The 102,603-nt window shown below is 44.5% G+C and overlaps 1 protein-coding gene across 1 annotated transcript; it reads left to right on the top strand.

Annotated features, from left to right (window-relative positions):
* The first annotated feature begins 47,299 nt into the window (after nucleotides 1-47,299).
* Nucleotides 47,300-88,807, top strand: GABRA1 (gamma-aminobutyric acid type A receptor subunit alpha1). The gene is made up of 10 exons (XM_075442229.1): nucleotides 47,300-47,377; nucleotides 49,295-49,382; nucleotides 53,162-53,274; nucleotides 63,069-63,136; nucleotides 68,266-68,486; nucleotides 70,131-70,213; nucleotides 74,766-74,909; nucleotides 80,549-80,701; nucleotides 83,252-83,454; nucleotides 86,517-88,807. The coding sequence occupies exons 2-10, from the start codon at nucleotides 49,309-49,311 to the stop codon at nucleotides 86,823-86,825; spliced, it is 1,368 nt and encodes a 455-aa protein (XP_075298344.1). The 5' UTR covers nucleotides 47,300-47,377; nucleotides 49,295-49,308; the 3' UTR covers nucleotides 86,826-88,807.
* The last annotated feature ends 13,796 nt before the right edge of the window (nucleotides 88,808-102,603 follow it).

The following is a 102,603-nucleotide window of genomic DNA, read 5'->3' as shown; positions in this document are numbered from 1 at the left end:
GTACCTGCATTCTGCAGGCGGACAGAAATGCCATATCAGAAAATCACTTTCTGTATTTCAGGTCTGTTCATAAGCAGCTCTTTACAGAGCAGTCACAGGAGTATTACTGTGTGCTTGAAGTAAATTAAAACCGCTGGGTAACTGTGCTGTATTCAGGACTGATAAGCAGCAAACAAAGATAAGTGAGTTGAAAACTCTAATTCCAGCTGTACTAGAAGTTAAGATCTGCATGACTCCAACATCCTACCTTTATTTTAAGATTGGAAAGCAGTTTATTCACTCACTAGGTATCGTTTCACTGGGGGCTGATCAAGGGGTCGTGACTTTTATAAGTGAGCACCTTAATCTTCTGAAATCACCGGGAAAATATTCGGGTCGGTGATGTGCAAACTAACACCTTTTTTTCTCGACAAGTTCCATTTAAAGATGCAGCGATCTCAAAACATTTCCTATGACACCCTCACAAGGAAAAAATAATTCCTGGAGACACTACATTGAAAAAAGTAATTGGAAACTGTTCTGATTTTAGTACTAAAAGGAAAAGGCGAAACTGGATTTTGTTACTTATTTCTTCGAGGGACAGTTTGGCTATTAACATTATTCAAATAAATGTCATTTGTAACGGGCTCCAAGAAGGCACGCCAACAGTAACAGACAAATGCAGATCCACATTCGCCATCTGAGCCATCTTCCTTACTGGCCACGCTACTCACTTTGCCTGAAAAGCTGAAGAGCAGGTGAAGGTGTTGGCATGATTACACAGAAAATATGGATCAAAGAGCAAATTTTTTTTATGGTGTTGAAAGGCAGTGGGCCTTCTAGTTCCTTCACATCACTGGAACAGCGAAAATTGAATAATACTTGGACTTGAGTGCAGTTTGAACGTGTGCTGCTCAGCGTGCTTTAGCTGACATGTCATCTTTCATGAAAGCCAAAATGTCACATGAAAATTAGCATCAACAAAATCGGTAAGCAGGCAGCGCTCAAGTCAGCCCAACTCTGCTGCACACTGTTTTCAGGGGGAAAAAAAAAGTTTCATTCTACAGAAATGAAACAATTTTCTCAGAAATTGTGGGGGAGTGGTTTTCCTCTGCCAGTTCTCGTACTATTCTGCATACGTTTCTAGATAAGTAAGAACTTGATAGGTTGGGTCACTGTATGGCCACCAGTAGTGACAGAGCTGATGTGTCATCAGCAGTTAAGCTATTGTTAGTACCAATGCTTTCCGGAGATGGAGCACAGGTTCTTCTGTCTAGGAGGAGTTCTGGGTAAGGTTTTTATTTCTGCGAAGTGCAGCGTGTCCCAGGCCAAGGCTCACTTTACATCTCAGTGAAGGGACTGCACAAAGGCTGCTGGAGGGCTTCTCCAGGAGAAAAACCAAGGGCTGTGGGCCAGACTCACGGCAAAGGTGGTTCTTGCACTAGAAAGCTTGATGTAGAACTGGACAGAAAAAAGAACCTGGCCTTCCCTCCCTGGGAGATTTTGATCATCGTGGATTAAACCAGAGCATTCATATCAGTTATTTTGTGGTTTTATTAAAATCAAAACATTAGTTTTCCACATAATCTTTTTTCTTCATTTTAATCCTTCTGGCTAAAATGTTTAGGTTTGGCTCTAAGCTGTATCCCCATCCCCACCACACCTTCCCTAAGGAAGGTGGATGATTTTCCACTGGGGGAAAAAAAAAATCTCCAGTGGGCAAAAACTTTGTTAAAGGGACCAATTTTCCATTGAAAAACAGTTTCAAGAGAAATTCATCAGATTTTGGTTATCTGTAATGTGTCCCAGATGGAAGAGAGTTGGGGAGTAAAAGTGACATTCAAGGAAGTTCCTTCCTTCCTGACGATTGTACAAAGATCAGCTCGCACTGGAATTAGTGATAAGATGTAAGACACATCCAGAATACTACCCCCAGGATGGCACACCTTCTGTTGTGAAGAACATTAGAGGGGAGGAACTCGTTTACTTTGAGGAGACATCTTTGCTCTCGCTGGAGAGAATGCCAGCTGTCCATGCTGTAAATTTGAAGATGAAACAAAGCAAACTGGCAGCACTGTCAACATTCAGTGCAGCCCCCACATACCAGACTTAGGGCACCAACTGCAAGGCGAAACCACGTGTGGCCTCCAGAAGAGTCCACTCGCAGAGGACCATGGCGGCCATCCCAGCGGCTGCCCGACGGGCAGATACAAAATACAACCAAGATTGTTAAGAGACTCTCAGAACGGGCACAGGCTGAGTGAACAAGCTACCATGAGCATGCCAGCGACGCAATCTGGTCAATCTAAGGACAAAAGGAGGCAGTGCAGATACTCATACTCAACAGCAAGGAATTATGACCTCATTTCAGAGAACGGTTATAGCCTGAGTTATACAGCCAGAGGGCTCCTGTTCCAGACACTCCCCAGTCGGGAGTGAACGCCCCATTACTGGTGATGAGCTGCTGCTGTCTAGGACAAGAGGAGCATGCACCTGCAACTCCCACAGCTGCAAAAGCAAGCAGCCTCCGCTATTTCGGTCACTGAGCTACCTTGCTGAGCCTGCCTAAAAGTTTCTTCTTGTCTTAGAAGCTGTTCAAGAATGTCTCAGTCCTGTGAAACCAACGGGTTCACAGATTCTTTGGTTGCTGAAGATCACAGCAGTTGGTTATTTTGTGGTTTTCTGGTTCATTCAGATAAAAATGATAAAAAGCAGAGCAAACCCCACTTGTAACTCAGCAAGTTATAGGGGGTACGTATTGCTGTGGCTTTGATGATGAGACAGCAGCCATCACCCGCTGTCATCTGCTCAAGCCCACGGCACTCATCTCAGCGTTTGTTTCTCATTTCTATAATGTGTAGTTTGCAGAGTCTCAGCCTCATTATTTCAAACAGCACTCACAGAATTTTCTTCCAAAATATCAAGGCTACTTGCTTCCATAACACCGAAACCCCAAACTTACTCTATACAATTACAGCATCTATTTTTTCACATTTAAAAAGTCTTTCTGCACGTGGCTGAGTAATACAAATCACTACTTTATGACATTTTTGTCGACTGCTGAACACATTACTCATGCATACATATTTATTGCTGCTGAACCATCTCTAGAAATAGCAAAGCTAGGGACACTGAGTAGCTTTATTGTGCCTCTTACTTTTAGAAAACAAGATAATTTGGGAGTGTATTACTTTTTTAATCTAATATATCGTGTTCATTTCAGTGGCGGCGTACTCTCATCGCAAAGCACTTCCAGCAACGCGTTCCCGTGAGGAGGCTGAAGAGTGGCATGTCTCCAATGGCTGTTCTGCAGGCAGGAGGGAGGTTTTGCAGAGGGGGATGCCATCGACGGAGCTAAGGGCAGGCCAGCGATCAGCCCCCACCTGACTCCCACCGTCCTTCTTGGGCCCACAGTTCAGTCAAACCATCATGTTACTGTAGGTGCTGAGGACACAGGTTTTTGCAAAAACCTGATGGTACGTAATACCAGGATAAGCTAAGTTAACAGTAATTACTTTGAGATCTTAAGCAGGCCTTTTATCATCTGACTACTAATGTAATCCCAATTTGCCTTCAAGGCTATTAACGTTGTTTTAACAGTGCATATTTGTCACATAAGCAGTGTTTTATGTCCACCTTAGAATACACAGCTTAGGAAAAGACAAGTTACCTCTTTGGTATAATTGAAATATAACACTATTTTCTTTGGGTGGAGTGAGATAAGTCCTTATCTTTTAACAGCACATACAGTATGAAGAAAAATAACATAATTTATTTAATCTCTGTCACTATCTTAACTGTTAAAATACGCACTATCTGCTATTAGAAACTATATCATATGGTACCTATGATACTGCCAATGAACTTTGCTCCGTTAGTACCGTACATCCTCAGATTTCATACTGTTTCAGTGCTTTACCCTATCTCATAGCAAGCTCTAAACAGGAGATAGGCAGCTGAAAAGAGGGGAAGAGCTGAAGACATTGCAAGTTTCCGTAAAATAGGAAGAGGCCACTTGTAAATCCCGAGATTCTGAACAAGTACCAATCCAGTGCGCATCTATTCACGGAAAAGGGGAAGTCTGTGAAAGTCCCTTAATGATCAGATCCAAAGACAGACACTTATAGTACATCAATATTAACCCACTATTACAGAACCTTGTACACGTCTCGGATCACGCGGATGTTGTCACTTTGTCTACGACGCAGTACAGATGGCTCAAAGGTGCTTTCCCACACAGTTTCTTCAGGAGTTCGTTTCTACCTTTTCACTTTAAATGTTTTGGGTAAAATGCTCATGATGTCCCTGTAATTTATAGACCTTTTATTTACCTTACAGATGCATCGTGTTCGTCTGTTGTTTCAGCGTACACAATTAAGCACCCGTAATATGTGGTTTATTGACTAAAATGTCGGTGGTTTGCTGGAACCCGGACAGCCTTTCAGGTCAATAAGAGAGTTGGTGCACTTAAGAAATAAAGTGATGCTTGAGCTAGTTTCTATACTGTATGTACACAGATTAATTAACCTCATGACAAGGTAATTATGCAGAAAACACAGTATGTAAAAGAGATGTTTCCAGCCAGAACAGTTGCACAGGCAAATAAGTTGAGAAGCCTCTAAAACACCTCATCATGCTACAGCTGGATTAACAATTGTAATAAAACTCCTCAAAACTGTTTATCTAAACATCGTATATATAAAAAATGTGGACTAATCTGTGGTGAACAGGTTGAGGAGGAGAGAGCTGAGGAAAAAAAAAGGATACTTTTCTACAAAGAGCAAAAACTTGAATGCATAATATTCTACTGTAAAAATATCAGGCTGGTTACAAGATCATCGTCAGAAACATATTGGTGAATTTTAAAGATATCAAAGCTATCTAATTTTACCACTGTGAGTGCATGTTATGTAACATAGGACACAGAAGTGTATTCAAGTATGTCACGAAGCAGCGACGAGGCGAAGGTTCAGCACTAAGATATCATCTGATTTTCAGTCTTGTTGAGCTCCCGGTCAGCCATCAAATTAGATCGAGATAAATCGGGTCTAAATAACACCCACTGACTTTACTTGGTCTCTTTATGACCAGTGTTTTCTCACTGGAAATATTTAGAGAAATTTGAAAATGTAATTGTCATTTTCTATTGTGAAGAGCCAGGCAGCTTCCTTCAGAAAGAGCCTTAGGTGCCTCACTGGCTGCAAACGTCACTTGGAGGAAGGTCCAAGGAAACATTGTGCTACCCTGTTTTGATCTCCTTGACATCGATTTTGCACATATCTTAACCAAATTGCTGGATACTGCAGGTGTAATTGTCATTCTAGGGAGAGCGCTTTTGTGGCTATAATTTATCAGCACTTTTGAAGTTAAACTTATTTTCCTAGTTCTATTACTAATACCATTAGTTATGTTATGAGTACCATGACAGCTTAACCCTGCAGCTCATTAACCGAGAACAGTTCTAGCAAGTAAACCTGTCTAATGTAATAAAAATACCAGATGTTTCTTTTCCTTTCTAAACTAAGTTGAAACGCGATAGTCTTTGTGGTGATGGGATACTTTCTAAATATAAGCATGTTTATAGTCAATTCACTTAAACTGGAAAATGTATTGGACACACATTTCTCCTGCTTCTGTTTAGGTACACCTAAAATGTCTCCATAGTGCTAACAAATCATCATCTGCTTCTACGTCTAAGCAGAAGTCGAACATGGGATGTTTCGTTCGCAGTTTGGGGACATAAGGACAGTGAAAAACAGTGTATTTTCACATGAATTCCCGAAGTCGTACTGGAGTATAACGGGGGTGGGGAGCACGTGGGCATCATCATACACACACAAAAAAAAAAACCAAAACACCAACAGGCCAAGTTCATAGGAGTCTGACCTGGGGATCAATAACATTGCAGAAAAACTTTTTGTTCTACCACCTCACATAATGCTTCTCGAGGGCAGCTTTCCCCACCGCTGCAGAACTGGAGCAGGCGAGTCGCTGCGTGATCATCTTTCACTGCAGAGACGTCCAGAAACTGCTCTGCCATTTGGAACGAGGCGAAGAAAGAGGGTACAAAAGCCAGTATTCCTAAGCAAATCTGCTTGTATTCAGAATTTCCAAGGCAAATTAACACTGTTTGGGAAAATACTTCTCAAGCAATCCCCAAAACAATTCAGGCTACGAAACTTCACGCTGAGTTTGGGAAGAGAATAGCGTTCCTGCTCCAGGCTTGCTGGCCCCCTATTTCCAACTCATGAGTTCCTTGCAAGAGGTGCAAAATTTGCAGTTGCCTAGAAGAAGCCAAAAGCTGGTATGAAAGTCCTGCGTTAATTAACAGAAAACAACGTTCACAGAGCTCAGGGGGCTTCACTCATTCTGCTAAAAATAAAAAATTATCAGAGCTGCTTGCTAACGTGAGAAGATAATTATAGAAGCTCATACATAAACATACCTTTCAGACAAACTTCCACTTTGTGGCCGTATTAAGAGTGCCAGGTACTACTGTTACCAGTGAAGAGGTGCAAAGACCGAGGAGCGGGTGAGCACCTATCTGCCAGTTCCATTCAGCAGTTCTGAGATTTAACTGCCAAATTTTTTGAGGGGTTAGAAAAAGCAAATTTATTCAATGAATTCCAGTGTAACATGGGCCATTTGTACTGTACCCTTAAAGAGAGGGTTTTCCAAAGGCTTCAGGAATGTCCAGTCCCATTCCCTCATTTCTGTAGAGCATGAGAACTCCCCACCAAGTTGGAGGAAGCTGGCCGTATAGAGTTCACCATCTTGTTTCCAATGGCACAAGAGAAAATTGTGAAAGCTTTCATACCTAAAATCTGCATGCTATTGAATTACTTTCAAGTAATTATTATCTCTCATAATCAGCTCTAGTCCTTCTGTTTCTTTCTCCGCTCAACACAGCTTTTATCACGTAATTCTGAAAACTTGCATTTCTGTTAAACCTTTTGTAAGAGGAGACTATCGGTGGCAATAAGTGTTCCACACGAGGCAATACATGTACTAAATACAACAGTAGTTTGAACACGTTGTAATGACAAGTAGCACCAGATGGTGCAGTTACAGGTAGCATTACCAGTACATTTTTAGTTAGGAATGATGTATTGACTTTAACAAAATAAAATGTAATTATTTGTTTTGCAGTCCAGATTCTACTGGTTGCTTGTTTCAAAAGAAAACGGGAGTGTTATCTGATTTTTCATCTCTACCTTTCAGTGGGTGTAGTCTGGGTATGGATTTACACACCCCTCCACTCCCCCCCGCCAATAAACTCCTGTTTGTACTACACTTCTTGATTAAAAAGAGGGAAAAGCTACGCCTGCATTCTGCTGATGAACATCTGTTCGAGACAGTTTTATGCAAATTCATGTTTGTTGTTTAATTTGCTGGGTGGGCTCAACATCACCGAATTCTCTCTCCCGTGGGAATACTCCACCTATTGATATTCAAATCGGCTCGTACGCTGCCGCCCGCGCCCCGTCCGCGCTGCCCGATAGCGAGAGCTTTCCTCAGCCCTGCCACACCTGTAGCCGCAGTGCATGAGAATAAGCAGTGCCCTGTGCAGCAACGGAATTGATTGCGTCTGTAAATCAGCCCTAGGAATGCAAATTAGTATCCGCTTTGGAAACAAGGAGCTGTACAAACATAAAACTTGAAAGATTTAGGTGCAAAGTGCCTGACACTTTTTCCTAATATGTATCTTCAAAGAATGCTTAAAATTAAAGCAATCACTTTAAAACAATTTTTTTTTTTATTTTTGTGCTTTTTTACAAGAGTAATTATTTTTAGTAATAGACTTCTCAGAAGGCTTTTCAAGATAAATTACTGAATTCTACATCAGTCCTGTGAGGTGAACGCAGATATGTTGGGTTGTTTATTTTTGGGGTCTTTTTTGGTTTAGTTTTTTAACTGATGAGAAAACAAAGATGGCAGGGTCACCCGCTCAATATGGCGTTCAGCGCCAGATGCCCTGGAAATCTCTAACTCTCATTAATTTCATTTCAGGTGGTATGTACAACTCAGCTGACATAAGACATTCAAAATGAGACTGCTTTTAAAGATCTCAGTGCCACTTTCCAAGGTCAGATGAGTCAAGAGACAACAAAAGGGAGAATTCGCAAGGTTCCTCCTCTGTGGCGTGTTTTATAGTTACCGACAGAGTAGCAATGACCATACAAGGAACTCTAAGCGCTGTACAATTGAAATATAATACATTTTGTAGACAGATAAAGTCCACCTGCTCTTCTTTTATCTTTCCAACTTATTTTGTGTATTCAGCAAAACCTGAGTTCCTGGTTTAAAGAGGCAAAGGACAGCACTCGCCTACCCGACAGGAAGATGCTCAAACATTCAAAGTAGTACAGAGCTACCATACAGATTTCAGCCACAATCTAAATACACATAAAACAATCTGGATCTGACTTTGTTACCAAAAGGAAGCCAGTAAGATATAGGAAATTATAGCACAGACACTAAATGAGGATACGCTAAACCAGGACTGAGGATGTTTAAATCTGTTTCCTGATGCTGTCAAAAGTCTCACGTATGACCTTGAGAAGTTCGTGATCTCTCTGGAATTTACATCTGGGGACTCCACACAATAATGATTTCTTTTTTACACATATTGCACACTCTTCAAATCAGGGTCTGCCTTATCACGTGCTTTTTACAGCAAAAATCCCCCATTAAGTACCAAAACCATCCTTGTTCCCCAAATTTCACAATATGTAATGTAAATGCACTAAGAATAATTTGAGTCTTCCAAGTCAAAGTCAGGGGACATTCTATCTCGCTAAAGAGAACGTCAGGAGAATCTCCATCCCACTTATTCTGCGACTGGTGAACGTTCATCCACCTCACTGTGGGTAGAAACACCTCTCACTTTCAGAAGATATGATATTTTTGTGCACACACTTATATGCAGCTGTTATTAAGAATGCAGTCACATCATTTTTTATTCTAATAGTGGGAGTACATAATCAGTTCAAGTGCTGCACTAGTAAGGAGAATTCAAGACAAATTATAAGTCATAGATAATTACTATTAATAGAAAATACGCCTCAAGGAGAATGGAGTTATTAGATAAACATCACTGCAGTGCTTAGTAGCTCAGGAGTGGACAAAAGGAAGGAGAATGAGTTGCTTTGGGATTCCTCCACCCTGTAGTAGTTGATGAAGGGATTTATTTTATTTTTAAATCCTTTCTGTTCCTAGCCTCATAAATGCAAAAGTCATTTTCCAAGAGGCATGAGAACCTACGGAGCAGTGTCGTCTTGAACCAGTGCGATCTTTGGGGTTGCTGCAGGAGATGTGACCGCTCCTCGGCCAAAGCAAAGGCTGGCTCCTAGGCCTGTGCACCCTCCTGCCTCAGGCAAGTCTTTGTGCATGGCCTGGCTGCTGTAGATTTGAATTGGCATAGAAGTGACAGAATTTGCTTGCTGGTTGAAGTTTTATGCCCTGGTACTAGAAGTAGTCTTTCCAAGCCCACCCTCCTTCCTCTGAGCCCTATTTCAGCTGGACAACTGACTGTCCTTCTGCAGGATGGCAGATACTTTTCCTTTACTTTAGTATTAAAAAAAAAAAACAACACACCAAAACAAAACAAACTAGAAGAAATATCCTTTCTCCTTGAAGAGGGAAGTGCGATTACCGAACCACTTGATTTACCCAATACGATGGTAGAACCTTTGACTGACGGACGTTTCCCTCAGACATTTGGTGGCTGGCTTCCCTCAGCAGCTCCCAGGGAAGGACACAAAGCCATCCCAAGGCAGCCCGCTGGCAGCCCGAAGGCGCTGGCTGCTGGGGGATGCTCCTGGAGCACACCTAGGGAGGAGAGGAGAGCCCGGAGGGGCAATGCTTCTGGCAATCCTACCGCACGCCCTGGAGCATCCCAGTGCTCACAAGGAACAGAGTACTAACCTGGCACATCAAAAGATTTAAAATTAATGTCTCCGTACTAAATTGTCCAAACTATTGCAAAAATGGCTTGTTTAAAGACCCTTTTACAGAGAGAAAGGGGAAAGGGATCACTGCAATATTTATTTTTCTACATTGAATGTACCTGGCTTTATTATAAATCCTTCCCTCTTCTGTAACAAAAAGAAAACAAAGTTTTTCACCAGCCATTTCTAAAAATCACCTGCAGTTGTTTTATGCTAATCCCTTGGTGCTATTTGAAATCAACTTTGCTGCAAACAAGAAAGGTTTCCTTCAGCGCGGCTTCGGTGCAACAAGAGGACAAAGGCGGACAAACAGGAGGATGAGGATGGAGGAATCTGGGAAGAGGCTTCCCATGCAACTTCCGAGGGGCTGCAGCCAGAAAGCCTCTGGTGAGCAACGTCTGTCCGGAACAGCCCCGGTCCCTTGGAGGAAATAGCGCAGGGTGACGTACAAAACTGCTGTTCTTAAAAGGAGATCTTAAGTTCTATTCTTAAAATACCACCAGTATTTCTGGCAATCAATCAGCAACATCACGCCTTCTGATAATTCTTGAGAAATTAGCCTGATTTCACTCTGCTTTGCAGCCAAGGTCTGGAGCAGAGAAGCGTTGTCTGGCATTTTCTAGTCTGTATGCCCGCAGGCAAGGAAAGCGTATAGAATATTTTCCATGGAAAATTTCCTTGGCTTACAAGTATTTCACATTTCCCAGAAGGCTGATGTGTTATCAGTTTACAAACCCCACTCGGTGTGATTTTTGTAAAAGCAGAAGACTAGGTAACTGCAGAAAACCGCGCATTGTATAGGGCGTCTGGGAAAAGTAGCTTTACAGGTGTTCACGCTTGAAAAAATGAAACCATTGTTGCTTACAACACTGCGGATCTACAGCTCACGCAGAGCGACCCAATAAATCCCCGAGAAGGGCTATTTTCCACCTGGTTCCCTTCTGAACATCGGTACTTTCTGAGAAATAGACGGGGGAGGAGACACAGCACCCTTGAATCGCAAACTGTCTTTTTTACCCCCAAAGTTTCTCACCAGCCTCTGCTCTCCCTCTCCGCTCCGCGGCCGGGCAGGGCGTGCAGCCGCGCTGGGGGAGGCAGCGGGAGCCGATCCCTGCGGGACGTCGGCAGAGCAGGAGAAGCAGCAGCAGCGCTGCCGTAAGCGCCGTCTTCTCCGCGTTTCGGGAGCAAACAACAGTCGCCACGGGAGTTACACCACAAATGACAACCCTGCGACCACTCGTTTGGGTCTCACGGTGTCTGTGACTCCCCAGATGCGGTCCTGGGGCTTTTTCATCAACGAGGCTGCAGCAGCTCACAGACATCGTGCAGAATGGCCAGGCCAAGCTCGGCGCAGCTCGAACACCCGCGGTGTCAAGATGCATCTGGGGAGGGACCTCTGCGAGCTCCGGCGGGGTGCGACAGCGGGCGCTCCTGCCCGCTGGCCGAGGGCAGCGCGGAGGTCAGCTGGGAAACATCCGCTCGCCCGTCCGCGAGGGCAACCTGCGTCCGGAAGAGACAAACGGGCATTTCCTAATCACGCAGGGGCACTCCCTGCCCGCTCCCCGCTTGGGAAAGCAGGTCAAATTGGCACAGCTGGAAGTTTTGATTCCCTAATGCACTCATGGTTTAAACCAGAGTCTGTGTTACGGACCAGAAACAGTCCAAACACTCCTTAACCTCTGCTCACCGTGATGACAGGAGTTATGATGTCTAGGGATTTGATGCAAGGAAACTTGATGGTGCTGTAATGGAGGAGAAATTACATGAAGAAGTATTTAAAGCCAAAGGCTAGATTCCATGATACATAAAGATTTTGCCTTCTGTAAGCTACAGCAGTCAGAAGTGACACGGTTTGTCTTTGAGGCACTTCGCAGATGAGGTAGATCGTGAATTACGGAACCAACGATAGCGTGATTTATTTACTTATGGGAGCTACGCCAGAGCAGCCCCGGGCCGTACACCTCTGTGTTGCCTGCTTTGGCCACAGACCAACCCGGACAGAAGCTTCACAGTGCTCTGCACAGTTCTGTTGCTAAATCCTTGGCGGCTTGACTTCTGCAGAATGACACCAGCTCAAACTCAAACAGGTACAGAACGCGTCACAGCTGGGTTTGGTCCTTACAGCAGGGATATTCTCCACCACAATACAGGGCACTGAGAGCCCCTCATCGCAGTTTTGGACACTGAAATACTTCTCTATACAAAATATAGAGCAGAAAGGCATGACAACAAAGACTGAGGAACTTCAGCAAGCCTTCTCTATCATAATACTGCCTTCAGAGTCACTGAGTAGCATCCTAAAACTCTCAGTTGGTCATTCCTAAAAGCCTTCATGTGAAACAAAATGTCATATTAAGAACAGTCACGTAGTAATAAATTACCCCTTTCATCCTATTAGGATTTAAAAAAACCAGGTTCTAAATAAGTGACAGTTTTCAAAGAATGGAAAACTTTTGAGACAGAAACTTGGGCAAGCAAAGTACAAAACGAAAGCCCATAGCTCTCTCTGCCAGCGTCCTGGTCACAGCGAGAAGATCAAAAGCCTGAACGACGTGCATGTGTAGAGAAAGGGGCAGGATCCACGTTAATAGAAGCGAGGTGGAAATCGTCAGAAGAGGACTCCATGTTTCTGAACGGCCTCCCCTTTGAGTCAGGGGGTGTCCACAGTCAGATCTCTTTGGGGCTGAGCTCGCCAAGGCTCCCAGAACCAGAGATTCAGGCTGTCGCTGTGGATGGCTGGAGCTGTACTTCCAAGGGAGGACAGCTGACAGTGAAACGCTATCATTAAGACCATAATACTGAGCTTGTCTTTCAGGAAACAACCAGCAATGTAACACGTAAAAATAGTTACAGATATTCAGGATTGTTTTGTTGTTGCTTTCTGTTTATTTTGTTGGCTTTCTTAAAGATGGGAATATCTCTTCCAAAACTGATGTTTGAAAAGTGTCCTCACAAGGCTGACTAAAATTAGAATGAATAGAGCTAGAATAAACACAATTTCTTATTAGTTTTCATCTGTTATTATTTTCAGCTCTCCATTTAACTGTGAATGATCATGAACAAAATTTGTTTCTCGTACTAATGATACGGTCCTCTCACTCTTTCATGTGGGATCGCTCAGATTGAAGCACACTAATGAGGCTTTCAGAGCTGAGCTCCCGTTTCCCACTTTCTTTGAGCATTGCTGCAGAAAGCAGATGTGCTATTCGTGGAAGCAGAGAAGAGGAGGACGCTTTAGAACTGAGCCCGGGGCAGGTCCAAGGGATGAGCCTCAGGATGCACCGCTGCCTCGTGAAGCAGGGAGGCCGGGGTGGGGTGGTGGAGGCTGGAGTCGGAGCTCCCTGCACCCAACAAGGTGCCAGCAGTTTGCCAGCGGTGAACAGCACTCAGTTTGTGCAGAACGAGGGAGGTGATGAGCAGCCCAGGCCATGCTACGCTGCAGCGACTCGGCTGTGAAGCCAGCGCTTCCAGCAGAGACACTACAAATGGCCAAGAAAGAGCCAACAGGAGGTTGCTTATACACAGCAGCAAAGTTTTCTCTCTCTCAAAACCAAACCAAACCCCAGAACAGTCAGGTAGATACTTTACTATTCCATAAGAGGTTTTTGGTCAATACAAAATAAAAGTTAGAAATAAGATGTCTTGTTTTCAGTGGTGTCTTAAACCAGCAAGAGTAGATGTATCGGTAACAAGAGCCTAAGCAAGCTAGAAGTGAAGGCTTCACGTTAAGGAGATTTTTCTACTCGTTCATACACTGGTAAGAATTTTAAAAATCTAGAATAGAATGATTAGAAAATAAGAAGCCTGCAGCAACAGAAAAAAATTAGAGACAATGAGAAACTTACTCAGAAAAAGCATTAGAAGAACGCAGTTCTAAAAAAGGACAAAAATAAAAACCTGCAAATATTAACAGGAAGGCAGGAAATAAAAAAAATGAATACCAAACATCATTCCAAAGCCTTGAGAAGGTGATTTCAAAGGAAACAGGGAGATAAATGGATGACAACATGCATATTAATGAACCCAAAGCAATTCTCAATTACAGTTCATTATCATTAACCATTTGAAAAGTAAAAACCAGATAAACAACTCGGTCTACTCTAGCAGGAGTTGAAAATTGCCTGGCAAGAGATGCTTCCCTCTCAGGAATTCTAAGTAAAGGCGAAGAGCCTCTGAATGTAGCACTTGGGCTTCAATCCAGATAATGAACAAGACTTTGGGAGCAGAGAATTGAGTTGCATTATTCAGAAGGACAAAAAGTGAGACCCAAAGACAAGACGCTACTCATCATACTCTGAATCCTCCGATTGAAATACTCCTCCCGTGCTGGTTCGCATGAGCCCTCCAGCCCGAGCACCGGGTTGCAGTGCAGCTCCCCTGACCTCTCCACCTTCATCTGAGCAGGGCTCCTCGCGCAGCCAGCCCCGCTCCTTCCGAAATCACGCCCCATCAGCAGGTTCTGGGGGCTGCTGGTTGTCTCCTCGGTGCTCGCTGCGGTAGAAACCTGCCCTGCAGGCTGCTAAATACGAACCCCACGCAACCACACGCGGGGGATCTACTCACAGCACACGCATGAGAGGTTCAACATCAAGAATTTCTGGTCTCATAAGCATGAAACGAGGCACTTGCCTTCTGTAGATCCTGAATGAAGTTTTGGAAGGAACAAGGGTATCGAAGGGGATGGGTTTTAGAAACGAAAAGAGCAAAAGCGAAGGCTGGCAGAGGAACTTTGGGAGGCAAAGGCTCACCATACCTGCTGCAGGGAGTCCAACATGTTCTATTTATCACACTGAAGAAGTTTTAGCAACTTTTCTTCTCCTCTCAGAGCCTGTGGCTGACAGCCACCGTGAGCCTAAGCCATCACTGAGCCCCCTTGGAGAAGTGTCCAGAGATTATCAATCTGCAAGCACCTGGCGGGGTTTTGGTGACCTGCAGGGGTGGAGCATGTGCTGCTCAGCAGCTCCTCGCCTCTCTCATCTGCCACGACAAACAGTGTTGGCTGCAGAGAGTCCAGCATCAAGGGTCGCATCCACAGACCAGAAGTGGCATCCTGGGGACGGTGCTGGGCACTCTCCTGTTCACTGACCAAGGAGCTGGCTCCTCCGCACAGATCCCACACGTTCTTGGGACCTTCCCTCTTTTGGTGTTATAACTCCTCTGCTTCCATAGTTCCCTTCCATACAAAGTAGGAAGCCATTCTGCCAACCTCCACGTTTTTTAAGACTTTTATATTTGGAGCTTCAAAATATTTCGTACCCTGGCGATGGGTCTGCAGTGGTCTCAGCAGCGATTCCCCTGGCATCAGAAGCAGCCACGGCGGCTTTTCTGAAGCAAGCTGCTCTAAGCTTGGAGTGCCAGCTGGCACTGAGGGAACACAGCGTGTGGCTAACACTGGGCAACACTTACAATTCCGATGAAGATTTTGTTAAGGGAAATCTGGGAGTTTGTGCACACCCCCAGAAACACAAACTGCCCGGGTTTGTTTAACGACGCTGTGCGATGAAGCCAGCGGTCACAGAACCTGCTCAGAGGTCCCGCTTCTGTCAGCGGAACAACGCGGTTCCTGCTTCTCGTGGGGAAATCAGGCAACGACTCCGTCCTGCACAGCGGGGACGTCCCACTGCTTTCCTTCCCAAGGTGGGATTGTCCAGGCCCAGTCAGAATTTCAAAACAAGTGCTCAGACTCGGAACACATAGAAATAAACCCACAATTTCGAAACCTTTTCTCTAACGGAATTAGCAGAGCCGATGCCCAGTTCTACACAAATACTTCCAGCACCTCCAGGTGAAAATCATTTGATTTTCCAAACTTTTAATACAGCAAGCATGAAATGTACATATATGTAGTTCTCTATTTGCGTTGGTCACTAAAGTTTAAGAATTATATCCTGATATTAAAAGCATTTGATTAGTTTGAAAATAGCCTTTCAAGAAGTAATTCCACAGCAGCTTCTGTGTAGTACCTAAATCTGATTTTATTTTTTTAATTCAGTGTTGGAACACTGTGCGATGCTTTCCCATAAGAATAATTATTTTCCAAAGCAACTGTTCCTTTGTTTTCTTGAAACGTACAGGGTGACTCCAGCGTTTGGGAAAACAGAGCAGAAATAACTAATCTGGACAAAGAACTCCAAACTATGAGGCTTGGTCATTTGCACAGACATCCTTCAAACACTTCAGAGTTAACCCAGCACAAAGCTTATGGCTGAGGAGGGCTCTAATGACATTTCTTTTAGCAATTAACAGTACCGCTTCTGCATTCAAATGTGTTTAAGCAGGCAGAGCTGGGGTGGAAATCAGGGAATAGAGGCACACGACAACTGCGAGCCCTCCTCAAACAACGTACTCCCTACACACGACGGCCGTGACACGCAGGTGACGAGTGAGAAGATGCTGTGCAATGACTGGCCCCACCCAGGAGGATTTTTCATGTAGGTTTATCACCATTTTGTATTTGTTCATTACGTGATTGTCTACTTCCTGTCTAGGAGACCTGCACAGATTCACACAGCTCACTGGCACCTCAGGTGTTTATGAAGTTTCTTTTACTCTTCGGAGTAGCAAAGTGATTTCTACGACTTCTGGTAAAGAGATGGTTTGGAGAAATCACAAGGTTCTTTATCAAAGCCTCCAAAGACGCCTCACCAACAGCTACTCTTCTCCCAGTCTTAAAGTCGCTGTCATATACAGCATTAGAAAAAAAAAATTACAATTTATTTGATACTCAGGTTTTTCCCCCTGCAGCTTTCAGTAGCAAAGTTCACTATTAAAGACCTTTTCTGCTTTATTGCTCAGTTTTACAACAACGCTGTGTTGTTTAATTTCAGAGACATTTCAATGTAACATCTGCAGTTGAAAACTTCTCACAGACTACCAAGCCAATAAAAGTTTTACCATTAATTTCAATAAGCATAAGCTGTCAGATTCATATTAAGAAACATCTTTCACCGATGTGCCAGTAAGCAGTGCTATTATAGGGGTGTATTACCCGTCCGTCGTTTCACCGCACTGCTGTGCAAGAAAACATTGGGTTTAGCTAAATGCTTTGATGTCATCAGCATCCATGAAAATGGAGCATAACGAATGCGTGAATGGGAGACCTCTCCAATCTGGGAGTTAATTTGCATGACATTATGACCTTGTTTGCATTGCAGAATATTAAAATATTCCTTTTAGAAAACACTGGCATTTTGAATACGCAGGAAATGCAGTGCTGAGACCTTAATAGGTTATTAGTTATGTTTCAGCTTCCCCAGATTTTTCCAGATGGGTGTTTTGTGAAAGAAAAGAAATTCTAATTATGGGGGAAAGGGTAGGGTTTTTTTCTGTAGAGATCCAGGAGAATAGTGTTAACCTGTATGAAGAGAACAGTTGTTAAGTTACTGCCAGTCCTCCCTCTTAATACTGCACCACATTTTAGAGGAACACACATGCTACCACCATTTTCTGTAAGAAATTATATTGTTCAAGATAGAATTATTACCTGTGTTTTCAGCTTTATAAAAAGCTGAATTTTGTTGTTATTATATTCATTAATGAATGAATATAATGAAGTACAGCAGGAATATGCTTGGTTTTTATCCAACAGCACAAAATCTTCAGCACTTACAGCCTGAAGTAAGTGGTAATAGTTTGTTACCCTCAAAGACTGCTAAAAGGGAAAATTGAACCCGGAGCAAAGCTCTAGCCCTTCGCCACTGCTTGCTTTGGCTTGTTGGGCTGCGGAGCAGAGCCCGCGCTGCCCTGCTCCCTTCCCCGTCACCAGCTTGAGGCAGCCAGGCCCAGGGGTGCCCAGCTGAGAGCAGGGACGGGGCGGTCTGTGGCCGGGACACGGCTGCGCTGGTCCCAAGGACCGCAGCAGCGGGTGATGGTCTCCACGGGCTCGGTTGGGTGGGTGCCCCATCCTGCCGAGATGCTGGCAAACCGGACTGCTCCAACGGGAAAGCAGAGCAAGGTGCAGCAGATGCACACCCACCTTTGGTGTTTAGGGTAGAGAATATTTTGGTGCACCAAGGTCTTTCTTACTAGTGCAAACTAAGCTCCAGAAGTATTTTGAGAAAGTTCATAAATCCTTCAACCCTATAAGTCATGCCACCACGTATGAACATAGAACTCCTGGTGTCTGCGTTTGGGAACGCATCGTGAGTTGCAGCAGATCTTCTGAGTGCCCAGCTTCAAGGCTGGCTGCTTGGAAAGCGTTCATTCACAGCACACCCTGAAAAAGGTCCATTTTTGTGCTGAGGTTAAGCACTCCAAACTCCACTCCAAAAAGGGACAGAAATATCCTTAAGGCAGGAATCAGATTGTCTAATGGCAGTCCGCAGCTGACCACTCCTATGTTCACACAGAGCCACCACCCTTGCAAAAAGCACCCAAGAGCAACTCCTGTTTGCTGGAAAGGGACTTGAAGCCCCCGTCCTTGCTCTCTTGGTATTTACTAAATCACTGCCTGATCTTTTCAAGCACTTAGAGATGCAGAATCTTCCCACAGCTGGTCCTAACATGCTTATTTTTCTACTTATTCCTTTGCCTGTATTCTCTCCAATGTGTTACCACGTTGGTCTTGATGAGACTGCATCTGTGAGAGCAGAGGCAAGCGTCGCCAAAAATCAGCTGGGTCATTCCCAGCCCTTGGATCTGGGGGGAAGGGGAAATCCCGCAGGCCCACGAGCGCCCATCGCCTGGTCCCGGGCGGTCCCAGCCCTCCGCCTCGTGACTGGGACTCGCACGTCGTTCAGATGCGCGGCACGGTAAGGGAATCCGCAGTCCCCAACAGCAAGCTTTGGTACCTGTCCAACTTGCAGCCCATGAGATGCTCTGCCTACACAATTATTTTGTCCGTGAAACAAATATTAGCTGTCTTCAGGGAAGGGGATGGGCATTGCACTGAGCAATGCAGAGGGACAGAAGCTGGAGGAGAAGCCTGAAGCTCCTCTCCGGAAGCACCGCATGCCTGATGATGGGATGGGGGTCCCACCCGTTGCCAGGCTGGTGACAGACCTGCAGGGGACTGCAGCCACGCACCACCCTGTTGCAGTGATTTTCCCTGTTCATACCTGTTACGTTGTTCTTGCCCTGTGCTTCTTGCCTTTGCTGCTTTCCAGACTGCTCAAGACCTTGCCCAGACTGCCAAGCGTTGTACCTATTTGACTGTGACATCTCCTCTTCCCTGAGGAAGCAGAGAGCCTAGGCTATTTCCTCCAATCCTCACCTTCGAGAAGCCATCATGCACTAATTGGCTGCAAAATGTAAAAAAAATATGAAGTGACTTCATTTTCACGAGACATTGCCAACGCCACGGAATCGCAAGTTACATGTAGGGCATTAAGCTTTCGTTTAAAGGAAAAGAAAGTCCCTTCTGTTGGTGATGGGCACGGAGAGGAGGGCTGAAGGCTTTGCAGCAGCTTCCTGTGCTGGCTGACAGCTTGTGCCAGCAGGTCTGCGTTGATGTGAAAGGTGGGGTGAACCCAAAGAGCACCATGCAGACACCGCCTCGGAGGACAGCTGGGTGCCCGGTGGCAGCACCCAGGCTGGAGACTCCCAGCTGCACCCCAGCAGGACGGGAGGTGTGGTGCACAGTGTCCGAGGGTGCTGGCCTTCCCCCAGCACCCACACCTCCAGCCTTCCTCCCCACTCGCATGTGGCCCGCTTCCTCGCAGCACAAGGGGCCGGGGGACTGGCTAAGAGGGGCTTTCATGGCCATTTCTGCCATGGTCTGGGGTCACCTGTGCCCACCAGGTAGTGGCATGTCCTGCGGCTCAGGCAGAGTCCAAGTGCCCATCCCAGCAGATGTCATTTAGCTGCCACCAAAAAGAGGACTGTAACGCATGTGTTGCTTCTGACTTTTTCAGCAACATCTAAAGGCTGAGAGTCAGCGAGACCTTTGTTGTTATTTTTGATGAAGACAGCTCAACTTGAAAAGGAGCAACTGGAGAAAACTGACCCAAACAGCAATTTAAAGAGGAACTAGAAAATTTGCAGATAAGCTACAGGAAGGTCACCGAGTAAATTTGCAAAATATTCGGATACTTCATAAAGCCTCTGAGGTCTTGTAGACTATTGCTCCAGCTGTTTTCAGAGAAAAATACCCTGTGACTGAATCCATTTCGAAAAAGATACCTTGAGCAGAGTGCAGTGTTCTACTCTTTTACCAGAGACCCAAAAACAGAGTCGCGACAGCCGCTTCCCTCAGTGCTACTGAACGCCTTATACCCACTGCACAAGCAAGTGGGACAAACTGGACAGGCTGCGAGGGCAGACAGGCCCTGGAACCATTTGTGTTTGGCGAGCGGGTATGGCTAGCATGCTTGTTTTAGTGATGTTCCTGGCAGATCCCAGGAACTTTATAAATAAAATGGCTTTTTTTTTTCATTAAAAAAATATAACACTGAAACTATAACCTCCAAAGAAGTACAGAAATTAGAGAATTTTCAGCCATGAGTCTATTATGCACCAGCAAAGCACTGAGTTCACACATACATAAATGTATATTTAGCTTTATACAAAAGATGTAATTTCTTGCATCTAGAAGGAAAGATTACTGTTTTCTGTTAGAAAGAGACCTATTAGTAATTTCTTTCTATTTCGCCCATTTTCTGCAAATGGTATAGTTGTGGCTGATCTCAACAAAAAGACTGTCTTTTCTTTAGCAGCAGACGAGGGAGTCTACTCGACAGAAGTTTGTTTTAGAAGACAAAATCCTTATTTCCACTGTGCAGATATTTAGTTCCTTCTGCCGGGCAATCCAGCCATCAGCTTCCCCAGTCCTGCCTACAGGCTAAGCCTGGACCTTGCTGGGAGAGGTTTGTCACACCAAGGGGCCAGAGGCTGAAGAGGGCCTTTGCTGAAAGAGAGTTTCAGACATGTTTGGTTTGGACTCCTTCAGGAGCAGCGTTGGCCGGTTGCACCACTCCAGTCTTGTCTTGGAGTCAACGCATGTGATTTTATCAGCGCATTGCACGCTATGTTTGTTTATGTTTTGGGGTTTTTTTTTTTTCCTATTCCCAAGGGAAATAGTGCCTGTGTTTCTCTTTAACCTTTCATTATTTTATTCCAGATGGTATGGAGCTGCACTTTCCCAAAAACATTCCACCAGAGGGAATCTTTGGGGGGATACTGTACTGCTTCAAGGGCTTGTGAACAAAACCTCAGCTAGGAGCAGCGCGTGGGGAGCAAACCGAAGTTCTCCCGTTGCGACTTGGGATCACTTCTTAACAAGGGGAGCTTCCTCAATTTGGGATAGCTTGTTTTGATGCAGAGGCCTTTGCGAAAACGCCCATGTCACCACTTGAAGGGTGCTTGAGCCTGGAGGAGGCAGAAGCTTCCCCCGAGCACCAGTTCCTGCGCTTGAGCGGCTGCGTCTGGTTTCAGGCATGGATTCTGCACGTGGTCACACAGCACGTCCAAAACCCCGGTGCGCAGTCGCCTGCGTATGGCCGTCCCCCCCTCCCCCCAAGCTTATATATAGCAGGAGTATTTGTGTGTTCTGAATCATTATTCTTCTGTGAAACATCTATAAATACCATTGCTGGAGGAAGCCAGCCATTTGAACCATGTATATTTAGTCTTCTCCAGCTGCTGGAAATGCTGATAGGATTTGAATTTATCAGAATTTTGGTTTAGGCTGCAGGTTTTTTTCTTAGCAACAGTTGCTATGCAAATTATTCAGAGAGAGTTTCTGCTGCAATTGATGCTGAAAAGAGATTTGGAATATCAGATTCCTCAAAATCTTTGCTGTAAAACACCTCAAGTTCTTAACCTTGGAACGTGTTGGATGTTGACAGCTGTATCAACAGAATCCCTTGCCCTTCCCTACTGCTCTTCAGCAGTGACATCTCAATGCTTCCTTAATAATGCACAGGGAAATTAGGTTTTCTAATATTCCCTGTACAGCACAAGAGAGCATCTGAACAGAGATGAAATTGCCCTTTTCTCTGCTGTTTCATTACCGCAGAGAGCTCAGTCCTTTGCAAAGGGGAAAACACGATTCCTGTCTAGTGGCAGCGCCAGGTTTCTGAAGGAAGGATGGGGGGAAAAGCAGAACTCCCATCCAGCATGAAGTCTGTTCATATCTTTGTGAAGTTTGAGTCAATTTTGCATTCATTGTACAGATAAATAAATCAAGCCATGACTAAGTTAAATCGGCTGTGTTAGAACAGCACATTAGAAGCGGGAATAAAATAACCCTGACCTCCAAACCCCCAGCACTCAATGCAAGCCTGTACTAGCGAAACACATTGCACTGATCATCTCTCCCTGGTCGCGTCCCGAAGGTGCCGAGTTCCTGTTATCTGCTGCTATGCAGTCGTGCAAAAGCATCTCATAACCCACCTGGTTCTGCCAAGAGTGGCAGCTGGGGAACGACCCCAACGCTATCGCTGCTGTTTAGAAGTAGATATTCAGCATGGGCTGAGTTCTGATCGTATTTCAGTCTAGTTTAAGGAAGGTTTCAGTGTTTGAGCGGCTCAGTAAGTCAGAGCTGTAGCTGGATAGTCAGTCGGGACTTCTCTTTCTGCTTCCAAAAATCCCATGAAGCTAATACAAGTGCATGAAGATTAATTACTCTACTGAGAGATTTTGTGTTTGGTGTGGAGCAAGAAAATACAGCACTAACAGTTTGAAACCATACCCAGAAGAATGTTTCTAGAGCTACAAATCTGAACAACCTTCCCTTAACCTAGGAAAAGGATGATTTGAAGCCAAGCATTCAGCTCCCTGAGAACTTAGGTATGACAAATGTAAGTGAATTTATCCTTTTGCTCATTTTACTTAAATAAGGGTGGGGAAATAATCGCCAGCAACCAACTGATAACTCCTGAACTTGTGCAACAGATGAGCAGGTGTGAGAACTGCAGGTCCGTGGTTCCACTTTGCATATTGCTACAGCACGGCTCAGCGCAGAGGGAACCGTCACTTTTCAGCTGAACTCAATGGCAAGCCCGAGTCGCATCTACAGAGACCGAGGTGAGGAAACGCTGGGAAGGAAAGCTAACCCTGACAAAGCTAACTATGGGGTGAAGAGTCCCAAGCTTCTTCAAAAACTGAAAAGGTGGAACATTTGGGGAATTTCCCCGCAAGTTATAGGTCTATACTTCTGCTGGGTGCGCTGATATTGTGTAACACCTGCAGTGTCTGAGCTCAATCTCTATGTGCCCTTCTGTAATCAGTGATTACTTTTGCAAATGTCATACTGATTAGTCAGATCCTCCTTGTCAGAGAATTGTGCATTTCTGTTTTGTGCAAACAATCAAACAAGAAGTCCTCCTCCAAGGACACAACAGGCGAATACATTGTGTAACTCTTACATTGAAGAAGTGGAAAGCATAACATTTGGCAACTTCTAGACTCTCCAGTGAAAAATGGTCTATCAGCAAAAAAAAAAAAGACATTTATTGTTGCGAAGAGGATAATCTAGATTTCAATTATTATGTTAAGTAGCATACAATGGAAAGAAATTCACAACGTAGATACTCCCATCCTCAACTGCTATAACCCACTACAGCTCAGCAGGTGTACTGTGCACTAACTTCACCTCCTGTGACAGCTGAGGAAGGTGGGCATGCTGAGAGACATGCCAGGGAGCACCATGCCAGCCTTCTGTGCAGGCAGCCGGGGAGCAGGGAGGGGGTAACAAGTACTGCAATAACTTATGTGAGCCATTAGCAATGAATTTACTCACTGACCTGAACCAAGAATAGACAAAACGCTAATAAAAGCTTGCTGCGGGCAACAACTATTTTGTGTTTAAGAAATTCTATGTCCATCATCTCTGAGCATTACAAAATCCTCATCTGACTTTATTCACAGGAACGTTTGCTCCTATGGCAGAGGAGCTGCTGTACCACACTTGGGATGAGCACTCCCTACTTGGCACGTCTGCTCTGTTGTGCCAGGTTCATCTCACCTTGCGTTAGGCGTGCTGTAACCAGCTCCATCCTGGCAGGGGGTTTAAAGACACTGGAGAGAAGCAGGTTTGTCCTAGGTACAGCTAGTCCCATTCCGGGGCAGTTATCTGAAATAGCGGATGAAAAAAGAATCCCGTCCTAGAAATGAGTCTGTGAGGGAGCCCAGCTGATCAGCTCAGATGTAGGCACCTGTCTGGCAGGGAGTTAAAGCTAGATGAGAAAAAAAATCCCAAGCATTCAGCCTGCAGTCTTAGTCTTGAGCACATCCAAAACATTCCTGCATGGGGTATGCCTTCAGACAGACCCAAAATGACTATTTTAATAACTATTTTCCAACACTGAAGATTACCAGACTGCTTCCTTCATTCTTTCCTCTGCTTATTCCCAATATCAGTGAAGGCAGCTTCCTTCTGCCTCAAGAATCCTCTTCCACAATGGCTGCAGCCATTAATATATTTCTGATGATTTGTTTCTCCCAAGAATAAGCAGAGTCCTCTGAAGCCTTTTGGTGCCTTTTAGGTGTGACATGCTTCAGAGCTGGTCACAAAACAGGGCCTTTCACCAACAGGTCACCAAGAAAACAGAGGAGGAGTATCCTGTTGTATGGAGTGTTATAACCAAATAGTCCCCTTCCACTTTAAGAATTCAAAGTGTTCTGAGTGTAAAGAAAATTACTCCCTGTTCCTTTCAGAAGAGTACCTGTTCCTTGCCTGGGCAACGCTGCGCTTGTCTAGGGCCGTTAGAAAAAACTGGAGGAGTTTGGCCATTAAACTTAAAATACTGGCCCCAGATCTTTCATATTGCATATTGTACACTATGGATATCTAATTTTATCTTCAGTATCATTCCTAGAAACACAATATAAAAGTCATTAAAATCTTAGAAGTCTATGCATAAAAGTTATAAGATGGTCCCTTGCAAGAGTGAGGAAAGATAAACCTCTCTTCACAGAAAAGGTTCAGTATGATCGACTATATTGATTTCAATATTTGCTCATTGCATGGAAAGATAAAGCTGTCTCCATATAAAAGGTTCAGCGTGATAGGCTATATTTATTTAAATATTTGTTCATTTTTCATGTAGCAATTAAAGTGAACTATTACCATGAGTTAGATAAAAGCCTATATAGATCATTACGATGACATGACAAATTTAGTATTCTTTTTATGACTTTGCTGTTAGAATGTAGGTTACTGAGATTCGCGAGCAGAAGTTGATTTTCCACTAGGAAAGACCCTTGTTCCTTCCTCCTCCCAGCCCATTGCTTAGGCATGTCTTGGTGGTTTTTTTATTTTACATAGCCTCAGCAACCCCAGACTAAGAAAACTAATTGCTTTGCTGTTTTTGAAATTGCTCTGAGCATTCCACTGTAGAGAAGCTGCTTTTCTAAAGCAAACATATATGAGTTTCTGAGATAGAAAGGCTTCAATTGACATCAGAGGGCTTTAGAATTGCTTCTTACTGTTTACATACTTTTTAACAAGGCTGGATTCCCTTTGTAGAAATCATTAGTGCAAAATTCTTTAGCAGACTACGTTCACTCAGTCATTTCAGTTGCTGTTTATTCTGAAATGATTTAACATTCCAAGCGAATGAAGGTCTGCTGCAGTAAAAAGACAACTTCTTGCTGTGCCACTCTGTGCCACTGCATGTCAAATACAGAGCAGACAACAAAACAGAACGAGAGCAAGAGCAGTTTGAACCGTAGTCATTTTTCTAATATGTTTAATATGACCGCTACTGCTCGTTACGCTGATGGAACGGGCAGTTGTGGGCTTTCCCATGCCTCAGTTCCCAGCTTTTTTGTAGACGTCAGATCAATTTGTCTGACCTTAGTCTCATAGCACAATAAAAAGCAAAAATCCTGTGTCCACCTAAGGAGGTAAACACATTTCCCAGTTCAAAGCTGTTCTTTTCTATCAGTCTGTCTCTAGTGAGAGTCCTTTCCTGATGATTTCCAGGCCCATGAGGTAGGTGTGGGACAGCATAGTGTCAGACCTTACTCCAGCTCCCAGTGTGTTCAAGGCAGCCCTGTCTGACAACGTCCTGATAGCTGTTACAAACCAAGCAACAACTAAATCATTCACCGGGTCTCTTAACAGTGATCCTTTCGGGCAATGACAGGGCCAGCCAGTCAGCCCTGAAAAGCACAGTGGAATAAACCAACAGTCCAAACACCCATGGAGAGTCTCAAAGGTGAAGGCACAGGGCAATGGAGAGGGATTGCTTCCAAAAGCTATCTCGTATCTCCTCCCTTCGTACCAGCGTGCCTCCTTGGCAGCCAGCAGCTGCTGAGCTAACAGCACAGCTGAAGAGATCTCCCCTCTCATACCAGGACTAAATCATATTATATGTGCAAAGTTAAAAAAATAGAAACAAAAACATACAGATCTTCTGCTGTATGGGCTCTATTGGGTTCCTACTGGAAAACACAAAGCCTTGTCAAGCACCCACGGATCAGTGCACGCAGTATTGTCGGTATTTGACAACCCCGCTGCCTAAGTTGTGAGCCAGACTTGGAGCATAAACCATGGAAGCTGGATATGCAAAGGCAAGAGGAGCCGAGCGAGTCCAGCATTCCTCCAGCACCGGCTTCAGCGACCTGGAGCCAGCTCGCGTGGCCGTACATGGCCCATTGCGGCGCTCACTGTAGCTGTGAAAAGATCAGTGCTGTCATTTGTGGCTGGAAGGAAGGCTATTGCTTGCCTTGCAGGACAATGTTATCAAATAGAAGAGACACTTAAACAACTTGGGATGGAGTGTAAAAAAATTCTTCCCTTTATTTATCTTCAGTTTCTTTAAACAAAGCCAGGAAAACTGAAAAAGGAATCTGACTGGCTGGAAATTTTCAGTCTTCAATAAGCTTGCATGTGAGAGACTGAGGGAAAAAAAATTCCTCTGAACCACGTTTTGAACATCTTTAAATGCGTCAGTTCCTGTTATTTCTCTGCTCTTCGCTTTGTCAAAAGAGGCTGTCCTACCCTTGATAAATTCCACTTTAATCACCAGGTGTCTCTATTTATGACTGAGAAAAATAAAAAAATTGGTTAATCAGTCAAAAATGTATATAATCAAATAAAGAATATCTCATAGAAACTCCAGGAGAGAGTGTCTGGAGGTGATTAATAATTAACATTCCCATTTTCAAAAGGAAGTTTTATTCTTAGAGGTGACTAATTTTCCAATTCAAGATTCCATCTTCCTTATTTGCTTTAATACCCTCTTAGAGCAAACAGAAATGCTCTTCCCAAAAATCCGTAACTCAAATAAAACTCAGATGCATTTTAATGTCTGGAAAGACTTTCTTTCCAGACGTTAATATTGAGATTATTTGTTGTTTCCCTTGCTTTATGTATTTCAAGGGAGATTCAGCTGTTACTGTACAGGATGAATACCGTTCAGAAATGGATGCAATTAATTATAAACACAGTACAAACATATACCCTTGCCTGTCAAAATGGCCTCTGTCTTAAAGCAATGCCCATCGTGAAGCATTTGCCTTAATGCCACTCGGTTCCCTCTACTCTCTCTCATTCCAGGCAGAAATATTTGAGAATTGAGATTGGAGATTAAATGTTTTGCTCCCATTCTAACACAAAATAAAAAGAACAGATGAGGCAGGAAATATTTGATAGGTGGTAAAGCAATCGAGGAGCTGCAGTATTCCCTCCACCCCCCAAACAGACTCAGAGTTGCTGTGACCTCCTCCTGTCTAAAACGAAGAACCCAGTTTGCATTTTCTAGTGGGCCACGGCCAGCAGAAATTACTTGTAGTTTTGCTATCCAGAACTCTTTAACACTTCAAACTCTACAGCTTAATGAAGAGCGCAGCATCACCTTCAGCAGCAAACCTCTTTCACAAGGACCTGATGCTCTGAGACTGCCGAGGGAGCTGAAACACCTTCCCGACGGCGAGCGGCACCGAGACCTCCCGCGAGCCACCGAGCAGCCTCCAGCCGCAGAGCAACGCCGTCTCTGCCAGCGGGCTCTCGCCAAGCCCGTGCTAAACTGCCACCACCAAACCAACGCTGGGATCAATCTCCCTGTCCCTTGCTGGACGCTGCTTAATCATCCCTGCTGGAAATAGCTTTTCCCTGGGGCTTACGGCGAGACTTCCGAAGAGAAAAGCCTATTGCTTTCAAATTCTATCAGGCTGCCCGGAATGGCAGGTATTTTCCAAGGCGATGTTCCCGAGGCAGGATAACCTCCCTACAAGGTCTTTACTCCTCCGCTTTGCCCAGCTCCACCAGCTGAGCACCGCACCGGCGTTATTAGCATGCGCAGCACCTCTGTATGAAAAAGCAGAGACACTTCCAGCAAGGGCACTCCGTGCAAGTGTGTCTGCTCAGTGGCTTCGCCTTCACCTTCAGACCCACTTAAAATAAAGCGGTTCCAGCAAAACAGATTCCCTGCTGTTCCTTTCCCCGTGGAGTGTGTTTGGAGCCAGGACAGGTTCAGCCCCTCTCTGTCAACTCCTGTGGTCTGCATCCAGCCCCTCCACCTTTTCACGGAGGGAAGATCTCCTCCCAGGCTAAGGGGCCAGCCCCGTGCCCGCGCTCCGCAGCAGCGCGTCGCTGCAGACCTCCCTCCCAACGGGCTCCGTGCTCTGCAGGCACAGGCAAGGCCTGGGCAGCAGATGAGTGCCCCGATTTCGGAATCGGCACCGGAGGTATCAGCGATCTGATGGTGACAGGACATCGTGGATTAGGCTTCCCTGTTCCTGCTGCGTGTTACCTTTTACTGGGAAGAAATAGCAGGCAGAGACCTATTGGCTCTGTTTAGTTTTGATGGGATATTTGCAGTGTTAAAGAACCAGAATAACTCACCAGATCCTCTCCGATTTCTCTGTATGAGGCATAGTTCCCAGGAGGGCACAAAGCCACAGCTCACTTCACGTAGGTGTCAAAGGCTGTTGTACTGGCTCCCCTTGCTTGCACTGAGAAGAGACTTTTTTTTTAATTACCATTAGTCCCAAAGGCTCTGCAGCCAAGACTTTCATTGTGGTTAAAGACAAATAAACCACTCTGACCTGTAGTTATGAATATTAAATAATGCTAATTTACAATAATTGTTTTTATTATTCAGTATTCATGGCTACAGATCAGATAGTCATATTAGTTTGCCTTGAATTAGTCAAAGATACAAACCAAGACTAACATATTGTAGAATCTTAGAGTGGTTTGGGTTCGAAGGAACCTGTGCAGGTCATCTAGTCTAACCCTCCTGCAACGAGCACATATGCATATGTCCCTGTAGCATATAGTCCAACTCCTGCAGTATGCATATATATTGCTAAATATACATACACATGTACACACATCCTGCAAGTCTGTCTGCTTCAAAGAACAGATACTGACCAAGACTACTCTGCATATTGCTTATGCACGATGGTACAGAATCCACTGTTTCATTTAAGGACAATCGGACTTAAGCTACTAAAACTCCATCCCAGTAGAAACAACCATTTCTCACTGTCACACAGTATGGATTATATACTGTAAGATCTGAACTACAGTTTGAAATATTTAAACTCCTTTACGCAGTTCCTATGAATTTTATATTTGTCATTTATCTTTCACATTGCACAGAGGCTCTAGCTAATTAAAGATATATATTACACACACAGAAACAACAGAAGACAATCAAAGAGAACATCCAGGTTGATGCTTCGGTTTCGTAAAATACTGAAGTGTCAGCTCCTCTGAGGTGGCTGGAACTATTTACGTACTTTCAATAAGTTACACGCTTCAGGCCGAAGGCCCCAGCAGAGTATGGCTGTATTGGTAACGGGCATGGAAAGGCTTCCCCCTCACGCCCACCCCAGCCCAGCTCAGTCTCGCAGCAGGCGAGCGGGCTCCGTAAGCCCCAGGGGAACGGAACGGGGTTCGCCCCGCTCCCGGGCGTGCTCAGGCTAGAGCTACGGGAGGAGCAGGTGGAAAACGCCAGGACGCTGTGCGTGTCTCCTGCTTTGCTGCTCATCGGTGCTTATACCTGATTATGCTGAGCACGGAACAGGAATGAGACTAGCAAAGAGAAGAATAGGAGCTTAATGAGAACCACCTTTTCAAATACCGACCGATACCTTTTTAAAAATGTTATAAATAGAGACAACACAATCTCTGGCAAAGCCCCCAAACCTTGCAGTCTATAGTTAGCTCGGCAAGCGAACAGGAGCAGAAGCTACCCTGAAAGTGATGGTATATATTTTAAGAGCACTAATAAATCATTCATCAGCCTTTAATTATCATACTCTATAATCACAGAATCAAGCACTAAGTATTTCATATCCAACCTGAACACTTCTACCTGGCCATTGACTAAAATTGGGAAGCACTTAAAGACTTCTGTTTTGTTATAATTATAGACAGCCCAATTTCAATCTATTTATTATGTCATTTGCATCTCATCCTGAAAAATACATAAGCATCTCAGCATCTTTAGTTGTGTGATTAGACCAATGACACTGGTATCTGCAAGGCTGCTTCTTTTATTTTGAATAATATTTCTCTGGTACCAAACAGATATGTTCTGAAAATACTTATTCACATCTTTGTATTTTAAGAAGGTTCTTCAGTACTCACATTGAAGTAAAAATACCAGAAAAGAAATATTTTCTTCCCTAATTGTTCCTCTTTGTGATTAACACACTTTTCAAGTGCGTTATTCCTGCTGCAGCCCATGAGCTGTTACCTGGGAGTCCAGGGAATCCGTTCTGGCACCATCCCCAGAGCAAAGGGGCTGCTAGCAAACCCGCGCGTCCTTGTATGAGGTGGAGAGATCGAGAAATCACTTGTGTCAAAAATCCCCACTCAATTTTCAACATGAGGAATATTTCAGAGAGCTGGGCAGCTGACATATAATTTAGTGTCATTTTACTAGCTCTGAGAACAGGTTAATTAAGGTAATTCAGAGATAATGGAGAATTTTAAGCTAAACAAAGTTTTGTTAAAACATCTTGAAAGCAAACCCTGATTCTATCAATTTTTCCTACAAAGAGAATACACTAGGAAGTGTGTGGATCTGACTATCTTGAAGGGTATTTTTCCACTTAGTGTTGTTATGCTTTTGTGCCATAAAGAAATGTTTACATAAAAAAAGCATTGAATTGTAAGTTAAAAAAAAGACCAGAGCTTATACTCTATAAGGGCAAAGCATACATACAAGACTGCCTTTTTATTATGTTAATGTAACTAACAACGATGGATAACCTCCGGGACATTTAAAGGTTTACTCAATTCAAAATACACGTTCAAATTTCATTCTGGTTTGCCTTGTCTAACATGACACAGTCTAATAAAAAACCAATCCTGATAGACTGCTTAAGGCATGACCGTAACCAACTTCGGGTGTTTGGTTTACTCAATCATGCCCAGACCCACTACAATTTCTGCAGTATATGTAGCCAGCGTAGACAAGTACTTTTCATTAAAGGGTCTAACAAGACTTAAAAATGAAAATCTGCTCTTAATAGTAGACATCATTTTCCAGCACCTTTGTTACCAATACCTGCACCCCAGGACGGATTCCATTACATCAGTGCCCTCACACATGATCTTGGCTGACTATTTTAAGCAGGTTAAAAATCCATCAGCAAACATTTTTCCTCCTGGTTTCAGTTGTGTTGGTGACATAACAGGTTGGAAAGTTTTCAAAACCCAGCAAGTCATGATACTGCGTTCAAAGTTTCAGCAGTGGCATCTCTCCAAAATGCAGCAGTTGTGCCCCAGCACGCTGCTAGAGGCACCTACTCCCAGAGAACTTACGAGGTTTGGACCGTATCGCTAGACATCGTATGTTTTTTATCTGACTCTTACCACACACCCAGAAAACCCAGGGCCCCTGTGAATATGCCCAAGCATGTGCATTGTTTTCATAACTATCTTAACAGTATTACTAAAAAAAAATTACAAAACACCTGCAAAGCTGCTCCTAAAATACATCCCCATTTTCCCTGGGAAGGCGAGTTGTCTGTCTGCTCATGCCCTGTGCTAGTCTGCCACAGATTCTTGAAACAGGCTTTGAAGTGGGGGTAAGAGAAGTGCCAATATCCCGAGCAAGTCTATAGGGGAATTCCTCCGAGTTCTGGTACAAAAAACATGCTTAAGAGGCCAAGAGACAGGAACGACACTGGTAGCTGCAGTCAGTAAGAGTAAGAGCATTCCCATTCTCTGCCACATGAGCATCCAAGATCAACAGAACTTGCTGAGCTCCCCCAGCTTTGATTTAGGGAGATCCTCAACCACCTAGGACATCAGATATAAAAGCTACCATAGTTATGCCATCAAAACCAGACCAAGAATAAAACCTTGATCCTTTGCAACGACTAAATACCCATCAGTTTTCATGATACGGCACTGAATTTCAGGAACCAATTCGCTCGCTGATTTGAGTAGCTTCTACTCTAACCAAACAATTGCAAATTCTGAGTCAATGAAAAGCATCACAATATAAATCAACGTTTGGAATATTCAATTTCTTCTGTAATTCGTCCATGGCATACAGTCACTACCTCTCCAGCCCGGTATAAGAAGCCATTTAACTAAATGTATTAATAGTTGAAGAGTGGTGCTGGGAGATTAAGACAAGGAGTTGGCAGTATAACGCATGCATTAAAATTACATAACATTAAATTGCTCTTTTAAAGAGCAATTTATGCGGAGGACTATAACAAACATTATGGCTTACAGAAGTGATGGATGCAAAGTTCAAGACCAGACCTGTTCACAGTGCTGGGATTTTTTTCCAATATGAATTTGGCAGTGTTTCATCGCTTTGACTTTCAATTCTCCATGTTTTGCTACAGCAAGATCCACAAGATATTTTGCTGGTTAGCTGTATTCTCATCTTAGCTTAATTCAGACACACATGTTATCCAAAGGTCCAACACCTGTATATAAGGACCACTGTGTTAGAATTCACTTATGTAGAAGTACCTATATTTTCAAAGGAAAAACTGCTACAGCCAGACTGTTCCACCCTGATTCTCCTGCTGAGGTGCCACAGGTCTGCTCATTCTTTGCTGTGCAAGTCTGGTCTTTCTATTGGTACACTTTTTACTACAAAATTCCTTTAACTTGGCAAATTTGTGTCTCCTGGTCATACAAGTTAAATGTAAAGGCGGATGCATGCACACTCTCAGCTCTCACAAGGTGTTTTCACAATTGTTTGACAAGCTCAAGGGTAGAGTCCTGCTCCTGTGCTGAAGTACAAACCCCTCTGCACAGGCCATGCCAGGACCAAGTCCTGCAGGTTCTGCCTGTTGGAGAGGCAAGAAAAAAAATGAAACAAAACATCCTGCTAGAGATGGTAGGATGTAAAACCCCCCTACGCTGCCCTGCTGAGAACAGGGACTGTTGCATGCTGCACTGAAGTCTGAGAGAATTGTCAAGGAATAGGGAATGCACATTGACACTATACTTCAAGGTCACAGATCAAAAGGGTGACAATTCACCCTTCAGAATCTTTTAAAGATAAAAGTTTTCACTGGCTTAAAATGTCTTCCCCCACGCCAATAAGCCCACATTAAGAGAAGTTGCAGGGATTTTGCCTATTGTGCCTTCCTCTTAATCGCCTGTCCCCTGTCACTCTACTGGAGAAACCCTTCTGTGGTTAGAGCAGTTGGAGAATCCAGCATATTTCCCAGCAAATCTAAAGAGTTTCAACATAAATTTAGTTCTGTGGTGGCTTATTGTTGTTTTTTGCTAATTTTTACTGCAGATTGAATACATTTATCTGAAATACCTGTTCAGTTCTGGATCCTTACTACTGCGTAATAGCTTCCTTCCTACTGCAAAGCACAGCTTCCAAATTGCTGCATAAAAAAGCCTTCCAGGTTATTTCCACTGCATGAGTGACATAAAAGCATCTGATGTTGATCTTTAATTCTTGCCATGATACCATCACTACTATCAAACAAGAATGTCTTGTAGTAAGTATTTGCTTATTACTCATTATCAGGACAGCTCTGTCTGCATTTTTGCATTTAATTCTGTAACAGCTAATTCTGTGAGGGGAGGAGATTTTTTACAGACGTATTCCATATTTCTTCACAGTATCTTAAGACACTTGTCACTTGAATTTCAGCTGCAGTGGTTGCTATGTAATAGGCGAACAGACCCAGTTCTTCCGAGGACTTCCTTGTTACATGGGTGACTCTTGCCCTCTGAAAGCTTCAGCTTTCCAATTTCTTCCTCCCGTAAAAAAACTAATGAGGTCCCTCCTGTACTGCTCCATATCGTCAGTCATTCCTCATTGCCGTGGTCCTTTAAATAGCTTTTCTGTCATAGAAGTTGCTCTAAAGGTGTCAACTTGGTATACTGAAATAAATGCATTCTTCCACCTTGATTACAGAAAGCATTTCTTTTTATAACTCTGTAAAATCTGTTGGGGTGAATGGTGCTCAAAGTTACAACCTTATTTCAGCAGAGAAGTTGTTCCAATCAGTATTTTTTTCTGTGCATTGTTGGGAGTAGTGTTGTTCACTGCGTAGCAGTAATTATATTTAGTGAACGTCCTTTTTGTATTTTGTATCATGTTTTGAATAACTCAAAGCTTACAAAAGCAATAAGCAGGCTAACAGTTGTGAAGCTGTATAACCTGTGTCTCTTCACTAAAGGGGTCTTAAAACCACGCTTCTAACCTTGAGCCTTTGGCACATGCTATTTCACACTGACTTTGCACTAGTAATGACATTCGTATCCAAGTATACACATACAAATATTCTAGAAGGTGTAGTTGAAGAAATTTTATATTTAAACTCCTTGCTGCCTTATTATATATGGAAATGCAAACTTCAGTTTTGTGTTAACCCGGGACTGGTTCTTACTACACCTTTGCTTTGACCAAGTTTCAAGTGTACGCACGTACTCAGGTCTGAGAGCTGGAGATGCGTACCTGCTCTGCGGCATCTAGCCCCAGAGAGCCTGGCCGAGGCCAAGAAACATTTTAATTGAATGTTCCACTTCCAAACAGTGTCATTATCAGATTATTTTCAAGAATAGATCCTACTCTGACGATCGCTTGTACACATAGACAGTTAATTCGCTGAGGAGTAAGCTATGCTCTTTCTCCCATTTTGAACTATTTAAATAAACTCAGTCAGAGCTGGTATGTAAAGGGCTAATGCTTGCTGTATAAAATTGTAATATATAAATCAAGATACAAATCAATGGCCTTCTCAGTTTTTTTTTCTTGTAGTAGCTGATTTTTTAGCGATTATTTCAGCATCAGAAAGAGAAATGATCTCACCATTGATAAAGTTCTGGCAACAGATTTCCAAGTGGGGCAGGGGACACACCACAGAACGCTTACAGCAATATCTAACACAGAACATCTGAGAAGCCTGTCTGAAACCCTAACCTTCTCCGGCACAGGAGTATGCTGGAGGCAGTCTTGATGAACTCAGCGGCACAGCCAACGCGCTGAAGAACAGATATTTGCAGAGCAGTGCTGAAGAGATGCTTCTTGTCAGGTGCTGAAGCTGTTGGGGGGGGTGTTCATTCAAAGAATCAAAGTATTTTCTTCATATTTCTAATGAGACAAATGGAAGACAAGAAAATCCAATCTTTCTCCCTCAACTCCCGTCAGAACATGGGAGAATAGCTCTCAGGGAGGTGGCATTCTAAGTCGTGCAAATAAGTCATTAATTAGATACATAAATGGTTTTATAGAATCACACAAATGTTAATGTAGAAAAAGCTAAGTAATTCTTTAGCTTTCAAAAACGGCTTTGTATTTTATTCTTTATAATGGTCTGTAGTGTTCAAGCCGTACTTAGAGCTCTTGATTCTGCTGTCGAATACAGGTCCCAATTCCCAGTGCACACTGACACGACTGTAACGACCGGAGATACCGCCGCCTCCCGCCCTTTCCAGTCCTACCGCGTGGCACACAGGGTATTCCCCACCACCCAGCTCCTGCTGAAGGACCTTTGGTCCCGCTGCAGCAGCGTAAGCTGGCAGCTCTGTTTCAGTACCGCGCAGGATAGGCTACGTGGCTGTGAATTCCTCCCCTTGCTGGAGAGGGTGAGCCAACCGTGCGGAGTATTTCACTCTGCTGGTTTAAATAATTAACAAGACAGTCTGTAAAAGGTACTCTCTGTTATTTTAAAATAAATCAAAACAGTCTTGGCCAAACTGCTCACACCTGCACGATTGATCCCATTTTTCCTAATAACATACACAAAAATGCCAGCACACAGCAGGGAAGGGAAAAGTGAAACTGATGCTAGGACCCCACTGAAAACAGTTAATACACTTGTGGCAACGAGCAGATGCGATGGCGCAGACAACACCAACTATTCTGTACAGCCAAGGCCTGTTCTTGCAGGGGGAAGCCAGACAGAGCTCCAGAGGACGCTGCCAGCAGAGAGGCAACAGTCTCAGAGAAGCACATGGCTGGCAGAACCACACAGGGACATGCAGATCCACCCCCTAAAAGAATTTTGACAGTTGGAGACGTGGATACCAGCATACCAAATATCTGCAATACTAGTACCAAATACACAGCAAAAAGTGAATACAAAATAAAATTTATTATTGTCTAATGATTACATTCTGGCTTTGCGTTATCGAGTACCATAAACCAGCAGACAGATATCTAGGGCAATACAGCTGATGCTGGGGATCAGCACCCAGGCTTTATACATTTTGAGAGATTTACTTCTAGTCTGGTCCCATGGGCTGACTACCCATTGGCTATGGGAGCATATCAGATACACACCTGGAGACTGTCATTGCTTCATTTGCAAGGACTTCAATTTCCACCTTCGGAGACTCCTCCCTAACGTGAGCCAAACTGCAGCAAATCGGAACAGCCAGACTTGCTTGGAAAGGCCACAAAATACGAAGGAAGCACTAGCACAAACACATCTTTTAGCTAACGACCTGCTTAGAGAAGGCTATCTGACTCACTTTTCCACAGTGGACATTGTTACTACAAGTGAGTACTCATTAGGTCCAAGGAAGCAATCAAGAGCACAATTGCTGCTTTAATTATCCCATTCATTAATCCCTATGATGAACACCATTCAGTAGTTATCTAAGACATTCCCCAATGCCCTGCTGAATTCAGGATTAAGATGGTTCCCATCACGTTCCCTGGGTAGGATGTAATGGGTTTTTCCTACGGTGCCTGAACAATGTCAGCACATGGGCACGAGCCACAGGGCCACGCACAGCTGGGAATGCCCCCTCTGCTACCTGGAAGGTGGTGGATATCTCATGGAATCAAAATCTTCAAATTTGCTTTTGCAGTATATTCATATTTTGATTATTTTTCAGTATTTGGATTGCAAGAGTTTCTAAAATATGTGCATTCCTGCTATGCCACCTAGAAAATAAAAACCTTTGAGCTTTAATGGGAAAATCTGAACTACCACCTCTTACCCATTCCTGTGGGTGTCTACAACAGCATATTAATGCAAAAGATGTTTTAGCATTAGACAGTAGAAGTTCTTATGGTGGATGACTGTGTATTTCAAAACCAGGGAAAAAGCTCAAGCAGCTTAGGTGACTGGTAATTTTTTCTATATTACTCAATTTCAAGAACAATGAAAAGATAAACCGAGAAAACATTCATGGTAAAACTGTGGGGAGGGAAAGTGGGAATAGCGCATGTTCTGTTCTTTCAAGAAAAAAAATCGGTAGAAAAATAGAAATTGTACACAGAGCTGTTTCCATAAGCACCTTCGGCTGAGTCTCCTAAACGACAACAAGATCTGCAGTTTTGCCAGCCCTCACTCTGCTGCAGGTATTTTGTGCTAGGGAACTTTGTGCCTTCAGAAGGCTGTCGTTACCTCTTCCTTCTGCCTGGGGAGGGGAGTCCAAGGCTGAGCCCTCCCCAGCCGCTGCCTGCCCAGGCTCCAGCGTGAGCAGGGCTCCAGCAGCACAGTTCTGTGTTTGCAGGCAGGCGCTGGGTCGCCTTCCCACTTGTTTAGTTTGGATCGCTGTCTCCAGAAAAGGGCCTGCACTCTCTTTCTCCATCATCCAAGGCAAACATGCTTTGATATATATCACTAGTAGGGCAAATCACTATGCACAATCAATGATAACACCAGCAGTTTCGCAGTCGTATGGCCGCTGGCATCCCCAGCTGATGAGAGAAGTTCTGACACCACTACCAAGCGATTAAAAACCCCGCTCCAGACTGCTGATAAGACAAGTGTCAGACACCAGTTGCTCTATGATGCAGACTTCAGCCCTTTCAACATTTAGGCCGCAGCTTCTTGCTGGAGTTACATGTGTTAGTAAATAACACCACTTTCAGCTTGCAACAAGGAAAGTATTTTCACACTTGACAAATAACCTTGTGTACCAGCATGGGTGGGGTTTTGTCCTGAAGAAGCTGAGGGTACCATCACAGCATCACACCTGCTCAGTATCACAACACTGCTGCATTGGATATTTTACTTTAAAACTCAATTGATCAGATACAAAGAAGCAACTGTAAAAACCCCAGCCCTCCAGAACCACTACAAAACAGCAGCAGTACTCCATAAGCCTGCTTTACAATCCTTTATTACATTTATGTAACGAAGTTTTAGCTAAATCTTTATTTCTGTAGTCTGGCAGAACGGGATAGACCCTTACAAAAAAAATGATTCACACCATTTCAACAGTCTCTTCACAAAAGTAAACCGAGTCACCTTGTCACACTGTTGATTACAAATGGTTTCTACATGAGAATTTAGGGATCTAATTAGTCACAACTGAAAATGAGTTAAATGAACCCTGCCTTTAATGACCTGCAGAGCAGAGTTTTACTTTCAAAACGAGCAGCTGGCTCCTTTACTCACTACCTTACCATGAAACAAGAAAGTCTGAGAACCTTCTTGTCAGCCCATGACATATTGCCAAGAACAACGTCTCTCCTCAGCGGCTGCGCACCCTCCTTCCCCTCGGCACACGTAGCTGGTGGGAATCAAGAAGCTGGTGCCATGACCGTGCCACCGAATCGCTCTCAGGAACACCGAGCTCTTCCCACAGCGGAACTAATGCAAGTTGAAAAGCAATTTGCCTCCCAGTCACACCAGTAACTGTTGGCCTGAAGATGGTTCTAGCCTCAACTGCTTTGCTCTTCATTGGCAGCAGTAAAAAGGTTCAACATTCCTTTTCACACAGCCACCACCGACTGCAGAGGCACTGTTTCTGTTCAGACACATTTCATAATTTTCATAAGCAATGGCTTCAGCTCTGAAGCAAAACCACACGACTACCAGTACAGGGAAGCCCAGGAGAAGTCAAAGTGCACACCAGTATCCAAGCTGCAGAGATGAGGTAAACATTCACATTTCTAGGAAAGCACCAAGTAAAGGCCATAAATGCTAAACACAGCTCCGTATGAAGCCGACCGCCTTTCCCCAGGACACCTGAGCCAGCCCAGCTGCCCACGGCAGTTGCTCGGGTTGTTGAACCGGGCAGCAGGTAGGGAGCAGCCCCACAGTGGTGGCAGCCACCCCACTGAGCCCAGCCCAGCCGTGCCAGCTCACACCAGCTGGCGAACCAGCCCTGGCACCCCCCAAACCACATGGGCTAACCAGCATTACAACCTGTGGCTGCGTTCTGAATAGCACTTGGACCACCTTGGATTGTCAGAGACCTTCAGAAATGACACTGCTCTAGCTCTCCCTTAGAATAAAGCACAGAGTTAGATCACAACACAGCTTCAGTTCTAACTAGTATTTACATTCATCGATAGTGTGCAGAAAATATGGATTTTTAGTGGTTTGGGGTTTTGCCTCTACAGCCCAGCAATTATTTCAGCTGCTTTTGAATGAAAACAATAATTTCCTAACGTAATATAACCACGTACGCAAACTGCTGTAAACACAGACTTCACGTTGTCAAGCTTGGCATATAACCACAACAATTATGAGGTGTATGAGATAGATGGAACAGGAAAGGCAGTTGAACTGGTCTGTTACAACAAGCAAGAAAAAACGAAGAGTTCTTCAAGCAGCTCTCTAGCCAAGATCAAAGTTCCAGTTCTGCCTGACTAACACTGGGGGCTCTGCACGGAAATTCAAACCACATAAAACAGATTTTAATCCATAACAGTGAAAACAAGCAACATGAACCAGAGAAGAAATGAGGAGGAACCCACCTTAGAAGCCAGACACACAGGAACTGGAGGCTCCAGGCCAAAGGAAGGCTGACCCCTCGCCTACCCTGGTCTTATACTGCCCGTAATCAGCTGCCACCGACACCTGGGCCTCCCGCTGCCCGGCACCATGGCTCCGGGGAAATCACACAGGTTTTCTCTATGTACCTTTCAGCAGGTGTAAAACCAAACGTAAATAAGTTGAAAGTGGAAGGGAAATGCAGATGAGTCGCGTTAATACCTTTTGGATAAGGACCTCAGCAGAGAGGAGCGCTGTAACCGTACCGTTAGAACGTCGCGGTGTTCCTCACCCATGTTCGCTACGCCCGACTACACCCGGATTTTTAGCACTAAGCAGGCCACACAAAAATTAAATCTGGAAACCTGAATATCCCTTAAAGGTTTACTCTGCTGTTCCCAGAGCAGGTGTCAAGCTCTGGCACGGGACAGCACACGCAGGGCTGCCGTGACAGCGTGCTGCGACGGAGCAAGCGCCTCGCCACGCTGTGCCCGGCTGGACGACGGAACCGTCCGAGCGGCCTCCTGGTCGCTGTCTCTGAGCAGGGAGGAAGGCGGTGGGGTAGGAGGAACGGGCGCGCCGAGCACCGCGTGCTGCTGAGCGGCGGCGGGAGCCAGCGCCGGGCAAGCCAAGGCTGCCTGGGCTTCACCAACGTCGCTGCGCTCGCGGGTATCCACGGGGACTGCGGCTGCTGGAGCTTCATGGCTGCAACGTTCTCGCTCGAGAGAAAGGCACCAAGACAGGGGGAGCAACTACGGGTGTCTGAGGTCACCCAAGAGGGCCGCGGGGTGTTTGGCTTGCAAAGCAGCCAAGCGGCAAAATCCAGCCTAGTGCGACACACGAAAGTTTAAGAATATTTATGACGCGGGGCATTAAGTGGATTCTTCAGTGTTTGCCTGAATAAGGATGGATTTCAACACGTTTTAAGCATCTCTCTGAATTCAGGCGGAGATACTCTGACTCTACACCTTTCAATTCAACCAAAGGCAAATATTTGTAGTAGGACACTGGTGAACTGACTTTTCCCCTACCGATCTTTTTTCTTAGTTTTTTTACAAGGCATTTTATTACTTCTTATCTCTGTAAATATTTATTTTACTTTGCTCACCTTCTTTTCATAGTCACGTTTTCTCTATCCACAAATCATAAATAACAAGGGCTTATTAATGCACTAAGCATTGTGTTGTTAGATAAAATTTTAAAAGGAAAAAGAAAAGTATCTACCTTCAGGAACTTTGAATAATCTAGAATTTCTGCTTATGTGGGTTTTTATCCTACTGGATATGGATCAATACTGTTGCTAAGAAAATAGGAAATAACAGGTTGGTCCGTAGGAACCTGAAGCGTCGTTAGTTATGTCAAACCACATGTCATAATTCTGAGGGCTGAGTCCCAAACAAATCTTTCCTCCCAAATGCAGAGCAGGAAAGACAGCGAGCCACAAGATTGTTTTCTGATTTCTGAAGGGTAAGTGAACGAATGGAAGAGTGTGCTCCTCCCTGCGTGCAGGGAGAGCTTCCTCGGCGCAGACGGCGTGCTGGCTTTGTGCTAAGGGCGCTAGGAGGGCTCCGGGACGTTGTGGACTTCAGTGAGTGAGAGCACGGGAGATGAGCACGTGGTGCTGGTGTGCCGCCATGGATAAGTCCAGCTGCTGCACTAAAAGCCTCCTGAAAAAGATCTCGTCAGTGATCACCGCCGGATTTGCCAGGCTCTGGTAATCCCCACGAGCTCCTGCTTGTGACCTTCGCTCTTTTTGGTGGTTTTCATTAATTCCACAGTGGTTTTTTTTAGAAAACAGATTATTATCCCGTTCTTCCTTTCTGACATCAGAGAAGAAATCCCGTTGTTATCTAGGAAAGAATCCCCCAGTTCGGGCTTTGTGGATTGAACTTCTTGATGATGGTTGGCAACAACGTGGCCAGGCATAAGAAATTGTTGTCTCTGTGGATTAGAAGGTCGGAGAAACCTGTGAGTGACTGGGTTTTCTGTTGGAAATACGGTATTCGGAGACTTTAAAATTCAAGAGACAATAATCATCTCTAAGTTTCTGGGCGTCAGCTACTCTACATCTTTATTCCATTTTTAATGGATAACGGGTTCAAAGAAGCGCCGCTTCCAATTTTCAACAGAGGTCTAGAAAGAACATTCCTGTGTCTTGAGCGGGCGTTGTGTCTCAGATCGGCTCTGAAACCAGCGCAGCTTGGTTTTGTGAAGAGCCTCATTTCCCTGGAAGTTCTCTTTCTACTGAGTTTTTGAAGAGGAAAGAAGCAACGGATAGAACCTTACTGTGAAATGAAAGGGGCATAGTCAGAGTGACCTTTTTTTTGTATCATCACTTGCCTTTTATGCAAACGCTAGCTGACAATTATATGTCCTGTTTTCTTGGCTGGGGCTCAGAATTTCTAAATTAGAGGAAAAAAAAAAAAGGGAAAAAGTTAAGCAACTGAATTTTGTTACATCTGCCAAAGGGTCAACAGCTATTCAGCAACGTATTTTTTGAAATATATTAAATTAGAAATGAAATTTGAACCATATATTTAACAAAATATTTCCATTTAATCACACGAGGAGGACTTGTAAATAACAGAGTTCAAAGCCTTGGAGCAGATGGTCTTTCTGTTTTAATTCTTTCTCTGATCTGCTGTGTGCCAGTAAATCTCTGAGTTTCATTTGCTTTATTCAAATCCCTTGGCTATTCAGGACACTTTGTGTCAAAGCATTCTGCTGTGGAATTTCAGTTGTGTTATGTATGCTCCTAAATGAAAAGAAAACACATCTATATTTCGTACACACAAAGAGCAACATGATAAAAAGCACAGCACTGGAAAAAAACACATTTCTTCCCCGGTGATGTACATAAGTACCCGGTCTATGCGCTATGTGTATGCGCACAGGGAGAGGACGCGGGCACTGCAGGAGCAGGCCAGATTTCCAAACCTGTTCACTGGAAAGCCCAAAGCAGATGTAGTTATAACTACTTTAAAAATCTTTCCCTGTGTCAAATTTAGTCCATCATTTAATAAATTTATTTTACCGAAATAGTATTCAGTTGGTTTCCCTTCACCGCCACGAATCGCTTGCACCGACACCAGGGCTCAAAGCGCTGCGCCTCGCGGCCACGCCAAGGGCGGTTTGGCTGGCCGTGTGGATCTGACCGCATCGCTTCGGAAGGGCTTGGCTCTGCGCTGCCTGGTGACACGGACGGCACAGCCGCTTTGGAACACTTTACGCAGTCATAGAGCTGGCTTGAAACAACCTTAGGTCTTCCCAACATCTTCTTCTCCCGAATGTGACTGTGAAAGCACGCAGCGAGATGCGCGTCACCTAACACGGAGCGGCCTGGAGACGCCGAGCTCAAGTGCATCTGCCCTTCCTCATCCGAACAACTCGTTCAAGAACGAGACCAGATGACCCCGAGACTCGCTGGCAGCAGGCACATCGCTACGTGCCTGGAGATTACAGCTGTTCAGAGACGCCCTCCGCAGCTACGCGCCCGACACCCGCGGGTGGGCTGGCTCGCGCGGCGCGTTGCCCTGAGCCGTGTGCGGGTCCAGGGGGGGGTTTGGGTGGGAGAGGGAGAAGGTAGGAATGGCAAGAGCTGTCTCTCTGACTTGGCACTTGTTCCTCCAAAGAGCATTCCTGTTGCTGACAACAAATTATGTTTCTCTTTAAACGACTAGATGATTTCTTTTATAGTTGTTTATTTTCTTTTCCTTTAAGGATATTTTGTTACCGCAGTCCATCACAAACCAGCCTATTTGTTTGGGTACATCCAAATATTTTTAGCGTTTACTACGGAATGACATGATAACTGTGATAACAGCCCTTGAAACAAACAGGGAAAATCTGGGTTACGTGTGAGCACTGATGGACAGGACTCAGCCACGGAGGAAAAATAGTTTTGTCCTACTTTTTGAGCAGATGAGAATTAGAGAACGAGCGACTTCCAATTTTAGGTTAATATTTTCACCCAGGGAGAACTCAGAAAAACGTATCAGCCTTCGGCGTGCAGCAGTTGTGTCCGCGGAGGCAACGACCCATCCCGTGTAACCCCGGACACTTCACTAAAACGAAAACAACTTATAGACCAATTAAAATAAGTCAATAAGAAAAAAACTAGGACGCAGGGTTACGTCTCGTTGGCTCTGAGGCCGCTTCAGCTGCCCGCTTGCTCGGGTTTGGGTGGACAGAGGCGCGTGGACCGCTGGCCATGCACTCATCCAGGCTGAGCCCACCTCCGCCTAGCTCCCCGCCGCAGACACACGCGCAGCAGACGCACCCGTAATGTCCTTGCTCGGGAGAAGTGACGGGGAAAACAGAGTACGGGAGCTACGTTGGACATTTAGTGCTTTTTGCAAACGTGTCCTATTCATCTAGAAAAAATAGTTGAAGGTCATTGTAGATCATACAGTGAATCCCCTCGTGAAAGGGCAAGGAATCTGGGTGGCTTTGCGGCCACACGATGCCCGCGTACGTTAAGAAGAATCCCGTGTGCTGTGTTTGTGCTGAGGACCTCAGCTTCCCTGTTGCTCGGGCAAAACTCTCTCGTGCTGCAGTGCGAGAACACAGACGCGGTCAGTCGTGGCAGCCGACAGCAAACGGAGCTGGAACCTGGCGTGTCTGGGAAGCGCCGCTGGCCACGAGCAGCGTGTCTGCGCGTGAGCGGTTTGAAATGCCACCCGATTCCAGCGGGAAGCCCGCGGTTCTGCTGCTCCCCGCTTCGCCGCGTGCTGCCAGCAGCCTCGCGGCCAGGCGCGCCGAGCTGCGTTGGCAACGCCAGGGAACCGAGCAAAGCGCCCGCTGCGAGTCTTCAAAGCGACTTCGCGCTGGGCACAGCGACCGCATGAGCCCGGTGCACTCGAGGCCTCGGATAAACGGAATTTCTTTTCCCTCGCGCTTGGGGAAATCGCTGCGGCGTTCGGGCGGGGGTCAGTCGGGCGCTGCCCCACGACGGCTGCCGCCCTGGGAGGCCGTGCCAGCCTCGGCTGTGGCTGCCACGGGCTGGCTGGGACACCCCGGTGGGTCCCCCCCCAGCCCTGCCCCTGCCCCTGCAGAGGGAAGCAGGGCGCGTGGCGGGACGTGGGACCCTGGGTGTAAAGACCTGGGGACAGCTCGCAACGGGCAGCGTCACCGCGACGGGGCTGCCGGCCGGGTTAGGGCCGAGAAACTCGGGGCTGCCGGCTCCCTCGGCGGGGCACCGGGGGGGACGGGGCCGGAGCGGGGGGGAGACGGGGAGGGGCAGCCTGCGGGGCCCGGCCCGGCCCCGCCCAGCCGAGACGGGCCGGGCCCGGCCCGAGCCGAGCCGAGCCGAGCCGAGCCGAGCCGAGCCGAGCCGGGCCGGGCCGAGCCGTGCCGAGCCGAGCCGAGCCGAGCCGAGCCGAGCCGAGCCGAGGCGAGCCGAGCCGGGCCGGGCCGGGCCGAGCCGAGCCGAGCCGAGCCGAGCCGGGCCGAGCCGGGCCGAGCCGAGCCGAGCCGAGCCGGGCCGAGCCGAGCCGAGCCGAGCCGAGCCGGGCCGAGCCGAGCCGGGCCGAGCCGAGCCGAGCCGAGCCGAGCCGAGGCGAGCCGAGCCGGGCCGAGCCGAGCCGAGCCGAGCCGGGCCGAGCCGGGCCGAGCCGAGCCGAGCCGAGCCGGGCCGAGCCGAGCCGGGCCGAGCCGAGCCGGGCCGAGCCGAGCCGGGCCGAGCCGAGCCGAGCCGAGCCGAGCCGGGCCGAGCCGGGCCGAGCCGAGCCGAGCCGAGCCGAGCCGGGCCGAGCCGAGCCGAGCCGAGCCGGGCCGAGCCGGGCCGGCCCGAGCCGAGCCCGACCCCGCCGCGGGGGCCTCGGGGCGGGCCGCGGGCGCCTTCAGCCGGGGGCACGGTCACCGGCGGCGGCTCCGTGAGCCAGAGCCCCCCCCGGCCCCGGTCCCCCCAGTTTCCCCCCGTTTCCCCGCAGCAGCGCGGGCACCCGGCGGTGCCTCAGCCCGCTGCGCTCACGCCCGCGGAGAGGCCGGGGGGGGGGGGGGGGGTCGGTCTGTCTGTCTGTCTGTCTGTCTGTCTGTCAGGGCGCTGCCGTGACCCCGGCGCAGAGCGGAGCCCCTCGGGGGCCGGGTCCGAGCCGCCGCCCCGTCCCGGGTGGGCTGGGAGCCCCGCAGCGCGGGCTGCGAGACCCCCGGCGCTGCCCGCAGGGCCCCGCTCCGCGCTCGGGTCCGCGCCGCCCCTCCGCGCCCGCCCAGCCTCTGGGCAGCCGCCGTCTGCAGGCACCCGCGGTCTATAGGTACCTGGGGTCTACAGGCAGACACGAAGGTCTATAGGTACCCGCAGTCTATAGGCACACACGCTGTATAGGTACATAAGGTCTATAGGTACACAAGGTCTATAGGCACCCATGGTCTATAGGTACCCATGGTCTATAGGCACCCACAGTCTATAGGTGCCCATGTTCTATAGGCACCCGTGGTCTATAGGCACCCGTGGTCTATAGGTACACACACTCTGTAGGCACCCGTGAAGGTCTATAGGCACACACCCTCTATAGGTACACAAGGTGTACAGGCATCCACGAAGGTCTATAGGTGCACATGAAGGTCTATAGGCACCCACGCTCTATAGGCACACAGGCTCTATGGCTACCCGCGGTCTATAGGCACCCACGAAGGTCTATAGGCACCCATGCAGGTCGACAGGCACCCACGCTTTGTAGGTACCCACGGTCTATAGGCAGACACGCAGGTCTATAGGCACCCGCGCTCTGTGGGTACCCATGGTCTATAGGCAGACACGCAGGTCTATAGGCACCCACGCTCTATGGGTACCCACGGTCTATAGGCAGACACGCAGGTCTATAGGCACCCGCGCTCTATGGGTACCCATGGTCTATAGGCAGACACGCAGGTCTATAGGCACCCGCGGTCCATAGGCACCCCCGCAAGTCTATAGGCACCCCCGCGGCATTTCTCCCCAGCCTGCCTCCACCCGCGTTCGCGGCGCGGGGCCGCATCTCGGCTGCGTTTCCCACGCCCGAGCCCGGCGAGAGCGCGGTCTGCGAGCCGCGGGCGTGCACCCCCCCCCCCCCGATAATCACGATAATGCCGCAGATTGTGGCAGGATTTGAGCCCGCAGCCGGAGAGAAAGGGATTAGGGCGAGAGCGCTGGAAGTTAAATTGCGCTGCCGGTAGAAAAATGGGCGGATTTGTCTCCAGATGAGAGCTTGGTACCACCTTCCTTTCTAAAATAAAATCTCCCCGGCATGAAGTCACAGCCTATTCCACATCCGGTCTGCCCCGGGACGCGCCGCTCCCGCTCCGCCTCGGCGCAGCCAGCAGCGGCGGGGCCGGCGGGCGCGGGGACCCGGCTATGGCCGCGGCCGCCTGAGCGCCGGGGCCGCACCGCGCAGCGCCCGCGCAGCGCCCGCGCAGCGCCCGCACCGCGGACCCGCGCCCCAGGGGCTCCGGTAAGGGCGGCTCCCCCGTACCGGGGGGGGGGGGGGGGGAAGCGGGGGGGGTCTTCTGTCAGACCCGCAGCTACCGGTGGGCGTTTTCATTTACCGGGGTGATTTATTCTATTTATTCTATTTATTGTATTTATTCTATTTATTTTATGAATTCCTGGCTCGCTCCGGTTTGCGCCGGCCGCTCGGAAAACGGGGGGGTTGTCTGCCCTTTTTTTTTTTTTTTTGCCTTTTTTTTTGCTTTTTCTCTCCTTAGCCGAGGGATGGCGGCGGGGGTGGGGGGGAATGGGGGGGGGGGGGGCGGCTGACTCCGGGTGGGTGGGGGGGGGAACACAAAGTTGAAACGCCGGGAGGAAAACAACTCTCGGTTTGCGCCGCGGAGAAGGGCAGGTCGCTCCCCGGGGGCCGAGCAGGCGGCAAAATGCCCCCTTCCCCTCCCTCCCCCCCCGGGTTTGGGGTTTTTTGGGGGGGGATTTTTCTGCTTTCCAGCGGGAGCTGCCGACACCCGCCCGGGAGCGCGGCTCCGGCCCCGGTTTTGGGCGGGGGGAGCGGTGCGGGCTGGGGGGGGGGGGGGTCGCCTCGGAGCCTCTCCCAGCCGTGAGAAAGTTTCCTCCCGAGGGGCTGCAGAGCCCGGGGGGGTCTGCCCGAGGGGAAGGGGGTGCCGGGGGTCGCGGAGCTCCGCGCAGCCCGGCGCCGGCTGCTTCCCGCCCGCTGCCCCGGGGAGCCCCTCGGGGGCGGCGGGGAGGCTCCGGGGGCCCCGGCCCGCACCCCTCCCTAGGGGGGCTCCGCCGGGCTGAGGGGTCCCCGGGGGCGTGCGGGGGGCTGGGGTTAGAGGCGCGGCAGCGTTCCCACCTACAGCGCTGCCTGTTCTCCGGCGTTTAAAAACAAAAAACTCCATTTCTGCATTGGGGGGAGACCCAGGCTTCGCGTTTTCCTGCCCTCAGCTCCCGCATCCCGAAGCCCGGGCGGGTTTCGGCACGCGGCGTAGATCTGTGCGGGGACCCGCAGCATCTCCCGAGCGGCTGAAGCCGGGGCACCGAGCCCGCAAATACCGGCTCGCTGCGTGATTTACGGGTTGTTAGAAAGCGAAGGGACCTTCAGCGCTGGGTTACTTTGTACCTGGAGGTAAAGCGAGAGTGGCTCGGTGCGCTCTGGGGAGAGGACAGGAGGCGTTGGGAGCGGAGGAGCAGGCTGCGAGCGCGGAAAACCTGCCCTGGCAGCGAGCAGAGACTGGTGGGGAAGGAGGAGATGGCGTGCGGGCTGGCAGCACATGGTTTGGTTATGAATCGCGCCCCTTTAGCCCAACGAAAATATTAGTGTACGTGTGTAGCGGCGGAGCACAGAGTCAGGATCCGATCCTTCTGCGCCTTCCCCGGCGCTGCTCCTCCGGGGAAGAGGAGGACGGTGCTGTCTGGGGAAGCGGGTGGCCTCCAGCGCGTCCAAGCGCAGCGGTGGCTGCGAGCGAAGCGCCGCTCCCCTCGGTCACGCTGCCACGCGCCGACACCTCCCGGGAGGCCGGGAGGACCCGAGCTGGCGCGAGGCGGGCGGAAAGCCGCCGCACGCGGTTGTCTGGAGGTGTTACGGAGGCACCTCGTCACCTTTTCAACGCGGGGGGAAACCCAGTCAGAGCTGCCACAGAGTTCGTGGCCAGCGGCTTGAACTCGTAAATGGTTTTGTTGAAGTTGGGAGAGCAATGCAAACAAGAGCACAGCCTCACCGTAAGCTCCATCCCGCCCGCAGCTCTGCGTCCAGCAGCGACCAGGAGAACAGCCGAGGCCGCGCTCCGAATGGCGTGAGCTCTGGTATTGTGGGGTCACTGCCTGGCGTCAAATTATGCCGCAGAAGTTTCCCAAATCGGCCGTTTTCCCCCCACAGTACCTGTGTTAATGCAGGGGACGCTGACGATCCTTTTCCTTCCAGTTTCAGAGCCCACCATGAAGAGACTGCTGGTGCTTTGCGACTGCCTCTGGGCCTGGGGCCTCCTGCTGCACGCGCTGACGGAAAGAAGGTGGGGAGAGCTTTTTTAATGCACCAACGTATTTTAGGACCCTTTCATTTAATGTAGCTGCGTAAGACAAACACTGCATGGGCTGCGCCACTACCAAGTGTGTTGGAGGAAGTTAATCCCTGTGCAAATCCCAGGTAAACCCAGCGAAGGGAAGGCTGAGAGAAAACTACAATTTGTTTACATAACATCTATTTTTCAATATTGTGAAGTTGAAAAAGCAGAAGCTTTCTGAAACAAACTGTAACTACCTCTTAAACACCCGTGCGGTCCTTTCTACTCGTATAGAAGGACTGCTCAGCAATACGAGGTTCTTCAGAGGGGAAAAAAAAGTGTAATTACATTTTTTTAAGTCTCATTTGCGTGCTATTTAGTAACGTTATTGTCCCTGCAGGCAGAGGCAAAACTTTCGCTGCTTGGCTGGTCAGGATGGTGTCCTGGCTTAGCAGCCGGTTTTGCAGACCCGCAGTAGACCCTCCTGGGGAGGGCAGACTGCTCGCCTGCAGGAGGGTTGGTGAGCTCAAACCCTGTAACTGTGTTTGAAAGACCGGGCTGCACCGAATGTGTGTGGAATGCGTGTTGGAATTATAACCTAGGAGTAGCATCAGCATCAAGAGCAGCTCGTAATCGTAAACCACCTCACCTAACGACTGGTAGGTTAACTAAAAACTGTAAAGCAGTTCCGAGCATACTTGAAGCACTCCCTGCAATTCAAGCTTCAGGAAGGGTCTTTCAGAACACTCGCAGATGCGTTTCTGTATTTTAAAAATACTGGTGTCCTGTCAGTGCCGCTACCTGAAGCAGCAGAAATTTCATATTGCCAGTAGCGATCCCTAAAAGATGCGTTTGTGCCTGGATCTCCATCGTGTCTCCTCGTGCATTCGCAGCTCTGGCTAAGCTTGTCTTCTGGCTGCCTGGAAGGTTTTACACAGGGTGGAGGGGGCAAAGGTTCGTTTGCACAAGCATTTCCTCTAAAAAAAAACCCCCAAGGGCGGGTGATTCATGTTACAGTTGCTGTGTTGAATAAACGTGACATTTTAGAAGGAATACCTTCATTTTGATAATATATTAAGAAAGATGAGACTTGGAGTATTGATGAAGTACTTTATCTGGCCTAGCTAAAGAATTCAGTGAAAGCATGATTATTATATATGTGTGTGTACATATATATGTGTACACATATTTATTCCATCTGTAAGGTGTGCACGCGCATTCTTACAGCGGGAATTAAAACGCATTGGCCTGGTGTTTCGGAGTGATACGGTGTGTGGCTATGATAATGACCTGTAGATGGAGTTCGTGCACAGGTTTTTATTGCACTGTGGTTGAAGATGAAAACACCATCGCCTACGGTCACTTCTTCCTCCAAATGTACACACCTTGAGTGAAACGTGTCTGTCTCCATAGCCGTTTCGTCATGGTGACTTCGCTCGCCTGTTCTGCTGGGCTGCTGTTAATCCCTTCTGGTAAGAAGCGGCTGGTGAATTGGATAGAGCGCCCGCGACACGGAAAGACACAGCCTTTCCAGTTCATGCCTCTTGCCATGAAAAAACAGCATTAGCACCATTGTAAATGCGTCTGTCTGGAGTGAAAAACCACAGTCCCCCCGGAGTGGCGGTACACAGAGGCTGGCCTTCCTCCCGCGGTGACCCCACGTCGGCTGGAGCCAGCCCTGGCAGTGCCCTCACCTCCGAGGAGAAGGCGGGGGGCACAGGGGAGGGGGCTGGCAGACACCGAGCCCCGAGTGGAAGCGGTCCCGTGGGCTGCATCCTTCCCGGCCGCGCTGCCGCCAGCCCGTCCCTCCGACGCCTCTCCCACCAACGCACCCCTTTGTTTACCGCTGCAGTTTCTGAAGGGTTTCTGTGTCCTTCTGCCACCTTAATCCTGGTGACCTTCTGCTACCCTTGAGATGTGTCTGTACAGCAGCTTGTTTACTGATAACGAGCGTGGATATAAAATTTGACCCAGTGAAGAGTCCTGTGCTGCAATTCTGCGTAAGGTGTGTGAGAAATGATGCTTTGAAAGGTAGTGGTCGTTGGAGACAGCAGGAGAACTCGTTAGTTGGTAACGTATAGGAAGCAGAAAAGAAAAGCTGTGACTGAAGATGTAACTGTAGGTATGAAAAATAAACATAAATCAACCTATTTTTTTATTAAGTGAAATTATATGGTATGGCCAGAGGAAATTCATAGTCTTTTTTAAAACTGTTAGAGATTTTGTCCTCTTCATTAGAAACAGTGATTTATATGGATCCAAAAGCCCTGGAAATTGTCCCCTACAGAGTCACATCCTACTGAAACAAGAATTAGCAAAACTTCTGTGAGTTTCAGTTCTGAAACTCCTTTAAATTTGCGGCGTTACTTACTCAAACCTGCACTGCAAAATAAGCTGGAGGCATTTCCAGAGGACCTCTCTTCAGGGTACCTTTCCTCCTCCTCCTCCTCCTCCTCCTCCTCCTCCTCCTCCTCCTCCTTCTCCCTGTATTTGATACGAGCGGAACCGCGTGGGGATACCCAAAGGCCACTTGACGGATGCAGCTCACGGAAAATGCTTTGGCAGGCAGGAACCCGACCATTTCGGGCAAGAGCACGTTCCTAGCAAGGCTCCTTTGCTGGAGCGCTGGGCAGAGCGCCCAGACCCGCGCGGGGCCGTGGCCGCACGGAGAAGAGCCCGCCCGATGGAGGAGTCGCCTCCGGGGCGAGACCCGACGCCAGCAGAAGTTTTCGGGCTGGCACTGTTTATCCAGCTCCGTGGCAACGCGTGCGACGAAGCGATGCTCCCGCAAGTGGTGTTTTTGCTTTCAGTCGTGATGACTGCGTGTGTTTGTAATGGAAGTCTTCCCAGCAGCGGATGAAAAAACGATCCGGGGTTTGGCTTTGGGACAGCTGTGATCTGTGATGGAGGGAACCATCCGTGACAGGGGGCTTGGGAAAGGTTTCAGGTTGAAGGAAACGGTGGATTCTGGTGTCATCTACAGCAGACGGAAACCACTTAGCACGGGTATTTAGCTCTGAGTTGTATTGATGGAAGGAAGATTTTGGTAGCTGGGTTCAAAGAGCTTAATTTTATCCTCGTTTGAGCAAAACTTCAGGGCGTTTGGCAGCGTTAGATATAGGCGTGAGGCATCTGTAAGTGAAGCTTCATAGACAGAGACATTTCCACATCAACAGATGGTCTCATTACACATTTGTAAGGAAAAGTTGGAAGTAATCCTGCAAATCCAAATGCAAAAGGAAAATGGGAAAGGAATTAAAGCAAAATTGCATATTGACCTGTGAAAATGCACGCTCATTTGATTTACTTCTACAATCATAAAGAAGATATCTCTGTATTTTTTGTTTTGTTTTTGTTTTAGCATTTATTTTCAGTACTTCAGTGTCAATGTTCTGAATTATTGTATCTTTCTTTGTATGCAAACCGTTTATAACTGTTATGAATTAAACATGTTACCTTTGGCTGAGAAAGGAGCCTTTCACTAAGCAACACATATTAGAATATTACAACCATTGGTGAATAATCAGATGAATATTAAGGAACTGATGTTCTATTTGCTCACCATTTATAGAGAGGCACTGGTTTTCTATGCTCTTTCAGAAAACGTACAATTTAAGCAGAAAATGTTTAAGTGAAAGAACCCTATAAAGCACTAACAACCTTGTTTTATGGAGGAGCTTCTGTGACCATAAGCCAGTACAAGGAAGACTAAAGAGATTTTGGAGTTGCTGTTTTGTGAGGTGGTGGGTGGATTTCTAGTTTTCAGTGCTCACTGCTCTGTATTTCAGCTACGGCCAAACCTCGTCACAAGATGAACTCAAAGACAACACCACCGTGTTTACCCGAATATTGGATCGTCTGCTGGATGGGTACGATAACCGCTTGCGACCAGGACTGGGAGGTGTGTTGTATTGTCATTTTCATGGTTACGTGTTTGATAACAGTCAGTTAAAGCAAGGTTGTTTTTCCATGACCTACTTGTTTTAGTTGTGTTTATACATACACATAAAACAATGCTGATGTGTAATGCCCATTTTTTCAGAAATGCCATGCCTTCTCTGTCTTGCACGTACTCATTTTTCTCTCATTATACCCAAAAGAAGAAGAAAATGGTTCACAATTCAAGACGACCTCTGAATACATGTTTAAACTTTAAATGTGTGAAGAATAAAAGATAACAAAATACGACCTGTGACCTGACAAACGACAAGTTTATGAATCAAGCCTGAAGGGCACATCTATCTATGACTATCTTCATAAGAGGATTTGGTTTAAAACTGAAAGCATCGATCAACCTTAGTCATAAAAGTCTCAGAAGTTTAGAAGATTTCATTCTACTTAGGTACGTCAGGGTTTGTTTCTGTAACACTCTGTCTTCACAGCTTGGTAAAACCGTCCTCCTTTTTCCGCTCTTGGCGCTGAACCCACAAAAAAGTACGAAAACAGCAATTACATCTTTAGAAAAATGCTGTTACAAAGCCTGGTCTTTGTCAGCATCCCTGCGTTCACGCTTTGATTTGTTCTGCTGTGACACGACCCCAGAACTGGGTCTGAAATCTCGTTGTCCACAGACGTGGAAGTTCCAAACATGCAAGCACAAATCTGTGCTTTCCAGTGCACAGAAAGGTTGGGTTTACTTCTTTCAGCTGTCTTTTTTTTTTTTTAAATTTTGGACTCTTCAGGTAAAATAAAACAAAGCAACCCACTCGCCAAAGTATGGTTCAGCCAGTTTTTGTATGCTAGCTCTCAGAGGAACCGCGTTATGAGAGGAACAGGGTATTACATGAAGAATTCTTGTACCATCTGCGGAGGAAATGGAAGATAATTAAGAGTAAGCTTATCCTGTGGTTTGAGGCTACCATCTTGCAACAGTTCTTGAATTGTGAGCCAGCTTCTTCAACAGTTTGACTTCACTGACTTCAAGGAATGGCTAAAGATAAAATTCTGTTCATGAAGTATCAGTTAACACATTTGAAAATGGATCGGTCTGTTAATTTTTGTGTGGAATTTCAGAAAATACACAACAAAGTAAGAGTCACCATTTACTTTTATCTACCAGTAATTTTGCCTGCTTACTTCTAAATCCTTGGACTAGTGTAGAAATGAATGCTTCTTAATCTTTGATTACTGCAAGTGTAAATTCAGTCAGCTACTATATCACAGTACACAAACAGAGCAGCGAAGGCAATAAATAAATGAAACTCTGTAAGCTGGGTAGAGTCTGGTACATGTCCACAAGAAAAATCTGAGCGCAGGATGATTTCTTGTATGAGTTTTGTAGCTGTTATGATTTGTTGAACAGTTACAAGAAGAGCAAACCAAGGGAGGTGCAGGGAAAGGATTTTCTCCCATTCTCCGGATCGCACGTTAGGGAAGGAAGCACCGCAGTCCAGAGTCTCATGGACCTGCGTTCCGATGCTGCTCCCGAAGCCAGCCTTCCGGCGCGTGCCGGGAGAACAGCTCTGCGCGCCCTGGGAAGGCATCGTCCGGCCCAGCGAAAACTTACTCTTGACAGAAAGATTATTTAATGTAACTGCTGCTATAGGAGGAAATGAGTCTCTTCACCCACATTAATAGCCGTTTCCATCACTACAGTTGAAAGCGAAAAGGAGTGGTGCACAGGAATTGCAGGGTGGAGGGAAGGCAGGGCTGAAGCATCTTCTTATCCAAGGGTTAGAGATGTTTCAGTCACCTTTGCAGCCCTCCTTTCCTCAGCTGTGTTGCATGTTCCTGCCTGTAGCCAAGAACCTTGAATATTACAATTTCCCTGTTGCTCACTACGTTGTGGTTTCACAGTGTCAGTCCAGCAGAGAAAATGTCACGTACCTGTTAGATTTGTCGGCCTTGAATGCTAGAACTAAGAGTACCAGGACTTTTAAAAGATCTCACATCAAATGAAATTTGGACAGTAAATGAATGTTTAAAGTCAAAGGTGGTAAGAAGTAGCTTTAATCTTTTGACCATTGAATGATGCTTTATTCAAAAGATATAAATTATAGATTTCAAAAACTAGGGACAAACATCTAGGCCAAGGTTTTCAATGCTGGTACCAATCTATGATAAAGGGTTTGCTCAGGAATGCTGAGATTCACCTCTGCAAAACCTTCTTGCTGAGGTATCTAAATAGGAGCCAAGAGCCTCAAGATGACTCAATTTTGACACGTTTGATTTAGACGCTTTGTATAATGAGGAAACGTATTCTGAAATGTTCCTTACGTAAAAATATCCAATGAGAAATCTAAATCAGTAGATCAAATACAGGACAGGTTTTGGAGCTGGCAGTTCAACAGCCTTGCGTTATAGCATGACCTATTGCTAGAAATTTTGAAATGTGTATGGAAGAGCAGTGGTTTTGTGCTTCTGCCCAACAGCAGTGGTGGCTTCTTGTTAAATACTTCCATCAGAACACAATTTTTATCTACTCTAAAGAGAAGGTTAGGAAAGCTACCAATAGAACAGCATTTTTAGATGTACAGAATTCGGTCTAGAACTCATTCATTCCGCATGAGCTGTGATGTAGCTGTCAGGGAATTGAAGAGCCCAGAGACCCTCACCCTATGCGTTATGTTGATAAATTTGGTGCTGTTCAGCACAACGTAAATCTGCACACCGCTGAGTACACTGTAGCACTCTTCCAGTCATCCAGAATTGTCCGTCCTGTTCTTTCTGTGCCTGCGGAGAAACGGGAGATGAGGTAACACAGTGCGTGGTGCAGCTGCTTTCTGCTGCAGGAAGGGGCACGTTGCAGAAACCTCTCCGCTTATCCCTGTACCACCTCTGCTTCTGTAGGGCAGTTTTTCAAATACATACACCTACAGAAAAGATATTCTGTGCGTGACCAGAAACAGAATAAAGAACCAATTTCTCTCTTTCTCACCTATGGAAGAAAAAGGCAGATGATAGAGTTTCTTCAGTCAGTTTATTTGTTTCTCCTTCCTCGTGTTGATGTGCGTGCGCAAAGAATCCAGTGACGAAAAGGTATGATTACTGCAAAATTGTGAAGAATTGTGGAAGGGGTTTGATCTTGATCTTGCTCCACTCACTCGTAGGAATAATCTCCTCCTTTTTGAAATAAACACCGTGATATTTCTCTGTCCCAAGTTTGCAGACTTCCTATTAGTGTAGTGAACAGTTTCATTGCTTGGTGGGAATATCCCGGTCGGGCAGATGAGGCACCACGAAGCCAGGAACAGGCTCCAGGAGAGAACTCATTACAGAGATACATTGTTGGAGCTATACTATATGTTAATTGGAAAGCCAGGTTAAAAGGTGGAGCATTAAGATGATGAAAAATTTAGAGGTGCTGAATTTTGAATCACTCTTTCAGCATGCATGGAATCAGTGCTAGATTAATATTAAGTCCTCCCTTTTTTTAGATCTTCTTTTGAGGTATCACTTCAAAAGGAAAACTGAAAAAACACATATGGTCCATGAAGAGTATGGGAATGAAAATTATTATTCATCAGATAAGCCAGAAAGGCCATATCTGAAATTAAGTGAGCAGCTCTGAGCATTTCGCTGTTAAACAAAGAAGGAATTATTCCTCATTAACGAGAATATTAAAAAAATGGAGTAGGTGACCCGCGGGGAAAAATTACCGTGGTTGAATATGGTCAGTATTTAAAAAATGGCATTGTGGCTAAAGTTAATCCAATTTTTCTTTAAAAGAAACATGCAGCGCTATGTTATGCATTGGCACATTTGCACCTCTTATCAATAATTATTGATATAAATTATGTTATTTAGATGTTTGCCTCCTTCATATGTGGGCATAGTCACTTAGTCAGACATTGCTAGGAAATAACATCTGTTGTACCCATCCATCAACATGGACAAATAACTACATTTACAGTTATTTATGCCTGGAAAATAGGACTTGCAAAATGAATGTGGAAACGTTCTGAATCACACTAGAGGACACCTATTAACTCTATGAGAGGATAATAATTTACAAAAAGCAAGGAGGAGGAATTGCAGAGAGTAATATACTGAAGCTGAAAAAGAGGAAACAATGTTAGACATTAGGGGAAAAAAATAAACAGTGAAGTCGTTTAGGCAACAGCACAATTTTCTGTGGGAACTATCTGGATCCTAGAACTATAGGTGATCAAAAATAGGCGAACTAATAGAGATGCTGTTCTCTTTTCAAATACACAATCCAGAACAAAATAGAGGATCAGGTAGCGGTCGGAAGGAGTCAAGTATGGAGAATATTCACCTTCTCGGTGTTTGGTGACCGCTCACGGTAAACCATTGTATCTAGAGCAGGAGTTTAATAGACTTGAAAAGCGATGAAAAATAATGGAAAAAATGCGTTCCTGACATAAATGGATATGCCACTGCCTTTCGTTCTGGGGTGACTTCGTCTGGGGAAATCAGGTGCAGCCACATTTTTTTTAAGACCTTCGCCGTGCACACATCCGCGCTCTGAAACTAAAGGATATCACGGGGTCTGTCACCTTTTAACCAGGCATCACTGGAAGTGTGGTTTGTCCCTTTGAGAGGGATTTTGTAGTAGAAAGGTTGCTTAAGACAGAACTGAGAAGAACAAGAGTGGGCTTCATTAGGCAGACCGGGATCTTTTTAAATGAAATTTGCTTTTATAGTTGGGTCAGATCCCCATTAGATCACCCCAAGCAGATTATCAACATGACTTCAGTACTGAACAGAATCGCCCTTGGTTTTTGCAATCAGTAAAAGCTATTTGGTGATCTCTCCTGTGTGATGTTTATCAAAATGGAGTGTGACTGTCCTGAAGTGGAACGTCAGTCCATCTCAGGCAATTCATTACTTCCACAGAGCGCTTATATTTAAATTGATGGAAAATAAACCTGACAGTATTATGTTAATTAGGTTTTCAAATTCAGTTTTATCAGAACATTATCTTTAAATGTATGATAAACTTACTTCTTGGTGATTGAGGTCCAAATGGAAATTGCTGCATTTGAACTCATGTCGGAGCTAACTTAAAGTTTAGGGAAAATACAGTTTTGGCCTGTATGTGTAATAAAAAATTAGCTAAACCTAAATGTTTCTGCTGTGAATGGAATGAGAGTCCTGTCCTGGACCCCTGCACATGATTCTGCAAGTGAAGGACTAGATGTTGTCCTTAACTCTGTAAGAACTGAAAGGGCAAATGCTGGTCTTGTTTCCACTCTGTAGGCACCGCATTGATGTAAAGGCATCCGTAAAGAGCCGTGGAAGACCCTAGGGAAATGGATTTAACACAAGAGTGGGGAGGTAGGGAGGCTGTGAGCAGCTCTGAGCTGGTAGTTGGCGTGGGGAGAGCTGCCGTGACGCTGCGCAGCTCTCGCAAAGCCTTCGTGGCGGCACAGGCTGTAGCGGGGTCGGCACAGGACAGCTCGCGGTTCTCCCTCTCGGGCGCTGCTGTTACAAAAGCAGCAGCAGCACAAAATTCTTAGGAGTGTGTTTGTTGTGGTTCTTCAATCAAAATACTTCATAGGATGCAGCGAGGGTGATTACATAACTTTTTAAAGTAATAATAGTCTACGCTATGCAGGCATCTCAATTCCTTCCATTCAAAACCACAGGAAAAATCTTCTCTACACACACGGACACAAGACATGGAGGAGGAACAAGAGCATTACCAAACAGATGGAATTAATTAATATGCAATTCAAATAAGCCTTGCGCTCAAATACCAGGTCAGAAGGGGAAATAGTTAATGTATAGCTCCCTATGATAAATAGGCGTATTTCCTGCTGTTTAAATAAATCCGTATTTCATATTTTGTTCTCACTTTGTAATCCAATCACTGTTCTAGCAGTAATGAGCTCCCTGGGAGTTTAAATCAAAATATTTATTGTTATTAATGTTGCGAGTTTGTGTTAGGCTAGCATCGCTAGCAAAACGCAGTAGTTGTAACCGGTGAATTTACAGTAGTTCCCCTGCGTGGCTGCGCGTGGCTCAGCAGCCCGGAGGCCGTGGTCCAGAGCGTCGAGGAGTGCTACTCAGCGGCTGGTTTGCTGAGCAGGAACTGCTCGGACCCTGTGGCTGCCTTACAGTAAATCTACCAAGTCATTAATTATTTCCTTGGGTTTTTTTACTGGAATTGCTACATGTTGTACAGATACCGCTACGTTACCTACTCCTGGTTGGTGAGATAGGTGTTAGAGTCGAGAGGCGCGGTTAACACCTCTTTGCAGCTGGTGGGTTTATCCTCAGCAGGCCGGTCAGCTCCTGACCTGAGCTGGTTATGTTCAATGACTTAGACTTTTCTCTAGTTCTTAGGGATACTCTGAAGGTTTTCAGTGTAGCTCAGGATTCGAGGTTCCTGAAAAATGCGTTCTGAGCATCTGAAGCACAATTTAAGCCTTGCCATGGTAGTCATGCTGCAAACTGAACATGGTTAACCTTGATTCTAAATATATATCCCAACTGTATGAGTAAACACATGTCCTGTGCAGGAGTGACTCACAACTTCTGAAGCTCTCAACAAAGCACAGTTGAATCATCTAATTAGTAAAACAGTAAACAGAATTTTCAAAACTTCCATATGGCTTTGGAGGGGCTCATCTTTTTCTGTGTGTTCAGACACACTTTTCCATCGCTCTGGAAAATGAGGTACATATCAAAGAGAAAAGCCATCGTTTGGTGGTGCGTACAGCGGTTTTATCTGGATTTGAAGGAACCTGGGATTAGATGCTCCACAAAAGTGTAATCAGTATGAAGACAACACAATCTTTTGTAAATTCATACTCTGCATTTTGTTATGACTTATGACTGACATGCCACTTAAATTCCCTGCAATGTTATATAGAAAGGAAAGGCATCACTCTTTTTTCCACTCCCTTGGAAACCTCCCACCTTGCTGCCAAAGCTTTTGGTTTCCATTTTGTGCCCTCAAAGTGATGTCCTTAAGCCTCAGCCTCTGTCCTGTGACCACACATCTCCCCAAACTGGAAGTCAGGATACCACCACCCGACAGGCCACGGATTCACAGAGCACGGTTAGCTGTGTTGTATTCAACAGAGGCTCACCCAGCGCTGGAACTTGGAGTTTACACCACTGAGGGGGGAACGCATTGTGCCTGAAGAGCTCCTGGCATCGTCCATCTCCTCAGGACACCACTGGATGTGTCTCGGTGGAAAGGAGGTGGAGAGATGGGGAGTCAGGATGAAAGATCTTTAAAGAGTCACTTGAGATCCACTTTTCGGTATGCAAAAGGCCAATAGGTTTCGTGATGATATTAGTTACTCAGTTTTAAGGAAAGGTGATTCAGTAGCTGGAACACAAAGAATCCACTCAGCAATGTTTTACTGGACCTTTGAAAACTCCATCTTCCTTTTCTGCCAGCGGTCTCACACAAGACCACAGCCTCTGGAACTTTGTGAAGGTGATGGGCTGAAGGAGAAAATACCCTTTTTTTCCAAGCCAAGTAATTTCTGGACAACCATAGGCTTCTTCCAGTAATAGAAGGTTAAATTCTCACTGAACTTCTTTAAGTTCAGAGCCAATTAGATGTCAAGAAAACACTCAAATTGCTTCAAGTTGGTTGTAAAGCTTGTAAACAGTGATAAGGTCACACGTCAATGTCACTGGACAGCCAAGGAGGCAATTTCACCTACCCACTGCTGATGCCAGCAGTCACCGTAGCTTGTACACGCCTCTGTCACTGATATAAACAACAAAAAGAGTATTATTAGGCAGTTCAGCCACATCGTAGTATTTTACTTGCTGTGATTATGAGTAATACATTGGACATTTCATCCTTTGACTTTTTCAATGAGTCCTGGAGGTCACCTTTGCTACCACCTGCATTTGCATGAAGTCGCTAAGAGAACACAAGTGTCGCTCAGTGCGTTACTAGAATGACAGAAGGATCAGATCGAATATTTCATCTCAATTATTGCTGTCTCACAAAAGGAGATATTGTATATATACTAAACGTTTATATTAAACTGTGTACATTTATCTTTGTTTTGAAGTTGTAGGCTATTTTTGAATGAAAGTGAAAAACCTGTATGTGCATTTTAGAAGGCTGATTCTCATTAGAACTTTTGCATCAGATAGATACAGAAATGTACGTTGTTACTGGCTGCTTAACCTCGATTCCTTATTTCACTTCTCTTCTGTCAGAACTTTCTTGTCAGAGGGGAGAAATCATATTTAAACAGTCCAAAGTCTTTTGAAATCAGAGGGTTGTATTCAATTACTTTTTAAATATAATTATTTCACAATATTTAAATAACATTATACATATAGCTACTAGATATACAAATTTACATTTCTTAGTCTTACGAAAATTGTTGCCTGCTGCATGACTGTTGCTTATTATACACGTACTTTTCGGTTAGCCTCTTTTCTTTAGGATTACTGTCAGTATTCCAAATTTCTCCACGTATTTCTTTTTTGAAAGTGATTTGAGAAATGTGTCTCTCCTTCCACCTTGGAAGTTTCTACCAAAAGCCCCACGCTGGCGTGTGTGGCACTGTAACAGCTGTGCTCGGACCGACGTCTCCGTGAATTCTGAGAGCGGGGGGGGTTCGCTCCGCTCGAGACCTCTCGGACTCACGTCTCCGGGGGGTGGTACTCCCGGCAGCTCCACTGAAATCAGCAGAGTTGTGATGGTACCTGCTGCCCTGGGTGATATTTTGCGATGTGTGGCCTAGCACGGAGCGGTGTGCTGAGAAGGGGCTGACACAGGGGGCTGCGGAGAGGGAGGGGAGGAAGGGGGGAGGTAGGCTCGCGCGTCCCGCAGCGCGCCTTTGGACGGGAGATCGGCAGGAGCTTGGCGCTGTCCGGAGAAGAGCCCCGTTCCAGGCGGCTCAGACTCAGCCTTCGTCAGCACTAAAATCGCTAAATTCCTCTGAAGTGGCCGAGGGCGTTGTGCCCTGGAGCAGACGTAGATCCTTGAGACCACAGAGAAGTCTGGCCCCGTGGTATAGCACGTACAGAGAATCCGTGCCATGTACAAGTTATAGATTTCTGAATTATTATTTATACTGATCTATCACTGAGGCCTATAAAACAAGCTTGGTAGTTTAAGGGAAATCTACTGTTAGTGCCCATATCAATTTAAAAAGAAATCTAAACCATTGACAAACTAGAACATTTATGCACAAGTCAAAACTTGTAGTAGAGAAGTTTAGCTGATATTTATTTGGAAAAGTTTTAACTCCTCTGTGTTTATTGCAGCTAAGGGTAATGCAGCCATTTCTAACTCTTGCAAATAAAATATCTTCATGTTTTTATACACCGTAATGTATTCTCTCTCTCTCTTTCTTCTGCGTTCCTGCGTCTCAATACAAAACACATCATTTGTAAGCCCAGGGTTAATTATTCAGCTTGCCCAGGAATACTGAGTACCCAATGAGACTTCCGATTACTGTGTAAAATATTCAGCACTGTTTGTGTTGTCAGACAAGAAGATTTCTTAGCCAAAGAGTGAACAGATTTACTCACCAGTGCAGCTAGGGCTGCTGTACTGTGGCATCACAAGCCACGTCTCACGAAGTTCTGTGAAACACTGCAATAAAAAAAAACATGCTGCTGACAATATTGACTGTGAAATTACATCTAGAAGCAATAAATTATCGGGACCGTACTGTAGACCAATTTTAGAATGGCTAATCAAAGCCAGTAATTTTTCTGTTTACTGTGAGAGTTGGTGGTGGGGGGGTCTAATGAAGACTGTTGATAGACACTGACTGTCCTAATTTCCTGCTTCATCAGAGCGCGTAACCGAGGTGAAGACTGACATCTTCGTCACCAGTTTTGGGCCTGTTTCAGACCACGATATGGTAAGTCTCTAGGGCATTCATTTTCTCTTGTCTTTTTAATTTGGAAGATGGAAGGTCTATGCAATAACTTATTTACTCTTTTAAGGCTGGTTTTTTTTTTATACCCTTGATTCCAAAACACTGACAGCTTTTATGTGCAGCCATTCCTGCTGGCTGCGTTGAAGTGCCCTGAAATTAGCAGCCTCGGTGGCTTTAATAACGTGTTTTAACAGACCTTATATTTGCTACATAATATATTGTGAAATGCATTAGGGTTTGGATCCGTATGCTTCTGAGAATGATTGCCCAGGTCCTTGCTGGCACCTCACTGATCCAATTTGCTGAGAAAGATCATCATCTTCAAATGCAATTAACACTTCTGCCTATAGTGTGACATCTGTGCAGTGTAACCTGTGTTTTTGTATTAAAAGCTACTGATCAATGGGAAGTGACTTTCCTAGATCTTGGCTGCTGAAAGAGAAGAGAAGATTAACGAGAGAATTAGTGTCACTTCTTTATGGAATGAATATTAAAACCAAATTGCTAGATAACTGCAGGGGATGGAGAAGTTCAGAAAACTGAATGAAGATGTTGTGAGCCCTGGTCTTAAGAGATACTAAAAATTGTGTAAAAATACGGGTAAGGTACTTAACATTTTACATATAAATGAGGTCTTCCCAAGTAGGTTGCTGTTGACAGGGAAAGCCTGGTCTGCAGCTACTGGTACCCACTGGAACCTGTGTTAGGATGAACGCTGGAAACCTCCTCGCTAATTTAAGGGAAGAAAACAGTTCGGCCGTGTAGCTGGCTGCATTTAGCTAAAGACATTCACCAAAAGAAAGATGGGAAAAAAAAGAAAAAAAGAAAAAATGATCTCAGAAAAGGAAACAAGTTCCATTTCTTGCCACAAAACTGTCAGCTGTTTAGTTTGAACTAAAGCTGTAGGCACGCCTTAAACACCAGGTTATTGCCAGTTTCTGACTGCTCAAAACATGTGAAGGGATGGAAGAACAGAGAAAGTAACTTTTACAAGATAGTTTATTTTCCTGAATGAACTTTATGCAAAGACACCATTTTCCCGATTGCCTGGAAAATAGCATCTATAAAACTGCAGTCAAATTTATAATTGCAACTGATGCCGTGATATTTAGATGAGAAAGAGTCGCTTGGGCAGCACCGGCTTTTTGAGCAGCCTTTCTGCCGACGAGACCCGCAGTAGAAGGGAAATAGCTAGGCTGGTGACTTGCCTCCTCAGCACGTGTACACAATCCTGTCTAAGCACTGTGTACACTATGAAGAAGAATTTTCGAAAAAAAAAAAAAAAAAAATCACTTAATGACTTCCGATTTTTTGTTCCCTGGTAATCTTGTGAAACAGTGCCTACTTATTACTCTAAATTACACATTAAAAGAGGGCGAATTCCTTGGAGGAAAGATTGGTAGAAACCACTGACATCCACTGTCTGCGTTCTGGTGATTGTTCAGCAAAACACTTCATCTTGCTTTCCCGTTTCTGTCTCAAAGTAGGTAACCAATCACCGCTGGACAAACTGAAAACTTTCAGTAAGGTCGTGTGACTAAAATACACATTTTTTAAAATTTAATAGTCGTTGAATTAAAACTGTGGCAGCTGCAGTTTGGAAGTGATCTGAGGTTGCTCTGTTTTTGTAGAGACCTCTCTTCTTGAGGCAGGTCTCTTGCTAATTTCCTGAAAATCAACATAATTTAAATTATTGGCCTGGCCATAGGTGTTTGTGGGAGGTAAAAAAAAAAAGAGTGACAGGCACATGCAGGTGAACGCATGCTCTGTATTAATATTTATTAGAGTTGTTGGCAGCTGGATAAGCTGCTGTTTAGCCTGTGGAGTCAGACTTGCTAGAAAACTCCGATAGTGAAGGGTAATCTGATAAACAAATGGTCATGGATGCTTTCCTACCTGTATACAGAAGTTTAGAGTAACTGATAGCCCTGCTGAATTACTTGGGTCTATATAATGTTTGGATTTCAGCAGCTACTCATACTTTACAGTTTCAGGTGATGTAAGTATTAAGCAGCAGGTAGAGCTGATTTGACATTCCCAGGACAAACTGACATTTGTATGGGATGTGGTTTTTAAGGAAGCATAAAATACTGAAGTCAAAAATAAGCTACTTTCAGAATTAGGAATAGGTATATTTAAAAAAATATATATTGAATTAAGCTGTAATTGAGTATAGCTGAATTACTATGGTATCAGTGATCACTACCTACAAAAATAATCTCACAAATAATGGAAACCCCATACCACCTTGGCTCCTGATTTTCGCTTAGTTAAACAGGAGAAAGAATTAATTAGTGTCTTAATAAAGTGCGTGACCAAGAAACACGCAGGCAGGTGTTCATATGTTTTGAAACCTGAGGAACTACAGAGGAGTGCTTAGCGTAGAACTCCTACTCGCCTCCCCTGAAGCGCAGCGTGTGTGCAGCTGACTCGTGCCAGCTCTGGTGCTGAAGGCAGGTGTGAAATCAGAGACAGAAAGAGCACGCGAAGACCTTACCAGACTGTAAAGCCTCTATTAATTTCAGCGTGCGTCTAGTGCGAAGTCCTCTCTGCAGACTGCAGGTTGCTCGTGCAAACCACCCTTCGAGGGCCACCCCAGCCTTGCCCCAGCGAGCAGAGCTACGGGAAGCGCAGACCGGAGCGTGAGAGGGCGGCAGCCGTGCGGGCACGCTGCCGGAGCGACGGGCTGAGCGCGGGGCGGCCGGCTGCGAGCGATTCCAGCCGCCGCCGCGCGTTACGGAAGCGCAGCCGCGGGCCGACGCGGCGTACCTAGACCATCTGTTTGCAGGAGCCGGCGAGGCGATCGCAGAGAGTAGGCTGGTATAGCAGGGAGCACATGGTGTTCCTACCCACTCTCCGTGCACTCTTCTGAGAGCAGCAGAGACATAACCTGTTCTTCTCTAAAGAGTGCCTTGGCTTGCTCTGAAACTTGTGAATACAGTTAAACAGGAGAAAAGCGCTTTTTAAAATAAAAATAGCTTTTTCTTGGAAGAACTTTGCAGATTGTCAGCCATGCTGCTCTTCTAGATGGTGGATTGAGGGAATCAACAGATATCAGCTATACTCTCATGACCATTATTTTTGTGAATTTATATTATCTGGAAAAAGAAGCATTTTAAAATTAACTTTTTTCATAAAGACAGATTTTTTTTTTTTTATTCCTAGTAAACCTTAATTTCCGCTGCTTCTGTACTGTAAGCTCTTCAGGAATTTCTATCTTACTACCCTCCTATACAGCACCTTGGCTGATGTGGACCACAGTGTGGTCTACCCTGTGCAGAAACAGTCTCCGGGGAGAGATAGCAGAGGATTCAATTAGAGAGCATTAAAGTCAAACTGTTATAGATATTCAATACTACGCAACTTATTGCCAAAGTGCAGGTAGGAACCTTCCTTCTTTACCTGCACACTAAGGAACGTGAGAGTCCCCAGGACAGAGAGATTGTTCTGAATTTCCTCTCGCTCGTATGTTTGCACACAGACCACTGCTGTAGGACGGGGCATGGAGAAGTATCCTGCCGTTCCCTTGTTCTGTAGGAGAAAGCCCTAATCAGAGCGTCTGATGACTTAATCTTAAAGATCAGCTGTCTGCCAGGATTCGTTTGAGGAGAATACGCTAAAGTACACGTTAAAGTGGGTAGTGAAGGCTGAGGAGCTGAGAAAGCTCAGCCAGAATGAATTTGTCCTATGTGGTGCCACGGCCTGGGACAGCGCAAGACTCCGTCCGTGCCAGGCGTGACCTGTCCGGTGCTTTTTAATTGATTTTTGTCTTGTGCTGTCAGGTCTCTTGTCGCATCTTTCAGACTACTGGTTCTTTTCCAGCGTAAGAACCTCGTATGCGTATGAAGCGCAGACCCAGACTCCCCTCTCTCGACCCGCACCACCTCCCACTCCCCTGCTCCGCAGCGGGGGGAGAGCAGAAGGGAACGGCTGACGCGCACCGAAACGCCCTCACCGTCTTTTACCTTTCCCACGTGTGTAGGAGGGAATTGTCTTTGGAGCTACCAAAACATGGAGGAAATCCAATATTTTAATGCCATCTGCTGCATTTTAAAGCTCCTGCTCTCCCCTCTGCTGCACACCTGGGACGCGGTTTTGCAGACAGTTCAGCCTAAGGCCCCGACCCAGCGTCGCTCCGAAGCAGCGGGCGAGAAGGGCACGAGTGCTGTCGCTGGAGCTGAGCAAGTCCCGGCTTCAGCAGCTCCCTCCGCACGTGATTAAAAAAATGGAAACACAATTAAGTATGCACCAAAATGATTCACAGGTCTGGGATGTAAATTTGGAAAAAACCCAAAAATTTCCCAGGGAAAATATAATACTATCGTGCTTCCACAGCAGTTTTCCACATTTCACCCCACGTACGTCTATATTTTATGTGCAATACTTAACATATTTGTCCTAATTTCACCCTTTCCCTCTGAACTTTGTTCCTGTTGCTTTGTACCAAAGAATACTTCCATTCCATAGTGAGCGTTGGTTCTTCCGAGTCAGCCGCTGCGTCCCTTCCCGTTGGCCAACCCTCGCGCCGCTGAGCTGAACTCCTGCTCCAAAGCTCTCCTCCACGTCTGCGCTCTGTCGTCCAGTGGTCTGGCCCAGTGAGCCACTCCACGTCTTAAACCAGGCCACATAATTTTAGTGAACGGCGAGCTTTCCGCAGGCCGACTCCAGGTTTATGCTAACGAGACGCTGAGAGCAAAAGGCCCTGGCAGGACCCCGTCTCCGCGGGCGGGTTTGCCCTGCGCGACGTAACTCTGCCTGTGCTACGCGGACTGGCTGCGTATCCGCAGCTTCAGATTACGGTTTTATGGAAGGCAAAGGAAAAGTGAGAAAAGGGCGAATGATTTTGTTTCCACTATGTTATGTCTGAAATTGTCTAACTTTTGATATACCATTCTCCCTCACATTTATTCTGTTGAACACAGTCACGATATTGGAACTGTTTAATAACCAGCTTCAGGTTCATTGTAAGCAATATAGAGAATAAACGTTCTGATAATTACTAATTTCATTAATAGTCATCTTGCTTCTAGGGAACGGTAAGAATATATTTTTGATGTTCTCATATTGCAACATGCAGCATAAGTGCTTCCCTTTTTTCTGCATTGATGTAGGAATACACTATAGATGTATTTTTCCGCCAGAGCTGGAAAGACGAGAGACTAAAATTCAAAGGACCTATGACTGTTCTCCGGTTAAATAATTTAATGGCCAGCAAAATCTGGACACCTGATACCTTTTTCCACAATGGGAAGAAGTCAGTGGCTCATAACATGACGATGCCAAATAAACTATTACGAATTACAGAGGATGGGACGTTGCTATACACAATGAGGTGAGCCCTACGTTATTAAATCCGTCATTTAGTCTGACTATTTAACTTGTTCAAGCATCGAACAGGAAATGCATTGCTTTTTGAGCAGAATTTGATTGCTGCTTAGTAATTATTTTCACAATACGGCATGGAATGATGGACAAACCGACGCCTGTGCAGTGGTTATTTTCTCCCCCTCCTGCTGTGCTACCTTTACAGTCCCTGGCTGCGTCTTAATGCTTGATTTCTAAAGAGTAGCTCTAGTGTTAGGAATCCGTCAGTTTGCAGAGGACCTCAATTTGGAGTTGCTTTCAATGAGTCCATCAGCAAAGTATAACAAAGCCTGAAAGTTTAACATAATCTGGACTCCTCAGTCGTGTACAAGGGTCTTTAATCTTTGGATCCTGGAGGAAGCAGATTCTAAGAACGAGTGGACGCGCACAGAATTCATCGCCCATTCGTCATATTTCGCATGCTTGGGAATACAGAGCATGACAGTCTAAAAATAGGCATTTCTTATTCCATTCATAACAAGAAAAACAATTCACTAAAGCATTTGGAAAGTTAGGAGAAAAAATTATTTTTGTGCTGGCATCACTTTTACTGGAATTATGTTATTCTCTTCGTGGCTAACTGAACTTTAGCTACCCACTTGTCAGCAGAGGAATTAAATAAATCCTTTTGAAATAACGAGGATACACAGTCATGGAAACATTCTAGGTTAAAAGACTGCAAATTAAATAATGAAAAAAAATGGCATGTTGTCTCTACAGAGCAACACCCCCCGTTTATGTCTGCTATGGAATCAAACAAGGTATAGAGTGATTCTGTAGACTCAAAGCCAGGATGGATAGCTTAGCGCGTAGCTGAACGCTGAGTTTTCTTTTAACACTTTTAAAGATGTTTTTTAAAGCAGTACAAGCATTTGGAGAAAACGAAGTCTTCAGGCTGTTGGGAGCCTGTCAAATGTGTTCAATTCATTCTGCAACGTCTTTCAAGACTGCCTAGGCTAGGGCAGAGTCTGCTTGGCTGGTAGTTGTACAAGTCTGGGTCAGTTTTTTCTTGTCTTCCTAAATGCTTGGCTGTTAGGGATTTAATCCACAAGAACACTATCTTGGCAGCACATTGTTCACATATGTCGCTTCTTTTGACCATAACTATTTCCATTTGCTCACCTTTGCAAGTGCTTTAATGCAATCTTCTTCCTAGTGTTCAAGCATTATTGTTCGTTCCTCGCTGATGTGCAGTATCTGACTGTTGCTGGTTTATTTAATCTCTTTTATTGAGAAACCTGTTTGCACCCAAGCCGATAGCAACGCAATTATTTCAGCAAATGTCTGAGGATCCAGAGTGGGCCAATTTAATGATGGCAGCAAGGAAGCAATTTCAGTTTCCAATAGATTTTAATCCTCGTGCCAAGTTATAAGTCTGAGCATGTCTCTGCCGTGCAGTGGAACACGGCAGAGGGGCAGAGCTCGTCGCACTGCGGTGCCTGCACGTGCCTGCCGGCACCCCCAGCCAGCCAGGGCAGGCCCCGTTCGAGCTGTTAATTAACCACGTAACGGATATGATGCTATGCTTATTCTATGTGTCTTAATAGAAGTCTGTGTGCTATTTCTATGAAAGTAGAATAAATGTGTCCCTTTGCTCATTAATCCGTTATAGATTGACTGTGAGAGCAGAATGCCCGATGCATTTAGAAGACTTTCCTATGGATGCACATGCTTGCCCCTTGAAATTTGGAAGCTGTAAGTTTATTTTAAATTGAGGTTTCTCCCTTTTTAGGCTACTTAACAAAAGTACTTTGCAACTGAGAAAACCTCAAGGTTTTAATCTTGTGTATTTTTCACTTTCTTTGCAGGGTTGTATTTTTATTCTTATATATATTTATATTTAATATAACGAACTACTTTATGTGTCTTAAATATCCTCCAGTGTCATGCCTGGACATTCGCAAAAGAGAAAAACGACAGTCCTCAAAACGTCTAGAAAAGTATTCTGTCACATAGAAAATGTTAATCTCATAGTGGCTTTATTTTGTTAAGACCCAACTTCAGTGTTAGAGAAAAGTAATACAGACTATGGACAACTGAACTGGTTTAGGTGAAGGCAATTCCCCTACCACAGTCTTGACATGTTTAGAAGAAAATTTTGCCTAAGATTATAAAATGTTCATACTACAATCATGCAACATTTCTGGAAGTGAAAAAGCTCACACATCTCCATACAGAGTCCTACACTTGCAGCATTTGTAACCTTAGCTTAGAGAACACAGTGGACAAAATGTGATGTAATCCAAAGGAGAGTAACGACAGACAAAGCTTTCTGCAGATTGAGAATTTCCCCCAAAACTCTGAGGAACAACCAACCTGACACTGATGCTTTAAAAAATATTACTTTTAGCTAAGTTTGAAAGGTAAATGTAACCGTCCTTCAACTCTAAGTAAAAAAAAATAAAGAAAAAAAATGAGCGAGGAGCTGTTTTACTCTGGTTGGTTCAACACAAACGAGGAAGACAAAACGTGTGGAAGATGCAAGAGTACAAATGGTTTCCTCAATGGCAATTTTTTTCTAGCAGAAATGGGTCGTTTCGCTGATAACGGGTACTTAGTGGCTTGATCTATTTTAGAAGCCGGCAAACAGAACACCCAATTCATTCTTCACATGCTACCAGACAGGGTGATAATTTACTCTGGGCTGAATAGCTCTGTGTTTACCATGAGAAAGGACTGATCTTTTGTCTTTAAGAGCTACTAACCTCCTAGATAAGATGTAGAGAACAAAAAGCTCATACAAACTTGGACTATGACTGACAAGAACAGTTTGCTCCTTGAACGTCAAATTTCCTTACAGCACTTCCAGTCAATCTTTCCAAATCTCCCGTGAAACAGAAAGGGGGGGGAGGCCTTACTGCAGCTAAGCAGAGGGCAGGTAGCTGCGGAGGGGGCTGGGTTAATGGCAGGAGAGCTGTGGGAGCCCAGGTGGAGCCGGAGCGGTGCCAGAACTGGATTTCTTTGGAAACGCACAGGGAAGTGTTGCTGGGGACTGCGCGCTGGGGCTGGGAGGTGCGAAGGTGGCCGATGGTGCCTCAAGCCTGCTGCTGCAAAGCTCAGGCATCAGCAGCTTTGGAGCAAATGAGAACTGCTAGATCGAGTCTCGACAGACTTGGTAAGAGTCCTGGCACCGCCTCTGCGCCTCACTGAGCCCCAGCCTGGACGCGGCCGCTCCCCAGCTGGAACAACTGTTCCAAGGTTTTTCCCACACGGAGTTCTTTCTGGCCACCGTGTCCCAGAGCAGTGTACGCTTGGTTCACAAACAGCACAGCTTTCCAGGTCACTAAGGATCTCACCTCGATTAAATGAGGGAGAGATGCTGAAATTATGAATGCAAAGGGACAGGCAGTATGGATTTGAATGCAACTCCAGAATCACACCGCAAGGTAAAATCAAAATAGCAAAAAGACATGCAGGTGTATCTGCATATCTTGTATCTAAATTGATTTACTTTTTATCCTGAAAAAAATTATCATAATATACATAATTTTCTTAAACAAACAACAAAAAAATCAGTAATATTTCTGATTGAAAGACCATTTCTTACACTAAAGTCAGAGACGAGAACTGGCATACTAAGCTCAGAGCGCAGGGATGGTCTGCCATGTTTTCCAGGCTATTTTCATCATTTTTTTGTTTTGAACACTGGCTGGCTATCACGCACGCTGTGCTAAACAGGACCTAGCAAAATGAGTAACTGCAAGTGCTGGAAAGGGCCATGAGACAAAATCAAGGAGTTGTCAGGGAATTGCATTCCCCTACTAAATTCAGGCGCGCTTCTTATCTGGGATCCTGATGGAGAGGAGTTCCTCCTGTAACATCGTTTCACTGCAAACACTGCGTGGGGATTTCACTGTCTGGAACAAGGCTTTAAAGCCAAACCTCTCCCCTCCTGCTCATCAGATTATATGTCATAATTATCAGATCAGAGAATATTTGTCTCAATATTTAGTTATTGATATAAACAGAAGTATCTTTCGTGGGACAAATGGCTGGACCCATGCAAGATATGAAAATGGGGCCGCCATTGTATATAGAAAGAAGAACAGTCCTTCTATTTAATTGCCACTTTTCCAGTGGGAATCATATTTAAATACATTTGGGACATTTCTGTTAAACAACTAAAGCGATTCATTAGAATAATCTTAATGGACTGAAAAATTTACTAAAAAAGACATTTAATTGTCGTGAAAGCCATGCTTTAAGTGCAGACTACAATATTACGCTTAGTGGCTCCCCAAGGTAGTGTTTGCTCAGCTCTGTTTGTTTTGAATTAAATTGGGTAAGAGTTTTTCCACGTCCTCCGCTGTTCCTCACCACTGATTGGAGCTGGATGCAGAAAAGCCTGATGGTGACGGAGCTGCATGTCTCCTACAGACTCTGCCTGTGCTGTAGATGCCGATAAATGCTTGACCTAGCTCCAAGGCTCAAGTGATTTGCCAAAACAGCAGCTTAAGCTAGAGGTTATTCCAATGTAAATTCGACATGACAAACGCTAAACAGATTCTGGAACAACAAAAAGCCATATGCTGGCAAAACAAAATCAGAAAGGCAGATGCTGATGGTCTGATGGTCAGCTGAAAGCTGCGGCTGCTCCGGCCAGCGGCAGCGGCGGGAGCCAAAGGCCGTGCTGCTCCTCAGGCAGGCTGGGAATCGGAAGCTGAGGATGGGAGCTGAGCAGGGCGCGGAACCTGGCAGTTACAGGGCAGGGCAAGCTCCTTCCCAGCAGTGCTGAGCCTACTCACTTCCCTCCAACCCAACCAGTGGTTGTCAGCAAATCAGTCCTCTCTCTTCCAAGCTACTCTCCTGCTCCAGAACAAGATGCTTGAAAATTACTATTAGTATTGCCACACTTCCTTTAAGTGACTCGATTAGCAAGCCAATTCTCGTACTTCCTGTGGCCACTATTTTTAAGGTCAGAATTATGAAGACGTAGATTTGCATTTACCATTGATTCCAGAAAGCTCTGTGTATGTTACAGTGCTTGGGGAATATGAATTCTGAGGGTAAAAGCACCCTTCCAGTTCCATAATGCCATGCAATTAATTTACCAGCGCACTCCATCCAACACCACCTCTTCAATTACTAGCCGTTATCTCTTACATTGATAAGATAAAATTACTAACTCACAGATGAGGTCAAGCGAATCAGATGCCTCCTTTTGTTCTCCTGCTTGTCAGTCCTGAAAGAGGGAAAGTCTTGCCCTGTAGGTAAGAGTCTAGTGTCATTTTACATCCCCTAAGATGTCCCGTCTGGCTTCCAGCTGCCTTTGGTGGGTGGAAGATCTACGTGGGTTCTGATCGCACATTCAGTCCCATACGTGTCTTGGATACTCTTAGGTGTGAAGAATGACACTAAGTGCCTCTGTGTAGACAACTAACTCCCACCCTAACTGCTCAGAGCGAGAGCTGTCAGACTCCAGACTATGCAAATTGACAAAAGAATTTTACAACTAGACTAAGATTAAAAATTTTTATATATGGTTTCATTCCTGAAATAACATAAATAACATACTAATAACAGCACAAAGCAGCTGGAGAGCATATGTAAGGTGCTATGTCTACGTAACATACTAGACTACGCAGGTTTGGAGAGCCCACATTGTTCAAGGCTCAAACAAACGTGAACTCGAGTGAGCATTTCCCAGAAATAACTAAAATTAATTGTGATTTAAACTCGCTGTAGCCTAGGCAGCCTCAGGAATGCCTGTTATGCCTGTTACACAGCAAGACCAGTGCAAGGGGGGGATGACCAAACGGCGAGCTCTAGCCAGGCTGATGGTGAGAAGACCACTGAAGCTGCTCTGAGGAGGAGCTATTTGTTTACAGTAGCCCACACAACACCGCACTATGACAAATTGGAAAGACTGGGGGTTGATGGTACTTAAAAGTTAGAAAGAGAGTTGGAGTCCTTGTGTGCCCATGAAATTTCACACCTCACACCACTTCTGGTTGCTCAGATTTTACAGAAGATAGGAATGACGTAAGGCAGAGAAAGATTTTCATGCCATTGAGAACCAACCTGAATCCAGCGCTGCAGCAGATATTTAGCTAACCATGGTATGGACAGACCTATAAATTCAGTTGTATTTCCCATAGATAAAAAGTTCCAGTAAACTAGTTGTAGGTTTCTGTGGATAATTAAAGAGAATTTAGTATTCAAACTACTGCTCAAAACACTGTTCTGATCAAGCCATACGGCAATGGAAGGCGCAAGGCTGAAATGCAATGTATTTCTTTTAAATTAGATGCTTATACCAGAGCAGAGGTTGTGTACGAGTGGACACGGGAACCAGCAAGGTCAGTGGTTGTGGCTGAAGACGGCTCTCGATTGAACCAGTATGATCTGCTTGGACAAACTGTGGACTCCGGAATTGTGCAGTCCAGTACAGGTCTGTGGAAATTTTTTTTGGGGGGGAAGGGTCATGTTTAACTGCCAAAACATAATTTAGAGCAGGAGAAAACAAAAACAAAGACGAAAGAGTGAGAGAGGAAAATTGCAATATATGAGCTTCAGATTAGGAAAACCTGACTCTCAAAAGGTAAGATATTCTGGGTTTATTTTCCTACTTCAACTGGTGGTTAAAATACCTGAACAACTAAAAAGCTTCCCATAGTGACAGATCTAGCCAGAAAAAACAGTAATTTACATTATAAAGAAGCACTCCTCACATTCTTCTTGGATGATCTGCTTACCATATAAGCTTCAAAAAATTGTATAAGAACACGAATCCTCAGAGATCATATTCCTGCGAGCAGTGAAGTAAGTTGCTAAGAGCAAGCACAGAGTTTCTCATGGAGGTGTTCAAAGAGTGGAAAAAAAATGCCATCAAATTAAAAACTGTCTGGAACATCCAAACAGGATTCAGGTGTCTTAATGCTAACACCAGCTTTAATTCCAGAACTATTCATGAGATACAAAAGTAGAGCCAGCATTTATATTATATACCCGTACCCGTGAAGCTGATGAAAAACTATTGCTTTTTCACTTTGCAGTGATTGTTTCAAGATGTAAATTTTTTTAATACTTTGGAAGGGATGCGAAGACCCAGATAGAGTAAGAAACTGAGCATTGGGCATGAACAAAAGCTCAAAGCGTTGACTAGATTGAGTGTTCAATGGACCCGAAGCAGCACTGCATTAGGACAAGTAGCTGTATTGCTTGGGATGCGCCCGACGTAGTGCCTGAACTAGAGAAGTACATTTCCATCTGCATAAACCAAACTTTCTAATTTGTCATTCGTAAAGTCAATGAGCGTTTAAGGAAAAGTGAGTCAATTTAAGGTGAACCCTAATTTGTGTCTGAATTTTTTTATTTAGCTTGCCAAAATATATTCGTATGCTCTATTAAGCCAACAAAGTCTCTCACGGGCAAAGGTTTCTATTGGACCAATATTCAAGTTACTGCTTGGAAGCTTCTGCTCGGTTGATGTAATCACAAAAGAAGTAAGTGGGATGGCAGTAATAAGGAATTTGCATAAGAACAACATCAACCCAACTGCTCCCATAGTTTCACTGCCCCCATTATTGAGCTCCGGGGCAAGCATCGGACAAGCAAGAAAAGGGGAGAACTCTTGGCCTGGCCACAGCTAGAAATGTTGCCATTGACTTTTGTGGAGCCGGTATTTCACCCGAGCTGCCCTTTGCTGAAAAGGCAAGAGGGTTTGTGAAGAACTGCAAGGATCTCGAGCTCTTTGCTCTCTCTGTTCTGAAGCTACTCGCCCAGAGAGACCTCGGCAACCTGCGTGCCCGCCCTTTTGCACCCACCGCCAGCTCTCTGCCCGCTGTACGCATTACGAGGGCAGCAGGGTAAGCAGAAGAGACTCATGCGCTTGGGAACATATCTAAACCAAGTAGATAATACTACATATAGATCGTGGTAATGAGAAAGCAATGTGAGAAACACCCTACCAATTGTTAAGAAAGGCAGGTAATAAATTTTTAAACAGAACTGAAGGCAAACATAAGAAGTGTAAAAATTCTTCGTACATTTCCATGAAGAAACAAAAGAAAATTGGTTTGCCCATGATATTTCATAGGTTTGATTTCTGCCTCCTTTTTCTACCCGAAGAGAGTCTTTACCATGCCTATCTGTAACGTTAAACACAGTATAATGAAGATTTACCGAAATAAAGATGCTATTGTCTAGATGCAGAAAAACATTACAAAGAACTAAATACAATGGTTATCAAAAGTAAAAAAAAGCCCATTAAAGAATCTTTTTGACTACCAAACTTGCAATCCCTTTTAGTCACCATTTGATAAGAATATACAGTAGTGGAAGAAGCACATCTATTGCTTGCAGATTCAGCGTCTCAAGGAAAAATTCTTCTTGATTAGCTTTGGAAAGAAAAACGCTTTGCCTTCCCCAGAATGATGGTGGAGATGAGAGGTGGTTAATAATCACTTCTCTCCCCACTCCGGGAGGGGGGCAGCTAGTCTCAACAGAACCCTCCAGCGCGTCTTTGTCCCCCGATCATCTCTGGTCCAAGATATGACATATGTAACGAAAATGGCAAAATCCCTCCCTGCTTTCAGAGTTGTGGGTGATGACTCATCTGATAAAAAGACAAAAGGAATTGAGGACAAATCTTCAGAGTTCTCAGCGCCTTTATTAGGCAAGAAAATGAAGCTCTCGTGCAGCTGATTCGGTGCATCATTAGAGGAATTTAGATCACCTTGGGCGATTTAAAGCTGATACTTATAGTTGTCTGGAATTCCAGACATGCATTTTCCAAGAATTTGGGTGTAACTAGGTTACTCTAAACAGTCTCAAAACTATTAAATGACTTGGAGAATCGACAGAGTACTTTCCCCTCCCACTTTAATTTCTTCCATTGCTAGTAGGCCATCTGCTATTCTTATTTCTGGATCTAGAACAAAATAACTACAAATACTGGTTTTTGTATGACGAGAATCTTGAAGGACTAAAACTTTTTTATAGCATAGTTATTCATCTGTACTGGCAATAGAGCGCACAGGTACTACAGGCTTAAAAATAGTATTCAGTAAACAAAACAATAATTATTGTTGCTGCTGTTGTGCTTAAGCAGAGTCATCCATTTTTCACTTGTATGCAAAATCCCTGTCACTCTCCAGCTCCTGGCTCATATTAACTCAGAGTTTAAAATGATCATTTTTCTAGGCACCTGAACAGATGCTTGAAGGAATCCTGCAAGCTTCTATTTACATAGAATTCTTTTGCCACCTTGAAAACGTTGCTTTGCACTGAGAATCCTCAGGGTTTATACTTGCAGTGGTATATTTTTTCTGATGTTCTGTCAATCTGCGGAGAGGATGCTGTGCTTAAGAGTTTTTCTACTGGGCCACAAGGCATAAGCAGTAAATGAGAAATACTTTGGTTTAAATTAATGGCAAAAAAAGACTTAGTTCCTATCTACAGTGATAGAAAAAGTATTATTGTAGCTAAAACTCAGTCCCCACCTCAAACCTTACGTTTGATGTGAGACACATTAATTTTAGGTGCTTACCTGATAAACTGTGTTTATTACAAATAGTTTACAGAACACTGGGTAGTAGATTTGTTGTAGCTTTACTGAACTATCAACTGTTTTCTTCTGAGGACGCAGGTTAGTTCACACCGCCTGAGCATTTGACTCGGGGATTGTGATATACTGTAGAATTCAGGGCTGGCTGAAAGCTGCGGCTACAAAAGCGTGAAGCACAGGCACAAACCCTGCAGAGCGCTGGAAGCGTGCGAATGCGGACCAGCGTTCGAAACATGAAGTGAATACAGGTGAAGGAGTCGTGTGACCGCTTTTAAACGCTTCGGATTGTGCAATGCAGACAAACTAATTTAAACTTCGGGGAATAAATAAAATGAAAAACAAGTTTATCTGCTCAACACAGTTATCTGTAGAAGGCTTTAGGAATTCCAAGGAAGCTAAAAAGAAATACCTTTCTTTCTAATTTCTTTGGAGAAGAGAGAAGAGAATGTAAGATGCATAAGCTACAACTTGTGCAAGGCTGGTAATCAGACACTATGAATACAGGAAATATTTTGCTCAAGAGCTATTTGAAATTTTAGCTGGTAGGGAATTTTGCAGCTTAATTACAAACCTTTGAAAACAGAGTTGCAGAGGAATTGCTGGGGAGTTAGGCAGTGGCCAGCAGCTGTCGTGAATGTGGGTATGCTTCTCAGTTAAAGCCATCAAATGGGAGAAGTGAAAGATTCAGTAAATAAATGGAGTGCTGTCGTGTCCTGCGGTTATTTAAGTAAATCTCATCAAAGATCTGCTACCTTCTAATAGGTTACTGCAGTCCACTGGTTCTTTGGAGACTTAAAACCATGCTTTTGCCTTGTAACTGAACTGTAGGCGTTATTCTAGGCCTATGCGTTGCCTGATTCATTCCTCACGGCGCTACCTTTAGCTGACTGCTAGCTCAGACCTGCTGCAGTGCTCAGCAGATGAGAGTAATCCCTGTCTTTTTAATTGCTTTTATGCTTTTGAATCTTGTTCTCATTTTCCAGAGGTTAAAAATACTTTGATAATTTAAGCAGCTAAATAAAGCTTCAGACTACAGTGGTGTATTCACTCTGTATTCTTAGCTTGCCTTCTACAGTCGCTGAATTAATTCTGACATGCCGTTGTGAGCATTCTGTATCTGATTGCATTAAAATAGCTTCCCACGTCATATTTTAGTAGATAAAATTAAATTATTGGCTCTTCTAGCCAAGGCTGGCACCCTTCATAAGATCATAATCATAAAAGAAGATTGTTGCCGTGAAAGTTAAAGAAAGGTGAGCAAAATTCAAGCAATAATGCCCACCATAGCACTTCTGCCAGTCCTGTTTTTGAATGAAATTTTTCCTTGTCTGTCCTTTGCTTTACCTCTCAATCCATAATTGATTCTCTTTTCCCCCTTTGCTACTGTCGTTTGTGTTGAAGCATACCAGGAGTATTGTCACATCTTATTTATAAGCTTTCCTCAGGGTTAGACAATGAACAAGATGGTTCAAATGAATGATCTTCTAGACTCTGAATTAAAGAGAAGGGCATTTGACATGCTCGGTGCAGAAGCAGTCAATGTCTAGACACAGTTTTTCAATCCAGTTTAAGCTTTTCCTGTGCAAGAGCAACTTTCTCTTTCCAACTGCCTACGTTTTAAAATAGAATAACTGTAATTTCACCTGTCATCTCTCATCTGGACAGAGGTTGCCATTCAGTTACGTGTCCACCTGTTTCTTTCCGAAGGCAATGTTTGTTGCATAATAAGAAGTATTCATCTACTCCAAAAAAAAGGTCACAACAATAGGTTTTTCAGTCTTTTGAGAATATACTGTTTTGCAAAATCCATTTTCAATTATTTAACGAATGATCTGAAAATGAGGCATTATTTGCTGTGCTCTGGCAGTAAAGGTTTATAAAGTTATATAAATATTTCAGATTCCTTTCAATTGCAACTAGAATACCCAGCTCCTATGTTTTGCAGCACCCAGAAAGGTAGTTCTAATGAAAATATTCTGTGTTACTCTGGCATTGTCCATCTCCTTCAGGAGAGAATAACCACTCAGCAAGGTACTGAGTGAGCGGAACAAGGGCAGCGAATCTGCAGAGCACATAAAGCACAGACAGTGGTAACGCAGACACCACCACAACAGTAACATCCTAAGCCTGGCCCAACTGAAACACCTCCGAGCACTTGTTGTGATTTAGTCTTTATATGATGTTTACATGCGTATATTGTGGTGGGTTGCCATCTTCTAATGGAATAAAATCTTTCACAAGAGGCCTAAACAGCTGCCCGTTAATGCAGACTTTCATTCACTACTCGCCAGAGATGAAAAGATGTAAATTTAATTAGCATTTCCCAGAACTGCCTAGTTTTGTGTTATTAGCGGAACTTCAGAACCTGCTTTATTAAATGTTTTCTTCAGAGCTGACCCAATTTGATCTGAGGACTTCTTTTTTTACAGTAGGGATGAATATAATGAAAAAATACTTCCTGTAAAGCCCTCTAATTTGTATATTTATAAAAGCCTTGATGTTGCTGTTTTTCTTGGTTTTAGGGGAATACGTTGTTATGACTACGCATTTTCATTTGAAGAGGAAGATCGGTTACTTTGTCATCCAGACTTATCTGCCGTGCATCATGACAGTGATACTGTCCCAGGTGTCCTTCTGGCTTAACAGAGAATCTGTTCCAGCAAGAACTGTATTTGGTAAGCAAGACCTATAAACCACTTGGCAGTCGTAAGCCAAACGGGTTTAAGAAGCTTTCGGGTAAAACTGGTGACAGGTAGCATGATCCTGGAGAACAGCACGAGCCTGGACGTAGCGCAGTACGTGGTAGTTAACACGTTTCATGGCGAGGATGTAGCACAAACTGATTTAAGGTCCAAAGCTTTTAAACTGATTGTAAAAAGAGACCTGAAAATATCTTAAGCAATCTATTACAGTCCCACTTTTCCAAAACAAGAAGTATACGAGTAAAACATTTCTGACGATGGCAACGACGTTCATGGTGGGGGTTATCAAAAAGGCTTTAATCAACGGGTGTTGGTCATTTGACCTTCTTAGACCCTTTGAAAATCCTTAAAAATCTGTTTCACCAGTCCCTTTTGCAGGCTGCCGCTAAAGGTGTCCTGGGAAATCAGTGACGATTTATTGTGTGTACAGTGGTGAAAGGATGCACTCAGCGAACGCAGTAAGAAGGCAGTCTGAGGGACTGGAAGTTGATACAGTTGATCCCTGCTGTTTGAGCCACTGCTTGCAAATGCTTCTCTTAAAAATAGAAATGAACAGCCCGCGTATTCTTTGGGGATATTAATCCAAGTCAAGTATATAATTAAAAAAAAAGATAACGAAACTCCAGTTAAGGCCAACAGAACCTGAGATTGGGATGTTCGGAGGGGACACCCGAACCCCTTTGGCAGAAGCAGGTGGAAGAACGCCCAGCTGAGTTGCCTTTTGCAGCAGTTTCCCTGCCGGGGCAGGACACCATGGGCCCTCGTGCTTTGCCCAAGAGAATTTACCCAGTTACACAGGACGTAGGAAAGCCAGAGCGTCGCAAGGCCTGGCGCTGAGAAACGCAGGCGCTGAAGCTTTTGTTGAACGCAAGCTGGTTTTAGGGCCCCGTGCTGGCACTCCTCGCTGCTGTGCCTTGGTGGCCCAGGGCCGCTGGAGGTCCACCACACCCTGCATGGCTGCAGACCTCATGAGCCAAGTAGAGGCTTTCTGCTGACATGCAGATCTGCGTTTACAGAAGACTGGTTTAGAGGACAGTATAATTTAATATGTTTTACATAATATTGTGTAGATTAACATTTAAAATGAGTTCTGAATTTTTATGGACTTCACTGGGAATTAACCTGGGATTTTTATGTGTCTGTGTAGTCAAAACTGTTGAAATTGTGACTATTTTACCTCTTTTTGCATGTGCCCTTTACAAAGAAATGTCGGGTGATCAATTTGAAATGCTAAACTTCATCGTCCTGGCTGGAGCACACAATTTCCTAGTCTCACAGTGAATAGTATATAATGCTGCACGATGTTCGAGCTGCTGTCCCACAGGCTCAAGACCCCACACATCTTTGAAAGTTTTCCTTCTAAAAGACAGTTATTCAGTAAATAGGCTCGTGTTTACTCCATTGTTATGTATCAGGGTAGCTTTTCCATTTCTTAGTGGCAGTGAAACAGCGTTTCAGATAGGTTTGCATGAAGGTACATACACACAGAAGCACAACTTATATCTTTCAGCCCATTTAGTACCACAGATGACAAAAAATGGAAATCCTGTTTTGCTACTATGCAAGAGAAACAAACTCACGAGTAAGGAGTCAAAGACAAGATTAGATTGTATCTCAGGGAAGAGGAACTGCCTCCTCATTAGGCGCTAGTAAATCAAGCTCTTTCCACCAGCTCGTCAATACGCCGCTCGTTACCTGGCCTGTGTCAGACCACTGCACGTTTTTGTGAACAGTGCGGCGAGGATGGGCTCGCCGGACGCGTTCAGCGCCCGGCACTGCCGTTGTCAGGGTAACCTGTGGAGCCGTGAGCTGATGCAGATGCCCAGCCTGCGTCTGCAGGGTGTTTCTTTCAGGCCCTGCTTGCTCTCTGCGGCCGGGGAAGGGCAGAGGTTCAGCAGCAGTGAGAAGCTGTGGTATCAGAAATGCAAATTACGCTAGCATTGTTATTACATAAATTTGCCATTTTCAGGGCATCAGTGAATAAAGGGACAGCAATCTGTAAACCCATCAACTCAAATACATGTACCGTCACCTAAAGCTGAGTGCATTTGGGTATACATTTGAAGGATCAGATACCAAATAAACGGAATGCAAACAGGTTTTATAGTTTTCTATCTAAGTATCTGAGAACTGCTGCAAGACAGAACTAAAAGTGTTAAATTGCTACATCTGTAGGACAATTCGCAGGGCATGAATCAGGAACAGCAACAATGATTTGCCAAACACCAAGACGCGTCAGGTAGTGTCCCGTCCACAACACAAAAGATTATTTGCATTCCAACTTAAAAAATATCATTCCACTACGACAACGTCAAGGAATAAAGGTATAAAAGATGTTCTGGAGATCCTGCAGCTGCCACAGAACTTGAAATCAGATCTCCTCAGTTAGCAACCGAACTGAAGCGGGGAAGTTTCTAAGAATTAGCAGTGAAGACAAGGCTTTCCCCTCTATTTTAATAGCTGGGAGATGAAGCACCAAACAGAGCCCCTGACCTAAAGACGCTAAAAGTGTTTGCTTTGCAGGAGTGACAACTGTCCTGACCATGACTACCCTGAGCATCAGCGCCAGGAATTCTCTGCCCAAGGTGGCCTACGCCACTGCGATGGACTGGTTTATAGCGGTCTGCTACGCCTTCGTCTTCTCCGCGCTCATCGAGTTTGCCACAGTGAATTACTTCACGAAGAGGGGCTACGCGTGGGACGGCAAGAGCGTCGTTCCGGAAAAGGTAACGCCGCTTCCTGTCTGTCCCGGCAGGTGACACTGCGTCGTGCTTGGTCGCTATATGGGGGAGGGGGGTTTAGCCCATCAGAAAGCCTCATTATTTAGAATAGTAATTATTCCAAAAGAAGTTCCTCATGTGTACGCGCACAGCGTTTCTATACATAAACAATAATTACGTAGACACAGAGCACCTAAATACTACTTCTGACATACTGAATGGTATTTTATGTTATTAATCATTAAAAAAAATTTACTGAGATTTTGACTTGTACAAATGAGCAGAAAGAGGACAAACGTGTTGTTTTTAAGGGAAAGTAATCAATTTTCTAGTGTTCAAGCCAGAGAAAATGCGGATGCCTCAGTATAAAAGTAGAAAAAAAAAATCTAGTGGCTACTGTCTGGCAGTTGCCAAAGTGTGTTGCTCCCCAACACGACCGTCAGGAGGACTGCTCTGTGACCACGGCCACCGCAGGACTTTTTCTTTCCTTTCTTTTGCCTCCTGTCACTGCCTATTTTTTTAAAAAAAGAAATATTATTTGTACTTCTCAGTCTATATGAGAAATTGCTTTGCTTTGGGGGGAGAACTGACAGTTGTGTTGGTGGGAGCGTGCAGTCCTGAGCGGTGCCTCCCCAACTCCCTCTGGTCCGGGACCAGGCTGGGCTGCAGACCACAGCTGCATCGAGAAACCGTCGAGGGCGTTTGGGGGAGAAAATTTCCCATTTCCTATGAGCCATCATGTCAGCTGCTTCTGTGAGGAAGCTCATTTGGTTTGGGTTTTTTTTTTTGCGAGAGATCATGAAAGAGTTTTAACTTGCTTGCCTAATTGGTTATTATAAACATTCACAGACTAGAGATTCAGCAGAATAAATATTTGGAAGAGCAGATGTTACTCGCTGGTACGCGAATATATGCGTTTCATTCAGAAGTCTATGCCTACATGTAAATTTTATTTTTTTTTTGCTATTTTAGTTGCATAAGTCAGTGAGAAAGCAGAAATAAAATTAGGAGATTTACACACCAACAACTAATACAACAGTATTGTAGAACAGATGAGTGAAGTAACAAAACAAACTTACAGTAACGAGCTGCACGACTGCTGGTGAATGTGGAGTTTCCAGCTGCTGCTGATGCTTTCATCGACAATGATTTGTTTGATTCGGTGTTGAGCTTCTGTCTTCATCATATCTGTTGTAAAAAATTAGGCTGTATTAATAGAACAAACCCCTTAAATGTCAAATATTGCCGTGTTAATATAACATATCCTGTAACATAGTTACTATAATCAGCCATTTCATCTGTTTCAAAGAACATTACATTTTCAGAAAAACACACACTGACATGAACACCGTACTCCAACACAACCTCAAGAAAGGCTCTTCAGGTGCGGCTCGCTATGGGGCAGCCAAGGCGTCCCAGTGCCTGGCGTAAGGAAAGGCAAGCCAGGCAAACGAGCGGCGAAGAGAGCATCGCTGCTCCCCAACATAGAATCATAGAAAGTTTTGGGTCGGAAGGGACCTCCAGAGGTCATCTAGTTCAGCCCCCCCACAGCGAGCAGGGACACCGCTAACGAGATCAGGTTGCTCAGAGCCCTGTCCAACCTGGGCTTGAATGTTTCCAGGGATGGGGCCTCCACTACCTCCCTGGGCAACCCGTTCCAGTGTTTCACCACCCTCATTGTAAAGAACATCCAGAGCTCTAATCAGCTGTCATAAAGTAATATACTTTTTCATAAAGTTGAATTTGACATGAGATGTTCAGACCCTGACTGGTGTCGTGACTTTCTGTGGGTTGGATTCTGATGACGTTTAAGTCCCCGGGGAGGGTCTCCTCCGAGGCCCCGGTGGAGCGGTCCTTGGCCTGCTGGGTTGGCTGCTGCTGGCTGGAGGATCTGCCTGAGCAGGGAACAGGCCCGCAGCACCCAGCCGCTCCCCGAAACGCTCACCTCTTGAGCAAGGACCTTCTGCCAGAACCCCCCAGGGCAGTCTGCAGGGCCACCAGTCTCTGGCTGGTCTGTCATTAGAAGTCCCGTGACTGCTTTAAACAGCATTGCCTCTGCGGGACAGCTGCTCCTTGAAAAGAGACTTGTATTTGCTGTCCTGTGCAATGACGGGACAGAGCACACTCTGCTATTTTCTCTTTAGCCATATCTTTTTGTTTTTCCCTGCTGAGAGGACAGAGAGGATAGCATTTGCCTATTCTTTTTTGTGGCAAATGCTGCCCTAAAGAGTTTCTAAGCTCCTGAGATGTTTTTGTTGTCTGTTTTTTTTTCCTCATGACCAGAGGAACTTGGTGCAAAGTGGTGCTTGTCTTTACACCTCCTTAACGACCCACTACATCTCTCTGCTGCGTTCCTCCTTCTGCAGTGGCTGGACGAAAGGTCTGGACTGTCCGCACAGGGACAGCTGAATCCCAGCTGGTAACCCCAGATGTCCAAATCAAAATTTTTTCCTACGAGTAGATCCCAGAAGTAGAATACTAGCAGGGGAAAAATCTAGATAGTCTTTCTGATCAAGAAGTTCGTCCCCACTAGGAGATTTTTCAATACATCCTTGCGTTAGCGGTATAGATAGGTGGATGCGACAATCATACGGCTGTTCAAGCCCTTGTGGAGTGACATTTCAGCCATCATGATCCAATTGTGACATTCAAACAAGAACAACATCTCTGTTCCATAATGCATCTGCTTTTGGTGTAAACCTTTAGTTATTTGTCCTAATATTGGAAAGCTACATCAAGAAATTCAGGGTCTTAAAGTTTTTGTCCTAGTCATGAAATGCAGTTGATGAAGGGGACATTGAATTATGAGTGGTTTGTCACTGTTGATTAAAGGTAGTTTTGTTTATCCATCATCTAATTTGGTTTAATTAATACAAGTAACACAGATGATTTTGTCTTTGTTTTCACCTAAATTTTTTGCATGAGTTGTATCCAGACACTAACTTCTTTCTAACAGCTTATTACAATTTGTGGTATTAATTCAATTAATTGCAAAATTTTATGATGCTGTATCATAATTTTGTCTTTTGAGAAGACGGTAAGAATAAAACATTTTCTTCTTTCTTCAGCCAAAGAAAGTGAAGGATCCTCTCATTAAGAAAAATAACACCTACACAGCTGCAGCTACGAGCTACACCCCTAATATTGCAAGGGACCCTGGGCTGGCAACCATTGCCAAAAGTGCAACGATTGAGCCCAAAGAAGTTAAGCCAGAAACAAAACCTGCAGAACCCAAGAAAACTTTTAACAGCGTCAGTAAAATTGATCGACTATCAAGAATAGCCTTCCCGTTGCTTTTTGGCATCTTTAACTTAGTCTATTGGGCTACCTATTTAAACCGGGAGCCCCAGTTAAAAGCTCCAACTCCACACCAATAACCTCGTTTGTACGTATAGTTCTGTTTCGTCTTTTGCTCTGGGAGTTGCTTCCCGTTTTCACATACAGTAATTCCCATTTGCTGCATTGCCTCTGTCTTCGAGAAAATAAAGGTTTCTTTATTTAACAAAAGGTAAAATATATCTGTATATTTAAAAAAAACTTTGTGTGGGGGAGAGAACAATATAAACTATAGTTTGGAAAAGTGATTCTGAAAACGGGAAAGAAAGAGTTGTAGAATAATAATAAAAAAAAAGGAAACCATTTGTAGATAGCTTAGTACTGAATGTCCCTGAAAGGTATTGTATATGTATGTGAAAAAGATATTTTTATTCAGAGCATTGTGGGGAGTGGGAAAATATTCTTGGATGACGTCCCTGGTGCACATACTATACCATAGCATTTATTCACCCACTGTTTATAGTCTTTTCAAGGTTGTAAAGCTTTCCCTTTGCTGAATCCCGTGAGATACGGTATTTTCCTAATCCCTTTTCTCTTCTATATTCCAAACCACCTGACTTACAATATGAAATGGTCTTTCAAGAAGAAAGAAACCTCCTCACTCTAGGTAGGGTTTGCCACTGTACGGCACGTGAGAGCTAATGGTAACAAAGGCTTTCAGCTGCTGTCTCCCTGCAGCCCTGCTCTGCGCAGTCAGTTCTCACCAGACTGGATTGAAAACCGGTCGCACAATCCAGCCCGATCCCCAGTTCCCTCTGTCACCTGCCTAATCTAAACAATTCCAGGAGGCTTTTACAGATAGCTTTTACTCATCACTACGTTTTGGAGAGTTAAAAAAAAATAAAACCAACAAACCAACAATTTTTGCAAGCCCTAGATATGTTGAATGTATTCTTTTATAAAATGATACATTAAAAAGAAGCTTTAGACTGAGATTTATGGATAGCAGAAAGAAAAAATATAGTATTTAAATAATATATGTAAATATTCAGCATGAGATTGTACATTTTTTTACTTTTTTAAAGTTGTGTTCTTAAAACATTGTGTAGGATTCACCTCTTAGCTCTTAATATGTTGTTAAATGCTCAGTAAAACATATTTAGAGCCTGAATAAAAAAACAAAACAGTGGTACTGGAAAGCCTAAAAAAATAGATACGCAGAAAGTGCTTGGAATGAATTCCATTTGTAAAGTGGTTAAGTGTACAGTAGCTCGCAATTCGACAATGTCATCCAATGTATACTATTAGATTAATGACTGGTCTGCTCAGGTCATGCATAAATACTAAAGTATGGGATTACATTTGGTAGGTAAAAATGGTGACATATTTGTTAAGACAGAAGTTCATCTGTATATTACTGCTATATTTGCCGATACATAACTGTTACAATAAGTGATGTAATATATGTAGCATTAAATACAAAAAAGTCATACAGAAAAGAATGTACAGGAAAATAGATTTTACTGAGTAAACTTACTACATTTCATTTTTACTGTAGCAATATATTTGTAGGAACAATACGTAAGGGCTTTAAATACAAGACGTCCATTTTGGAAGTATTGTGCTCCCTTTAAACAAATTCTAGTCAGTACCATTACTGCTGGTTCTTAGAAATAAAATTTCAGATAAATATTTTTCCAAGAGATGGGAAGAATGGTGGATATTTGCAAGCATCAGTTAAAAAACCGTAATACGTGGTATCGAATAATTTTAAAACAATGCTACGTGAGCCTCCAGAGAAACAGCTACTGAGAGTCAAATTTCGTAGGCAATGTTTTCTAAACTCTTTCTCGATAAATCAAAAAGCTGGTGTTCTCTAGCTACAAAAGGAAATAGTTAATGTTTTATTTAGAGAAGTTTGGGTTTGTTTTTTGTTTTAAATAATGCTTCATTGTCTAACATTTAGTCCTGTCTAAACTTGATAAGTTATCTGATTGGAGCTTCTTAAAAGGGGATGTTTCATCTTCTGGTATCATGTGTAGATATATGTATAGAAAAAAATAAACTATGGCTCTTTAACTTCTGTGTATTTGTTTATCTTGTTATTTTTGGCGTTAGTGTGTTCATTGAGGGCATTTTATCTTTCCAGCAGTTCATAGCTACCTTTTGGTCTGCATTTTGCACATTAGATGTGACTATTACTTAACTAGTCTGCTTTTTGCTATGCAAGGACTGCATTATATCACCTCTTAGTTAGTCTATGCCAACAGCACTATACTGTATAAACTCGATTGCACAGTTGATCCAAGACAAGGTATTCTCTATGTAGCTTTTTTACAATGCTTTGCTAAACCATGTAATAATAGTAAGTCTTCCTTGAAAATAATGATACACTCTTATAGAGGACAGTTGCTGTTTACTCCTGGGATAATTTTAAAAAGATGACATTGAATGTTTATTGCACCTCAGTGCAGTGATGTGGCAATAAAACCTAAATCTAATAGAGGTTGTTTATGGCAGAAGCATGTATTGCTTTACAGAGTTTAGCAAGAGCTCTTTATTTTATGTCAGACTGTAATTCTATTATAATAATAAAGCTAAAAATGTTCAATAATGAAAGCGAATGTTTTACTTTGGTTTCCTTTAGTTACTGCCTTTTATGACACGTTGCTTGACAAACTGCTATTCATTCAAAGACTCTGTTTCTGTGGATTTGGTAATGAATGCAGTTTTAATAAAGGTAGTTTTCTGTCCAGGGTTTTCCAGGGACAAATGTAACAACAAGAACGTTTCCGAAATCTGACTTGACATTCAAAAAAAGATAGTTCTGTCTGTACAATGTATATCCCGTAAAGCAATTAATGGAATCAGATGAACGATTGTGAAGGTTTAGTGCCACAACAACGAATACGATGTAGGGTAGGAACAGACTAAAATGCTGTCTCCCAGAGAAAACGGCAGATAAACCAGAGGGTGGGAGTAAAACTGTGGGTCGTTATGTGATAGATTTCATTAAGTAATGCGCAGATTTAAGAAAGGCTGTTAGAAGAGAACCTCAGGCTGTATAAAATAACATTATTTCACTTATTAAATAAGTTGTGGGGATAGCATTCAAGCAAGCATATGTATAGCTTGAAAATTTTAACTCTCAACTATTCCTTCTTTCCCGCATAGAAAAATACAGAGAGAAGAGAAGGCACTGCAGTGCGTTCAGCCCTCAAATTTTCTTGGAAAGGTTCCTGGAAAGCAAGGCTCATGCTCTTATGTAGGCGGAGACAACCCATTGCAGACATACCGTTTTAGCGGCTCCAAAGCAGGAAAGGCTGATTAAGTGCATATATGCATATAGCAATAACCATAGCATTCTTTGGCGCGAGTCCTCCAGACGGATTCATCAAAATGGAAGGAAAGATGGGGTTAATGCGGGCTCAGATTTGATTAACTGCTTACGCTTTCCTCTATTTTGAATGAGAACAACGTGGGCTGCGTCGCGGTTCCTCGCCTCCTACTACTAACTCACTCCGCGGAGACGCGTCCCTGTGGAAACCCACAGAGGCTCTTCGGGAGGAGCCTGGCGAAGCCAGTGGCGCGTGACTCTGGTTGAACACCCACCTCCTACGGCCACGCGCCGGGTGCAGAGCGGACACGGGGATCCTCGCATCTCCTTTGTCACCGCTCAGACATTTTTACTCGAGTAAAAAGAGTGAAAATGTCTACATGCACCAGGATTTGACTCAGGAGAAGATATAGTCCTGCTCAGCTTGGCAGAGAGGAAGGACAGCCTGGTCAGACGAGCAGGTTGACAGCCGCCAGGCAGTCCAGCGTGACACCCTGACACGGCGTCACTGGGCTTGCGCTGATGTTACATCAGCAGCGGAAACTCCTCCAGTTTCTCTTGGACCATCCCTAGAAGCTACTGCAGGACTTTCTTAATGACCAAGAACTTATTTTTACAACACCAACTACTATCTTAATGTCATTCTTGGACTATGTGAGACCCAAAAAAACTTATTTCATTTTTTATCTCGTCTTTTTCACCAATACGGTAAACAATAGAAGCTTATGAAACACCCTAATGGCTAGAAACTGGGGCACACATGCTTCAGGGAGCAAATCGTAAGAGAATCTCTTTCAGCCTGTGCTTGGTATCTGAACGACTGTCCAGATAAATTAGCGTGACTGGAGAAAGTCAAACTTTTTCTCAGAGGCTGTAAAAATATCAGTCATACTTTACAAGATAAAAACTCAAGATCTCCTCAGATTTCCTATAGTAGATCCACAGAAGGAAAAAAATAAAAAATCCTCCTGCTATGCATGAACATGACACAGCTTAAATAAAAGTGTTTGCAGCCTTAGCACGTGCATTTTGCAAGTGAAGTGTATTACCAGCTCGTCAAGCTGTTGCTGTCAGGTTACATCTGACCACAAACTACGTCAAACACAAGGAGAGAGGCAGAAGCCTTGAACGCTGAGTTTGGGGGGCTGCTCCCCGCTGGCTGCAGGCCCGTCCAAACAGGCAGGATGGCTTCACAGCTGCCGGGCGCTCACCCGAGGCAGCGGCTCTGGGGCACGTGAAGATGCTCCGAGGCGATTTTGCACTTGCAGCGCAGCTGCCACACGCGCTTCACCCAGAGACATTTCCCCCGAAAAACCTGCAGGCAGGCAGACAGATCGACCCCCCAAGGGCTCTGCTTCCCGGAACGCGCTGTCAAGGGAGGAGCGAGGCGCTTGCTGAACTCTCTCCAGCCAAGGACACGCGCACGCAAACAGATATGATGCCATTCTGTCCGAATGTTCTCGTACACGGAGTATTTAATTAACCTCAAATTGTACAAGCCTAAGGATCTGGACCAGGCCTAAGAAGGTGAATTTGTTCACAAGTGGCTTCTAACGGCTGCCCGGGATGCACTATGTTTGCCACATGACGGTTTTAGCTGTATGCATCATCTGCTTACTACTAGGTGACTGAGGTACTTCATAGGAAAAAAATAATTTAGCTGCTATGGGAATCATGGAATTTACTTTTCAAAACCCCACATACTTAGAGCTCCTCTATTACTGCCTGTTGCAGCAGAACCACACTTCTAAACAAGCGGTTTGCAAACTTCTAGGATTCCCCTCCATTGTAGTGATATTTATTGATGCAATGAATTTACTGCAAGGATATGAAAAATTCCAGAGAAAATTAAACAAAAAGAAAATCTTTTATGGTCATCCGAACCCAAAAATGAAACTTAGTGAAGCTACAATAGAAAAATCTTTCTCTTAAATTAAATTACTTTTTTATGAAATACCTTACAAAAACAGAAAAGTGAATTTCAGCCTAGAATCTTTTAAATGAATGCACCTTTTGAATAAGAGAAAAAGCCTACAGAGGCCAGAGTAAAAGTCTCTGCCAATTGTTAGGACCTGCTGTAAGAACATAAATTTAAGAAAAAAAAAAAAACCAAAAAAAAAAAACCAAACTTCTTTCAGTTAAACATAATCAGCTAAATTAAGGGGCCATCTCCTTTTTGACAAAACTGTTGATTTCAATAGCTTCTGGAGGTGTTTTAGGCAAGAGTTTTTGCTTTTTTTACAAAATCCCATGAAACTCAACTTCAGTTTTGATGTTTTCCCTGTCTGAGGGGCTACAGCAGGCATAAAGAGGTAAGGGACATAGTTCTCAAAGGTAATGGTGCTGGAAGTCTTAGATCAAACATTAGTTTTAATATGGCGATGCGAAATACTTTTCCAACTACACATAATGCTCAGCTAAGCCTCACAAACAGGACAAAATAATATGCAGATTAGTGTAAACCACTGGGGACTTGATAGGATTTTGTTTCTTCAGTTATGAGACAGCTAAAGCAACCTTTAAAGCACACTGCTAGATCCAGGTGTTGGTAAGACAGCACCCGCTGTCACTCCGCCTGCTGACTTCTGCACATTTCCGTCATCTCCTCCCTAGCTCGCCTCACCAGCGCTTGATTGGCAAGGAACTGGGCTGATTTAGACCAAGCAAAATGGGGCCTTGGGTCCTTAGGACCTCCACCAGCTTGGTTCTGGCCACCCTCTCTCCTTCCTCACCGTGCTGTCTGCAGGACGGCGAAGAAAACATAAATGAAGTAACTAGAGCAACATGTCCTGTTTCAAGAGCTGGAAAGGACGCAGCCTGTGTTATGAGAGTAATATATGTGCTGACATAATGTTTAGCTGGTTGCAAGGCCAGAATTTTCACACCTTAGTGCACTTTCTATGTCCATATCCCTGAGAAGATAGCCAGATTCCCAGAGAAAGTGGAACTTTTTGCAGTTCCCCGGGGCATATCCAGAGGATCCCAGCCATGATTTCAGCGGCAGCTTGCTAAGAATGCATAGCAGTTGTGTTCTGGTCACTGAGTTACTGCCTCTCCATGGTTGTGTTCCTTTGTAGGTGACTAAGCCAGGCCTGCCTTTCCAACAAAGGTGGCAAGGCTGAAAATACCCACTTCCATTGAACAGTTTTTGAACCGAAAGGTTTTTTGCTTGCAGCTCCCAAAAAAGTATAAAAATTGAGAATTAATTTTAAGAACACTGAGACGGAAGACAAAGATTGTTATGGATAAGACAGAGAACTGGTAAACCAGAAAGCTCACTTTCAGATGTTTATCATAGCTTTAGTCCTGATGATCCACCTCCCATCTTCCAGGCCCCCACCCCCGGAGAGCATTGGCCTTCTGCTAGCAAAGGAGTGAATACAACAACCAAAACTCTTTCAAGTGGATACGAGCGGAACGAAACGAGGGCTGGATGCTTTTGAAAACCTTACCCAATATTTCTAGCCGTGCAGAGAACGACTTTTAAAAGCATACTGGTGATGCTAAAAAATAATTATAGCAGAAAGCAAGAAATAGATCATTAGATTTTGCATCAAGTTCTGCTAACAAAATTTTCCGAGTCTGGATTTTGCCAGAGCGTGAGGTGAGAAGCCTTCTTCTTGCAGACCCGTGAAGAATGCCACAAATACCTAAGTGGTAAGCCACACAAACATGGGGTTTGAGTCTTTGAAAGAAAAAAAAATTCCTCTTTATATTCACGCTGCTGCAAAAGGTTTTTCTTAATTATATAACAGAGCTTGAAATTTATACTGAGGGTTGTCGTAGATCTGCATGGAGCAATTGATCAGACAAATTAGAGACACAAGTTAATTATTATCTGCCTGTATCAGGCCTTAGTGATGGCAGAAGTAACAGTTAAAAGTCCAAGTAACTCAATTCTGTGAAGTATTTCTATCACATTGTTCTAGAACAGACATAATTTTTTCCAAATGTATCTTTTTTCCAAATGTATCTTTTTTCCAAATGTATCTTTTTTCCAAATGTATCTTTTTTCCAAATGTATCTTTTTTCCAAATGTATCTTTTTTCCAAATGTATCTTTTTTCCAAATGTATCTTTTTTCCAAATGTATCTTTTTTCCAAATGTATCTTTTTTCCAAATATCTTCCTTGGTTAATTGCAAAGTAAGAGATATCAAAAGCAAGAATATTAATTTTGTTACAGCTTCAGGTTCAAAGGGAATAGGCAAGCTTCATGAAATATGACCATATACCTAAAGAAAAGCAGTTTTGTCTGGCTACTACAAGAGGTAAATGGAAAGAAGTCTATAAACATGACTCATTCATAAATGTCTGGAGATAGGAAATAATAATAATTCTCTAGTGTAGCACAAGCCGACATATTTATTACTAAACATAGTGTACTTAACAACAAGAGTTGTAAGACGACAGGCTGTTTTACTACTGGCTCTTAATGGGAATTACATGAATAATGAGTCTCAGGAGGCACTTACCAGTGATAAAGGTAAATATTGGCTCTAAAAAATGTCAGACAAGCTATTATACCTCCGTACTACAAGCAAGCTACACAGATTATTAGCTATTATTTTGTTTTATGATATCTAGTATTTAATAGCTGGGAATGCGTGTTTAAAAGATAAAAAGACTGATGATATCAGAAGGTATGGTCAGTGCAAATGACAAATAATCTTTCATTTCTCTTCATAACTGTGGCTGGACAGGGAGCATCACTGAAGTAAAGAAAACTGGCTTCAAGGTCAGCGCAGCAAAGGACCTTGAACAGAAACCAACACAACAGAAACTGAGTTAGAATGCGTCACGTCCCCAGTCCCAGATCAAGACCACGTCTTGTTTCCCCTGTGGCTGGTCTCTGCACAGTAACCCAGCAGGGCTTGCCCAAGATGGCACCTCTGCCACTTGAGGCACTACGCAAAGAGTGCCAGCACTCTGCACAGCCCCAAGGGACGCACCGTTCTCATCAGCGCACGCGGAGAAAAATAAGGACACAAAGAAACTTTGCCCCTACGACACCAGAAGAAATGGAAGGCAAGAAGGCTGTGAAGCCAGAGGTGGAGCAGGGTAGCAGAGGCTGGGGGAGGCTGGCAAGCAGCGCAGATGTGCGTCTGCGCCATGGGGCAGGAGGTGATGCCGCAGCCGCCGCTTCGTCACTCCTGGTCAGGCCAGGGCTTTGGCAGGAGACCGTGCCCGCGCGCCCGAGCAGCGGTCCCCTGCCCGGTCTTTGCTGTGGCCCAAAGAGGTGTCCCTGCCGGAGAACCTCGACGCCGAGCAGAACTATGCCTGCCACAGGTTTCTGGGAAAAATCCTAAGCCCTAGTGTGGGGCTGTCTCTCTGGTCCCCTCGGAAGGGACATTGTGGCACCACTGGACAATAAGGCTGGAAAGGGCTGCAGAAGGTTGTCCTTGTCCTATCTTTCCTCCAAAGGGAGACCAACAGTCCTCACACAACTCGTTATTCCCCATGCTTCAAATATTCTTATGAAATGCACACTGTATTCATGTGATAATTTCCACAGCTAACCTAACGTGTTTCAGAAAGGCCAAGGACCCACTAACACTGGATGCCTACTAAGATAACTTCTCTGTCCAAGAACCTACACAGGCTTCCACAGGTGGAAAAAAGGGCAGAGCAGCCCACGACCTGTTGGTAATATGAACTGCTAACCCATCATGTCTGGGGTTTAGGAAACTGCTCATCTAAACATAACTTTCTGTCCACTTGTGCACAATCAAAAGAAAAATGTTCACCGTGGTCACACCACCCTAACTCAGGTGACACAATGCAATGGCGTAGCTATGCTTGAACTCTCCAAGGACCTGAACTACTGAGTCGTTTTCTGGGTGAACGAGGAGCGGTTGCTTTATCTATAATTGCTTTGCTTCCCTTACGAAATGGTGACAAAGATGCTGATCTGCTAACAAATGCTCTGAATTCATGTTTTCCTCTTTAAACAAATGAAGGTTAAGAGGAAGAATTATCTTGCTCTTCACGTGTTTGAAGTAATCAGGCAAGGATCCACTCACTCTGCTCTCCCAGACTTCTTGCATGACCTTTAGATTCTGCTGAGAAAAAATGCCATGTATCAGCTAGGCATTATTGTTATTGGCTATAACGGCAACTAGAATCTGTGGTGAGTGATTGGGACTTCTCAGCAGTGACTGCTGTACAAAGAGGTGAAAGGCAGGTGATTAGAACAGAGGAGGAAAACGTGGAAATCTCGCCACAGTAATGGTTACAATTACGTACATTAGAGGTCTTGGCAGAGAAATGTGCTATTGAGAACCAAAAGTCTAGCCCGTACTAGACAATAGTGTGCAAGAATATTGTGGCTAAGGCACTTTTAAAAGATAATTTAAGAAAACCAAGGGTACATTTTATGGAGAGTTTTTTCATTCCAGCATGTTCCTAAAAAAAAAAAACCCACTAAGATCTTTAGAGATAAATGGTTCTCACACGTTTACGAAATTCTTAGAAGTCTAAAATATGTTCAAAACAACTTTGGGTTGTGTACTTACAGGGTAGACACGTTCCCTGTCTTTCAGGGGATTTCTTCATAAAGAAGAAAGCTTCCTGAGTTTGAACAGCCTCTGCGGTGGCCGATGCCCAGCTGTAACAGATTTCAAAAGGGCTGTCTCGACTCTCTCCTCACAAAGCTGGCACTTCTGCTGTCCCAGACACCGCCAGTCTGACTCCCATTTCTGCTGCCAGCCGTGCCACTGCTGGCCAGGGCAGCGCAAGAGGTCAGGGGGCAGAACTATAAAGATATGCCAAGATGAGGAAAATCAATTTTGGAGCCCAAAAGGCAAAACTACTGATGCGGAAGATTACTAAGTACAACCAGTTGCCTTATGGCACTCAAGTCTTCCATGGAGGATGCTCTGAGGCTGCTGTTCAGTAAATATGAAATAAGGTTTTACAGCGAATCAGAAAGATTAAAGGTGGTTTTTTATTGCTTCTAATTACTATTGGCTGGGGGGGGGGGGGGAATGGTAGAGTGTATATCTGTATAAAATACTCTAAAAATATTTCTAGTGCAAAATCTGCTGACCCTTAGACAAATTTGCCTCAGCTCTGGGACTCTGCCAAGGGCAGAACATCCTTGGGGAAAAATTACTGTCTTAAATACATATATTTAGAGCTTAAATTGTGGGATGATGAGAGGGATGTCTCAACCCTAATGAAACAGTCCTAAACCTCTAATCAAGTTATTAGAATGCTGTTGATAGATTTTATTTTAATGTAGATATATTTACACATTCATACATAGGAATTTTCTCCCCAACATCTGCCACAGCTTCAGTGTTAATTTTCACTTTGTTGTCTGGTCATCTACTAACACAACAGGATTCATGGAGAGGATGCCATGTTGTGCAGTTTTCTGAGAAGTGTGAACAGTGCCACAAACCCTCTTCAACTTTGTAGAAATCAGTGGAAACTTTTAGGTTTGGCAGCCACTTCAAACTTACTTTCCTTTTTTCTCAAAGCAGTGAAGTATATTAGAAGCTCAGGTATAACATCCCACTACTCAATGGCTGCACCACCTGCTAAGATGGTGAGTTTGGATTTATTAAATTTAGTTTAAGTCTATTTATTAAGTTCTTTTCATAATCTTCAATGGCAAACCAGATCATATAATCTGAAAACTTCCCTTATTTGCCTCACTCATTATTAGCATTTTAGTAACAAGGTATAAGATCCTCTAAATGTAACTTTTCTGATATGATGTTTATTCTTGCCTAGTACATTTAAATATCTTCAGTGCCTGAAAACAGCATGCTCGAGTGCGACTGCTCCGTGCCAGTGAGACACAGGCATGCCAGCCTCTGTCACCGATGGACCTTCTCGCCCCATTTCCTCTCCCCAGCTAGGGTACACCTCTGAGCTGCTGCCAACGCCTTTGGCTGAGAGGAAGCTGTGAGCTTCAGCACGGCTGGGGTGACTCAGCCTCTACATTTGTGGCTTGAGCTGTAACCACAATTTCAAATGAGGCAGCGCGAGCACCCCATGAGTGATGCACAGCTCAGTAACACCCAAACCGTCTTCCAGATTCCCATGGAGATAAATGGCGAGCTACTCACACATGCGAGTGGCAATTACATACCTAACCTGGAAGTCCGATTCTAAATGAGTATTTCGACTCGTGATAGATGCAGAGCTCTTCATTCTGCTTTGCTATGTTCATTTGCCATCTTTTCTTCCTCCTTCCTCCACAGAGTTACTGTCTTCTTGCATGGACATACCTGGTTGGACAGTCTTGGGGTTTTCTATAAACCTGCTTCTCAAGTTGTGTTTACCTAGACAGTCATCGCTTGAACTAGGAAAATTCAGGGGGGCCAAAGGTGGCAACTGGGCACATGATGGCCAGATAGCTCTTCCTTAGCTGTGGTTAACCACTGAAACGTGGGTGCCTAAACAAGTTCGGGTCTTGGACCATGCAGGCTGAAATGTATTTTTGAGTTTTCACTCTCAACATATTTTGTTAAAATAATAAATCATGAAAGTACATTTCTGTGTGATATCAACAGAACATTTGAGCTAGGTATTCCTTGCAGATTCCTTCTATGTTGCTAAACCTTCAACTACCTGCTTTAGTTCCACGCTTGCTTTTGCCAAGACTTGTTAGGGCTAGACAGAGGGAATAGACTTGGGACAAAACTGCAGCGACAGAGATTTTCATGCCACAAGGGATGATGGGAGTAAAACCCACAAAGATCTTGTGGAAAGATTTAGTGTCTGCAGGCAACCTATGCCAGGATTAGAGAGCAGTAGTCCTGGGCCAGCAGTGCCCCAGAGCGGACTTGGAACAAGTGTGTACAGCCCAAATGCCAACCCCCCCCCCCCCCATTGAGTGGACTCTGATCTAGTTGAAGGAGACAGCACATCAGAGAGACGCGTACGTGTTGAGGGAACTGGGCTTGTTCAGCCTGAAGAAGAGAAGGCTGCGAGGGGACCTTAGAAATGCCTACAAATATCTGAAGGGTGGGTGTCAGGAGGATGGGGCCAAGCTCTTTTCAGTGGTGCCCAGTGACAGGACAAGGGGCAATGGGCACAAACTGAGGCACAGGAAGTTCCGTCTGAACATGAGGAAGAACTTCTTCCCTCTGAGGGTGACGAAGCCCTGGAACAGGCTGCCCAGGGAGGCTGTGAAGTCTCCTTCTCTGGAGATATTCAAGACCCGCCTGGACAAGATCCTGTGCAGCCTGCTGTAGGTGACCCTGCTTCGGCAGGAGGGTTGGACTAGATGACCCACAGAGGTCCCTTCCAACCCCTACTATTCTGTGATTCTGTACCCAAGCAGCTGCTGCCCTCCTGCCCATTCCGAGTACTGTATCCCAAACTAACACTGCCTTTGGATTTGATGAAAAATCAGCTTTTGGAGCAAAAGTACTTTGTCACTCTCTGTAAGGTGACCAAAACAGATCTTTGGCATGAGTAATCCCCTCCCCCATCCCTTTTTTTTTAAATATCCTTTTCCTCCATATGGTAAATTTTACTTGGTCTCAAAATATAGAGAAGGGAGAGGAAGATCATGGCTTCTACTTTGATTATACTGGCTAATGACCCCAGGTTTAGCAGTTGATAGTCGCCCCTGTACGTATCATTCCTTCTACAAGCATCCAGCAAGGGAAGCAGCAATTTACAAAGATAAGGAGCAGGGGAGGAGATAAGGGTGTTTTCAATTTCACTGAGTGAAGTATGTCAGAAAAACAATGTTTCTTCCTCTCTCATTTGAGATCTAGCAATGCTAACATCCCTCACTAAAGCAAGCAGTAATTGTACCCCTCTCACTGAGCGTGGTTTAAAATTGTCTGTGCTGTGTAAGGTCTCGAAATGGGAAGCTATTCAGTATCATCACAAAGGACAAGACAACAGATATTTCTGCCTAGATCTTTTAGACTTTTTTCCTAGTGCATGAAATTAGTTTGCCCCTAGTGAGTGTTGAACAAATACTGGAATTTACTTTTATTAGATCATACTTAATGAACAGGTACTTTGAACATCAAGCTGCCTGGATGCTCAGTCTTTAGGAGCCAATAATGCACAGTTTGAGAAACCTAAATTAGGAATACCCATGTACCATCACTCTAGTCTAAATCAAGTAGAACTGCACCATATGATACGTAAGACACTGAGCTATCAGTATAAAAAAATAGCCTGTTAACTACTGTGCTCATAAGGTTTCTCCTGCAGATTTTAGAAGAGACAGATGTATTATATTTTGAGCAATACATTCTTGCTCAAAAAGAATTGTGATGAGAAATTGTAGGAATTTTATTTCAAAGTGAATAGAGGATATAAGATGCTACGAAGAGAAGTGTGGAACTCTAAATGTGACGACTAAAATGCAAGGCTGACAATGTAGCAATATTAACGTGGTATCAAGTGATTCACAGGAAATAAATAGCAGATAAAAAAAATCCTGCTCAACTTCCAAGAGTTACTAAAACTTGTTATAAATGTTAGGTTTATTTTGCCATATAAAACAAATTCTCACATCTGTGGTCTGTCTTCTGTTTTATACTGAAGAGTATGAAAATTGTATTATGTACAAAAGACGAAAAGCTGAGCAGTGAGGCCTGCCGGGGAAGAAAGCAAGCAGCACAGTATTGGGTTTCAGAGATTTGGCTGGACAGGAGAGCACTAGGAAGTGAAAAAAGCCTTATGTGCATGAAAAGGAAGACTCCAAGGGGCTGCAGCAGAAAGAAAGAGGGAACAAACTCCCACCCCCCAATAAAAAGATCTGAGGATGTTGATGTACATTCCAGGACTTTACTATTTAGCTGTATTTGTATGTCTTCAGGCTGAGCAACCAAGATCTAAGTCGTGACTTCATTTAAAAATTGAGGCCCCTCTCCAGCTACACCACAAAACTTCTGTTATTGTAGTAACTGAGCCAACACACATATAATTCAAATCAGATTTAATTCCTGATTTATTTGGAGGAGAGACATCTGGAAAAGAGAAAAACATTCCTGCACCTTAATCAAGGTAATTGCCACTACCATCTCCTACCTCACCAAAAGATCTGATGAGAAACTGCAGCCCTAATGAGGGAAATCACTTTGAACCATCCAACTTTCGACCTGCCTTTGGAGTTGCAAATTATGTGGGTTATAGCTGCGGGCTTTTTGCACTCCAGCATTGAAGAAAGATCTGAATTATTTGATGCAGTTTGCAGGTTGTGAGTATGATGCTGAGTCATGTGTGCAAAAGAGTGCACGCCGGAATCAAGCTGGGATACAAACGAAAGGTTTTTAATGAAGTAACATTTTCAACCGTAGAGAAACAGAGGATTTTCAGGGAGATTCAGTGGCCCTATTCATGGCTTGGGTGGCAGCTTTTAGGCAAAAATCTATCTTCATAATCTTATGAGGTGATTAAAGACAAAGCCTCAATTAATGAGGATTGTTATAATATGATTTAGAGTGGATTATAGTAGCGTTTTACTTCTGGGCTTAGATGATGGAAATAGCAGATGAGTGCAGATACCAGTAGGATCCTTTTATTTAGCAATAAAAGGAAAACCTACAAGCCAAAACCGGGAGGATAAAACAGGAAAGCAAGTGAGAAAATGACTGACACGAGGTGTAGGTTCATGCTGCTGCATACTGACCAGGGTAGGGATTTGGGAGCTACTGCCGAAAATTTACAGACTTCATTCCAATGCACTGCTGTCAGGAAGGGTGGGAATGAAAATCAGAATCAAAGCTCCAAAGAGACAGAAGTGGAATATAGATAAGAAAAAGAACTGGTGGTGGTGTCTGTTTTACTCCCACCCACAGCAGCAGGATGTAAATACAGAACTCTTGCTCATCTCTGGATGAGGAAATTGAGGCAAGGCATGAGAAGAGTTTACCCAGCAGTGACTAAGTAGCGTATCTAAATACATCACAGTACTTAATGCTAATCAGAATTAATTTTGAAAATATAGCAAGTTAAAAAACAAAAAAGCATCTCTGATAGAAAAGGAAAGATTAAAATGTAAGGCAAGAACAAGGAAACTTGTGCAGTAGTTCAGAGAGCTCAGCATCAAACGACATGCTACCTGTGTCGTTATGAAGCAGTAATCAAGCAAGTTAACTAGATCAATTAATATTATGCAACAAATTCAAATTAATTGGCCTACTGGGATATTTTCTGTAAAGGTAGACTTATTGTTTATCAGAAAAGCCACATTCCTAATCCAGAGTGAAGGAAATTAACCTGCTTCATCACCAAATCCTGCTGACCTGCAAAGTATAAACCTCTGAGGGCCAATTCTTGTTCACTGGCAGACTGCTGAGGAGCACACAAGCAAGTTGGGCTGGGAGTCCTCACTGTACATCATCTTGATCAACGACAACGAGCTGATTCCAGTTAAAAGCGATTTTTGTAAATGCTTCTTTAGATATGCATGCTTATTTGGTCTGCCGTGGGGGACACCTGAGTTTCAGTCGACGCAACAGACAGCCCAGCACCCCTGGCAATACTGTGGCTTGGTTCAAACGGGCACTACACAAACAAGAGGTCTTCAGAAAACTACCACCAGCAAAGAAAGAGAAAG

This window comes from Opisthocomus hoazin, chromosome 23 (assembly GCF_030867145.1).
Source record: "Opisthocomus hoazin isolate bOpiHoa1 chromosome 23, bOpiHoa1.hap1, whole genome shotgun sequence".
In the NCBI taxonomy this organism is placed as follows: domain Eukaryota; kingdom Metazoa; phylum Chordata; class Aves; order Opisthocomiformes; family Opisthocomidae; genus Opisthocomus; species Opisthocomus hoazin.
This window is presented reverse-complemented; position numbering and strand designations above follow the sequence as displayed.

Excerpts from the sequence above, each read along its gene's own strand:
- GABRA1 (XM_075442229.1), top strand. The coding sequence starts at position 49,309 with ATGAAGAGACTGCTGGTGCTTTGCGACTGCCTCTGGGCCTGGGGCCTC. Across the intron at positions 70,214-74,765 it reads CCCCTTGAAATTTGGAAGCT|ATGCTTATACCAGAGCAGAG; the intron begins GTAAGTTTATTT and ends CTTTTAAATTAG. Across the intron at positions 83,455-86,516 it reads AGAGCGTCGTTCCGGAAAAG|CCAAAGAAAGTGAAGGATCC; the intron begins GTAACGCCGCTT and ends TTCTTTCTTCAG.